The sequence below is a fragment of the Medicago sativa genome, chromosome 7 (genome assembly GCF_051527215.1).
Source record: "Medicago sativa cultivar Bolivia chromosome 7, Bolivia_mono, whole genome shotgun sequence".
Taxonomy (NCBI): Eukaryota; Viridiplantae; Streptophyta; class Magnoliopsida; order Fabales; family Fabaceae; genus Medicago; species Medicago sativa.
This window is the reverse complement of record NC_140755.1, coordinates 91,979,764-92,097,485: the sequence shown is the minus strand read 5'-3', so window position 1 is coordinate 92,097,485 and position 117,722 is coordinate 91,979,764. Positions and strand designations below refer to the sequence as shown.

The 117,722-nt window shown below is 32.3% G+C and overlaps 11 protein-coding genes, 3 long non-coding RNA genes and 1 other non-coding gene across 21 annotated transcripts; 9 read left to right on the top strand and 6 right to left on the bottom strand.

The window, feature by feature from the left end:
• Positions 1–4,982: 4,982 nt before the first annotated feature.
• LOC146910275 (pleiotropic drug resistance protein 1-like) lies at positions 4,983–13,687 on the bottom strand. The gene is made up of 24 exons (XM_085724830.1): positions 13,189–13,687; positions 12,959–13,079; positions 12,762–12,850; positions 12,588–12,672; positions 12,291–12,450; positions 11,771–11,847; positions 11,610–11,663; positions 11,423–11,513; positions 11,039–11,340; positions 10,673–10,954; positions 10,115–10,431; positions 9,656–9,816; positions 9,452–9,555; positions 9,094–9,250; positions 8,885–9,010; positions 8,086–8,255; positions 7,252–7,584; positions 6,885–7,175; positions 6,696–6,779; positions 6,445–6,578; positions 6,159–6,386; positions 5,908–6,079; positions 5,547–5,801; positions 4,983–5,359 (listed from the first exon to the last, which is right to left on the bottom strand). The coding sequence occupies exons 1-24, from the start codon at positions 13,500–13,502 to the stop codon at positions 5,093–5,095; spliced, it is 4,374 nt and encodes a 1,457-aa protein (XP_085580956.1). The 5' UTR covers positions 13,503–13,687; the 3' UTR covers positions 4,983–5,092.
• A 2,516-nt stretch (positions 13,688–16,203) lies between these two features.
• LOC146910274 (pleiotropic drug resistance protein 1-like) lies at positions 16,204–24,438 on the bottom strand. 2 transcript variants are annotated; one of them, XM_085724836.1, is made up of 24 exons: positions 23,861–24,438; positions 23,631–23,751; positions 23,453–23,541; positions 23,281–23,365; positions 22,984–23,143; positions 22,487–22,563; positions 22,326–22,379; positions 22,139–22,229; positions 21,754–22,055; positions 21,358–21,639; positions 20,796–21,112; positions 20,277–20,437; positions 20,073–20,176; positions 19,727–19,883; positions 19,517–19,642; positions 19,241–19,410; positions 18,703–19,035; positions 18,339–18,629; positions 18,158–18,241; positions 17,883–18,016; positions 17,587–17,814; positions 17,336–17,507; positions 16,882–17,136; positions 16,204–16,636 (listed from the first exon to the last, which is right to left on the bottom strand). In XM_085724836.1, the coding sequence occupies exons 1-24, from the start codon at positions 24,169–24,171 to the stop codon at positions 16,370–16,372; spliced, it is 4,371 nt and encodes a 1,456-aa protein (XP_085580962.1). In that variant the 5' UTR covers positions 24,172–24,438; the 3' UTR covers positions 16,204–16,369. The 2 variants fall into 2 exon arrangements, with proteins under 2 accessions (XP_085580962.1, XP_085580961.1); XM_085724835.1 differs by having other exon boundaries at positions 19,517–19,883.
• Positions 24,439–30,743: 6,305 nt separating this feature from the next.
• On the top strand, positions 30,744–31,969 carry LOC146910273 (large ribosomal subunit protein uL14x/uL14z/uL14y). The gene is made up of 4 exons (XM_085730967.1): positions 30,744–30,795; positions 30,892–31,176; positions 31,290–31,331; positions 31,716–31,969. The coding sequence occupies exons 1-4, from the start codon at positions 30,783–30,785 to the stop codon at positions 31,796–31,798; spliced, it is 423 nt and encodes a 140-aa protein (XP_085587093.1). The 5' UTR covers positions 30,744–30,782; the 3' UTR covers positions 31,799–31,969.
• A 2,051-nt stretch (positions 31,970–34,020) lies between these two features.
• LOC146910272 (cytochrome b561 and DOMON domain-containing protein At3g59070-like) lies at positions 34,021–36,253 on the top strand. The gene is made up of 2 exons (XM_085730968.1): positions 34,021–34,644; positions 35,672–36,253. The coding sequence occupies exons 1-2, from the start codon at positions 34,021–34,023 to the stop codon at positions 36,191–36,193; spliced, it is 1,146 nt and encodes a 381-aa protein (XP_085587094.1). The 3' UTR covers positions 36,194–36,253.
• A 6,284-nt stretch (positions 36,254–42,537) lies between these two features.
• Positions 42,538–49,598, top strand: LOC146910271 (protein PHOSPHATE STARVATION RESPONSE 1-like). The gene is made up of 9 exons (XM_085724829.1): positions 42,538–42,628; positions 43,531–43,594; positions 43,688–44,339; positions 44,437–44,650; positions 44,738–44,814; positions 44,895–44,934; positions 45,674–45,731; positions 47,103–47,172; positions 48,829–49,598. Exons 3-9 carry the CDS (start codon positions 43,695–43,697, stop codon positions 49,192–49,194), a joined length of 1,470 nt encoding a protein of 489 aa, XP_085580955.1. The 5' UTR covers positions 42,538–42,628; positions 43,531–43,594; positions 43,688–43,694; the 3' UTR covers positions 49,195–49,598.
• A 1,444-nt stretch (positions 49,599–51,042) lies between these two features.
• LOC146910270 (uncharacterized) lies at positions 51,043–52,098 on the bottom strand. The gene is made up of 3 exons (XR_015018347.1): positions 51,911–52,098; positions 51,623–51,832; positions 51,043–51,399 (listed from the first exon to the last, which is right to left on the bottom strand). It is a non-coding gene; the product is annotated as an uncharacterized LOC146910270 (long non-coding RNA).
• Positions 52,099–61,688: 9,590 nt separating this feature from the next.
• LOC146910269 (uncharacterized) lies at positions 61,689–62,183 on the top strand. Its single transcript, XM_085729418.1, has one exon. It carries the CDS (start codon positions 61,689–61,691, stop codon positions 62,181–62,183), a length of 495 nt encoding a protein of 164 aa, XP_085585544.1.
• A 9,682-nt stretch (positions 62,184–71,865) lies between these two features.
• LOC146910268 (uncharacterized) lies at positions 71,866–76,073 on the bottom strand. The gene is made up of 2 exons (XM_085726830.1): positions 72,747–76,073; positions 71,866–72,435 (listed from the first exon to the last, which is right to left on the bottom strand). Exons 1-2 carry the CDS (start codon positions 75,469–75,471, stop codon positions 72,116–72,118), a joined length of 3,045 nt encoding a protein of 1,014 aa, XP_085582956.1. The 5' UTR covers positions 75,472–76,073; the 3' UTR covers positions 71,866–72,115.
• Positions 76,074–79,371: 3,298 nt separating this feature from the next.
• On the bottom strand, positions 79,372–79,456 carry TRNAM-CAU (transfer RNA methionine (anticodon CAU)). The gene is given in 2 exon segments: positions 79,372–79,407; positions 79,419–79,456. It is a non-coding gene; the product is annotated as a tRNA-Met (tRNA).
• Positions 79,457–82,377: 2,921 nt separating this feature from the next.
• Positions 82,378–86,303, top strand: LOC146910266 (protein NRT1/ PTR FAMILY 5.2-like). The gene is made up of 4 exons (XM_085730149.1): positions 82,378–82,519; positions 83,872–84,089; positions 84,386–84,954; positions 85,352–86,303. The coding sequence occupies exons 1-4, from the start codon at positions 82,387–82,389 to the stop codon at positions 86,223–86,225; spliced, it is 1,794 nt and encodes a 597-aa protein (XP_085586275.1). The 5' UTR covers positions 82,378–82,386; the 3' UTR covers positions 86,226–86,303.
• An 832-nt stretch (positions 86,304–87,135) lies between these two features.
• LOC146910265 (protein NRT1/ PTR FAMILY 5.2-like) lies at positions 87,136–89,856 on the top strand. Its single transcript, XM_085730148.1, has 4 exons — positions 87,136–87,438; positions 87,705–87,922; positions 88,031–88,599; positions 88,689–89,856. The coding sequence occupies exons 1-4, from the start codon at positions 87,315–87,317 to the stop codon at positions 89,566–89,568; spliced, it is 1,791 nt and encodes a 596-aa protein (XP_085586274.1). The 5' UTR covers positions 87,136–87,314; the 3' UTR covers positions 89,569–89,856.
• An 8,347-nt stretch (positions 89,857–98,203) lies between these two features.
• LOC146910264 (protein NRT1/ PTR FAMILY 5.2-like) lies at positions 98,204–102,834 on the top strand. Its single transcript, XM_085730142.1, has 4 exons — positions 98,204–98,346; positions 100,607–100,824; positions 100,946–101,514; positions 101,854–102,834. Exons 1-4 carry the CDS (start codon positions 98,226–98,228, stop codon positions 102,752–102,754), a joined length of 1,809 nt encoding a protein of 602 aa, XP_085586268.1. The 5' UTR covers positions 98,204–98,225; the 3' UTR covers positions 102,755–102,834.
• Positions 102,835–105,471: 2,637 nt separating this feature from the next.
• On the bottom strand, positions 105,472–112,907 carry LOC146910262 (uncharacterized). 2 transcript variants are annotated; one of them, XR_015020474.1, is made up of 5 exons: positions 112,654–112,790; positions 112,509–112,572; positions 112,040–112,071; positions 111,742–111,942; positions 105,472–106,038 (listed from the first exon to the last, which is right to left on the bottom strand). It is a non-coding gene; the product is annotated as an uncharacterized LOC146910262 (long non-coding RNA). The 2 variants fall into 2 exon arrangements; XR_015020473.1 differs by lacking the exon at positions 105,472–106,038 and having other exon boundaries at positions 108,746–111,942; positions 112,654–112,907.
• On the top strand, positions 105,655–110,800 carry LOC146910263 (protein NRT1/ PTR FAMILY 5.2-like). 5 transcript variants are annotated; one of them, XM_085730147.1, is made up of 5 exons: positions 105,655–105,797; positions 107,525–107,623; positions 108,044–108,261; positions 108,747–109,315; positions 109,636–110,800. In XM_085730147.1, exons 4-5 carry the CDS (start codon positions 108,750–108,752, stop codon positions 110,534–110,536), a joined length of 1,467 nt encoding a protein of 488 aa, XP_085586273.1. In that variant the 5' UTR covers positions 105,655–105,797; positions 107,525–107,623; positions 108,044–108,261; positions 108,747–108,749; the 3' UTR covers positions 110,537–110,800. The 5 variants fall into 5 exon arrangements, with proteins under 5 accessions (XP_085586273.1, XP_085586270.1, XP_085586269.1 ...); XM_085730144.1 differs by lacking the exon at positions 107,525–107,623 and having other exon boundaries at positions 108,747–109,285; XM_085730143.1 differs by lacking the exon at positions 107,525–107,623.
• A 599-nt stretch (positions 112,908–113,506) lies between the features above and the next one.
• Positions 113,507–114,498, top strand: LOC146910261 (uncharacterized). The gene is made up of 2 exons (XR_015020475.1): positions 113,507–113,824; positions 114,108–114,498. It is a non-coding gene; the product is annotated as an uncharacterized LOC146910261 (long non-coding RNA).
• Positions 114,499–117,722: the final 3,224 nt, after the last annotated feature.

Here is a 117,722-nt window from a genome sequence, read left to right as displayed (position 1 = left end):
AAATTGGTATTTTTTATAATTTGTATGGGTAGAGGTATAAATGTTAGGGTGCAAGGTAAATTTTCTCAAAATAATTTATTTTAATCATTCAATCATCACTCTCTTTCCTCTAAACCCAACACAAAGTCACTGAAGCCCCCACCAATTTCTAATTGTACCTTTAGATCACATGTTAAAGATTATAAAATTAACAAGTATTTATGGAAAAAAATTAATTCTCATGAAGTATTTTACTTTTTAAGATATAAATTAACACAATTTCCAATGCAAATTTCTATGTTTAATACATTAACATATGCCCTAGCATTTCCCTAGTTTTTATATAGATTTAATTTATATGCATGTGTAAACATATTTTACATTGTCGACTAATCACAACTTTTAGATCAATTGGAGTGTGTGATTTCTATCTTAACCACCTAGAAAGTATACAAGCAAGATTAATTGTGATGGACTAATTTCAAATTACACTGTGTATAAAAATTGGGAGGTTCCCTAAAAAAACAAAATTGGGAGGTTGAATAATGTTGTGTGCAAGTGTGAGTTATATGTCCCACATCGGATAAAAGAGTAAAGGTTGAACACCTTATAAGTAAGAGGACCCATAAACCCATTGTCTTAAGGTTTTGGGTAAGAGAGTAGTGTCTCTCTTGCTTGCTTGTGCGGTTGTTCTAGCCTGTATATGTGGACGGTCCCTCGAGCTCCCCTCACTCAATGACCCAACAAATAACTCAACTCAACCGGTTTGAACTAAGGAATCACCGGTTTGATCAACTCAACCGGTTTGAAAACCGGTTTGAACTAACCCTCACTCAATGACCCAACAAATAACTCAACTCAACCGGTTTGAACTAAGGAATCACCGGTTTGATCAACTCAACCGGTTTGAAAACCGGTTTGAACTAAGGAATTGAACTACCTTGTGCGGTTGTTCTAGCCTGTATAATATGTGGACGGTCCCCCGAGCTCCCCTCACTCAATGACCCAACAAATAACTCAACTCAACCGGTTTGAAAACCGGTTTGAACTAAGGAATTGAACTATCCTACAGGTTTGAACTAAGGAATCACCGGTTTGATCAACTCAACCGGTTTGAAAACCGGTTTGAACTAACCCTCACTCAATGACCCAACAAATAACTCAACTCAACCGGTTTGAACTAAGGAATCACCGGTTTGATCAACTCAACCGGTTTGAAAACCGGTTTGAACTAAGGAATTGAACTACCTTGTGCGGTTGTTCTAGCCTGTATAATATGTGGACGGTCCCCCGAGCTCCCCTCACTCAATGACCCAACAAATAACTCAACTCAACCGGTTTGAAAACCGGTTTGAACTAAGGAATTGAACTATCCTACAAATAACTCAACTCAACCGGTTTGAAAAGGTTAGTTAAGTAAATGATCTATATAAAGATTCAAAATTTTGGTTTTAATCCCTAAAAAAATCATATTTTTTATCCTTGTACCATTTTCCTTTAACATAAGTCTATCTCTGAAACTTCCAAAAAAATTCACACAAAGATATATTATCTCTCAAATAAAAGACTTCAAAAATTAAGGGATAACTATTCTACCAACTATTAGACGTTTAAAAAAATATATCAACTTTCATAAGCCATAACACCGTTTAAATCGCAGAAGTTACGGGGTTGGCAAGGCAACAGAGGATAGGACTTTGGGTCTCTAATTTTCTTGGTAGTATTTAATCCTTGAATTGAGGGTCTCAAATAAATTTAAGTTATATATATTTGTGTATATATCTATATCTATATTATATATAAAGAAAATAACTTCTTTCAACTCTTTTAGGTTGACTTTTTTTGTTTTAAAAAATGTCCTTAGTTTTGAATACAAATAACACATGTAATAATTCCTAAAAAAAAAAACATGTAACAAATAAATAAGAATAAATTTAAATATTAAAAAAATGTAACAAACACGATATGAATATATATATATATATACACACACACACACACACTTTTTTTCTTTTAACATTTAAAAATTGTAACAAACTAGATGAATATATTTATACTTACACTTTCATTATCCCAATTATACCCTTAAACAACTTTTTCTATAATAAAGACTGTTGTTGGTGTCATTAAAAAAAGAATTTATATTATTTTTTTGGGGTAGTGTTAACTTGTGCCCTTAGGGCACATGTTAGGAAATCCAAAAAAAGAAATATTCTCTTAAACTTTGTGTATTCAATTCATTAAAACATTGAAAATTAAATTTAATGCACGCATTCCAATACATTAATTCTATATTTGGTTTCTGAACTTGTGCCTTAAGGGCACAAGTTAACATTTCCCTTTTTTTTGTTACCCTTAATATACATTATTAACTTAATATATTTTGACCATATTTTTCTACTAATTCACAAAGATAAATAATATCATGTAAGATGTTGTTGGATTCGTCTCGATGAATATTTTTAAAATATTAAATTTTCATAATTTTTTTAGTAGAGAATTGAAGATCTCAAAGATAAAACATATGCATTGGTACGTGTGTCGGAGTCAACTAGGTCATCTAATATGGGACGGAGGGAGTATTGTTGATGTCATATAATAAATAATCATGGTTAGTTTGGTTTATTATAACTTGAAAGAAACAAACATTTATATTTTTAGTTTTAATCCAAATCAAAATTTCATAAAAAAACACCATTAGTAATTTTCAAATGTTAGCGCAATTAAAAGAGCGGACGTACCCGTTTTTTTTCTAGTTTGTATTAATTTTTTAACTTTATATAAGGAAAAAACATACCCGTCTTTTCGCTAATTTATATTAATTTTTTAACTTCCTATAAGGAAAAACAACTCAAATAAATAATGGATCATCATAGTACTGTAATAATATTACTCCCTCCGGTCCTATTTAAAAGAAACAATTTACTTTTTAGATACATTAAATAATTTATGTATTTAGTTTAGGTTCTTGACTAAATACATACATTCTTCAATGTATCTAAAAAGTCAACTTTCTCTTGTAAATAGGACCGGAGAGAGATAATAGTAGTAAACAAAATACGTAATCAATTAAGTTGACTTTCTTAGATGCTGCTTATGTTAATCCAGTGTTCTTTTTTTATTTTTATTTTTTTTATTTGGTACAAAGACCAATACAATAGTTTATTTATTTTAAGGAAAATGCTAATAAGTGTCCTAGAGGCATCGGTTAAAGAATCAAATATAATAGTATTTGCATTGAAAAGTTTATAAAGTACAATTTTCAACTTAAAACTTTATTTTTTGACTTCCTTAATCAGTATACCTAAGACAAGAACACTGATTAGCTCTACCCTTATTTCAAGGAAAAAAATGGGTTCATTCAACAAGTATATCCTATTTTCAGTATGGTTCTTTCAAATCATTGTATATATCTTTTCTCTATTACTGAGATTTCAATATCTTGCCGCCGTGGGGTAAAGTATGTCGTATCTATGGAACAGGTAGCAAGATTGATGTTGATGCTAACAAGTACCTTAACAAATACAAAATTGAAATTTTGTCCTTAATTATTGTCAAATGATAATTACATTATTTTTCTAGACATAAGTTTTTTTTCCTCTTCTCTTTAAAAAAGTATTTTAGAACATTTGTTAGCATTTTTCATTACTTTCACCGTCACGTTGTTTTGCTGCCTTGCCGCTATAACGGTGTCTTAGAAAGTTTCGCTGCCTCACCATTTTAAGTGTATAACGTTCAAGTTGATGCACAAATGGAAAAATGAAATGAAATGAAATATAGGTAAGGCCCTAATCCTAATGGATTTTGGTAGATAAACTTTGGTGTTATCCTTCTTTTTTTACCGTAAAAATGTAACTAAAATAGGACTGTCACACCTCCCTGCAAGCATAAGAAGAATCAATTATTTAATATTTATAATAAAATTTACGGATTTAAAAATTCTGTTTTAAACAAAATTACCTTTTTTGAATTCTATTATCTGGCATGTTTCGGATTATAGAATCCGGACAATCCATTTGTGTGGTTTAAACCCATATCATTTAAACATGAAAAAATAACCTCAAAAACCAACCTACAGTCCTTCATTTTTCATCAAATCCACATCTAATTCATATCATTTGTCAAATTTTGAACATATAAGCAAGAAGCTAGTACACATTTACTCTATTATTTTGTTTTCAAGTTGTTTTCTTCTTTTCTTTCTTTAGCACTAGTATTGTTTAGATTTTAAAATATGAAATTTTGTTTCATATGTTCGAATTTTAGAATAAAAAAATTACACAGATTTGTAGCACTGCTGATTTCTCATGTATTTTCCTGATTTTCTCATGTTTTCTCAAAGTTTTAGAAATGGAGAGACGTGCTGACCGCATTACGGGGAACAACATCTGCTAAGTAAGAGCGCAACAGGAGACACAAAGCTGAAAGGGGTGAGACCTCTCAAGATCCGAACATGAAGGAAGCACATATTTCGGATTCCAAAATCCAAACAAGGGTTTGTATACTAACCTTTTGGTTTGTCTGTTTTCTTGCATTTGTTTTTTTGTTGGTTTGTTCTCCTGGGTGTACCTATTTCATTTCTGTAAAATTTGATCATAAGACCTACTTGATGATTTTTACCAAGGTTTAAAAGTATCAGACATTGGTTGCAAGGTCAAGTGTTAAAGCAGAGATTAGGAGTTTACAACATGCTATACTGCAGAAATTTTATGGCTTCATTCATTATTACGAGAATTAAGGGTCAAACATCAAACTCCAAGGTTTCTCTGTGATCATTTAAGTGCTCTCTCTCTCTCTCTCTCTCACACACACACACAAAATAAATTCTACACTCATGCAGTATAATTGTAAGGGAAAATGTTATTAACGAGATCAATAGGCAGACATGATAACAAAGCCCTTGTGAAAATATGCAGCATAGCATATTTTTAACAAACTAAAGATCCTAATTTCATATGTAACCGTATAAAAGCCGTATCGCATGTCACTTAGACCATCTAATCTCGAGCTATGATGCAATATTTAATTAGTAATAAAGAAAATATAATAATGGTCGTGGGATATTTTCTTCTTTAGATGGAACTCCTATACAAAAAGTAAAAATCAAATGTTCTTAACGCCTTTGGAAATTAAACATCTTGATTGATATGGCAAAGACCAAAGCAAATGCTATTGGAAATGCAACATTGACAAGAGCAACCACTCCTAGAAAATCATGCTTGAAACCAAAGTAATTTCTCAAAAAACCTTCCACTGTTTGTCTTCCATCACTGGTTTCAATGTTTTGTTTTACATCTCCATATTGTGAAGCCGCCAATCCATACAAACTCCACGCTATTGGATTTGCCCAACTGTACCACCTCCACCACACTGGAATTCTCTGTTAACCAAAGCCACCAAGAAAAAATCAGACTATTATTAATTAAAATGACACTAATTACTATTTTACAACCATCTCTGACTATCCTTTGAGGTTACAGAGTCAGACTCTTACTATTGAACTGAAACCTTAAAAACAAAAATATGAAATTAAAATGCACTAAGAATCTGAGGAAGTAAAAACTTACTGGTCGTGGGACTATGAATCCTGAGAAGAGATTCCATATTGAATAGAATGCAGAGGAAACTATAATGGAAATGTGATTGTTTGGGGTCAAGGCCACCGACATCATCCCATAGTAGGTGTAGTAGAGAAAGGTGAAAAACAAGAAGAATATGCACCACAAAACTTTAACCACAGACCACTCAAAACCAATCATAGCATACACTATAATGCCATAGACTACAGATTGTATAAAAACATATGGGAGCTCAATTACAACCTGCAAATGCAAGAGAATTAACTGTTTTGTGTTATGTTCTTAAGATATTAAAATCATCAAACATGGTACCAGAACATACATTTTATAAATTGGTTTGGATACTTGCCTGCCCAAAAGCATATGGAAAAGCTGAATACATTCCGGCTGCTCTTTCTCTATAAAAGACCGTTCTTTCAACAGCTACCACTGGCTGCACTGAATTACCATTCATGACGCCAATTAGGATAACAGCAGCATACATGGACCCCATGGCATTAAAAAGATCTTGCTCCTTTTCACTGCAATAATGAAATGAAATTTTACAAATTCAAGAGTTTGAAGCCGTAAAAAATTTCTAGTTTTCCAATTTGATCTTACATTTTGGAGCCAAGGTCCCAAAACATGCTTCCAAGCAAAACAGCCACGGCAGTTGAGTACAGAAATCTTATGGCATTATATTCAGGATTGCGCCAATAAGACCAATGTTGTTTCCATAAGCAAGCCATACATTGTGTAAAAAAGGATCTCGAATACTGCGTAGGAAAATAAAGATCTTTCGAACAAGGTGCTGGAGTACTCAATTCTTTGATAAGTGCTTTGTTTATCCTGAAACAATTATAGTAGATTATTTTCCAGAGTTATACAGGTATACCAGTGAATATACCTGTATAACTCTGAGTTTTTGTACAACTCTGCAAAATCAATCCCCAATTCCACTTCTTTAGATGAATTTGTGACTTCCATCATCCATGTTGCTGGATTATAACCGTCTTTGATCTTGCTAACACCTTGGATTCCCTTCAAGACAAGTGTGTACATTTTGAAATGTTAACAAGAAGATAATAATTTGAAGCATAAAATTGAAATCAATTCCATACTTTTCATTGTGTGTGTGCGTGTGTGTGTTCTACCAACCTCAAAGTGATTGATTAAATTGGAAGAATTATGTCCAAGTGGCCCAACATATATTTCTTGCCCTCCTTGCTTAAGTAGCAAAAGCTGCATTTCATTATAAGAAAAATATTAGAAACTTAATATATTGTAATGGAAGAGAACAAACAATTTTTTTTTAATTTCTTGAGTTTTCAACTTTTTATTTTTCACCTCATCAAAAGATTCAAATATATCAATGCTAGGCTGGTGGATCGTACAAACAACTGTTCTTCCGGTGTCTACTGTGTTTCTAACTGTTCTCATCACAACTGCTGCAGCCCTTGCATCTAGCCCAGAGGTTGGCTCATCCATGAATATTATTGAAGGATTAGCAACCAACTCAACTGCAACAGTCAGCCTTTTGCGCTGCTCCGTTGAGAGACCGCTAACACCAGGTAGTCCTACTAATGCGTTTTGCAGTGGTTTCAGTTCCACAAGTTCCATGACTTCCTCAATGAACATCTACAAGCATAAGTCATTTTCAAACTTAAACATAATAATTCCAATGAATGGTAAAATCTCAAGTTAAAATACTAACTTTTCTGGTTTCAGCATTGATGTTTGGGGACAACCGGAGCCATGCTGAATAGAGCAAAGATTCATAGACAGTAACATAAGGAGAATGGATATCAGTTTGCTCGCAGTATCCAGAAATTCTTGCAAAGGTTTCTTGCCTTTTTGGATAGCCAGAAATTGTGATGTCCCCACCAATATATCCACCAGTTTTTCTACCAGAAAGCACATCCATCAGAGTTGTTTTTCCAGCACCAGTGATACCCATCAGAGCAGTGAGAACACCTGGTCTAAAAGCTCCACTTACACCCTTCAAAAGAACTAACTTATCTTCAAGAACGCCTCGGTTTCTCATTTCCTACAAATCCAGTCCAAGTATTTGATAATATCTACTTCACAACAATGGTTTGAAAGTTCAATATGATAATTTTTGCCAATTTATTTTTGGATTTAATTAGTATACATCATTCGTTTAAAACATTTTATACTATCAATCAATTATAACTGTCAGATCATTAGAAACATTTAACTTTAATTATAACTTTTAGACAATAAAGTTCCTTAAAAAAAAAAAAATTGTTAGATAATAAAGTATTGAACTTAAGTTATTGGACCTTTATATTACTAAGTTAGCAGTCCATTAGGTTATATATTCTCTTGTAACCTTTTGTAATGTCAAGCTAATGTTATTCTATCAAACCCTCGCCTCCGTTGTTGTTCCCATTCTCTTTATTTATTTTGTAGCTGTATTGTTAACAATAACTATTCCTAAAGTCACACATGTAATTGAGTGTGATTTGCTTTTTACACTGACAGTGTATCGAAGTTTAACTTTTTATTCATTTGGTTTCTACATTACCTGTGGCATGTCTACGGAATATGTAACTTCATCAAAGGTTATAGAATGTGGTTCAAAAGGAAGAACCATTCCCTTTTTCCTACTATGATTTGTTTCTGCAGCAACTATTTCTTGTCTACTGGATAAAATACTAGCAGAGATGCTTCCACTTCTACTTTCTCCTGTTTTCACTGTGAAGTAGCTCCAATGTTATCCATAAGGTGTTATGTGAATTGAAAATAAAAAATTACTCACCTAAACTCTTAGGGTGCGTTTGATTTGATCTGCTAAAAAATGAAGGACTGGACAACAAGAAACAATATAAGACCGAAAATCATTCAATACCATAAAAAATGAAGGACTGTTCAGTACTTCATGTTTAGCAAATCAAACGCACCCTTAGATTTTATATTAAGCCTACTCATCCTTACAAAACTGGCTTGTAAGGTGCGGGACTAAATCCAATCCTTTAAACCCAATACAATGAAGATGTTGGAAACTCAAATGCCACAATTAGGCAACTAGAGACGGACCGCAATAAAGGCGGAATTTCCAACACACTCCCTCTGTCCCAATTTATAATGAAAAACACAAATTCACATTATGGAGAAAATAGAAAGCAGAACAAATTGAATGCAATTTGCATTTAATTTTAATTTGAAAAAGATGATTTTTTTTTAAACAACATAATAATAGCATAAAAGTTGGTATTTTTTGCTTATAATATTTTGGGACAAAGAAAATGAGATTTTTTTGTTTATAATTTGGGACGGAGGGAGTAGACCTTACTCCATTGTCGGTAGTTATGAGATGAAAGTACCTTTATTTGAGAGCTTTGAAAAACTACCCTTTATGAATTTCAATATATTAGTTATTTTCCGGCTACCACCAATTTGCTCATTGCTTTGAGATTCATCTGGTATAACAGTTTGATGCTTCCCAAGTGCTACATGATCAATTTTGTAGATTATCAGTGCATGAACTGTATTCTCATCTGTTTAATTATACATCTAAGTTGAAGATACTCACGATTCAAGAAAGTGAGAGCAAGGATATATCCAAAGTTGAAAAGTAATGTATAACCAATCAAAGCACCAACACATATCCAGTACCAATATGTCTCCGTAAAGAAACTACGAGATTTCAAAACTTCAACTCCTAGTGATTCGGTTGAGTTAGGAAGAACCTTTAATAAGAAAACATATCAAAATCAAAAGACTATTAATATTTTTTGATGAGTAAGAATCAAATTCGGTACTCCGGAGTTTACAACACTCACACTCACAACACACTAAACACTTGCACCAGACCTCGGTGGTACACCAGATTATTTATATGATAAGGAAGTCACAGAAATGAACATATGAAATAGTAAAAGAAAGCTTACATGTTTCCATTTATTCCCAAGGAACTCATTATTTACCATGGCATTTTGTCCATACATCATAGGTGATATCCAAAAGGCCCATATCCACCATTTTTTTATACTGTCTGTGAGCATAAAGCAAAGAAAAGAGAGGACAACTCTTAGTATAGAGCATACTGAGACAAACGATGTGATTGTTTATTTGTTTTGTATCCATAATGATACCTTTTGATAGGACAAAACCACTCATAACAAAAAGGATGGCAAGTGCAAATGATCCAAATGTTAGAGCCACTGTCATGTCCCTCCCAACTGCTGCAATGAATCTGAATAATGCAGCAGCCATCTGGTGTACTAGTACTAGAATAAGGTATTGCCTGAAAAATCTGCATGGAAGTATATAGACAAATGCATATCATTACTTGTTTAGTAGGATAAGAATAGACAGTGATAAGAGGGAAAAAAGAATATATCAAGGGCTTGATTGTATTGGCTTATTTGAGTTTATCTACTTACATAATACACACGAGATTGTTTGTCCATTATTTGACTTTTATTTAATCTTTTATTATAGAAATAGCTTATATACAAGCGCTTATGCTTTAAGTGCTTAATTAAACTGTTATCCATACTGGGCACAAATCACAAGTACACTTAGGACTTATAAACATATATCACTCTTACCTTCCAATATATGGATCAAAACCAATGACATAGTAAGTGAGAAATACCCAAACAGCCACTTCCACAAAAGTTAAGGGAATTTTTAGGATCCATGAAGGAAGAGAATATGCCCATGGAGGGAAAAAAAGGTACCCCCTTTGCTTGTAGAAAACAGGAAGCCTTGAAACTACCATGGAAAGTTCAGCCATTCCAATAAACATGATCACAGCAACGCCAAAGAACAATGCACCTACATATATACCTCCATGCGCCACTGAATCTTTGCGCATTTCAGTTCGGAGGAAGACGGACATGGCTATCATTGCCATAACAGCAAGCTAAAACGAGAGGGAAGTCATCAGTAATGGATTTGAATATTGTATTATATGCTATTTAATGTGACCCATACACCAAAAACGTCCCGCATTACTTGGGGATAGAGGGCATACATAATTCCCAAATTCGATATTCTCTTGATGAGCAAACTTGTTGTATACAGTGTAAATAAATAAAACAATACAACAGACTTGAGGTCGGAACATAATGTTAAAAATGAAAATGTCTCATTTCCAAACTTACTTGGCAAAGCTTGAAGATGTAGACAAATGAATTGCGCTTCATAAGTAAATATTCTCTTGAAGAGCAAGCTTTTAACAGTTCAAATTTCCCAACTCCATATTTCTTTGTTGTCAAGGCAGCTGGGTGGCTCTTAGACTTGTCAAATTCAGAACCAAGTTCATCACCAAGTCTTCTGCCAACATGAAATGATTGAAATGCCTCAGAAAACTCTTCAGCTGTGACAAATCTATAAGACTGATCTTTGTGTTCCCAGTATTGCTCTTGGTCTTTTACTGATGTCACCTATAAAATACAAGTTTTCATGGCACCAATAAATAAATAAAACTTTGTTTATGAAAAAATGAGAGAACACACAATCTCACTCACTTCTTGCAGAAAATCTGCCACTCCTTTCCTATTTGGACATTTAAAACCAATTGATTCGAAAAATTCAAGCACGTGTTCCCGAGGACCTTGGTATATAGTGTGACTATCAGAGAGTAGAATAATGTTGTCAAATAGATTGTAAGTTTCTGGCGGCGGCTGAAGGAGTGAGATCACCGCGGTTCCTTTGAGAATGTGGACATATTGCTTCATTGAATTCACAATTTGAAAAGTTGTCGAGCTATCCAAACCCGTAGATATTTCATCCATGAATAAAGCTTTAGTTGGTCCAACCAACATCTCCCCTACATTTATAGATTCCTAATAATCAGTTTATTGAGGTAATTAATCAAAACAGATATTAGATTTAAATCAGATTTGTTTTACCTGTTGTAAGGCGTTTCTTTTGTCCGCCAGAGATACCTCTTATCATTGCATTTCCCACAACAGTATCAGCACATATCTCTAGTCCCAAAATCTACAAATGTATAGCAAAGAAACAAGAGAGACTTCAAAACATAATATTACAATGTAGTTATGGTGACATTAGATATTAAAGTATTAATTACTTTACCCTTAGGACATAATCTGTTATCAAATTTTCCTTCTGGCCTTCATTTGCTACAGCCTGTGGTCATTATGAATAAAAAATGACAACCACTTTATTATCAGTAATGTATATCTGTATGGAAAATAAATAAATGATCCACCGAGTAGAAAAAACTTTTATATTACTTTCATGTACACATCAAGATCTGGATCAGGCTTGATATTTGCATGTTTTTCTCTTCTGGACAATTCTGCTAGCAAGTCTGCAGAATGTCAACAATATTACACGTGGTCAAAACTTTCTAATTTAGAGCTTGTTTGGATTGGCATGTTTGAACTTATCTACTGGAATAAGTACTCACGAAACTGTGTGGTACAGTTTATGGAAACAATTTATAACATGTTCATAAGTTGCATTCAGCTTATTACCATAAGCTCGACAGGATAGCTTTTGAAAACAGCATATATGAAAGCAGTTTGACCCTATCTTTTGCTACTGAAATAGCTTATACTTAAGCACTTACATAATAAGCTTAATTTTTACAATATTAAACGTTTATGTTATAAGCGATTAATTAAGCTGTTTATCGAAAGAACGCCTTAGTACTTCAGCTTGTGTATTCAATAATGAATATAAGCATAAAGAAATAGCTTGTACATAAATACTTATGTGATAAGAAAAAGGAAATCTTGTAGACAAACTAACCATAACGAGGTCCAACTCCTTGGACCCTTGCTGAGAAGGCCAAAGTTTCTCTAACAGTCAACTCTCCAATGTGAAGATCATTTTGATCCACATAAGCAGCAGTTCTTTGGGGGACAAATTCACTCATCTCATGACCATTATAAGTCACCCTACCAGAAAACTGATCATGAAGTCAAGTCACACTATATAAGCACTTTAGCTATAGATCTAATTAGATTGTAAACTATAGATAAAATAGAAATTAAAACATAGATAAGAGAGAGGTGTGTTCATCTTCGTTTTAATGTTCTAGCTAACCTTCAATTTTGGATCAAGTTTTCCGGCCAAAGCCAACAGGAGTGTGGTTTTTCCAGAACTTGGAGGACCTAAAAGCAATGTCATTCTGAAAAGAACCAACTTGAAACAACTTATATTGGTTCAAGAAGCCCTGGAAAGAGAAATCAATGAATAGAACAAAATTCGTATTGATACCTGGAAGGCTTTAATATTCCACTAACATCCTTGAGAATATTTAGATGTTGTTTTCTACTTGGAAGTAGATGAAGAGAGTTCAATAGGCCCTTTAAAATTAAAATGTAAAAGAAAGAAACCAAAATGTTTAGTTAGAATTCACTTTAATAAAAAAAATCACAGCAAGTTAGTACTATCTTTAAAAGTTAGTACTTTACCTCTACTATATTAACCATGAAATTAGTGAAGGTAGGCAAAGATCTGCTTCCTACACGAGCTTCTGCTTCGATATTCAGGTGCTCAAATCGAACTTCTATTGTAGGAAGATCAATTCCAACTCTGATATCATCCAATGAACAAAAAAAGGAGTAGAAGCAAAGAAATCAGTATATTTCAAAAGCATCTCATTTAAAATCACAAGGACAGATTTTTTTTTTTGAATTCTAACCTGTCGATTCGATCCTTGAGTTTGAGCAAAAACTTCTCATTGTCTTCTTCAGCAAGTCTAACAAGTCTTTCAAGTAAATCTTTTCTTACTTGCAACCCAAGGTTCTCTATATTGATCTCAATGGCTTCCCCTTGAAGTGAAGTGAGCAAACCTTTCCTCAAACGTTCAAAAGTAGGAAGTTTCTGAATTGAAGCCCATTTAAGAGCTTCTTCATCATCTTCTTGGTGGAAAGAATTTGAAAAAATCTCAGCTGCATCACTGTTCCTCCAAATTGATGAACTACCAATCCTGAAACTACCTCCACCCTCCATCATCACCACTAGTGAAAATCCAATCGGTCCTAGTAACTAACAATAAATTTGGAGAAAAGGGTATTCAATCAATATCATTAGCTATTTGCTAACTTTGCTTCAGTTTATTTCTGTTGGTGTTGTTTTCTGCAGTCAAAATGACCCTTTTCCTTTTTTCCATGTTGGAGTGACATAGCTAATGTTCATATGGTTTTTGTTCCGTACAATTTGTAACATTATAATTAATAGCATACTAGTAAAAACATTGGTCTAATTACCTAACTGACATCATTGATTATGTCTTGAGAAGCTTAAATACTAAGCAAAATATGCAATCAGTTAAGTTGACTTTCTTAGATGCTGCTTGTGTTAGTCCTGTAGTCATTTTTTAATTTGGTACAAAGACCAATAGACATAATCTTTTTATTTTAAGGAAAAAAAGGTCTACATGCACACGTAATAATAGTAAAAAATAAAAATTGCATTGGTTTCATTCATATGGTTTCGTTTATTCTATTTTTTAAAGGATAAAATTTAGGTGCTTTTCACATGATTCTTAACTTAATTTTTTTTTGTTGTGGTTATAACAAATTTTGAAGAAATTATAGATTCAAGAAAACCATTGAAAGTCAAATTAAGAACCATGCAAAGTTCTGTTATTTTTTAAATTTAGATCTAATGTAGAGTTTCAATATCTTTCTCTATTATTGAGATTTCAATATCTTGCCGCTGTGGCGGAAAATCATGCCGTATCTAAGGAACATGAAAAGAAAAAACAAATGTAATTCTAACAATACTTTAAGAAAACCATGATAGAAAATTCTATCTTAAAAATACAAAATCAATTATTCTCAAAGTAATAATTATATCATTTTTTAATACACAAATTACTTTTTTTTGTTTCATTAAAATATATGGCACACATTTTCCAAACAAAAAAAAATCAAGATTTTGTTTAGTCTTGCTCAGATGTACATGGTGGCAATTAAAAATTCAATTGTTGGGATTAAATATGTGAAAATCAAATTATTTTCAAATCTAGGATTTAGTATTACAGGAAGAGCATAAAATTTTGAAGGATCAGGTTGCTTCTGTTCTGTCGAATCTTCTAAGAAAGAAGCTCATTCATGCAGTAGCTATTACAAATGAAATGACTAATTATATATTGTTTTTATATATTTTATTTATTTATCTATTTATTTTTGGATCAACACTCTTGAGTTTATACATGCAGAATAAATTTTCCTAAGAAATGTTTATTTAAATTAGTAAAAAAACTTAAATTATTCAATTAAAGTTTCCTAACAAAATATATGAAAACTATGCAAAGTAACGAAAGAATAAGTTTATCATGGTCCGGCCTTAGGCAATCCCACGCGTCACCAATCAGCTGAACCGATCAAGTGGCAGATGCCCGCACCGGGCAGATTCAAATGCAACATCAACGTCTCCTTTTCTTCTTTGTGGAATCGTACTGGCATCATGATTTGTTTACGGGATGATGAGGGCACCTACGTGCTCGCCCAAACCGTGAGCCTCTCCACAAAATACCCGGTTGATGTTGGCGAAACTCTTAGGATTACTACATGCTATACAACGGTTGGAAGACATGCAGTTCGATAATGTTGATTTTGTGGTGGACTTAAAGGTAACAGGTAGCTGATGCTTTTAATTCTCCTTGTTATGATGTTACAGAGTTCGGTCACGTCATTACAACATGCCAGAATCTTTTTTCATCCTCTTTCACAAACTCTAGAATGAAGTTTAGTCGGCGACAAGCAAATGTGGCGGCTCATATTCTTGCTGGGGAAGTCACTTTATCAGCTAATACCCAATTGTATCAACTCTGTTATTATTAATGAAATGCTATAAACATTTTTCTCTAAAAAATAATAATTAAAGATATTCATTAGACAAGCACAATTTTTCAGCTAAAATCCAAAAGCCTATGTATTCAATTAGGATTCTATATGATTTTGGAAAATTCCTAAAAAAGAAAACTTTTTTATTATAAAAAGTATTGTGATATTCAATTAAGATTCTTTGTATCTTTAAAAAAATCTTGTCATATTCAATCGAGACTCGAAAAGTCTTATGATGTTCAATGAAGACTAATTATCACTGGAAAAAGAAAGTCTCGTGGTATTTAAAAACATTCTAATTTTGAAGGGTTGTTTAATAAATTAGAATATGATGGATTTTGTGGAATGATTTTTTAATGAATTTTTAGCATGAAAGATATTTCATGAAAACATAAGATTTTTTTAGATTGCTATTTCTTTTAAGATTTTACTCTCTCTCCTCTCACTTCTTCTCTCTCTCCTACCTCTCTATAGAGTCTATTTTTAGATTGCTATTTCTTTTAAGATTTTACTCTTTCTCCTCTCTCTTCTTCTTCTCTCTCTCTCTCTCTCCTACCTCTCTATAGAGTCTATACCCTCTCTCCCCCGCCGAAAAAAAAAAAAACAAAAGAGCTTGCATTGAGAATATCGTGAAAGAGAGTGTGTTGTAATAATTTCTCTTATTCCTTAAGTCTTTTGAAATCTTTTGAATCTATGAAGTGATTTCAAATCCTTCATTAATTAAAATCCTGCAAAGTCTTTTAAAACCCAAGACTTTTTTAAACACTCTTATATCAGCTCAGGAGCAATGGACAAACATGCTAACAAAGTCCTTGTTTACAAAAAATATGCTCATGATCTTTTTAACAAACTAAATATCCTAATTTCATAAGGACAAATAACAAATTTAATCGTATAACAGCCGTATCAAATGTCACTTAGACTATCCAATCTCGAGATATTAACTGGTAAATAAAGAAAATACAATAATGGTTGTGGGATATTTTCTTTATATGGAATTCCTATACAATATATAAAAAATGAATGTTCTTAACGCCTTTGGAAATTAAACATCTTGATTGCTATGGCAAACACCAAAGCAAATGCTATTGGAAATGCAACATTGACAAGTGCAACCACTCCTAGAAAATCATGCTTGAAACCAAAGTAATTTCTCAGAAAACCTTCCACTGTTTGTCTTCCATCACTTGTTTCAATGTTTTGTTTTACATCTCCATATTGTGAAGCCACCAATCCATACAAATTCCAAGCCACTGGATTGGCCCAACTGTACCACCTCCACCACACCGGAATACTCTGAAAAATTTGTACTATTAGCTATACGCTACTATCACTATGCTTAAAAAAGCATGAAATTTATAATTAAACATTGGGAAAGGAAAGCTATAATTAATTACAGTGACACTAGTTACTACTTTTACAACCATCTCCATCTGTTCCTTGAAGTTACAAGGTCATACTCTTACTACTGAACTGACACCTTAGTGACAAAAAACATGAAAAATAAAATGCCCAAAAAATTTAAGGTAGTTCAAACTTACAGGTCTTGGGACTATGAATCCTGAGAAGAGATTCCATACTGAATAGAATGCAGACGAAACTATAATGGAAATATGATTGTTTGGGGTCATGGCCACTGACATCATGCCATAGTAGGTGCAGCAGATGAAGGCGAAAAACAAGAAAAATATGCACCACAAAACTTTAACCAAAGTCCACTCAAAATCAATCATAGCATACACTATAATGCCATAGACCACAGATTGTATAAAAACATATGGGAGCTCAGTTACAACCTGCAATGCAGGATAATTTTAAAAGAACACAGATAAATTACTTACACATGATGAAGTAAATAAAAGAAAGTAGTGTTAACTCTTCCTAATAACCTTTGAAATTACTAAATGATTAAATTATTAACTATTTTTTGGTATGTTTTTTTTTTAAGATATTGCAGTTGAGTTGTTTTATAAATGGTTGGGTTGAGATACTTGCCTGAGCAAAAGCATATGGAAAAGCTGAGTACATTCCGGCTGCTCTTTCTCTATAAAAGACCGTTCTTTCGACACCAACCACCGGCTGCACTGAATTACCATTCTTGACGCCAATTAGGATAACAGCAGCATACATGGACCCCATGGCATTAAAAAGATCTTGCTCTTTTTCACTGCAATGATGAAATGAAATTTTATAAACTAAAGCTTTGAAGCCATAAAAAATTTCTAGTTTTCCAATTTGATCATTACATGTTGGAGCCAAGGTTCCAAAACATGCTTCCAAGCAAAACAGCGACGGCGGTTGAGTACAGAAATCTTATAGCATTATACTCAGGATTGCGCCAATAAGACCAATGTAGTTTCCATACACAAGCCATACATTGTGTAAAAAAGGATCTCGAGTACTGTGAAGGAAAATAGAGATCTTTTGAACAAGGTGCTGGAGCACTCAGTTCTTTGATAAGTGCTTTGTTTCTCCTGAAACAGTTATAGCAGATTATTTTCTGGTTATATAGCTTGATTTCATTTCATACAAGTAAAAATACCTGTATAACTTTGAGTTTTTGTACACCTCTGCAAAATCAATCCCCAATTCCCTTTCTTTAGATGAAGTTGTGATTTCCAACATCCACGTTGCTGGATTATAACCATCTTTAATCTTCTTAACACCTTGGATTCCCTTCAAGACAAGTGTGTATATTTTGAAATGCTAACAAGATAATAATTTAAAGCATAAAAATGAAATCAAAATTCCATACTTTATATATATATATATATATATATATATATATATATATATATATATATATATTTTACCAACCTCAAAGTAATTGATTAAATTGGAAGAATTATGTCCAAGTGGCCCACCATATATCTCCTGCCCTCCTTGCTTAAGTAGCAAAAGCTGCATTTCATTATAAGAAAAATATTAGAAACTTAGTAAATTTTAATGAAAGAGAATAAACAAAAAATTCTTGAGTTTTCAACTTTTTGTTTTTCACCTCATCAAAGGATTCAAATATATCAATGCTAGGCTGGTGGATGGTACAAACAACTGTTCTTCCGGTGTCAACTGTGTTCCTAACTGTTCTCATCACAATAGCTGCAGCTCTTGCATCTAGCCCAGAAGTTGGCTCATCCATGAATATTATAGAAGGATTAGCTACCAACTCAACTGCAATAGTCAATCTTTTGCGCTGCTCCGTTGAGAGACCGCTAACACCAGGTAGTCCTACTAATGCGTTCCACAGTGGTTTCAATTCCACAAGTTCCATGACTTCCTCAATGAACATCTACAAGCATAAGTCATTTTCAAACTTAATAATTCCAATGAATGGTACAATCTCAAGTGATTAAAATACTAACCTTTCTGGTTTCAGCATTGATGTCTGGGGACAACCGGAGCCATGCTGAATAGAGCAAAGATTCATAGACAGTAACATAAGGAGAATGGATATCAGTTTGCTCACAGTATCCTGAAATTCTTGCAAAGGTTTCTTGCTTCTTTGGATAGCCAGATATTGTGATGTTCCCACCAATATATCCACCAGTTTTTCTATCAGAAAGCACATCCATCAGAGTTGTTTTGCCTGCACCGGTGACGCCCATCAGGGCAGTGAGAACACCTGGTCTGAAAGCTCCACTTACACCCTTCAAAAGAACTAACTTATCCTCAAGAACGCCTCGGTTTCTCATTTCCTGCAAGCCCAGTCCACGTATTGGATAATATATACTTCACAATAAAGCTTTTATACTATCAATCAATTATAATGTCAGATCATTATAAACATTTGACTTTAATTATTACTAATTTTAAAGTCACACTTGTGATTGACTGTGATTTGCTTTTTACACTGACAATTTATCAAAATTTAACTCTTTATTTATTAGGTTTCTACATTACCTGTGGCATGTCTACAGAATATGTAACTTCATCAAAGGTGATTGAATGTGGTTCAAATGGAAGAACCATTCCTCTTTTCCTATTATGATTTGTCTGTGCAGCAACTTTTTCTTGTCTACTGGATGAAGTTTTAGGAGATATGCTTCCACTTCTACTTTCTCCATTTCTCACTGTGAAGCAGCTCCAATGTTATCCATAAGGTGTTATGTGAATTGAAAATCAACAATTACTGATATAGACAATACTACATTTTCAGTAGTTATGAGATGAAAGTACCTTTATTTGAGAGCTGCAAAAAACTGTCCTTTATGAATTTAAATACATTAGTTCTTTTTCGGCTACCACCAATTTGCTCATTGCTTTGAGATTTATCTGCTACAACAGTTTGATGCCTCCCAAGTGCTGCATGATCAATTTTGTAGATTATCAGTACATTGAACATTATTCTTATCTGTTTAATTATACATCTAAGTTGAAGATACTCACGATTCAAGAAAGTGAGAGCAAGGATATATCCAAAGTTGAAAAGTAATGTATATCCAATCAAAGCACCAACACATATCCAGTACCAATATGCCTCGGTAAAGAAACTGCGAGATTTCAAAACTTCAACTCCTAGTGATTCAGTTGAGTTAGGAAGAACCTTTCATAAGAAAACATATCAAAATCATCAGATTATTTTTATTTTTTGATGATTAGAATCGAATTCGGTACTTTGGAGCTTACAACACTCACGCATTAGTCCTTTCATAAGAAAACATATCAAAATCATCAGATTATTTATATGATAAGTCATAGAAAATGATCACATAAAATAGTAAAAAGAACTTACACGCTTCCATTTATTCCCAAGGAACTCATTATTTACCATGGCATTTTGTGCATACATCATAGGTGATATCCAAAATCCCCATATCCACCATTTTTTTATACCGTCTGTGACCATATAGCAAAGAAAAGAGAGTAAACCTCTAAGGATAGAACATAGTAAAACAAACACTATGCTTGTTTATTTATTTAGTATCCATAATAGTACCTTTTGATAGGACAAAACCACACATTGAAAAAAGGATGACAAGTGTAAATGATCCAAGTGTTAGAGCCACTGTCATGTCCCTCCCAACTGCTGCAATGAATCTGAATAAAGCAGTAGCCATCTGGTGTACTAGGACAAGAATGAGGTATTGTTTGAAAAATCTGCATTTGGAATTATATAGACAAATGCATATCATTATTTGTTTAGTAGGAAAAGAATAGACAATGATATAAGGGATAAAACAAATATCAAGGGTTTGTTTAAATTGGCTTATTTGAGTTTATCTATTTAAATAAACACATACAAGACTGTTTTGAAGAGTTAATAGAAACAATTTATGACATGTACATAAGCTGTTTCCAGTTTATTTTGATAAGCTCTCAAGGATAACTTATATGAAAACAATTTGACTTTTATTTTATCTTTTATTATAGAAATAGCTTATACATAAGCGCTTATGCTACCAAACTACGGACAATTCACAAGTACACTTAGGACTTGAAAATATATCACTCTCACCTTCCAATATATGGATCAAAACCAATTACATAGTAAGTGAGGAATACCCAAACAGCCACTTCCACACAAGTCAAGGGGATTTTTAGGAACCATGCAGGAAGAGCATATGCCCATGGAGGGAAAAAGAGGTATCCCCTTTGCTTGTAGAAAACAGGAAGCCTTGAAACTACCATGGAAAGTTCAGCCAATCCATTGAACATGATCACATTAACACCAAAGAACAATGCACCTACATATAAACCTCCGTGAGCGACTGATTCTCTTTGCATCTCAGTCCGAAGGAAGATGGTCATGGCTATCATTGCCATTACAGCTACCTAAAAGTAGAGGGAAGTCATCAATAATTGATTTGAATATAAAATGTGTTCCATACATAAAAAAAATGTCCCGAATTACTTGGGGATAGCGGGTCAGCATAGCGAGGCTCCTTTTATAACTAAAGGAAAAAATGTGAGAGCTTACACAATTCCCAAAGTGGATAATACCTCAAAAACAATACAACAGACTTGAGGTCGGAACATAAGTAAATATTAAAATGACAACGAAAAATTTCCAAGCTTACTTGGCCAAGCTTGAAGATGTAGACAAATGAGTTGCGCTTCATAAGTAAATATTCTCTTGATGAGCAAGCTTTATACATTTCCCACTTTCCTACTCCATATTTCTTGGTTGTCAAGGCAGCTGGGTGGCTCTTAGACTTGTCAAATTCAGTACCAAGTTCATCACCAAGTCTTCTGCCAACATGAAATGATTGAAATGCCTCAGAAAACTCTTCAGCTGTGACAAATCTATAAGGCTGATCTTTGTGTTCCCGGTACTGCTCTTGATCTTTCTTTGATGTCACCTATGATAACATAATAGTTTTCATAGCAAAAATTAAATTGCCATTGAATAGTATAAATTATAAACCTTAATTTTTTATGAAAACAATAATGAGAGATGACACAATAACACCCACTTCTTGCAAAAAATCTGCAACTCCTTTCCTGTTAGGACATTTAAAACCGATTGATTCGAAAAATTCAAGCACGTGTTCACGGGGACCTTGGTATATAATGTGACTATCAGAGAGTAGAATAATGTCGTCGAAAAGATTATAAGTCTCTGGTGGCGGCTGAAGGAGGGAGATAACGGCGGTTCCTTTGAGAATGTGTACATCTTGCTTCATTGAATTGACAATTTGAAAAGTTGTTGAGCTATCCAAGCCAGTAGATATTTCATCCATGAAGAGAGCTTTAGTCGGTCCAACCAACATCTCCCCTACATTTATAGATTTCTAATAATCAATTTATTGAGGTGATTAATCACAATGCTCGCTAAGATTGAAATCAGATTAGCTTTACCTGTTGTAAGGCGTTTCTTTTGTCCACCAGAGATACCTCTTAACATTGCATTTCCCACAACAGTATCAGCACAAATCTCTAGTCCCAAAACCTACAAATGTATAGCAAAGAAACAAGAGAGACTTCAAAACGTAATACTAAAATGTAGTTATGGTGACATTAGATGTGAAAGTATAAAGTACTTTACCCTTAGGACATAATCTGTTATCAAATTTTCCTTCTGGCCTTCATTTGCTACAGCCTGTGGTCATTATGAATAAAAAATGACAACCACTTTATTATCAGTAATGTATATCTGTATGGAAAATAAATAAATGATCCACCGAGTAGAAAAAACTTTTATATTACTTTCATGTACACATCAAGATCTGGATCAGGCTTGATATTTGCATGTTTTTCTCTTCTGGACAATTCTGCTAGCAACTCTGCACAATGTCAACAATATTATACGGGGTCAAAACTTTCTAATCTAGGGCTTGTTTGGATTGGCTTTTTTGAACTTATCTATTGGAATAAGTACTCGTGAGACTGTTTGGTACAGTTTATGGAAACAACCTATGACCTGTCCGTGAGTTGCTTTCAGCTTATTAACGTAGGCTCTTCAGGAGAGCTTATGAAAATAGCTTATATGAAAACTGTTTGATTCTTTTTTATCTTTTGTTATTGCAATAGCATATACATGAGCACTTATATGAGAATTTTTTTTAATTTTTTTTCTTTTTACAATAATAAGTTTATGTTATAAGCGATTAATTAAGCTGTTTATCCAAACAAGGCCTTAATACTTCAGCTTGTGTATTCAATAAAAAAATATAAGCAAAAAGAAATCTTGTAGACAAACTAACCATAACGAGGTCCAACTCCTTGGACTCGTGCTGAGAAGGCCAAGGTTTCTCTAACTGTCAATTCTCCAATGTGAAGATCATTTTGATCCACATAAGCAGCAGTTCTTTGGGGGACAAATTCACTCATCTCATGACCATTATAAGTCACCCTTCCAGAAAACTGATCATGAAGTCAAGTCACACTATATAAGCACTTTAGCTATAGATCTAATTAGATTGTAAACCATAGATAAAATAGAAATTAAAACATAGATAAGAGAGAGGTGTGTTCATCTTCGTTTTAATGTTCTAGCTAACCTTCAATTTTGGATCAAGTTTTCCGGCCAAAGCCAACAGGAGTGTCGTCTTTCCAGAACTTGGAGGGCCCAAAAGCAATGTCATTCTGAAGAAAATAAAAAGCAAATTCAAACAAGTTATATTGGTTCAAAAGGTCCCAAGAGAAATCAATGAATAGTATTTGTATTGATACCTGGAAGGCTTTATTATTCCACTGACCTCCCTGAGAATATTTAGATGTTGTTTTCTACTTGGAAGTACATGAAGAGAGTTCAGTAGACCCTTCAAAATTAAAATGTAAGAGAAAGAAACCAAAATGTTTAGTTAGAATCCCCTTCAATAAAAAATCACAGAGCATGTTAGTACTTTACCTCTACTATATTAACCACAAAGTTAGTGAAGGTGGGCAAAGATCTGCTTCCTACACGAGCTTCTGCTTCGATATTCAAACGCTCAAATCGAACCTCTATCGTAGGAAGATCAATTCCAACTCTGATATCATCCAATGAACAAGAAAAGAATGGTAAGCAAAGAAATCAGTGTATTTCAAAAGCATCTCTTTTAAAATCACAAGAGGAACAAAAGAAAATTGAATTTGAACCTGTCCATTCGATCCTTAAGTTTGAGCAGAAACTTCTCATTGTCCTCTTCAGGAAGTCTAACAAGTCTTTCAAGCAAATCTTTTCTTTCTTGCAACCCAAGCTTCTCAATATCGATCTCAATGGCTTCCCCTTGAAGTGAAGTGAGCAAACCTTTCCTCAAACGTTCAAAAGTAGGAAGTTTCTGAATTGCAGCCCATTTAAGAGCTTCTTCGTCATCTTCATGGTGGAAAGAATTTGAAAAGATCTCAACAGCATCACTGTTCCTCCAAATTGATGAACTACTAATCCTGAAACTACCTCCACCCTCCATCAATAACAAGAAAAAGTTTTATCCTTTACGATACCCCAGTTAAAATCTCATTAGTCCTAGTAACTAACAACAAAATTGGAGAAAAGGGTATTCAAAATCATTTGCTATTTGCTAACTACTAATCCTTAAAATACCTCCACCCTCCATCATGTTTATGCTCCATACAGTTTGAGGAAAGGTGGCTACGAACATGCCAGATCTACATTGTAGTACATATTATTATTAATTATTTTTACTTTGTATAAGGAAAAACAACCTCAAATAAACAATGAATCATCATAGTACTGCAACACTATAATAGTAAACTAGTAGTATCAGTCTTAGGATAAATAATGGCCTAATTGTCTAACTGAGATCACTGATTTTGTCTTGAGAAGTTTAAAATACTAAACAAAATACAATAGACCAATTAAGTTGGCTTTCCTAGTGCTGCTTGTGTTAGTCCAATGGTCTTTTTTTTTTTATTTGGTACAAAGACCAAGACAATAGTCTTTTTATTTTAAGAAAAAATGGTATAAATGCACGTGTAATAATAATTAAAAAAAACCTGCATACTCCAACTCATGGTTGGTTTCCTTCATTTATGATTTCATTCAACAAATCACTGTCTATGTATATTTTTTAAGCACAAAACTTAGGTGCTTTTTCTATGGTTTTTCCATTAGTGAATGATTATTGATTTTGTTTATTTGGTTTATGTAGATAATGCTGGTGTTATTGTGAATCCTAAGGGTGAAATGAAAGGTAATACATATATCTATATCTATTTTTAGATTAGATTATTTATTATTGATTTTGTATGTATGATATGAATCTATTTAGGTAATTTTTGTATTTGTGTCTTGAATGATCGGTGTTGAGTTTAATAGTTAATTTGTTTAGTTTATTTATTTTTTAATTATTCATTTATTTATTATTTACACTGTATGCATGATATGAATGATTTGAAATGGAGTTCAATAGATAATTAAAATGATTTCAATTAGTACTATGTAGCATGATACTTCTATTGGAAAACACGTCTAGTGTGTGTTCAGACGTGACACATATTGGTGTATCGGTGTAGGACACAACATTGGAACTTACTTTCAATTAGTTCATTTTTCCAATTTTTACTGGTGTCGGAGTGTCCGTTCCTATGTGGATGCTTTGTAGTTGGTAAAATGATTTACTATTTGGATGATAATGTGATTATGTTTGTATTGCTGTTTTTTATGTTTGGTATCGTGCTTTTGGTTTGTGTTTTTAATATACCGTTGTTGATTGTAATTGTAGGGTCTTCTATTACTGGTCCAATTGGGAAGGAGTGTGCTGATTTGTGGCCTAGGATTGCAAGTGCTGCTAACGCTATTGTTGACGTTCGTCTCTGGTTTTGTTTTGGGTTTGAATCTTTTTCAAAATGATTGATGATAGTTTACAAGTTAATCTCTCCGTATTGAGAAGTATTTTGAATATTAATTTTTGGTTATTGAAGTTGCTTATGTTGTGCTTGTGTTTCAATTTATTGTGCTCTATGCGTTTCTGTGTATGTGTGTGTGGAAAGGTAGATTTATCGATATTGTGAATGAATTGATACTCATCACCGAAAGATAGATTTACTATGGGTTTTGCAATAGTGAAAATCTGTAACAAACATTCTCGGAGAGTCTTATTGGTGATCAACAATGATGATACCTTTTTCTGCAGTTCCCATTTACAACCTCAAACCATGTATTTTGTATGCAACACAAGTTTTTCTAAAGCTACCTGGTAGCTCGGTTGGCCAATTTTTATTTTGTGGCTTTGAAAATCTGAAACAAACATGCGGGTAGCCTTATGATTTTGTTTTTCTTGTTGCCTTTTCAATGACAATGCTGAATTACAGACTTGAATGCGATTTTATTTCATGTAGCTGTTGAACTGCTTTTTGAATTTTTATTGTTAATTCGTTATTTTCTTAGATAGTAGAGTTTATGGAGGAGTTCATCAAATTTATTTCGGACTTATTTACAAGTGAACCCTCTTACTAGGATTATTTGATATTGTTAGGTATATATAATATATAATACGAAACAATTGAATTTCCTTTTCCTTGAATTATAAAAAAATAAATAAACAATTGAATTGCTCAAAATTTGATAGGTTACGAGGGTGAAATTCCTTCCCATTTATTCTTTATCCAGCCTTCCCATTAGCTATAGAGAGCAACTGATTGCGATTTGGTTATTCATGTTGTTCGGAACCTCTTAAATTTGACGTGCTCTAAAACCAATTGAAAAATGTATGAAAAATTAGGTAAGTTGGCCAGTATATTATTTGTCATCTCTAGTCATTACTCAACTATTTGTCATGTATATTTTTTGGGTTATGGACAAAAACAAAATATAAACTTGTCCTTAGTATGCTTTTTCTCTGTATAAATAAATGATATGGCGCAAGCTATTGTTGAAACACCCCTATTTGATTCGGTTCAGGAAGATAAGGTGTTGTGGAGTGGGATGTATTTGGTGAAATCCAGTTACCGCACTATTTTGAAGGAACCTCCTCATTCGGCTAGTTACAAGCGAGTGAAGATTGGATTAGGCTTTGGAAGGTTAATGATCCGCACAAAGGGCATAATTTATTATGGAGAATTTGTGAAGGTTGTGTACTGACTCAGTTAAGTTGCTGCAAAGACATGTCAATTGTCCGCGGTGTGAATCCGAAGAAGAGAATGATTGGCATGCTTTTTTAGGGTGTGATATGTTATGGGAGAGCTGGTACTTTGCTGGTTTATCTGCTATTTTCCTGTCTAGAACCGGAAGGGTAAACAATATAGCAGAATTCTTATTTGATTATTCATCATCTTGAGTCATTAGACGGCTGTTTGTCATTTATATTATTTGTTGGAATATGGGCAAAAACAAAATGTGAACTGGTCCTAGGTATGATGTTTTTTAATTGTTGTTGCGGATGACCGGAACTAAAGAATTATCCCGCAAGATAACATGCAACTCCCCAACATACAAGTTTTTCTCGGCCATATCAATACACGAGAAATAGATAGAGAGTAACCCGCACACTTAATAAAATTTTGAAGAAGAATACTTATGAAAGTAAGTTTACTGGTTTTATGGTTATGTTACAGAGCAAAGCTTATTTATACGCTTCAATAAGCTTGTATGTATCCTGTGACCGTTCCACAAAATTGGACACGTTAAAACAGTAAATGAGAAGTTTAAGGAAAGGTGTTGAAAGAGTGGCGCACGTTTAACTAAACAGGATAGGAGGATTCATTCAAAAATAAAACAATTAAAATGTTTTAAGTTTTTTGAGAGGAAAATGTATTTATGTTGTGTGCAACGTTCCAAAACTGAATTTGTGAATATCTCAGTAGCAAGCTGGAAAATAGGAGTTATTTAAATCATGCAACGTGATGACTTATACTGAGTTAGAATACTCAGTCAAAGCAATTCCAAATATTCAAACCAAAACAATTAAATTAAATTTTGAAATACACAACAGTTTCTTTGTCTCTAAATGGTGAAATATTTAGCTAGTGTATAAATACATATATAGATAGAGATAGGATTATAACTTCTTTTGTTTGGCGAAAATATGCATTTTATTTTTTTTACCTTTTGATATATGTAAGCTTGACATGATCTCCCTCAAATTAGAATATGAATTTCTTTGAGAATATACGTTTTGAACATATAAAGGTTGAGCGAGTGGACATCTTTTTTATATCATAATAATCTCCAATTCAATGTATTTATACTGGAACTTACCAATGATACATTCAAGAAAAATAACGAGCATGGCAAGACCTTAATTTGCTTTGAGGTAGTTCAGTTCAATCCTGCCCTCACTCGCGAATCAAAGAAAAATCATAATTATTTCTCAAGTAGGGGATGGATCGGCAACACAAACAAGTTGAGATAATTTGAGTGAATCATGATTTGATTGATATAAACTTTTATTTGGTTGGTACTTGCCTATTGAATTGTAAAATGGCATCTATACTGGTAAGTTGGCTTTTGGTTGACCAGTTACTGAACATGTTCCTAGTTTTTCTTTTTGAGTAATTCACTTTCTTTGAATTGTTTTTACTTGTGCAGGAATTGATTTTATTTTTCTATAATAGCTTAAACTTTGATGACGATGATTAGTCTGTCGAGCTTTTTCGGTGCAAATATGGAAGTAAATTCTGAAGGAATGTGAACCTTGAAAGAGCCCGCCGATACATGTCAACCAATCCAAACTGTCAAATGTGTAGTAACTGTCCAGAATCCACCTCTCATCATGTATTTAGAGAATGTCAAATTGGTAAAGAGGTGGGGAAGAATTGTAGCTGCTTGCTACTGATCCAATTTTTTTTAAATAGTAATTTCATGAAGTTAAACGACTTGAGTTCAATATAACAGGTAGAAAAGAGAAAGACATAAATTGGTCTAAAACACTTGCGGTAACTTTGGAGTGCACTTGGATTATTAGAAATAATGTTTTTTTTCTTTCAAAACTGTGTGACCAACATTTATGACACTGTTCAAAATATTCAATTTAAGAGCAAGGAATTGTCCCGTCTTGCTTGGGATGGTGTAACTATAGCCACACCAAGCCTCACACAGGTCTGCCCCTATAGGCGGAACATACATCTTACTAAGGGTGTGTTTGGTTGTGAGAATAAAGTGAGAAGAGGGAGATAGGTGAGAGAGAGTATGGGAAGAGAGAAATAGATGAGAAATAGAGTAGATTTGATGGGTTGTTTGGTGTAAGAGAATGAAAAGAGAAATAAAAGAGAAAGAGATGTTACTATTTTTTGAAAAGACAAAAATACCCTTCAATAAAATCAACATATAATTTATGATTAATTATTTTTTTTTTGTACAGATTAAATTAATTTATTAGCCAATTTAATTTAATCTATCAACTAATTATTATTTCCACTAAAAAATACTATTAATTTTATATTAGCTCAACATAGATATCTATAAAAAAAACATTTCGTTTTTCACTATCAATTAAACAATTTACTTCGTTTTTATTTTTTTAAAAACATTTTTGTTTTTAATTTGGGCACAAGCCGAGAAAAATATATCTTAACTCAAAAAACCACAATATGACAAATTTGTGCCCATGTCTCCCAAGGAACTACCTAAGGATAAGGGTATATATGGAAAGTGCAGAAAAATACTATGTTTCTCTCTTCTTTCTTCGCTCATGTGAGAAGAAAGCAAAAAGTGGTAGGGACCACATATATCCTTCCTCTCTTCAGCATCTCTCTGCACTGCCAAACACGAGAAATTGCTCATTTCTTTGCAATCTCTCTCTCTCTCTCTCTCTCTCTCTCTCTCTCTCTCTCATACTTCTCTCGTCCCTAACTCTCTCCTTCCAAACACAGTGTAAGAGAGTTCATTTTTTCATTTGAATTACGTGATTGTTTGGTAGTGCTTCACATTTGACATGAAATTGTTGGTAACAAAACTGAACCGAACATGATATAAATCAAAACTAAGAAGCACTTTGACTCTATTATAAATATTAATTTAACAAATATAAATCTGAAGATCTGATTGACAAGATTAATAAACAACTTATAACTTATATCGTTACATGAATAAAAGAACTTGTTTGATAACTATTATTTAATGAAAAATGTTAACACGTGCCCTTAGGAGGGCACAAGTTAAGGTTCCAAAGATGGAAATTATGTATCGTAAATTGTATCAATTTATTTCTCACAAGATTGAAATTTAATGTTTCTCAATAAATGTTTGCTCTTTGTAAAAACCTTAACATGTGTCCTAAGGTCACAAGTTAGCACGACCCTTGTTTAATCACACACTTATATCTTAATTTTTAGACATTATTTTTAGTGTTTGAATTTACAACTTATTGCTTTTTCTTTCATTTTCACCCTTATTTTTTTTAAACTAAAATCCATGTTTATCTTTTATAATTTATTATAAAATAGGTATATTTTAAAAGTACTACTCCATTCCTTTTGAGTGACTGAGAGACAGGTGTATTGGATGTTTGTTTGAGGGGAATGTAACATCGGAAGTTTTGGTCTGTGTATTTGTTATTTTTGACGTAAAATGTGACCTTTTACACTCAGTGTTTCATTTCCTAAACGATTTAGAGAGTAGTGGCATTACTTGGTGTGTAATTCTACTTACAATAATCAATTTTTTTTATAAATTATTAAAAATTAAATACAAAATAATATTTAAACAATTAATAATAAATAAAATATAAATTATACTTATCAACTAATTGAACTATTAATTTTAACAAATACATCAATTACTTTATTCATTATCAACCATAAATTAGTTTTTAGTAGTGAAAAAAAAGCTAAAAATTATTCACTATCAATTAAATTTAATTTTTCTATGAATGAAATTTTTTTTGGTTACAACTATGAATTAAATTTAATGAAAAAACTTGTATTAATTTTGTAAAAAAATAAAAATAAAATAAAATATAATTAAGGAGTTTGGCAAAGAAATATGGATCTAACGTGCAGTAATGGGCCGGGTATAAGAATTGAAAGCCCATAACATTCAGAGTGATGAATATATAAACGAAAGAGGATTGAGTTAGGGTTTGTTCTGTTGATTGTTTAGTGTGATCGAGCTGCAGCAGCAATGTCGAAGAGAGGTTCGTTCTCATTTTCATCTTCAGATTCTTAGGTCAATTAATCACTTTTACCTACAAAAGCGCGTTTTAATAATCGATTTTCATTTTGTTTCTCAGGTCGCGGAGGATCCGCGGGTAACAAGTTCAGGATGTCACTGGGTCTACCAGTGGCGGCGACGGTGAATTGCGCCGATAACACCGGAGCTAAGAATCTCTACATCATTTCCGTCAAAGGTATCAAAGGAAGGTTGAACCGTTTGCCTTCTGCTTGCGTTGGTGACATGGTGATGGCCACCGTGAAGAAGGGTAAGCCTGATCTCCGTAAGAAGGTGCTTCCTGCCGTCATCGTTCGCCAGCGTAAACCATGGCGCCGAAAGGACGGTGTTTTCATGTACTTCGAAGGTATATTCACATTCTTCATTTTTTTTTTGTTTCAAAATTGAGATTAATCTTAATTTGATGTATATGTTAGTGTGAATGATTCTTACTTAATATTTCTGGTTTGTATTGTGCAGACAATGCTGGTGTTATTGTTAATCCCAAAGGAGAAATGAAAGGTAAAAATTCTTTATATCTCTTATTAGTTTTGATTCTATATTATTAAATCCACGATGATAATATCGACGTAGGTGGGTAATATATGTAATGATTGGTGTTTAATAAGTGGAATTAGAGCTTAGTAGCTTAGTATATTGAAATTAGAGTTAATAGTTTAGAATTAATAACACTGCTGTGTCTTCAATAATTGGAATTAGAGTTTAGTAACTTAGTGTTAAAATTGAAATTAGAGTTTAATACTTAATAGTTTAGTATTAATAATCAGTATTAAAATTGGTTGGAGGATCGGGTGAGTGTGTGACTATGTTTTTATCGCCGTTTTTGGTTTTGATGTTGTGCTTTTAGGTTCTTCTCTTGATATTTCGTGTTGATTGTAATTGTAGGGTCTGCTATCACTGGTCCAATCGGGAAGGAGTGTGCTGATCTATGGCCTAGGATTGCAAGTGCTGCTAATGCTATCGTTTAAGTTTTATTTCTAGTATTGATAAGGATTTTGTTTTTGCTATTTGATGTTGTCCAGTTTTAGGTTGAATGTATTTTGAAATGTTTGAGGATAGCTTAAAAGTTTTGAATTTTGTTGTACTGCGAAGTCTTTGGAATATATTAATTCCTAGTTCTAAAGAGTTGTTTGTGTTTATTCTTGTGCAATCTGTGGTTATTTTCCTGTGCCATTTGCATATCAATGCACCATCAGTTATTTGATCTTGAGATCAGAAACAAATGTACTTGCAGAGTCTTAATTGTGATCAACAATGATTGGTTTTGCTAATCGATTCATCAAGGGAATTTGGGTTGCGATGTTTTAATGTTTGTGTTTTTGTCCTAATCAAGACAGGTTTTTCATAAGCTTAACTGGTTTCTCGTCTGACAATTTGATTTTGCTATTATTCTCATTGGTATTATTTCGTTGGTCTTGTTTGCTATTCAATGACAATGTTTGTTTTGCTGATTGAATGAAAATTTATTTTTGCTTGTATAGTGAATGCAGCAATTCATCCATGTATTTGGCTCGTCTTAAACAATACTTGCCTCTTCTGTGCCATTTTTTGTTCCATTTTGTCTAAACAATATTTGGTTCAACGTCAATTCATTGCATTTAGACTGGTTGATTGGGATTTGGCTAGTCACCTACATTTTTTATCACTAACTCTGCATTCGTCAATATCGTACGTTATAATCTCATTGCATTTGGAATTGTTGATTGAAAAACCAACGAGAATTGAGTTAACTAGCCGCCATATGTCTGGTTGGTTTTTCGTGTCCTAAGTAGGGGTAAACCAATGTTTATCGGCAATTTGTAAACTTTTTATGACCCATCAGATTGTTCTCCCTTCACTCTCTTTGTACAACTATGGTCCTAATTTTCCTAAGCTTTTCCTTACTATAACACAAATTCCTGTGTTGTCAATGGCCAATAATCTGCTATTTGCTGTTGCCTCCAGCCTGTAGCGTCCTTATTCTGTCTTGTGTTTCTGTAAATTGCGGTTACATGCATTGATATTATTGTATTTTGATATTTAACGCCTTGCCCTGCTGGAAGAGATACTTATTTCATCTCGATTCACTTCATCACTTGCATTACACTTGTTTGTGATTCCCATTGTACAGTAATAAATAGATATGTGGAGTGAAGTACTCGTATAAAAGACTCTTAAAAGATGTTCGAATACCCCATTGATGTTACATCACTAGAGTGCAATTTTCAATCTAAACTTCATGTTAACTTCATGTTGGGACCATTATTAATTTGTGTAAGGACACCAAACTAGAGTTTGATCACTTGATATACTATTCATGATAATGTTTAACATCTACCATAAATCAAAATTTGATTTGATGCCAGCTTTGTGTGGTTGGCACATGAAAAAACACCTATCATGCTTTCTTCCGGTCATATTTCTCATGATGCATTTCAGATAGCAATACAAGTTTTAGTTGACTTTTTTGTATGAAGAAAATACTACAAAATGAAAACATCATAGGTTTATATCTCTCAAAGAATTCAGCTCATGAGACTTAAGAGAAAAATGAGAGTTAGCCCTTTAGTGACACTTGGTAATGTCCACAGAAGAAGACAACTTGGTTGTGGCCCTGCATCAAGAGTTCTCAGGAAGATGGTTTTCAAGTTGAAGAGTAGCTGGAAGAAAGCTATGAAATGGCATAGGTACAGTCCACAGTATAGCTATGATCTTCGCAGTTATTGTCTGAACTTCAATGATACTCAATTAAACGATCATACACATTGTATCGGTTGATGATCATTTCTTTTTAACCTTCTCTTTTATGTATTAATGTAAATATGTATCATGAATAAGTTCTCTATATTGATGTTGAACCTTTTTTTTTTTTTCTTCTTTTCTTTTTCATTTTTATCATACCGCGATATTACTTTTGGAAACCGACTTATGTTAAAGTATGATAGTAAGATATGTTAAACCTTTGAGAAAAGAAATTGCAAATTAAGCATATGCGGAGTTTATTTGATTTTGTATATTTCAAGTGCCGCCTATACTATCAAAGAAGTTTGTTACATTTTTGTTTGTTTTAGTTTGTTATCTCTTTCCTATCCTAATCATAAGAAGATTAATTAGTCAAGAAACATAGAATAAAACAAACTTTTTCTAACGTATCCGCCTATAAATATAGACAATCATAGTAATAAAAACATAGTCAAATATTTTTTCAACCATGCCTTCGATTCAAGTTCTTCTCTTGATTCTCACCCTCTTCGCATCATTCATTAACCCTACAACCTCACAAACATGCAATTCATACACTTTCCCAAACAAACTTAGCTATGCAAGATGCAGTGATTTACATGTTTTAGAATCCTCTTTGTATTGGAACTACAATCCAAAAACTAGTATAATCAATGTTGCATTCAAGAAAAATAACGTAAAGGATTCTAGTTGGGTTGCTTGGGCCATAAACCCTACTTCGAAGGGCATGATAGGATCACAAGCCCTAATCGGTTATCAAAATTTTGATGGAAGTTTCAAAGCTTATACTTCATCAATATCAAGTTATCAAACTATGTTACAAGAGGGTAATCTTAGTTTTCCGGTTTACAATCTTTCAGGAATGTCCGTAGATGGGAGCATGATGATCTTCGCAAGTTTACAACTTCCTCAAAACGTCACTTTGGTTAATCATGCTTGGCAAGAAGGATTGGTTTCTAATGATGGAAGTTTGAAGTCTCATGCTTTGAGGGGACCTAATGTTCAAAGTTTTGGAACTTTGGATTTTACATCTGGTAATATAGTTTCTCAAAACGTTGGTGGAATATTGAAGTCTAAAATGATGATAAAAATCGTAAGTAACATACTCGTTTTCTTTTCATTCTTTTTTATACAAATCACTATTTTATATCTACATTTTAGTTTAGGTGATCATCATTGTTTTGTTTCTTTTTGGAATACAAAAATATGTGTAAATTTTAGTATATTTTAAAAGTTTTTATTCAGGATTTTAACATACGTATCTTTAAAATTGTAGTTCATACCTGAAAAGGTTGAATTGGCATAAGTTCTTAATATTTGTTTTTTAATTGTTTTTGGATAAGCGATATTTTTTTAGAGGTGGGTAAGCAATTTTTTTTTACCGAAGGTGGGGAAGCAATTTGGTATATCTTATATTTGTTTTTTATTGTATAATTTCATAAAAATCGTCATGATAAAATAAGAGTTATAAGATCGATTCTTGCTTTTAGGACACCATATTTGGATTTATTTTTTGTTTATATCTTATATACTATATTTTTATGAAATGTTAATTATATTTTTGTTGTCATTCAAAAAGACAAGAATTTATATCATATTTATTATGTTGTTGGTGTCATTGAAAAAAATAATAATAGTTTGTCTTTTGAATAAGATAACTATAGTTTGTTACAATATAATAAAAAAGATAAATATAGTTTGTTTGTTGAATAGGATACATATAGTTTGTTATAATATGAAATAGCAAAATATATAATCTAAATTAAAATCAAAATAATTTTAATTAAAATCAAAATAAAATCAAAATATCCTAAAAATTACTATTCATAATTCTACACATCAGCATAATAAATAAATAAAAGCGAACAGACGGGTACATAGTATCCGTCTAAGCGCTAGTAAAAAAAAATATATACTTGTTTAGTTATTTTCACTATTTATTATACTGAACTTAAAATAAAGTGAAAATAAAATGACATTTGTACTGATTATGGTTTAATTTCTCAAATATGTGATCTCCTCTAACTGTTTTATTTATTTATTTATTTGTTGTTATTATTTGTTTGAAATTTTGAACTTTAGTAGCATGTATGATGGCTAACACTTTTGTCTCTCTAAAGGTACATGCGATTGTGAACGTTATCAGTTGGGGAACACTAATGCCAATTGGAGTAATATTAGCTCGCCACTTGAAAAGATTTGAAGGACCATCAGGATCAACATGGTTTAAATTACACAGAGCTTGTCAATCCATAGCATTATTATTTGGCACTATAGGTTTTGCCACTGGTTTATATATGGGAAATCATCCGGGAATTCACAATACTCCACATAGATGCGTCGGAATCACTCTAATGACTTTGGCATTTGTTCAAGTTTGTGTTACATTTTTTCTTAGGCCAAAGAAAGACCACAAGTATAGAATATGGTGGAACATTTTTCATTTCTTAGTTGGTTACACAATTATTGTCTTAGCCATATGGAATGTCTTCAAAGGCTTTGACATATTGGAGGGTAATATCATGTGGAAAATATCATATGCTTGTGTAATTGGATGTTTGGTTATAATTGGTTTGAGTTTAGAAGTTGCTACTTGGATTAGGTGGTTATGGAACAAGAAGAGCAAAGAACTTGGAGTATAGGGAAGATAAGGTTAAAGGGTCGCATTATTGGTGATTTGAATCAAAATATGTTTGGTTGTCTTTGCTTATGTTGAACAATCTCTACTTTTATATTTTTAATACTATTTTATTTATTGGAAGAAAACACTTGCTATCATTGGCTATAAGATAATTTTATGTTATTTACTATTATAATTTCATATTAGTTTATGTAGGAATAAAATCATGTATAGAATTTAATTTGGTTTGATTGTTTTATGTTTGGTGAACTTCATTCTTGCTATCTATTTAATTGTTGGCAATTGGGGGAAAGGATCCTCTCCAGTGAGAAACTCTCCTGTTTTCTGCAGTCAATAAATCTCACCATTAATTACACTCTCTCTCCTTTTTTAATTTTAAAACATGTTATCTCACCATTAATTACACTCTCTCTCTCCTTTTTGTCATGATCACACATGACAAAAATGTCACTGGAGACAATCCCCTCCCGGCAATTGGTTTCGTTGCCTTTGTGTCATTCTGAAACTTCTCTGCTTTGTGATTAGTTTTGCATATTTGTAAACTGTTTCTCTAAAATTATTTGTTTTTTTTTGAATTGAATGGCAAAATATATTATATAAAATTATTTGTACTGACCAGTGACCACACAGTATGTGCCGCAAGCCCGCAACAATTTTTTATCAACTATTATAAAGCTCAACTATTTTAAATTTATTATACAGTTGATCAAGTAAGTCATCGTTGCCACGAACAACTAATGCTACATTCTAGAAAAATATATAGAAGGGAAAAAATACCTTTCGGAATATAATTTTGAAAGCAATTCACCAAAAAACAATTATAATATTTAAACAAATAAAACTAAAAGTGTTTCATTTTGGATTATTGTTTTTCTTCCAAAACCTAATTGCAATATGAAAACATATTAATGAAATGCAAAAATAAAAATTATTCCAAAAACCAATTCCCTTAACTATTACAGATGAAAAATTAGAAATTAATTTTCGAAAATGTGGAGAGTGTGAGAGAGGGATGTGGTAAAGATATTTTAGTCAAATTACATTGGAGTGTAGTAATGACCAAAATATGTACCAAAAAAAAAGTAATGACCAAAATTGAAGGCTCCAAGTATGTAAAAAAGCAAAAAAAATAAAAAAATATAAAAAGACGAATATTTTGGTCTGGGTGTGGTTTTTTTTTGTCCGTCGCAACAAACTATTTTTTTATGCCGAGCTTGGTAACGCAAGCATGTGACCTAAGTAGGGGCATTAAGATGTTGGAAGGTCTTTGATGTGTGAAAAAAACAAAACAAAAAAAAACTATTTTTTTATATTCCTTCAAAAAAACTATTTTTTATATATAAAACCTTGAGAAAAAAATTCCAAATTAAGCTTGCTCTGATTTTTTTTTTTACCATATCCTTGATATTTTTTTTTTCAAGTAAGAGGTTCATTGTTGTACCTGAAGAAAGTGTGGAGCACGTGGAAGAGTTTAGGCTCTATTTGAGTGGATGCTGCACTTTGAAAGGTGAAGGCAAAGATTCCTGGATTTTTGATATCGATCATGGTTTTGGTTGGGTTAGTGCCCAATGGCGTACTTTTCTGTTTTATTATACTATAATGCATATCTAACTATAATTATTATTACTCCTCTAAAAAAAAACCATAATTATCAATGTTGTTCTACATATAATTCATGATGACTATGACTAGGTGTCCGCATAATGCATTAGCTCATGATATTGAAATCATCTTTTTCATATGAAAAACCTCACATTGTTGTTTACTAGTTGGAATTGGAACAATGTTTAGACTATTTCTTCTAGGACGTGGAGTAGGTTTAATTGCTACAACAAGTGGCACAAAAATGGTCTTTTGTCCTTTATGGTTAAAAAAGATAAGAGGGGACCGGTTTAATATTGTGGTTATGTGACGGATATAATTTCCTCTTTTTTTATTTCCACTCATGAAATATTTCTTTGAAGTTGTTAATATTAGCCAAAATCTGCTCTTCATGCTTGCATTTTTGCTGAAGTTTAGGTGGGACTTTAATTTGGAAGCAATAATAAGCTAATTATTTAGGACCTACAATGTTTTTGGATGAACAAAGGCCTACAAACACAAGAAGACATTGTTAGAGATCAATATTGGAGCAGTAAGGGCTTACAATTGTAATTAGAGATCAATATTGGTGCAGTAAGGGCTTACAATTGCAAAGAGAACATTCAAACTACCCAATTCCATGTACTACGTAACATGCATTTCTCATTGTTTACCTGCATTGTATGAGCATATGCTTTTAATTTTACTAGAATAGCATGCCCACAATCATGCTGTTGTGTCCTTTTTCTAAGGGTACCACTAGCACTTCGTCAATGTCAAAGGTTATAATATATTCATTTTTTTAGGGGTGGTTATGTGCAAACAAAATTACGTTAACTCGGTTTCTAACGAAAGAGGCTCTTATAATAAGAGTTCGACAACAAAGTAAGTAAAATCTAACTAAAAATGATTTGTTATAGAAAAAATTCAGTGATCATTGAGCTCAAAGACTTAGTTTGTAATTATATGCATTTTATTACTCTATTGCCCCATATCAAAACAAATGCACTTTTAGGAGGAAGAAAAGAGTTTTACTATTTTTTAAAAGCATCACTTGGTATTGATTTCATTGATTTTATTATAGAAAAAATTTAGAGCGAAGAGCAATGTCCATTTAAAGATAGAGAAGCAATTTAAAGAACACTCAAATTTACATTTTACTACTCAAAGGCATCAAACCAAAACCTTACAACAATTTACCCTTTCCTTTTTCTTGTCTTTTTTTGGTTTGTTGTCTTTTAGTCCGATCATATGTGCATCAAAATATATATGGTCTAGTGACTTGTGTTGTGTCCTACAAAAGCATGATCGTGTATCACATGCTTGCTGACTTGTTTTTCAACAAAGTACTTTTTTTGTGACAATAATCGGGGGCTACAATTCTTGAATGTGTAAAAGTAGTCATAATAGTTTCGCATCAAAATTTTAAAATGGTCATTGATTGTGTGTTTCGTTAGTCAAAATAATCTTTGACGTTAGAGTAGTCCTTCAATGTTGATGTTAACGTTTTTCATATAAGGACTGAGATGACAGTAAATAAGTACTTATAAAGACTATTATAATAATAATTAAGAATATTGAAGACATATATGACAATATTAACGGAACATTTTAGCGTAAAAGCTATTTTGACTAAAATAATGCACAATCAGTGACTATTTTAAATTGTGACTATTTATTACACATTTAAAAACCAAAATAACTATTTATTCAAACAATATTTTCTCCTTTTTCTATGAGAGAATTATAACAAATTTCATGGCATTTCAATCGATTAACAATAGAACAAACATGTGGAAATAGGACTAAAGATCTTCTCCATTTGCTTAAAACAAATGAATAATATCATTTGGTGAGAGATAGATACAAAAAATATGTAGTGGGTCTTACCAATATTAATTATTTATGTTTTTTTTTTTCAAATATCTTTGTGTCTTTATCTCCAAAAGAAAAAAATGAAGAGAATAATAAATAGAGATGATCCTAACTTTGAAAATGGACACCGAAATCCCCCACCCAAAGAAACTTTAAGTCATTTTTTTTAAAACGTCCTGTGCAAAAAAACAATGGTTTCTGGCTTTGGGAGCATAACTAAGATGGGCAGTGGCGTATCCAGGACCCTAGGTCAGGGGGTGCAAATTTTTTAACTTCATAAATTATTATTATATATAAATAAAAATGTTAAAATATATACACCAAGTTTTTGTACATTAATTGTTTTCTTCGTATTTTACTGTAAATATATGACATTTTTAACCAAATCACATCAATTAAGAAAGTCGGTGGTAATATTAAATTTGTTTGTAATTACTATTGTTTTTATAATTTGATCTTTTAAGAGAAAGAAAGTTAGTTTATTTTTGCAACATAATATTTATTGTTGATTGAATAAAAAGATATAAAATAAATAGAGATATGTTGGCAAAAAAATAATTAATGTATGGAACTACAAAGTGAGTCTTATAAAAAGGGACAACTTTTTTTTTTGTTAAGATGGTCTTATAGTTAGGGACAATGGTAGTACTAAATTTACAATATTGTCATTGTTTACCCAATCAAATAATTTATTAACAATATTATCATCGCTATTGTCATTGCTTACCCAATCAAATAATTTATTAACAATATTATCATCACTATACTAACATATATATGATGATGAGAATATATAATATATGAGTCCATGCATATATAAATGGCGTGCAGTGGCAGATTTTTTTTTTAACAAAATAATGTTGATTTTTCCAACTTTAAATTTTTTGTCCATGATTATAGTAAAAAAAATCACATATGTTAGTCACAACTCACAACCTCTAGCAAGGGTAACATTTAAAAACAAAATGTTTTCTGGCCCAAGCCCATAAATCATAATAAGATGAAGTTATTTGGAGCTTATCTCTCTTAGAGATAAGTGTAGAAGTAGCCGCCACAGTTTCATCTTCTTCCTTGTTTCATTTCTCATCCTTTTTCCACTTTTCATCTTCTTCCTTGTTTCATTTCTCATCCTTTTTCCACTTTGCTCTATCCTGTTCTTCTATTGTGCGACACTTCTGTATCATTTTTTTTCCAGTTTTTTTTCTTGGTTTGTGAGAGCAAGAGTTGGTCAGATCAGAGGTGCAAAAGGAAATTTTCAGGGTGTGCAAAGTGCAAAAAATATAAGATTTTAGGAGCAAATTTGAAAAATCCAGGGTGTGCAGGTGCACACCCTCAACCAAGTGTAGATCCGCCCCTGAAGATGGGAACAATGTATTATAATATTATAATATGTAAGGTCGATGTTTTAACTTCGGACACCCTACTTATATACTATTAAAAGTGAATTCTAATCACTGGACAACTATTAAACTACTTCACCAAACTAAGAAGAAAAAAGCAATGGTCTCATAAAATACTTTTTACTTCTAAATTTTCCATGCGTTATTTATGATCTCTTGTCAAATGTACTCCAGTGTTTTGATCAGTAACAGGGGCCATATTTCTCCGAGGCAGAGAAAACGAAGAGAAAAAAATTGATGGGATCCTTGTTGGATTTCGTTGACCGCTGATGCTCAATGCCCCACCTTAGAAAATGACGCAGTTATAATCAATCAATAAAAAATACAAGGAGAAAACAATGTACTAATCTTACGCTCCCACCACTCACATGAATCAAAAGCAGTGCATAATTATTTATTAAAAAATAGTAAGTTGATAATTAGATAAAATGCCTGTTTAGATGTGAGAGGTAACAGTGATTTTGCAATTCCCTAAAAAAAAATTATAAAATTAATTATTTTTACCCTAAAAAAAAATTATAAAATTAATTATTTTTACACTAGAACTACTTTGTGCTCTGAAATAAATTAATATATATGTAATATTGAAACACTATTCACTCAAGAAATATATCAAACTATAACTATTTTATAGTCATATAAGTATATCGGTATGGATTTCCTGCTGTTACAGCAGGACGCTGTAACAGATCAGGGCCGTCAAATTTGATTTAATGGTCAAGATCATAAAACTGCTTTGTAATCTAAACCGTTCGATGTGATATCAATAGTTGTGATTGAGTACAGCGTAAAACTGCGTGCTTTATAACAGCACCAAATCCTGGTCCTTATACATTTGATTTGACTACATGAACAAATAATAATCATGTTTATTGTCTTTTATTTTTTTATTTAATCTTCTTTTACTAGTTGCTTTTCTAACAAATAATAAACTTAAAATTAAAGATGTAAATAAAATATATTTTTATAAAAGAAGGCTATATTTAACTCTTTGAGGGACAAGTTGTATTTTATTGTAAATTTTTTTTCACTCAAACAATATACTTTTATTGTTTTTTTTCCTTTCTTTCTATCTTTTCAAGTGATTGTTTTATCTCCTCATGAACAATGTTGACACTCAATAATATACAAACATACGATATTGAAATATAGTATGAGAATTTATTGTTACATAGACATAATGATAAACACCATATAAAATTTACATACACAAATAATACTAAGTTCTATATTTAAACTCACATAAAGTTCTACTTTTGTTTAGTTTTACCCATTGAGGTAAAGGAAAGAACATTTTTCCTAATCATGTGGTGCAAATAGAAACCTCACGTGCACACCGTTAGATATTTTGTAACGTAACGAAAACTCTCACCCGCTGGTTAGTGTTTCGTAACCGAGAGTATCTATCACGCGCTTGAATGGAGCGTAGGATATGAAGTAAGGGATTTGGTCTATAGCCAAAAGAAGGTGCAAAGCGCATCCGTTCGTCACCGTTCCACTCCCTCAAATCCAATTCACTTGCCGTTCCCGGTGACGATACTTTCAATTCTTCAATTTCCCGTGAAATTCTACTTTTTCAGGTAACTATTCGATTATTCACCTCATAATCGATTTCTTCATGCGTTTTCTCTTTTTTGTTGATGATTCTTGTCGATTTCATTCGTTATTTGTTTTTTGGTAGAGACCGACCTAATTCAGCAAATTAATTTGTTTATGTTGATTTTTTTCTTTGCTATTTGATGTTTAATTTATTTATATTTTGCATGTTGTTAGGTATATCATGTGAAGATTTGATCATGGAGTGTCAATTGCTTTTTCATGATTTTTTCAATTTTTGCGTGTTTATTTATCTTTTTGAATGAATTATTAACTAAGGAAAAGTATTTGTATTTGACCATTTTTTTTAATTTTGTTTTAATGAAAAAATGATGTTTTTTTGCTTCCTGGAGTACGAACTTGCATCTGATGCTTGTATACTAACCTTTTGAACTGTTTATTTATCATTATTATTATTATTATTAGGAATTGTACTTGGTACCTACCCTGATAATATTATGAATTATGAATAGTATATATTTAAAGTGAAGCTTGATGTTTAATGTTTTTCATATCTCTGATTGTGCTTACCATTTGATTTGAAAATAAAGGGATTGTTATGTATTTCTGGACAAAAATTGCAATAAACAACATTGTATATTTACAATAACTTAGCCTTATCCTAATAAGTTGGGTCGGCTAAGCATTGTATATTTACCTTATGTGAAATTTTGAGGTTTGTGACCAACAGCTATAATGGTGTAAAGTTTTTATGACGTTAACATTTTCATTCTATCTTTCAAGCTTGTCATTCTATTCATATAGTTTTTACTTTTGTGGCGGGATTTTTGATCTTCAGAAGCAACATTCTCACAAGTGAGCTTCTTTCTTTTGGTTAATTTTTGATACTAAACTAAATTGTCGTTTTTCTTTCACAATTTTGTAGATTGATGACAACTTGTCTGGTTTGGGCATCAAGAACAAAAAGCGACATTTGTAGTATTTTGCTGGTAAGCTTCACCATCTGAGAGATAATGTGAATCTCAGCTTTTATTAGTTGACTAGACAGCTGATACCTTTATCTTTTTCAATTAACAATTTAGGAAAGTAATGGAAGCTCGTCCTGCTTTCTCAATTGAAAGATCAAGTGCCCAGCAACTGAATAACATAGGGATGTCTGGAGCACTTCCTTCATCGTTGTCTGTCCATCCAACACCCTTAGAGGAGACATACCCCAGATTTTCTGATTCGCAGCCGACTTATGTGGAAAAAGATCTTAAGACAAAAACTTTTAATCATTCAAGTCATATAAGTTCTAGTGGAGCAGTTGGGCATATGTTTTCATCTTCCCCTGGATATTCTAACGATCTTCATCACTCATCCCTTTCACCTCATGAAAAACACTCTAGAAGTGCTCATTTTATTTCGCAGTCATTGAGTAACATGGCTTCGGTGCCATTACCGTATTCTTCAAATAATGGACCGGTACCTTCTACAACATCAACACATTATTCCAATGGAAACAGTGCTTCATGGCATGCAGATCCCCTGCCTAGTTTTCTTGATTTCTCTGCAAATGCCTCAATTGATAATAACCAAGTAGAGAGCGGTGCCTGCAATATTATGGCCACCGAGGAGTTTTCTAAGCGAAATGATTGGCAGGAGTGGGCTGACCAGCTAATCAGTGATGACGATACTTTGACTTCTAATTGGAATGATCTTCTTGCTGATAATATTCAAGATCTTGAGCCAAAGGTTAAGGTTTTCATTACTCAAATCAGTATTAGCTTGCAGAGTAAATGAATAGCAATTTATTTAAGAAACATGTTGGGAACTCATTTTGTTTCTTTAGGCGGTGGAATCCATTTCAAAGTCATCTTCACAATTTTCGGCAGGACACCAATCCCAAGGTCACCAACAACTTCCAGCTCTATCTGGAGAAAATCATGTTGGTGTTGCTCCATCTTCCTCAGCAAATTCTGCAACAGCCAAGCCACGAATGCGATGGACTCCTGAGCTTCACGAGGCATTTGTGGAGGCTGTCAATCAACTTGGTGGGAGTGAAAGTATGTCTATCTCTTTCTCACTCCAAAGTAAGATCTTAATTCTTTAAACTTCTGCCTCAATTATTTTTTATGTGCTTCTTTCTACAGGAGCTACCCCTAAGGGTGTGCTGAAGCTCATGAAAGTTGAAGGATTAACTATATATCATGTTAAAAGCCACTTACAGGTATGTACCATTTGCTTTATCTTCCAAGGATTGTTTCCTTGAATGCTTATATTCAAATATGTTGCTTCAACGAAATGCAGAAATACAGGACAGCTAGATATAGACCAGAGTCATCTGAAGGTACATAAGATATGCATTGTATTATAATGCCTTTTGCATGGACAAATTTTTGCATATTAGTTAGGACATAGGATGAGGAGACCATTGGCTATTAAATTTTTACCTGTAAAGTTTGCTGTAGAATTGCCTTTATTAAGTAGATGGCTCTTGTCAGATTTTCTGTTAATTGGAAACTTACTTTGCTCCATATCGAGAAACTTGGAATTTACGTCAAGTATGCTTTTCGAACATGAGAACATATGTAAAAAAGAATTTGAATGGCGCAAGTGTGTGAAGTCTTAAATTGTTGTCTATGGCTCTTAGCCCTTTGTATACAATATTTTGGTTATCTGTTTTCTTAAGACATTTTTTCCTTTCTTTGTCCCTTCACTGTCCTCATGTAAGGGTAAACCATTTTTGAGAAAATGATTTCCATTGAATTTTAACTACTGCGTAATTAGTTGGGAAATTGCTAAATATAAATCATCTCTTTATATGAAATCCGAAGAGAGTCAAAGAGTTTTGGATTTTCAAATAATTAGTTAAGTATTAACTATAATTTCCTTTAGTCTAATCTTTTATTAGATTTGCGTATTGGATATATTATGATACCTAACAGTGAACTTTTTTATTGACCGGGTTTTGTGCATTTGATGTTTCTAAGTAGTGTGTCTTTATTATCTTCCTTGAAATATAGAGTAATGCTCCTTATTTGTGTAATTAATTACATGATTTACAATTTGTTGAATACTGTTGGCAGGAGTTGGAGAGAAAAAACTAAGCCCCATTGAAGATATTTCGTCTCTAGATTTGAAAACGTAAGTGAACTATCGACTTTTATTTGATGCTAACCTCTATTTTGTTATGTATTGTTGTATTTCTAGGAATATTGATACATCAATTTCTTAGACAACATTTTGGTTCTCTAATATGACTTTGCTAATACAAATATTCAAATTTTAAATATCTATATTTGACTTCTTTAAAGGGGGAGATGCATTTTAGAGGGTAAAGTGAAGAGCGATAAATGTTGATTAGAAATAAGAGATTATGATAAAATATATGCATGTGCATTTAAAACGGTAAAGTTGTTAAAATCTAGACCATTTTTTTTCCAATGAACTGTTATAACTTTGCAACAGTAGGTAACATATTTGGTTTTGTTGTAGTGGGTTAGATGAGTAAATTGCACCCCTCTTTAGAGGAGTCATTTCCTAAATGTTTTATATGCTGTTCCCGAGCTTTTACCAACATCTAATCTAATCAATCAATCTAAAGGTAAAAGAGAATGTAGCTTTTGAAACTGGACATGTGGACAGACGTTTTCCATTCATCATTGATGTCGGTCATTTGTTTTGTTTGAAGGGAAAAAGTTGCATGTCCAATTATCCTAGCTAGTAATATCATTCTAGAGATTGACACCAAGTCACTAACACACACAACACTGACATGTAAACTTGCATAGAAATTAGCGCCGTAAAGTTATCTCATCTGCTGGCATTATGAAAGATACTGATTCAGGTATCAAGACTAACCGAAAGAAAATAGAAAATCTTACCCACCATCTTCCAACTCTGAATCAGTGGGTAGGTATCCATGGTCAAGAAGAAAAACGTCTTACAGTGGTATCTTTTCTAGGAATTCAAGAGCCTGAACTGTGTCAAGAACAAAAATATATCTAATAATCAACTAACTGCCTTCTCTTACATTCTATGTCTCTATTTATAAAAGGATGACTAGTAACTACTACAACGACTCTCAACTACTACAACGACTCTCTTGACAAGCCTGCTCTAATTAAAAATGTCTAACTAATTCCTAGTTGGGGCCTGTTCCTAGTAATTATGCATATATCATCTGTTAATCTGATAAGGTAACAGATAAACAAAAAATTATGGGTGTTTTCAAGATTGGATACTATGAGTAAAATGCTAGAAAAGTAGGATTTTAAGATAATCCATCAATAAAGTCTACAGCAAGGTTCTAAGTTATATGGATCAGGAAGGTACTTTTTGATAGCAATGCATCAATGCAGATTAAATATTTTTTATGTCTCTATGTAAGCTTTTGGTCCCCAAGGCTTGGTTGTTGTGGTTGTTGTGTGTAAGCTTTTTGGTCATATTTCATACACAGTAACACAGACATGAATAGTGATTGGTATACTGACTTAACCATTGCATCATTGACAGTGGTATTGAGATCACAGAAGCTCTACGACTGCAGATGGAGGTCCAGAAACGGCTGCATGAACAGCTTGAGGTTTGAATTTATTCTTTTTGTGAATTTTCTTCTGATATGCTCATTTGATTGTTAAAAGATTAGAAATGTGACTTGAAGACTTGTAAGCAAGCTCTATTTTTGTTGCAATTGCCATGACTTTTAGAAATTTATCATCTATAACTTAATGGAATTAGTGTGAATAATCGTTTTTTTTAATGGCAAATGTTAGTATGTTAATTGTTATGGTAGTTTTTTTCCTCCTTGCCAGGACTTGAACCCTGGACCTCCAACTCCTTAACCCTTAACTCAAACCGTTTGAGCTACCCAACTCCCCAACTAGTGTGAATAAAATACTTTTAGGATTTACTCGGATTATCTACTTCAACTGGTGTTTCTGAGCTTAGTGAATAAATTCAAGGAAAATGGAATGAAACTAGCCTGTAAAGGAAGTAGAATAATATTCGGTACTTCTGTTCGTTTTTTAATAAAAAAACGGGTAGTTGTCTAAACACAGTGTCTTAGTGGCAAGGTTATGCTCCCTGTCTCACATTAAGTGATGTTTAAGGTTTTTTCAGAAGAATCTATAAAAGCAATAAATAAGTGGATGGTTGTAACAATTTTACTAAATCATCGTTATTAACTATTGTCCTAAATGCATAGTCAATTTACATAATAGAACTGGCTATTTTGCTTTTGCATTTTAACAAAATAATTTTGAATAGCCTCAGCATCTCCAGCCCCAAGTCGTAGTCTCCTCACTTTATCTATATAGTTTCTACAGTCCTTTTCACCAAATATCATATTCTCATAACCATTTGCTTCAACAAGCAATGATCGAAAATTTCTGCTTACATTTATTCCAGCTTGATCATTGAGTTTTAACCTCCTTTTCAAACTAGGATCCAAAATCTTACTACTTCTAAAATAGCGTGCTTTGCTGGGGCTTATTAGATCATGATTATGCTCAAGAAATATTTTTTTAATAAGTATAATGATTTGAAAGTAATGCACATTTCGTTCATTTGGGGGAGTAACTAAAAAACTTAAAATTAAGTTTTATTGAAAAAATAAAATGTCACTTAATCTGGGAGCATCTTTACAGTTTAATACATGATAAGTTTAACATGCATTACAAAAATATGAACATCTTTGCAGTCATTAGATTAGTGTCATGTATAATTGTAGATACTTGTGGTACCTCAGAGCAAAGGTAGCTGATGTTGATTCTCTTTGTGCACTTATCAATTGAAATTCGCTCGTCTCTCTTTGCTGTGGAGTATGAATTAAAAATGAGATACTAACCATAAAGATAACATTTTGTCAAAAAAAACATCATAAAGATAACATGTTAATTTATAGTTGATGCCCATTCCTTGATTTGTAAAAGAGAATGATCTATCCTCTTCAAGACATTTTTTTTTGCAAAAAATCTAAGCCTTAAATATTTTCTTTTTTCCCCTTCTGGAATCAGGACATTTTTGGATAAACTGATTAGGATTTGTTTGTTTCTTCTTGGGTCATGGAATTAACTTCCGTAATATTGTTTGAAATGTAGCTTTATGCATATGGCATTTAGGGTTATGTTGCTTCTGTCACGTCACATGCATGAACTGTCCAAGGCATTTCACTTGTTCCTCTTATAGTTGTCATGCCTTTTCAGATGATCTGATACAGCTCCCCCCCCTTTTGTGTTAGATTCAAAGAAATCTACAGTTGCGAATAGAAGAGCAAGGCAGGTACCTCCAGATGATGTTTGAGAAGCAATGCAAATCTGGTGTTGAGCCATTTAAGGCATCATCATCAGCCATTGAAAATCCATCTGGAGTGTCTTCTGACACCATGAAAGACTCTCCTACCAAAAATGAATTGGAAGCATCCAAAATGGACCATTGCAAGTCAGGACCTGATCAAGCTAATGGTAGTACCACGGTTGAGGAAAGCTCGCTGGAAGCAGTTGAGAAGCTGGATACCTCCAAATCTCAACAAGCTTCTAAGGATCTTGAGCAAAATGAAAATGAAGATAGCCCTCAAGCCCCTAAGCGTCAAAGGACAGATGAGTAAACCTTGTGATCTTTCTGAATCAGCATTGAACCGACAACACAATACTGATTCATTTGAGTTATAATTTTAGCAAGGAAGACTTGATTGATTAATGCATAGAGCTCTATAACTTAACGGATTCCTCATGTCCTGTTGTGTTCAATGAGGGCTTGTATGTTTACCTTTCATTTAGTTTTAAGTCAGTTTTGACCATGACATTCTTCAACACCTTATCTTATTTGGTATCCTGGTTAGGATGAGATTCTAGTGTACAGTGCAGATAATGGCTTCACCTTATCTTATTAGGACAATATCTTATCAACATCCTACGACCTAAATTTCGATGTGGTATGTACTAGATTTCTAATATGAACTATGTTTTAACTGTATCAAAATAAAAAGTAAGGTACAATTCTAGTTCTTAAGTTGTTTTTTCTCACCAATTATGGCGTGGAAGACATACTTTGTGTTTTGAATTCACTGTCCGTTTGTTGGATTAGAGTCATATATTTCCATTGTAACATGTAGGCTAAGCAGTCAAGATGGCATAAAATAAAGCATTAATCATTTTATTCCTCACTAATTTTTATTTTTTGCATCTCATTTAACTATTTAAATATAAAAAGTTAATAAAGATATAGTAAATCAAACTTTATCATAAAATTTAGCACACTCAGTAATTATACCAAGACACCCTTAAATTTCAAGTTATTAAGAAAGCATTAATTATTATTTTACCCTCCGTCTCATTATAATTTATAATTGCCTTTTAAGAATTGTGTGGTTTTTAAGAAAATGATTAGATGAGTTGATTTTAATAGTAAAATTAATATCATTTACTAAAACACTCCTATTACCTAAAGTAGTTTTTTTTTTAGTAACCCTAAAGTAGTTAAATTGAGTGAAAGAGTGAAATTCAATAGATAAATATATATTAGTGGAAAAAATAATAATCACTCCATTGATATTATAAAGTGACAATTATTTTGAGACAGAAAAAATGTTAAAATTAAAATTAAAATGAAATTGAGTTTATTTATCACAATCAATCTAACCGCTTCGCCGTTTCTATGAATATAACTTAGTTGGTAGGAATAACTCATTTTGACATGTAGGGTAGTTCAAACATCATATTTTTCACTTCCTTAAAAGGTGAAACTCTAGTCACTATGTTATTTGATATAAAAAAAAAAAAAAACTAACGCCACTGGATTATTTGATATAAAAAAAAAATCTAACCATTTAGCTAACTATATAATATTACACCTGGTCCTTGTATAATATTAGGGAAATGTTAACCGATGCCCCCGGGGTACTGGTTAAGGGAGCAAATATAGTAATTTTTGCATTGAAAGCTGTGTAATCAATGCATAAAAAGTTTAAAAAGTGTATTTTTTAACTTGCAATTTCTTCTTTTGGCTTCCTTAACCAGTGCCCCCGGGGGGCACTGGTTAACATGACCCATAATATTAAGTTGTACTTAGTTGCTTAAGAGACTTCTATAACGCTTCTTTCATTGTCTTTAATAAACTGTTTTTTCAACTCTAATAAGCTATGAAGCAACCTGGTTTGCCCAAAGAGAAAGAGGCATACCTAAACGCGGTGAAGAAAAATAAGAGTTGATGAAGTCAGAAGTTGAGTTTGAGAAATTCCATTATTGCATGAAAAACTTGAAAAACCCCACCAAACTTAATAGTACACACTCAACACTAAATATTTCTTCTTCTCCCTCCCATTCACTATGGTAAAACTAACGGCTTGAGATGATTATCTGACTTGTTTTTTGGCAAGTAATCTGATAAAGAAGGATATAAACATAGATGGGGAAGAAACCATTACTAATAAGCGCAGCAAAACATAGACAACACATTTTGATAATATTGTCAAATGTCTATTTATCATATAACTCGATATGCCACATTTAAACCCCAAATGTTTCAACATTTTAACTAGATCTCAAAATTGAAAAACTTTAAAATCAGATGCAAAACAAGTAATCTGATAATTAAAGCCCTCGCAGCAGGATGTAGTTCTCAAGACACGAAAATATTTAGCTATTAAAAGGATTTTAAACTCCTAATGTTCATAATCCAATTTCTTAGAAAATTTAAAACTTCTAAAAATTAATAAATAATAAATAAACTAGGAGAAACTGCAGGCAACACTATAAGTGCATCAAACTTTATTCCACCCCGCTGGTACAATCTCCAAGATGTTCTGCGAAGACTATACAAAAAAAGGCATAACCATACAAATGAAAAATTAAGGAAAGATATAAATTAAACATATATGCATTTTTAAAACTATAAATCACCAAAAAATTTGAGATTTTTTTTCTTTCATTTAATCGAGTAAATAGTAAACATAAGTTATCATATTAAAATAAAGCGATTAAACTTTATAAAGATATTTGCAAAGACGGCCCAACATTCAAATTAGTAATACTTACATGTGACATTGATTCAGGAGAAGCAGAAGTCGACGGCATGTCTTCATCAGAAAGCGGGAAGTTGTCCCCTATATCCCCCGTATACCAGTCCCGATACGGACTTTTGTACCCGGGATGCCATTCTTTGAAATTCCCTTTTATAGCAATTTTTTTTAGAAGTTTGTTTCTCTCATTTTCTGTTGGATTCGGAAGTAACAACAACTTTATTATCTGCAATTGAAATCGTGTGAGATGTTTTATCCAAAAGAAAAAGAAAAGCATGATGAGCATAGAAAACGTTCACAAAACCTTCTTATTAACACAACAATCTAGCTTGCTCTTGGTGAGGTTGACTATATATTCTTCTCCATATTTGCTAATAAATTGTGACCGAACCTTCAATAGAGCTGGAAGTTCATTATACTTTGATCCAACAAAACATAAAGTTGCTATGGCTTCCTTCATGTCTGGGGGAACTTCTCTGAACAACATCGAGACTTTAGATACAAAACTTTAGAACAAAGTTTGCATTTTGTACTTTTGTCACAACAATATAATGGTGGAGTCTTGATCATAACATTAACAAATTATAAAAACTTTATAAGCAAAACAACGTTGACTTCTCATGTTGGCAAGTAATAAATTAAATAATGTTCCAAGTATGCCTTTAGTACAAGCATTTTAATACCGATATGCAAAGATATTTATAATTCAATATTGTAAAAGCATATGCATATTTCCTTACCATGTCTTTCATATTTTCATATTGGCAGTAGCCAGTAGGAACTAGGAAAGAAAACTAATTTACAGAAACAGGTTCATGACACCATACACCTAACAAGATTCCAAAACCATTCATAATACAAACACTGGTTCATTGACGCCTTGCTACTCCAATGCCACGACCAGACTTTAATTTCACGAGTTCATAGACTAGTTTTATCTAATACATTAGCATTTTCTTACTAGAATATTCTAGAAATATGCATCAATTTCAATAGTCTTCATCGGTCTTTAAATCTCTTAATATTTACCTCGTGCAAATTGGATCTAAGGGTGAAATTCGTAAGCCTAGAGTATAGCCCACATTACTACTACTCAGTTATTTCCTTCCTAATATCATAGCTACTCCCTCTGTTGTTGATGTTTATATTATTATTACAGGTTAAGGGTGACCGATTGAACAAGCGAATCACATGCTATCATACAAATTTAAATCTAATGCAATTTTTGAAAGGTGCAAATCCAATGAAATAGTATGCTAGTAGACATAATTACGTTTAATATCTAGAATAGTACCTTTCAGATTGATCAATTGAAGGAAGACGACGAGCAATTAATTCGCAAAAGGGTATGATAATCTCTAGGACCCGAATCAAATTTTTCTGATCAACAAAATCCACCACCTGCACAAATACGAAGAACAATGTCACAAACTAAGCCATTGACATAAAATCCTTAAATAGAAAAAGACGCAACAATAGATGGTTATACCTTCAAACGAGCACTATTTTCTCGTTCAGACCGGAGAGCAGATATAATTTCCCGTTGCACCTCACCAATCTTTCGCTCCTTTGAACGAATTAGATATTTTGCATATTCACTGGTCTCATTCAGCAAATCTACTAGAGTTGTCTCTTTCGGCAAAGTCTTGCTGAAATGAGCTGCCTCTTTCGGATAAGTCTCGCTGAAACGTATAGACAAATGAAAGAGTACACAAACATCAGAAATCTACAAGAATATCAACATTTAAATAAAAGGTCAAATATATATAAAGTCATTACCAGGTGATTGGCTTGTAGCAACATGAGATCATGTTAAATAGCACTGACATTGTGGGGGTGGTTTCAATCTACATCATAGTAAAGGAACATGTTCAAAGATAATTAAACAAGCAAAACCCCATTATGTAGAGTTATTATTCTAAGAAAACCGCGCTATGAAGCTCATAAACCCTTACGAAAACCCTTAAGACAAGAGCGCGATTACGTTGCTTAAAAGAAGAAGAAAAAAAAAAAATTACATTAAAGAGAATGACGGTCCTTACCTGTTTTTCTTCACTTGGCAAAACAAGTAGGGTATGCTCTGTTTTTTCTTTTGTGATAGCTCTTTTTGTAATTATATATAGAGTATTACAAATTGTATGTAATTTGTAAAAGTATATTTATAAATTTACAAAGAATCCTTTCACAAAAGATATAATTAATTAATTAATAATTATGATTATAATTATCCCCTTAAAAAAATTATTATTAATTCGGAATCAATCAAGAAACACACACATATTGTCACAAGGCTGAGTTACAATCAGGTCGCCCACTTTCGTGGCACTGCTAAAAAATTGTGCAAGATATACTGTTAACCACACCGTTTTCAGGATAAAACATGTTTAACTATAACTGATTAACAGTGCCACTCTTTTAAAATATATTTCAGATCAAGTATTAAAATATATTAGATTGCATATTTCAGATTGCGTTCCAAAATATTTTGGATTGAGTTCTAAAATATTAACAAAATTTGGGGACTATGAAAACACTTTCTAATAATGATTAACTTAATTACTTAATTTGACATTTCTTTCCAAATTATATATATATATATATATATATATATATATATATATTTATTTATAAATTGAGAATGAATCTTCTCATATTTTGCGACAATATTTTAGGTTAAATATATTTTTAGGGTTCTTTGAGTATTATTTTTTTTTTTTGACAAGAGGGTTCTTTGAGTATATTTTGTTTAATAGACGAAATGCCGAATAATATGCGTATATATGATATGCAAATACACATAAAGCTCACGGAAAATCTTCACAATAAACGTAAAAACTAATTGATCCTGATGAATGAATTGAATTGCCCAATATTTTGAATTTTCACCGAATCAATTCAAATGCCCAAAAAAGTTTTAAAACCATTAGTGCAAGATGTCAGGCTGTAAGGTATCTAAATAATCATGCAACTTAGAACTAGCATAGTATTGCTTTTAAAAATCTTCTAGAAGTAATGATTTATGGAAGCCTAAACATGAGAGGCGTGTTTATAGATATGGCGGACTTGCATGATTTAAAATACATCAAAACTTAGTATTTTTTTTTTTTGAATAAGCCAAAATGAAACTTATATTAAACGACAAGTCATATATTATATCCTTAAAAAAAAAAAGTGATATATTATATAATGCATGATGGGTTCATACTTCATATATCAATCAATACTTAAATTTTAGTTGATAGTTGTATTTGTTGCTATGAGTTGAACTTTGATATTTGCATTTGTTGTCTTCATCCAGACCTCTATGATTGCATTGCTTCAAGGTCATGGGAAAACTTAAATAGATCCCACCAAGTTATATAGGTCTCACATATAGTGGAAACCATTATAATTAAGTCATTCCAATCTTATCTTATATAGAAAATGATCATTAACATCTAATAAAAATCTATAACATTGTTTACATCAACAGTTTAAGGAGAAACACTTACGAAGATGAGACATATGTATTCCTTTTATAAGTTGAGAATGAATCTTCTCATATACATTTTTTTATAACGAATCTTCTCATATTTTGTGACTAAATATTAGGATAAATATGTTTTCTTTTCTACAACTAATGGTCAGATTTATTTTATATCAACCAAATGTTTATCTAACTCTTTATGTAATATTTGTCCCATGTTTATTTACGAATTTATCAATGAAAACTATTTGTCCCGTATTTTTATGTATGTGTCAACCATTTGTCTCGTGTATTTTCAGTGATAAATAATTATCTTTTCATCTTTTAATATTTATTACTAACAAATATATATCTAATATTTTTCCTTCAAAGAAAATCTAATATTCTTTAATGCATTAATGACGATTGTTTATGCCATATTTTATATTTTTCACTGACAAATACTTATATTTCTTTGAGGGGTGACTTGTATTTTTTATGTATTAGTGAAAAATATTTGTCTTGTATTTTCACATAAAAGTAAAATAAAATAGAGTAAAAGTGAGTGAAAACAAAATGAAGAAAAAGTATAAAATAAGTTAGAGAAAGAAAGAGAGAGAGGGAAAAAAAATAGAAACAACACAAAAATGGTGATGACGCTCAAAGGCTAAGGGATGGCAGCATCCACGGTGACGGTGGTGCAGCGGTTACAGGTCTGACTACAGGCAATAATGCGCAATTACTAGGCAGTAATTCAAATGATTCCAATTCAGGTGCACTTTCCAAACTGTTAAATGGCAATGATGAGCAAATCAATAAGGAAAGTCAGCCGCCAACAAGCAAGGTTGAAGCCTCTCCACGTCAACATCATCTTCAATCAAGTCATCGGCAGGACACCAGGACCTGGCTTCCAGGCCTGTTAGGAGTCATGAATGTCATATCTTGGAATTGTCGTGGTTTAGGAAGTGCCGAGGCAGTTTCGTGTATCAAAGACCTTATCCGAGTCTATAAATAGTGGTGAATGATAATAAAATCTCTGATTTATGCTACGTACTCGATTGACTTTGATAATTACTTCTCTGGGTCGAAGTGGAGGGCTTGTTGTTTTGTGGCATAACACAACAAAAAATATAAATAGTGAAAAGAGAAAAATAAAATGAAGTGTGAGAGAGATAAAAGATGAGAGACAAAGAGGTGAGGTGTGTGTGAAAGAGACTACAGAGAGAGGCAAAAAAAATAGTGCAGAGAATTCGACGGCACCACCCCTAATATCGACCCCATTTTTCCAAGTCCACCCATCCTTTTCATGTGACCGACTATAGAAGGAATAAAGATCATCCTAAATGAATCGTTTTTTTTTTAAGACATAAAAATGGAATATATTAACACTGGCGATGAGTGCTTCTCAGTACAAGGTGTACCGAAAAGACCATCCCAAAAAACAAAGAGTCAAACACAATATATACAAAAATAAGAGGTCAGTCGATACCCAAACAAGACATACGGTCCGACCACCATCTATGAAATCCATACACAAACGTGGCATTATTAGCCTTCAACCACCATAGAGAATGAAACTTGACTTTATCTAAAAGCTGAATAATAGGAGTTTCGACATTATTAAAAACTCTATTATTACGCTCACTCCATAAAAGCCAAACAGCAAGGAGCCACAGTAGTTGAAGAAAAGAACGGCGAGCTTTTGACGAACCTGTACAATGAATAAATTGAGTAAAATGATCGGAAATAGTGGCCGGGTCTACTCCCTCCACTCCAATCCAGGCCCTCAGATGATGCCACAACGAACCAAAAACACCGCAATTGAGAAACAGGTGCGCTGCTGACTCTTCATTCCCACATCCGGCAACACGCATAGTCCCTCCCGCTTGCACTATACCGCGCCTAAAAAGATTGGTTCTGGTTGGGAGCCGGTCCTTCAATAAACGCCAAGCAACAATGGAAACCTTTAGGGGAACCTGCTTATGCCAGATATGGTCGCTATATGGGTCAAAAGTTGACGACACCGGAGTTGACAGAATATGATAGGCACCTCACACTGTATATCCATCATGTATGTCAGGATCCCATTGCCACCTGTCAGTAATATTATCCTGCACAAAAACACCATCAAGTAATAAAAATTATAAAGTGAAGAGAAAAATTGAAAGAAAAATTTTTACGATTAAATTTTTCTTCCTTTTGATATAAAAATTAAAATTTAAGAAATGTCTTAGATCTATTTCAATTAGTCCTCGTGAACTTAGCTCAGCTGGTAGGGACAATGCATAAATATATGTAAGGTCCGGGGTTCAAACCCCGGCCACCACCAAAAGATCTATTTCATATTTCAATTAATTAAAATGGTTGAACTGTTATAAAAATATTCATCTTCAAGATCTTTTAAGTATTAAAATTAATAATTTGTGAAGATGATTTATTTATAATTTTCTGACACCGGGGTTCAAACCCCGGCCACCACCAAAAGATCTATTTCATATTTCAATTAATTAAAATGGTTGAACTGTTATAAAAATATTCATCTTCAAGATCTTTTAAGTATTAAAATTAATAATTTGTGAAGATGATTTATTTATAATTTTCTGACATTAATATTAGATATTAAAGTTAAAAAAGTTTGTAATGTATTAGATATAATTCAAATAATTAAGCTTATGTGAAATGGAAAGATGAAATTTGTTCCCTTATAAAAAATTAAAAAAGGGCCAAATTTTTTATCTTTCCATTACAAACTAGCATAACTATTTTTTTTTTTTTTTGAGTAATCTAGCATAACTAATTGAATAGATCATGGACTAGTCTACAGCGACATAAACAAGAGTTCGAATTGTCAAGTTCTCTAGTCTCGCACTTTTTATATATAGAGAATCTGCTTCTCAATTCTCTAGACAGTGTCGATGTGGGACTCCTTTCTATGGTTTGTTTGAAAGGATACACTATAAAGGCTATTGCCAATAATACTCAATGTGCTTCCATTTATAATGATTTCCTTCTTTATATCTTTTTTTACTCTTCTTTGCAACTACATTCTTCTATTCCATATTTGATATTTACAAATTACAACTTCTTCTCTAATCCTCCTAATCTTCCATTCTAAATTGTAGCCATTTACCTCTTGCTCCAACTAAGGATTTAAAATCACTGATTATATAAATAACACCGCAGGCTTTGTGGGTATGGAGCAGATCAACCTTTTTTCAGTTATCCTAATTGTAATATTGAAAAGAAGATTAACGGTACATGGACGGGGTGATAAGCTAAGGTGTACTCTCTAACACTTGGTACAAAAAAAAAAAAAAAAAAAAACAATTTATAGCATACAATTTGGTTTTCTCAAATATCATTTTATGCGTGTCAATGTGCTTCTAATCCTGAAGAATTATACAAACGAGAAGCTACTGAATGTGAATTGCAAGTATCTCATGGCAACCATTTTTTGTGTGTGGTCATTTTTGTAAATGACTACTTCAAATGGAACTTGTTGAAATTGAACTTATAGTTTAGTTTGAATCATTTTTTACCTTTTGGATGAACATGAGCACTCCTTGGTATGCAACTATGCATTGTTTAACCTAATGTAATGTTTATGTGTTGGCAATTGCTATGAGCTTTTAGCTTAGACATGTTCCATTTAAGAATTTATGGCAACTCATTTTCCCATTCTTAGTTTATGCTGCACAAATTGTTGAACTAGCAAAATCATTGTAAAAATATGCAATTGCTATATGGCCAATAGTTGCATGCCTTTTTGGTTTATGACGTTGTAACATAGGCTTACTGCAAATAAAAAAAACAAAAATTGACACTAATGAGACAGGCTGGACAAGGGACAGTGTACAAAATTATATTCAACTGGAATTCAATCATGAAAGTAGTGATTCAGGAGGTACTGTCTTTTCTTTACTCAAGAGTTGTGGCCAACAATTATGGGAAAGTAATTTTTCTATTTGATTAGCTACATCTTGACTCAGATTAAAAATGAACTGTAGATATCATTTGAAGACTAGCTAGTATTTTTTTAATACTCAATGATTGAAGTTGAAAGTAACACCTATATCTTACCATTTCATTGGAGTGATTTAAATTTTGAATCAACAAGAAATTAAACCATAAATAGCTAAATGGTGATTAAGTGAACATTGAATGAATATGTTTGAATTTCATTGAAATTATACGGCCATTTTGGTATATCATGTATAAAAATGAAAAACTATATACTTTACATATTTATGCTCTCAAAAATATATTAACTTAAAACGTTTTATGTAATTCATTAAATTTATACAAGTCTATCTTCATAACACCCCACCCTGTATTAGTTTAAAATAAAATATAGTTTATGGTATCTAAAAGTATTGATTTGTTATTTAAAAAAAAAAGAAAAAAGGATTTGATTTGTATCACTCGTAACTTACATCCATTAAAAAAAAAAAGTAATTTTCACCCCACCCTGTATTAGTTTAAAATAAAATATAGTTTATGGTATCTAAAAGTATTGATTTGTTATTTAAAAAAAAAAAAGAAAAAAGGATTTGATTTGTATCACTCGTAACTTACATCCATTCAAAAAAAAAAAGTAATTTTCCAATCGAACATGCTTCATAAAAACCGCCTAGACCACCAAAATGCACGAGATGGTACAAAAGTGTACCCTACGTCAATGCATATCTTCATGCATGCCACACATTTGAATACAAATGATTAGTTTTAAATTTTTTTAACTTTGACTTTCAATATTAAAATTAAAAATTTATGAAATGTATTTAGATCTATTTCAAATAGTTGAGAATCTAGAAAACCTTGAAATTGTTATGAATATTACAAGTGGATGTCCATATAGCAATTGGGTTATTGGGTCATATTATTAGTTTATTGGGCTATATTATGCTTGATCCCCAAGTTATTGGTGTTTGCTCCCCAAATCATTGTATTCCTATAAATAGAGCTCATATGTAACCTAATTGTACATAACAAGAGAATAATATAATCTTCTTTCTTCTCTCTCTATTCTCTCTTCTTCTCTTTAATCTTGTTCTTCTTATTCTTATTCTAATAGTTTTATAACACGTTATCAGCACGAGACTCTAACCAACTGAGGTATGTAATTCTTTTTAACCTATTTATATGAAAATAAGTTTTATTTCTTGTATCGATGATTATAGGCTATACTGTTACAATTCCATCAATTGGAATCAGTGCTTTACAGATACATTAATTAATTAATATGAACCCTATTATATTATTGTGTGTTTATTTATATATGCATTCCTGAAGTATTGCATAAGGATCTCTTATTATAAAATTAAAGAGATCTATTATTTAGTTCCGGAAAAACTCAATATTATTCTATATGAATTTCTGACGAATTCAAAAACGTAGTTTCTGAAGAACTCGATATTATACTCTAAGAATTCCTGAAGAATTAAAAAGAATTAATCCTTAAAGGATTACTAAGAGAATTGATTGTATTATTTACTCCCTCCATTTCAAAATGAGTGTCGCTTTAGCCAAAAACATTTGTTTCAAAATGAATGTCACTTTCAGTTTCCAATGCAATAATAACTTTTTCTTTTCAATTGTACCCTCCAATTAATACTCTACACACTACTTCCAAAGTATTACTTCTAAAACTAACCAATAGTTAATAAGGATAATTTGGTAAAATAACCATTCTCTTTCTTTTAATCATTGCATTTCTTAATATGTGTGTAAACACCTAAAACGACACTTATTTTGAAACGGAGGGAGTAAATGAGTTGTATAGTTCTTGAAGAACTTAAAAATTTAATTCCATCCTCCATGAATTCTTGAAGAATTCGATAGTGACGCAAATAATAATTATTCTATATAGTTCCTGAAGAACTCAAAATTTTATATTCCAAACATGGATTGCCCAATTTTATAAATTGTAAATTTTTATAATGTTATTATTTTGTTCTTATTTAGGTGTGTGTTGCAATATATATTTGATTGCATTCGATTATATATTATTCACGAGATTTATTATCTTTAATATAAAAGGCCAATATATTTTCTACCAAGAGATTTTATTTTCTTTAATATATTTATTTTTGAGTCATATATTGCAAAGAGGATACTTTCTTTTTGAAATCATCATATATATTAGTACTAAAACATCATATTAGTATTTTTTTTTATTTTATTTTACCGATTCACCAAATATATATACATATATTATTTTTGAGTCATATATTGCAAAGAGGATACTTTCTTTTTGAAATCATCATATATATTAGTACTAAAACATCATATTAGTATTTTTTTTTATTTTATTTTACCGATTCACCAAATATATATACATATATATATGCAATATTTTTTTGAAGAAAAATATATATCCCATATTTGTTATGAGATTTAATTTCCTATTTGTTGAAAGAATCTCGGTTAGATCTTTGTGTAAGTAATATGGAATTATTCCAATTTTTTACGGATTTATTAAATAAATAATAATAATAATAATAATAATAATAATAATAAAATACTTGATTTTTTTTGCACAACTTTATAAAATATTGTTTCACGTATGATCTTTTCCTCAAAATTTCATTACTTTATCTAACATGTTTAATTTTACAATTTGCTGATAGTAGTAAGAATGTCAAATCTTTCAAAACTACAATTTGAAGCTCTTCACACTACCGGAAATAACTATTTGACTTGGGCTATGGATGCCGAAATGTATTTAGCTGCGGAAGGAAATGAAGATGCTATCAAAGAAGGAAATAATGCATTTGAGCAACTAAAGGCAAAAGCCTTGATATTCCTTCGTCACCATATTCATGAAGATCTCAAGAGAGAATATCTCACTGTGAAAGATCCACTTGTGTTATGGAATAAATTAAAGGAAAGGTATGAGCTCCTTAAAGCCATTATTCTCCCAACAACTCGATATAATTGGATGCACCTGCGTCTACAAGATTTTAAATCTGTAGCTACTTATAATTCTGAAGTATACAAAATCACTTCTCAATTGGAGTTGTGTGGAGAGAAGGTAACAGATGCAGATCTGTTAGAAAAAACCTTCTCAACTTTTCATGCATCTAATGTGCTCCTGCAGCAGCAATATCGAGAGAAGGGGTTTAAGAAATAATCTGAATTGATTTCTTGCCTTCTAGTGGCTGAGCAAAACAATGAACTATTGATGAAAAATCATGAAGCTCGCCCCTTCTTAATTTTTTGACAACTCATCAAAATTATATCCTTTTGTGTCTTTTGTTTCAACTCCCCCCTATTTTTCTCTCTTAAAAACAAATTAATTAAATTTAAAACAAACTCACTCGATAAAACACACTAACTAAATCTTTTTTTAAAGAAAAAAACAAACTTAATCTTAATCCCAATCAAAACAAATTTTCCTATATTCAACTTTTAAATATCTAAAGAGTTAAAAAAAAAATTACAATATTTTATTCTCTATTCTCTAATCATGAAACTTAATGTCTATCAAAAATACAATCTTACCCCTTCTTAATCTTTTGACACCTCATCAAACAGTAAAGAGGATTAGGCCTTCAATACTCGTAATTGAATGTAGCATATCTCGATTTCAACCATTAAAACGACCGAAGCTTAATTTTTCAGACGACGTTTTCAATTATTCCTCTTTTTGCTGAAATATATGCTCATTTCTTTATTTCCAAATTTCAAACGCAATAGAAAGCCAAATAATATTCGTTGCCAATGGAACGTGCTTCAGAAAACCTCCTAGACCACCAAAATGCACGAGATGGTACGTAAGGTACCCTGAGTCACAACATCTCTAACCAATTTGAAACTGTTGTAAATATTATTTATATTTCAAAAGTTTTTCAATTATATTTTATATTCCTTATTTTAAGTGAAAATATTTTTAGCTGATTTATTTGACCGGTTCCATGTAACAAACCATTCCTTAAATCTCTCTTGAGTCATCAAAGCATATACATACAGGTTTTTATATAGCTGTCCTACAATAGAATATGTTGGCATAATGTTAACAGCTACTTGACCTTTTCTCAAAACGTGTTCATTAAGCTGGCTTACTGGTATCCCTATTTTTATGCCAAGAATTGGTTTTCAAAGCAGCAGTGCTGAGTATGTGTATATCCCACATGTTTGTCGTGCTCAACGGTTAGTTTTGGAAAATAGCTTATATAATAATTGTTTTGAGGAGCACATAACATAGACATAAATAACACAACTCACGTACAAAACAAAACATCTCACTTTCACACTTCCATTTTTTTTCTTTCTGGTTACACTACCTGTCACATAAAATCTCTTGTCAGTTCTGAATCCTCGACTTGCCGGGAAGGGTCTGTTAAATCTTGGAAGGGTTAACGTTTTACACGCGGAAAATCCTTGAGGATAGTGCGTTCAGCACGTCTCATATCTATCTCATTGTTTTTTGTTTTGCAGGTCTTCGTAGCATTTTCTACAACAGAAACAAATGACCAAAATTAAGTTATCCATTTCTTCATCCATGCCACACACATTTGAATACTTACAATGATCCATATCCATATCACACGCATTTGAATACTAAAGATGATTTGTTTTAAAATTTTCTACCTTTCAATATTAAAATTAAAAATTTATGTAATGTATTTAGATCTATTTCAAATACTTAGGATTTTGAGAACCTTGAGATAATTTAAAAGCATAAGCAAGTTCGGTTGTAAGGTTTCCCTGTCACACGCTTTTTATATATAGAGAATCTGCTTCTCAATTCTTTAGACAGTGTCGATGTGGGACTCCTTTCTATGGTTTGTTTGAAAGCATACACTAATAAAGGCTGTTATTGCCAATACTCAACGTGCTTCCATTAATAATGATTTCCTTCTTTATATCTTTATTTACTCTTCTTTACAACTACATTCTTCTATTCCATCTTTGATATTATTCACAACTTGTTCTCTAATCCTCGTAAACTTCCATTCTAAATTGTAGTCATTTACCTCTTGCTCCAACTAAGGATTTTAACTATTGCACTTTTCAATGGTGTTCAGCTATGTTATGTTATACTCCCTCCGTTTCAAAATGAGTGTCGTTTTAGGTGTTTACACACATATTAAGAAATGCAATGATTAAAAGAAAGAGAATGGTTATTTTACCAAATTATCCTTATTAACTATTGGTTAGTTTTAAAAGTAATACTTTTTTTGCTAAAGCGACACTCATTTTGAAACGGAGGGAGTATAATGCAATATGAAAGAGCTAAAATCACTGATTATATAAATAACACTTTAGGCTTGTAGGTATGGAGAAGATCAACCTTTTTTCAGTTATCCTAATGGTAACATTGAAAAGAAGATTAAGGGTACATGGACGGGGTGATAACTGATATTTAATATTTTCATTCCATGTACTACATACTGCTAAGGTGTACTCTCTAACACTTGGTACCAAAAAAAAAAAACAATTTATAGCATACAATTTGGTTTTCTCAAATATCATTTTATGCGTGTCAATGTGCTTCTAATCCTGAAGAATTATACAAATGAGAAGCTACTGAATGTGAATTGCAAGTATCTCATGAGACAGGCTAGACAAGGGACAATCTACAAAATTGAAATGGAATTCAATCATGAAACTTGTGATTCAGGTACTGTTTTTTCTTTACTGACTGTATGTATATCTGCTATAAACATACAAAGTCCTCCGTTTCTAATATTATTTTTTTGGTGAAACCTTTTCTCATATAAACAAATAAACCTTATTCCAATTCAAAATCAAACAATTCAGTGTTTTGGGAATATTGGAAACCTTTGGCTGTTTTCAATTCAACCCCTGGGCCTGGTGTAGTGAATGATTTGGAAATAGTCAATTATTTGCTATATGTATGCAAACACACACAAAGCTCAGTGAAAATATTCACAATAAACATTTTTTGTTTGAAAAGACCAAAATTGAATATAATAAACAAACCAAAGAAGTCTTTCAGGCACAAGATTTACTAGAATAGACTTAAAGAAAGTTACAAAGTTACATTACAAAATAAAAAAAGAATTATAAAAGACAAAGAAAGGAACAAGATATGTAACTACAAACAAACAATGAAGAGGATTAGGCCTTCAATACTGGTAATCGAAATTCAATGTAACATATCTCGATTTCAACCACCAAAGCGACACTAAAGTTTAATTTTTTTCATATAATGTTTGCAATTGTTCCTCCTCTTGATGAAATATATGCCCTTTTTTTTCTTCTCCAAATTACCAACGCAATAGAAAGCCAAATAATATTCGTTGCCGATCGAACGAGCTTCAGAAAACGGCCTAGACCACAAAAATGCATGAGATGGTATGTAAGTGTACCTTGAGTCACTACATCTCTAACCAATTTGAAACAAAGGACCAAAATTAAATGATCATATCTTCATTCATGCCACACACATTTGAATACTTAAGGTGATTTGTTTTAGAATTTTCTATTGATCCATATCTTCATCCATGCCACACGCATTTGAATACTTAAGATGATTTGTTTTAGAATTTTCTACCTTTCAATATTAAAATTAAACTTTATAAATTATATTAGACCTATTTCAAATACTTAAGATTGAAGAAAAAATGAAATAAATTTATTCCCTAAAAATAAAAAGGGAGATAAATATTATATTCACCTTTTCCTCCATACTTAAGTAATTGAAAAGATAAACAAGTTCAATGGTTTAATGTCACACACTATATTTATAGAGAATATGCCTTTCAATTGTTTAGACCGTGTCGATGTGGGACTTATTTCTATGGCGTGTTTGAAAGCTTACACTAAAGGCTATTGCCAATAATACTCGATGTGCTTCCATTAATAATGATTTCCGTGATTATTTTTAAAAAGGTTGTCAGATTGAACTCTATTGTTGTATTGGATGTTAATCCCTTTTTCTTTAGAAACTTTTGTTTTAATTATTTTAGAATCTTTTGTTATTAGATGTGAAAAAAAAATAAAAATAAAAACATGTTTTTTTTTCCTATAGTTTTCACGGGTGGGGGTTGGGCAGGGCAGCGAAACCCGACCCCGTTGGAGGCAGATTTGGGTATAAAGTTTCTATCACTGCAGGGTTTGAAGGCGGGGACGGGTTTGGGTACAGTGAAACGGGGGCGGGGGGCGGATATGTTAAAACCCGCCCCGCCCTGTTGCCATGTCTTCATGGTCATGTGGAAACTTAAATAGATTCCACCAAATTATATAAGTCTCACACATATAGTGGGAACATTTTAATTAAGTCATTCCAATCTTATCTCATATATAAAATGATCATTAACATCTAAAACAAATCTATAACATTGTTTAAGGTGAAACACTTATGAAGATGAGACATGTATTCGTTCTATAAATTGAGAATGAATCTTCTCATATACATTTTTTTATAACGAATCTTCTCTTATTTTGTGACTAAATATTAGGATAAATATGTTTTCTTTTCTACAACTATTGGTTAGATTTATTTTATATCAACCAAATATTTATCCAACTCTTATGTAATATTTGTCCTGTGTTTTTTTTTACTATTGGTTAGATTTATTTTATATCAACCAAATATTTATCCAACTCTTATGTAATATTTGTAGTTTTCCCCTATTTGCCCCGTATTCTTATGTATGTGTCAACCATTTGTCTCATGTATTTTTTTTTTTTTTTTTGTGGTGATTGAGGTTTGAATCCGGAGCTTGCATATATTATGCATTGTTTATACCAACTGGGCTAAATTCACGAAGACTTTGTCTCGTGTATTTATCAATGAAAAATAATTATCTCTTCATCTTTTAATATATATATATATATATATATATATATATATATATATCTTTTTTTTTTGAAAGAATCATCTTTTAATATTTATTATTGACAAATATATATCTAATATTTTTCCTTAAAAAAAAAAATCTTATAGAAGGAATAAAGATATAAACTGCATAAAAGGAAGAAAATAATGGAGAGGATCCGCTCACCATTTATCGACCCCATTTTTCGTAGTCCACTCATCCTCTTCATGTGACCGGCTATAGAAGGAATAAAGATCATCCTAATAGTTAAATTAAATGAAGTTAGTACCATTTATTACTCCCCTTTAAGAAAGGATGATAAAAATTATAAAGTGAAGAAAAATTGAAAGTGAGTACCATTCATGAAACTTGTGATTCAGGTATTGTCTTTTCTTTACTGACTATGTATGTATAACTGCTATAAACATACAAGTCCTCCTTTTCAAATACTATATATATATTGGTGAAACCTTTTCTATTATAAACAAAAAAAAAAACTTTTTTCCAATCAAAATTAATTCATTGTTACGGGGAACTTTGGGAACCTTTGGTTGTTTTCAATTCAACCCCTGGGGAGAAGTTTTGAATTGATTCATAAGTTTTGTAGTTTTGAATAAATGTTTGACTCATGAGTTATGGCCAAACATTGTTGGCAAGTAATTTGTCTAATTGATTAGCTATATATTGACTCATAGATGATGATCAGATTAAAAATGGTTTGTAGACAGTGTCGATGTGGGACTCATTCTAACAAGCAAGCTTGCACTAAACACCATTGCCAATACTCAAAGTGCCACTACATTTATGCGGTGACTAAAATTGATTTTGTAGAATTGATTTTAGGTAAAAGTGACTGAATTATTTTTTTGAAATGACAAATTTTATTGATAGGATCACCCATCAAAATTCAAAGGATAAAAGATTACAACTCACAATACAACAACTATTACAAATGAAACTCTAGAGTCTAACAAAAATATTTAACAAGTTAGATCAATTAGAAGGATATGGATGAAGATAAAATGTTTCTCATGGATTGCTCAAAGGATTTATGATGTAGTGAATGATTTGGAAATAGTCAATTATTTGCTTTATGATATGCAAATACACACAAAGCTCAGCAATAACCTGCACAATATTTTATTTTTTTTAAGCAAACTAAAGAAGGTCTTCCGGCATAAGGTGTATCAGAAGAGACTTAAGGAAAGTTACAAAGTTACATTACAAACTCAAAAGGACAAATAAGAAACGAAGAAAGGAACAAGCTATGTAACAACAGACAAACAATGAAGAGGATTAGGCCTTCAATACTGGCAATCAAATATAACATATGTGGATTTCAACCATTAAAATGACCGAAACATAATTTTTTCGGATGACGTTTACAATTATTTCTCTTTTTGTTGAAATATATGCCCATTTATTTCTTTCCAAATTACCAACGCAATAATAATATTCGTTGCCAATCGAACATGCTTCGCAAAAACCGTCTAGACCACCAGAATGCAAGAGATGGTACATAAGTGTACCTTGAGTACATAAGTTATAAGTGTACCCCGAGTCAATGCCATCTCTAACCAATTTGAAACAAAGGGCAAAAATTAAGTGATCATGTATTCATATTCATGCCACACGCATTTGAATACTTAGATGATTTGTTTTAGAATTTTCTACCTTTCGATATTAAAATTAAAAATTTAACATTTGTATTTAGATCTATTTCAAATACTTAAGCAGTAGAAAACTGTGAGGTCAATTTAAATTTTATCTCCAAGTTTCTACTATCTAACTATTTGAGTAGATCTTGAATTACAACTAATTTACAAGCATAACCAAGTTCGATTGTATGGTTTCGTTGTCACACTTTTTATTTATAGAGAATATGCCTCTCAACTTTTTAGACCGTGTCGATGTGGGATTCATTTCTATGACTTGTTTGAAAGCTTACACTAAAGGCTATTGCCAATAATACTCAATGTGCTTCCATTAATAATGATTTCCTTCTTTATCTCATGGATTGCTCAAAGGATTTATGGGGTAGTGAATGTTTTGGAAAGAGTCAATTATTTGCTAGATGATATGCAAATACACACAACGCTGAGTGAGAATCTCCACAATAAACATTTATTTTTTTGAAAAGTCCAAAATTGAATATATTAAGTAAACTAACAAAGTCCTTCCAGCACAAGGTGTACCAGAAGAGACTTAGACTTTGTTTAGGAGTTTGGAGGGGAGGGAAAGGGAAAGCTTTGGGAGGAGAGAAATATAGGGGAAATTTGAGAAATCTTTCACATTTTTTGAAAGAGTATTTTTTTGAGAGTGATAAATTAATGCGTATGATTAATATATCTTTAATTTTAAGAATATTATAACAACATATATTAAATTTGAAAAATTCATATAAACCCTCAAAACACACTCCAAAATCCTCATCCAATACAATGTCATATATTTCTTCCACTTACCCCTTCCTTTTTTCCAAGCCTTTCATTCTCTTCCCCTTCAAATTCGCAAACAAAGCCTTAAAGAAAGTTACAAAGTTTTTTTTTTGAAGAAGCTAAATTAGCCCATTTAAACTGACACAAGAGAGAATCGAACCTAAGACCTCAAGGAGGATCATACTCCCAGATCCCAAGCCAATACCACCAGACCAACCGAAATGGGAAGAAAGTTACTAAGTTAAATTACAAAGACAAAAAAGGACTATAAAAAACAAAGAAAGGAACAAGCTATGTAACAACGGAAAAACAATGAAGAAGATTAGGCCTTCGGCAATCGAAATCGAATCGAACGTATTTTAATTCAACCACCAAAATGACTGAAGCTTAATTTTTCACATAACGTATGTAGTTGTTCCTCTTTTTGCTGAAATATATATCCATTTCTTTCTTTTCAAATTACCTACGCAATAGAAAGCCAAATAATATTCATTGTCAATTAAGCATTGAACCTGCTTCGAAAAACCGCCTAGACTGCCAAAATGCACAAGATGGGACAAGATAACACCCTCCGTGCATTTGAATACTAAGACCATCTCCATTGGGAGGGTCTTAACTATTTAAGACCCGGTACCTATTAGGTACCCCAATAGGGAGAATTTTTTTCAGGGATATTAAGACCCCCACTTTTAAGCGGGTCCGCACTCTTTTAATATTAAAAAATTGAAATATAATGATATAAAATTATTGATAGTTGATTACTGGATCCCATTTAAGAACTTTGTGTGAGATCTGGGTTGGAGTGATTGAGTGCTTATTAGCAGGGATGGGAATAGGCCAGACCAGACTACAGGGGCCTACGGCCTAGCCTACGACAGGCCAGACTAGGCCAGACTTTTTTCTTAAATAGAGAAGGCCTAGGTCTTTTTTTTAAGCCTATTTAGCTTAAAAGTCCAGACCACAGGCCTCCTAAAAAGTCTCTTAAGCCTATTAGGCCGGCCTATTTAAGTAATATGAATAATATTATTTATTATTATATTATATTTTGTACTTTGAATTAAAATATAATTTTGTAAACTTTTTTAATAATTTAATCTTTATTAGTATACATTAGTTTTTTGCATATATAAATGTATTATTATAAACTAGAATAAAAATATGATACAATATATAGTCGAATTCCGGAAAACCTCGTGTTGATTATCAAAAGAGAGTTTAATATAATTGAACTATTAGTTCGCTAGTCCATTTAAACTTAGATCACATTGCTTAGTTTTTTGCATATATAAATGTATTATTATAAACTAGAATAAGTCCTCGTGAGCTTAGCTCAGTTAGTATGGACAATGCATAAAAAAATATGCAAGGTCCAGGGTTCGAATCCCGGCCACCACAAAAAAAAAACTAGAATAAAAATATGATACAATATATAGTCGAATATAGTCGAATTCATAGTCGAATTCCGTAAAACCTCGTGTCGATTATCAAAAGAGAGTTTAATATAATTGAACTATTAGTTCGCTAGTCCATTTAAACTTAGATCACATTGCTTATTTAAAGATCTTCATAAGATATAGGCTTTTAAACATGCTAGTAGGCCATATCAGGCTTTCAGAAGGTCAGACTTAGACTTTAAAAAAATATGGCAGACCAGGCTTAGGCTTTGCAAAGTCTAGCTCGGCCTAACCTATTCCCATCCCTACTTATTAGGTACTAATATTAAAATATTATAAATGAGTGGTGATTTGTTTTAGAATTTTCTACCTTTCAATATTAAAATTAAAAATTTATGTATTGTATTTAGATCTATCTCAAATACTTAGGATATAAAGATCCTTGGAAATAAATTTAAATTTTATCTCCAAGTTTCTATAATCCTAACTATTTGAATTGATCTTGAATTATTTTACAAAATAACCAAATTCGATTGTATGGTTCTGTTGTTACACTTTTATTTATAAAGAATCTGCCTCTCAACTTTTTAGACAATGTCGATATGGGACTCGTTTCTATGGCGGCTTGTTTGAAAGCTTACACTAAAGGCTATTGGCAATACTCAATGTGCTTCCACTAATAATGATTTCCTTCTTTTATCTCTTTATTTACTCTTCTTTACAACTACATTCTTCTATTCCATCTTTGATATTTTCAACTTCTCTAATCCTCCTAAACTTCCATTCTAAACTGTAGCCATTTACCTCTTGCTCCAACTAAGGATTTTAACTATTGCAGATTATATAAATAACACTTCAGGCTTTGTAGGTATGGAGCAGATCAACCTTTTTTCAGTTATCCAGGGTACAAGATGGGGTGATATTTAATATTTGCATTCCTTGTACTACAGATTGCTAAGGTGTTGCTACATTCATGAGTTGTGGCTAAACATTATTGTTAAGTAATTTGTCTAATTGATTAGTTATGTACTGAGTCAATGATGATGATCAGATTTTTTTGAAAAAAGACGAGGATGAACAGATTAAAAATGGATTGTAGATGTCATTTGAAAACTAGTACTAGTTTTTAATACTCAAATGATTGAAGCTGAAAGTGATCTATGTTTTGAATCAACTAGAAATTAAACCACAGATAGCTAAATGGTGATTAAGTGAGTATAGTAACATTGAAGGTACATGTTTGAATTTCATAGAGATTATACGGCCGTTTTGGAATATTATGTACAAAATTGAAAAACTATACATTTTCCCCAAATTCTGCATTACTTATCTGCCCACACAAATGTGTAAGTCAGCGTTTAGTATACAAATTTGAGTCTTTATTCTTTATATTCTCAACACAGTCCTTATTGAGATCCTCCACACAGTCATTGATGAATCTATTTATGAAAGATAAGCCTGTGGAGCAGCAGATAATTCTTGTGCAACAGAACGCATCATGGGTCGAGACTCAGGAGCAGCACGCGTGCATGCTAAAGCTACTGTCATTACGAACACTATTATTTCACATAATTTCCCTATTGGAGGTGGAAGTCGTTGATCCAGAGCATCCTTAACAAGCACTTCCATTGATGCTAAAGACTTGTTTGAATTTAGGGTGCCCAAGAATTCTCCAGGGTGTTTTCCCATCATTATCTCTAAAACCACCACTCCAAAACTATATACATCACACTTTTCAGTCACCCTCATAGTTTGTGCTAGCTCTACAAAATACAGATTTCAAATTGTTACTAAATAAATTAGCCACGTACGGATCCAGAAATTTTAAATTTTAGATTTAATAATCAAGTATATTTAATAAAATAGTCAAGTACAAATGCTGGTACAACGCAAACTATGTATTATATTGTATGAAATATGAAGTATATATATCAGAATTTGACACTTCTAAAATAAACGACAGCTAAAAATAGTTTATTATATATATATATATATATATATATATATATATATATATATATTTCTCTGGAGTATGAAATTGCTGATGATCTAAATCATTAAATGCAGTGTGTACCTGGAGCCATGTAGCCATAGGATCCAGCAACTGAGGTCCAAGTCGAATTGTTAGAGCTTAGCAGCTTTGCAGTGCCAAAATCTGCAAGATGAGGTACATAATCTGAATCAAGTAGTATGTTATTCAATGTTATATCTCTGTGCACAATTGGTGGAGAGCAATCACTATGCAGGTAAGCGATTGCATGAGCTATTCCTTGCACAATTTCCACCCTTGCACTCCAACTTAGCTCCAATTTTCCTTCTCCACCATACAAAACTTTTCCCAAGCTTCCTTTCTCTACATGTTCATAAACCAGGAACTTTTGTTTCCTACTAGAACAGTAACCATAGAGCTTTACTATATTCCGGTGCCTCACTTCTGTTAGCGTTCTTATCTCATTCACGAAGCTCATGCGGTTCACTTCTGGAATGTCATTTGAGTCTGATATATTGAGTCTTTTGACAGCAACCACCTGACCTGTAAGTAGTTCTGCTCTATAAACACTTCCAAATCCTCCTTTTCCAATGCAGTACTTTTCGTTGAAATCATTTGTTGCTTTAACAAGATCAGAAAATGTGAATTTTCCATCTCTTCCCCATACCATGCAAATAGATTGATCATTATCTTCAATGTTTTTGGATTCTTCACCGTGTTTTTTGGCTTGCCTTTGAAATATTAAGATTCCAGCACAAATCATTCCTATAAATAGTACTCCACCAACTGATATAGTAACACTAAGCAGTACCTTTTTGTTGGCTCCTCCAGAACCTTCTTGAGACGATATTGTGGCACATCTTAATCCTTTTACATCCCCACACAAATCTGGGTTTCCAACAAAAGCTTCAGCGGTTTCTGTCTGGAAAACACCACCTGTTGGTATCAAACCTGACAAGTGGTTGTAAGAAAAATCCACAGATTGAAGGCTGATCATACTTGAAAATGATTGTGGGATTGTTCCAGATAGATGGTTGTGTGAGACATTGAGAATCTCCAATGTTGCTAACTTTTGAAGGTTTTGAGGAATTTCTCCTGAAAGATTGTTGCTGCTGAGGTCTAACAAGTATTGGAGGGAGAATAGATTGCCAAGTTCATATGGTATCACACCAGATAGATTGTTATGACTTAAGTTCAGGCTTAGTAACCGATTACAATTACTGAGCTCGTTAGGAATGATTCCACTGAAGTTATTATCTGATAAATCAACAATATTAAGTTGAGCTAATCTTCCAATACTCTTTGGGATTTCTCCTGATAAATGGTTCCTGCTCAAGTTCAACATGAAGAGCAGACTGAGATTTTCAATTTCAGGTGGGATAATTCCGGAGAATTCGTTGGAGTGCAAGCTAAGAAACTGTAATTTACTCAACTTACTTAGCTCAGATGGGATTTTTCCAGAAAGTTTGTTTCCACTCATTTCCATCGCAGTTAAGCTGATACATTTACCCCACATTGGAGAGAGATGACCAACAAGATGATTTCGACTTAGTGAGATGAAAGTAAGATTTGGATGAATCCCAAATGATTCTGTGATGTTTCCACTGAACCTGTTATCATCAAGCCTAACTCTTCTTAAGGATGAACAATTTCTCAAGGAGTTTGGCAATGACCCTGAAAAGCTGTTGTTATTTACTGCCAAAACAACTAGATTGTGGCCACTGCATAATTCAGAAGGAAGTTCTCCTGAGAAACTATTGTTTGAAAAGTAGACATGAGTCAAAGAAGGACTATTCTTTCCAAAATCTCTGGAAATGCTTCCTGAGAAGTTATTGGTGAACACAGAAAAAGAAGTTAAGGCAGTTAGATGAGCAATTGTGTCTGGCAATTCTCCATCTAAGTTATTATTGTCGACATCAAAAATTTGCAGTGAAGTTAAGTTTCCAATATCCATTGGAATGTTTCCAGAGAGGTTGTTGAAGAAAAGATTTATGACTGTTATGTTTGTGAGATTCCATATGGTTGATGGAATTGGACCAGAGAAGTGGTTTCCTGCAAGGTCTAACCCTGTCATTACCTTCAAGTTTCCTATCTCATCAGGGATTGGACCAGAGAACATATTATTGTATAGAAGTAAGATTATAATATTTTTCAATAAGCCAATCTGTGGAGGTAGCTTTCCGGTTAAACTATTGTTTTGGAGTTGCAAGGAAGTTAACTCGATCCAATTAGAGACCAATGAAGATGAAATTTGACCAGAAAAAGAATTATCCGATAATCCTAGTTCTGATAGTTTAGTCAAATTTGCTAATGACAAAGGCAAAGAACCTGTCAGGTTATTTACTGCTAAGCTCAAGAAAGTTAGATTTGTGCATAGGCCAAGCTCATAAGGGACTTTAGAGTTCAAAATATTATTACTAAGATCAAGATGCACTAGCTCCCTCAGTTGACCTATGGAAGAAGGAATTTCCCCATGGGCTGAAATGTTGTTCAGTTCAAAAATTTGAAGTCTAGATATTAATCCTATCTCTGATGGAATAGGACTATTAAACATGTTATTACTGATACGAAGATCTTTGAGATTTGAGAGCATGGAAATGTTAGATGATAGTGTTCCTTCTAATCCACCGTTGGTGAGGTTGAGATATTCAAGCTTTCTCATATTACTATATATGGATTCTGGTATTGTACCATTCCAAGTGTTTTGAGAGAGGTCAAGATATGTTAAGTTCTTGCACTCAAGTATGAAACTTGGAATCTCACCGGTGAATTCATTTTCTTCCAAACCAAGGTAACTTAAGGAAGGCATGTTTGAATATTGAGACCAATCAAGGGAAGATACAAAAAAGTTTGATCCAAGTTCAAGATAACTTACCTTTGGGAGATTAGTAAGCTGATAGGGAATATAGTACCATTGAGATTATTGTTGTAAAAACTAACATATTGAAGTTCCCTTAGCTGATCTAGCTCAAATGGGAGTGTGTCTTCAAATAAGTTATTTTCCATGTCCAAGAAAGTGAGCTTGGAGAGTTTGCCAATTGTTGATGGTATTGATCCACCAAAACTGTTACCATTGAGGTTGAGAACGGTTAGGTTTGGGAGAGATGCAAAATCCAAGTCAGTGAGTGTTCCACTGAGGTTGGCACCAGATAGGTTTATTCTTGAGACAGTTGTATTGGTATTGTCACAGACAATAGCATCCCAATTGCAAAGGTTGATAAGGTTACTGAGTGACCATGAGTTGAGAGGAGAAGAAAGATGAGGGGATAAACCATTTTTCCATTTGACAAGAACTTGTGCTTCTGTTTCTAGTGATGCTGTGATTTTAAATGGAAGCAAAGATAAAAGTAGTATATAAAAGACAAGAGCAATAGCCTTTTGAAGATGTGCCATGTCCCTGAGTATATGGCCTTTATGTTAATGTTTTAATCTCTATATAAAGGAAGGGAAAAAAAACTATTCCTATTTTAAGGTTTTGGAGTTGTCAAACATATGCTGACATTAGAATCCAATTAGGAGTTAGTTAAAATAAAGCTTCTGTCATTAAGGCACAAATGTCAAAAATGAGGGAAGCAAAGTTATATGGTGTGGTCCACATATAGTTCATACGGGTGATTATGATTGCTTTTCTTACTTTGTAAAAGAAAAAAGTTGGATGCTAGTCTTACATGAAGTTCATTTGGTTGGTTGAAATTATCATTTCAGTATTATCTTCATTGGCACAATATGATTTTTGTTTTACTAGACTTATTAATTATTAGTATGTTTTAATCTACTCCTACTCCATAAACCAGACTTTACATGTTTCATTCCATTCTTTTACTATTAATTAATGATAGTTTTTGCTGCACTAACAAGGAAACTTCTGAATATTGACCGAGTGAATATCATTTCACCCATTTTCTCAAATTTTGAATAAATATTTGGTTGTGGTCCAAGTCCATGCCATGGTCACTTCATATTCATATCATCCTATGACTTTTATTGTTTCAACTTTCAAGTTCCTGTTTTCTATCTGACAATAACTAAACATATCTGGCGGGAGACATATGTATTAAGTTTAACTTAAAATATACTATGTTTGAATGCAATTTTATTCTTTATTCTTTTATTTGTAATTTACATACAATTTCCGACATTATTTTTTCATTTTTCAAAGATTACTTGTGGTAGAATCAATTTAGAGTGATGTGGTGGTGTCCCAGTTTAAGGTAGGAAAAATATTAGAAGTGAAAAGAACATTTACAAATATATTTACATTAATTACCTTTCTTCAAGGACATTAACGAGGTTTATGGTTGTCATTTCACAAATTTAGTCCCAATACATATAGAGTTTTTCTATCATGTATAAATTTGCACATGTTAATAAATTTAAAATTGTAAGTTTGTATTGGAACTTGTGCATTTTATATAAAATATATATAACTTTTTAATAAATAATTGGTGTTTTTTAATAAAAAAAGTGACTACTTTTAGTTGATTTAACATGTGCAATATTACACATGTTAGACAAATCGATACATATATTATTTTTGCATATTTGGTCTATGCACTTTTTTAATTACATTGTTGGTCTCTAAATTTTGAGGATTTTTGACACTTGACAAAAAAGTACCAAATTCTTTAACATTGAAGGATCAAAAGTGTTATACAAACAGATCAATTTTGATGATATGAACTTATAAATTTACCAAAGATAGTTTATATATTTAAGAGTATGATACACATACGGGATCCAAATCATAGTTCATGGTATATTTCATATTTGTGTAATAACATGTTAGTGCCAAAAATGATGTGGTCCTTTGTATTGTAGTGCCAAGATTTGAGTGACTTCCATTGGTTTGGTTTGGAGCTTTTCCTTATATTACATAAGTATTTACTATAGTTATTATACTTTGATTTACAGGAAAAGGGAACCTTAATAATATGGAGTTTAAACGAGAGGTAAATAAAATATGATTAAGAACTGTTTTCATTAAAAATTGAACCCAAGTTCTCCTGAATAATTTATCCTAATACGAGTTTATTAACCACTTGAGTGAATTACTTGGATAATTTACGATTTATTATATCTTAGGTCATAAAATCAGTAGTTTATATTTGGAAGTACAGTTATTTTATTATTTTGAAGTATATAGGTCCCAAAGTTAGAATAATTTTAATCTTTATAAAAGTAAAATATACAAATTAGAAACCCACTTGGGTTGGTAGCAGTGGCGGAGCCACGTATATGTCTTTGTGGGCTTGTGCCCCCACTATATTTTCCATAGCATCATATATATATATATATACACTAAATATTACATTACATATATATCTTCATGAATATTACTATTACATTCCATAGCATCATATATATACACTAAATTTTCCACGTATATGTTTTCATGCATACTACATTACATACACATGCACTAATATACACTAATAAAAAAAGTTTTATCAACATTTTCTACAGAAGTTATGGAAACAAAAACGTTTGGTTCTGCATCTCTCAACATCTTTTATGTTGGTTTTATTTTTCTTAATAATTAATATATGATAATATGTAATTATATATTATGAAAAAACTTAAGAGGTTTCGAATCAAAATAAGTTATCAATCTTTCTATTAAAATTACAAAACAAACTTTATTTTTTATTAGTCATTTTCATTTTTAAATGTGTCTTTAGTTAGTTAATTTAATTTTTAAATATATTTTTCACTAATCAATTTGGTATATACAATGAATAACAAAACAAGTTGAAGAGGTGTTCACAGTTTTGATAAATTTCAAATATTTTAGTGAAAACACATCACACATTTAGAGACTAAAATGATTACTCCAAATTGACATCGACCTATAAATTAGTGTTGTACATCAACGTCTAAACTATATAAGATGACCCTACTAAAAATTAGAATAGGGTTTCTAAATTATTTAAGGTGACTTTACTACAGATTTATATATACATTGCCCCCACAATTCAAAATTTCTGGCTCCGCCACTGGTTGGTAGTATTTGTGAAGATGCATTATGATTCTTTATTTATTGTAATTATGTTAAGAGTAATTAGTTTTTATGTGTAGTTATTTTTTGTGTTTCTTTGTCTTCAATCCTATAATACAAATAGGCACTTCCTTGTATTTGAGACACACAATGAATATACAAATATTTCTCATATCTTCCTTTCAAAAAAAAAAAAAAATTCTCATATCTGCTTGAGTTTCTACGGTATTAACTTGAGACTTTGGAGTACACTCCTTCTCAAGATCTTATGTTGGATTTCCTCCGATTAGTGAATTAGTTTAAACTTAACGAACAACAATTAACTTTTTGCAATTCATATTAAAAAAAACGAAAATAATAAAATAATACTTTGGGTGATAGAGGGCTATGGTTCATCTCTTTCAACAATCAAAATATATGGACAAACCTATCATTATTATCTCTCTAGCCGAAAATGTCATATGGAAAAACAAGCGGTTTAGGTGAGTTTCAACGACAAAACAGAGCCATCAAAATTGGGTTGTGGTAGCATTACACGAAAGAAGTTTAAAATGGTCTTCTCATTTTATTGAATAATTGAAATGGTCTTATCATATTTACATTAATAAAAAAAAAAACATAAAAAAAAAAAACGAGCTAAACTAAATTGCTGCATCTTACTATTTTTACGACTTTCAATAAATCAGGCAAAGAAAAAAAATTGTAAAATGGATGTGGGGTGAGAGAGGCTCGAACTCTCGACCTCAGGATTACTCAGAAGCTATGAGACCTACGCGCTAGCCAACTGCGCCACCACCCCGTTGATGTTAATTTTCGTTGCTACTATAACTTTATATAGATTTACTTTTGCATTGGAGCATTATATTCATTGAGTTTTAAAATTAAGGGTTAAATATGCTTTTGGTCCCTATAAAATTGGGACCTTTTAAGTTTAGTCCTTACTTAATTTTAATAGTTCTTTTAGTCCTTAATTTTTTTTCCTGCACTCAGTATTAGTCCCTCCTCAATTCAAATTTGTTTAATTTATACTTAAACTCTTGAGTTTATGAAGAATTTTTTGAAGACGTGTTAAGAACATTACTAAAAGCTCCCTTGCAAAAAATTGTCGTAAAATTTGATTTCTACGTCCAGATTTTGTTAATTTTATCTTTAACTTTTGTTGTTTTAAAAAATTCATATTTAATTCGTTTCATGTTAAAAAATTCTAAATTTTAGTAAATGAACCTTTCATAGTGTTCTAAACGTGTCTCAAAAAAATCGTTCAAAAATTTAAGAGTTTAAGGATAATTAAACAAACTTTATTGTAACAGGGACTAAAATTATAAGTAATTTTTTTTTTGTGGGGACAAAAAGAACTATTAAAATTAAGTAAGGACTAAACTTAGAAGTTCCCAATTTTATAGAGATCAAAAACATATTTAACCCTAAAATTAAACCATAATTTTTTTAAGGATAGAATCTTTTTGATGTGCTGTTTTAGATTGATTTGACAAAATCTAATATTGCATAAAATTATACAACAGTTTTCTAAAAAAATAATGAACGATTAATAGAAAATTTGACAAATTATATGTATTAAAGAAAAAGTATAAAAGAGCCGCCAAGAAGGTTGAACCAACAATGGATTGATTTAAGTGGTAAGGGATTTGAGCCCCTGAAGCATGTGGTCAAGAGTTCGATTTTTGACTCATGAGTATGAAAAAATCGATTGAAAGAGGAGAACCTACTTTGTGTGCTCCATATGTTTCTCAATGGAGATTAGTCATTGCTAAGTGGCGGTGAAAACTTCGTCCAATTATCATGGTAACACTAAAAAGGAGAGTATAAAAGAGCTAAGAAGGTTGAGTTTGAATTTAGACAAGAAAATGTACCTATATTTAATATTAAGTATGTCTCTTATAAAAGATTATTTCTGGTGGATGAAGGAGAAAAGGAAAAGTATATTTTAATGATTAAATAGTTAAATTATCAACTGGTTATATTTTAAGGTCTTATCAATGAAAGATCATGAAATAAAGTCCCTTCGAATATGCCACTGGAACTTTTATTAAAAAGAAGAGGCTAAAATTAGCAATATAAATTTAGAGGGACCAAAAGTTTGATGGAAATTACTCGACTTATTGAAAATGATGATTGATATATTTCGAGAGATCGAAAATATATTTAACCTATGATAAAATAATTTTTCATTACATGACAATTTACATCACACAATGCATACCCTTGAACCTCCACAAAGGTGGGTGCTTCATCTATTTAACACCAAGTTAAAATAGACACTCCATTGTGAAGTAGATAATTTGGGTTCTCAGAAAATTTTCTATGGAAAGATCATATTTCTCTTCACTCGTTAGTGCAGAAAACACTTCTTAATTCAGATAAAAATAGCCTTTTAAGTTGGTTTTGCACCGGACTTAATAGTATGCGTCAACGACATAACAAATTTTGATGTGTTAAGTCGAATTTTGAGTCCACTCAAGAAATCTTGTTATGTCAGGCAAATAAGAACCGATTTAAGAAGCGTTTGCCATAAGGAACTTGAATTAAATATAAACCTGACTTAAGAAAAGAGTTTCTTAAGTCAGATGATTTTTAACCGATTTAAGAATCATAAACTTGTTTCATATGTAAACCAGTATTTAAACGATATCCATGCAACAAAATTATATAGAGTAATAATCAAAACATAACCATAAAACTATATATAATACAATTTAGTTGTCTCATCCATGGTTCCTAGCTTGCAATATTATTAACTAATACTTCAAGAAAATTGAATCATTCCAAAAAAATGCAAATATCATAAATTAATCAAACATAAACCGATCAATTTACAAACAATTCCATGTTGTTGCGGCTAAGTCTTCAAATTACACTCTAACAATACACTTTGCTTTACCACCCCCAGGCCCCATGTTCCAATAGTCGTTCACAAAATTATATATCAATTATGCAGTAGTCTTTTGTGAACTATCCTTAATAAAGTAATTAAATATAGTAAATGAGTGTTGTTGAAATATAATGATATAAAGATATTGGTGAAACTCATTTAATAAGTACTCTTAAGGGGTTGGATTTTAGAAATTTGATACTTATTAGATATTGATATTAAAAAAATTACAAATTCAGTGATGTGTACATCAATGTTTTATAGGTGTGATGAGTTTTTTTTTTTTAAGAATATTTTAGACACTAGTCATTTAGTTCAATCCGATTTAGTCTAGTTACAAATTCATTCATGTGATTTCAACCAATGACAACCTGTAAATCATGACTTTGCCGGCCAATGATCAATCGAGTTTAAAGTATTGATGTATAAATGAGACTCGCTTAAACCCAAAAATAAAATGCTCTACTCTGGATGCTCTTGATCTTTAAATATATTCCGTGAAAACCAATCAGCACAAAATTTGTTTTGCTCACTAATAGCTAATTAATGACATTTTGTGACCTGTCAATCTCACACTAATATTTTAAAGGAAACATATGCTACCATAAAAGAACAGAGAGATAGGAAGGAGAGAATGAGACAAATTTTAAACAAATAACAAAAGATAAAACAAGACTTACATAACAACTAGTAGTTATTTTATGCAAGCAATTGGACAAATTAATTAATGAATAACCTTAGATAGAAGAAGCTAAAATTTTAAAATTTAATTCCCCCTCTTAACTATATAAACTAATATGTTCAACATGGAGTTAGAAACAGCACATAATTCTCCCATTATGGCAATGGTAGGAGAAAATGGCCCTGCTAGGGGAAAAGAAGATTATACTGAAGATGGCACAGTGGACCTTAAAGGTAGACCGGTTTTAAGATCAAATACAGGAAGATGGAGAGCTTGTTCCTTCATAGTAGGTATATATGCAACAAACCCCTTGTGTCCCTTATTGCCATACTGAAACTTTTTATGTATGTTTGGAATGGTGTTTGGTAAAGTTATCACTAATAAAATTGATATTCTTTTTTACAATTTACCTTCTAACTCTAAGTAAAATATGTAAAATAATTATAAGTTTATTAACCATTTGAATTCAATTGATTAATAAAATTGATTTAGTTATATTTGATTTTGGAGTGAAGTAACCCGAGGTAAAATTTTATTTTATTTAAGAAAATGTAAACGAGTATCTTTATGGCACAAATGAGGAAAACCAATATAAATATTATGTGTATTCAAGGGACAATGCATTATCCTTTAAAAAAAATGACAATGCATTATAATAACAGTGGTCGGGGTTCGAACCCCAGACCCTCATCTTATTCACCTTTTAAGAGGTGAATTTTTAGTCACTAGACTATTTGATAAAAAATAGTTTAAGAATAGTCTAGTGACTAAAAATAGACTATTTGACAAATTTTTAAACTTTTTTTTGTCAAAATTGTATTCTCAAAATTCTAAGTTATCTCCCAAATAGGGTATCTAGTTTAAAAAAAAAGTTTAAAAAAACTTGCAATTGTTTCTTAAAAATTTTCTATTTTTAGTTTACTTTTTCTATTGTATAATTTTAGTTTACATAACTATTACTATCATTGAACATGTTACCATGAATATTTTTTTATTTCTACTCAAATAAGGTAGGTAAACAGAGTTAATTTTCCTAATAAAATCAAACACTACTTTTTTTTCCTCACTATAATACGTTTGGTTGGGTAAAATCAGTTCAAGGACTTCAAATACCTGCGTTTATTTTTAATGCTTGGATTATCTTTTTCTTTTAGATTTTTACATATGTTTTTTTTTTTTTCCTTTTACTCATGTTTTATATAGATTACCAACTTGTAATAACATTGTGAGTTGACAATAATTTGGTGGTTGTAAGTTGTTCTTGTTTAAGAATACAAGTTCAGGTCACCGCTATCGTCAAGGGTAACTAGATACCCTATTTGGGAGATAACTTAGAATTTTGAGAATACAAGTCCAGCCCTCCTAAAGTCTGAATACTAGGTATCGAACACAGCTCTCAAGCGTCAAACCTAAAAGGCGAAGGCAAAATGCGCTATAGTTGACCGAGTGACTTAATACTTGATACCGAACACAAGCTATATTTAATAAAAAAATTAATATGTATAACAAAGTAAATAATGATGTATAATACATTAGTAACCTTCTTACAAAAATCTCCACAACTTCAGTTGGTTTCACAGTGTAGTTAGTACAAAGAACGATTATCATTTCTTAATATGGAAAATTCATGTGTTTATTTTAGGGTATGAAATGATTGAAAGGATGGCATACTATGGGATAGCATCAAATCTAGTGTTGTATCTAACAAAGAAGCTACATGAAGGTACTGTCAAATCTTCAAACCATGTCACCAATTGGGTCGGTACAGTTTGGATCATGCCAGCTATTGGAGCTTACATAGCTGATGCTTATCTTGGCCGATATTGGACCTTTGTTATATCATCAGGCATTTACTTTTTGGTAAGATATTCAACTCCAAGTTTTGAATTTCTGTCGTATATTGATCTTTGATATTTTAAATATCATAGTTATTATCGTTTCATTAATCTATTTTACAACTACGAATTTGAATTTTGTCCTTTGAAATTGCAAGATCAAATTCTTATTTCTGAACTGACACCTGATGTCTTACGGTCTCATTAATCGGCGTTACCTTCTCATAAAGCTTTGTTCAACTTCACTAGAATTTTTTTGTTTTAGTCTTATTTTGTATTTTAGCAAGTAAACATGACATGTCTTTGATTTTTTTTATGTAGGGAATGTGTTTATTAACTCTAACAGTGTCGCTACCAACGTTGAGACCACCACCATGTGCTCAAGGGATAGCAGACAAGGATTGCCAAAAAGCTTCATCACTACAAATTGGTATTTTCTTCTTTGCTTTGTACATCATTGCAGCCGGAACTGGGGGAACTAAGCCCAACATTTCCACCATTGGAGCAGATCAATTTGACGAGTTTGAGCCTAAAGAGAGGTCCCAAAAACTTTCCTTTTACAATTGGTGGGTGTTTTACATTTTAATTGGAACCATTTCAGCTCAAACAATATTGGTTTACATACAAGACAATGTTGGTTTTGCCCTTGGCTATGGGATTCCAACCGTATTGCTTGTTGTTTCCATATTGGTGTTTGTGTTAGGTACTCCACTTTATAGACATAGATTACCTTCTGGAAGTCCTTTGACTAGAATGGTTCAAGTCTTTGTTGCTGCTATGAGAAAGTGGAAGTTAAATGTCCCAATTGATTCAAAAGAGCTACATGAGGTGAGCATTGAAGAGTATACAGGTAAAGGAAGGTATAGAATTAATCACAGTTCTTCACTAAGGTTAGTATAATTTATAAACTTTTATTAGTTTTTACCACTTCAAACTTCATTGCATTAATTTGTTTTCTCATGTCACAAACTTATTAACTACGAAGCACTGGCACAAATATCAGACACGACCCTGACACTGACACATAGACATATGAATTATCGCACATGTAGCACCAACACCATAGATTCAAGATGGGTTGAGTGTACGACACATATCAGTGTCTAACAAGCGGTGCAGTATAGAGGTAATATTTAAAATAATACAAAGGAACCTTAACCACTCTATAGTCAGAGACGTAGTCAGAATTGACTGAACTTCGTTGTTAAATATTGAATGTTCTTTGTTTGCGTTTCTTGTATCTTTATTCTTTGAACTGGTAACAATAGCATTGACAAATTCTTGCAGATTCCTTGACAAAGCTGCAGTGAAGACTGGCCAAACTTCACCATGGATGCTTTGTACCGTGACACAAATTGAAGAAACCAAACAAATGACAAAAATGTTACCTGTATTGATTACAACATGTATTCCAAGCACCATTATATCTCAAACAACCACGCTCTTCATCAGACAAGGCACAACTCTAGACAGGGGAATGGGAGCTCATTTTAAAATACCTCCAGCATGTCTCATAGCATTTGTAAATATCTTCATGCTGATAAGTGTTGTAATCTACGATCGAATTTTTGTTCCAGTAATCAGACACTACACGAAGAATCCTAGAGGGATCACAATGCTACAGAGACTAGGAATTGGCCTTGTGATGCACGTTATTGTAATGATTGTTGCGTGCCTTATCGAGAGAAAGAGACTTAGTGTTGCAAGAGAACACAATCTTTTAGGACCGATCGATACGATCCCTCTTACTATATTCATTCTCGTCCCTCAATTCGCTTTGATGGGGATTGCTGATACGTTTGTGGATATTGCTAAGCTAGAGTTTTTTTATGATCAAGCGCCAGAATCCATGAAAAGTCTTGGAACATCATACGCCACAACAACTTTGAGCATTGGGAATTTTTTGAGTACTTTTCTTCTATCAATTGTTGCTGATCTCACAAGTAAAAATGGTCATAAGGGTTGGATTTTGAATAATCTAAATATCTCACGTATAGATTATTATTATGCATTTTTGGCCTTGTTAAGTTTTGCCAATTTCATTTGCTTTTTTGTTGTTGCCAAATTTTTTGTATATAATGATGATGTAACACAGACCAAGATGGACTTAGAGATGAACCATGCTTCATCTAAAGATAAGGCTGAAATAAGTCGCAACTAGATGCCAAATCCACACTAAAAGGTTCCTCTGTTCTTGTAACAAGCCTTTTGAAAATGCAAATAAAGGTTCAGCTCTGTATCCATATTTATGACTTGTGGGGCACTCAACATAATTAACCGCGATTTTAAATGTCATTAACCACGATTTTTAAGTATATATTTAAACACAAATTGTGGTTAATGAATATCATGTGTATTTGAAAATTATGTTTATTTTATTAAAATTTGAATGGTTAAGGAATATATTTATGTAAATTTGAACATTTTTTTAAATGACAAATGTTAATAATAAGTTGTTAGATTTATTAAAAAAAAACTAGTTATTAGATTAATATTTGTTCATTTGCCAGGTTTGAATCCAGACCTTTTTAACTCTTCCTCAAACCAATTAAGATACTCACCCACTTATTTGAAAATCTAAAAATTATACTGCTAGTATCCAAAATCGTAATTAACAATATATTTGAGTGGTTATAAACAAAGAATGAATTAATTGCTGGGCAACAGCATCTTCCTTACATTTCATGCATCTTGCAACTTGTTATTATTGCATGCAATTTTCCATTTTTCACCATATACAAATGTAACATGTCTTTGCATGCATCATGACCATTGGCAATGGCTGGACCCCACATAAATTGCATTGAGAGTATCTGAAAGGGAATATAGAAGGGTCTTGCTAACAACAATTGATAACTTTCATGTAGAAAAAATTGTTTTTTTATGTTTTAATGTGTTGAATACACAAATTTTAAGATAAAATTTCTATTTTAAATTTCTTATCAAGTGTCTAAGAACACTTGTTAGCATTTTCCAATATAGAATGGCCAAAAAGACATTGATCTCTTGCAAAAGCCAAAAAGACATTTTGATCCATAATTTAATTTCTGTTTGTAAGCTAGTGACCTTTTGGGTCCATATATCAATCTCACGTCAACTTCTAATACCACAATAGCCTGGTCGAAGAGGTAAACACCACCGAATTGCGGATTATTCTTTCTAATATGCCTTGAGATTTCTACCTTAGTTTTTTCACAAGAGTAAACTGAAATAATTGCATTAGTAAGGTTTCTACCTTAGTTAAGGAATCATGGAAGTCGTTGAAGAAAAAGGGCAAGACGATGATTACACTCAAGATGGCACAGTAAGTCTACAAGGTAAACCGGTTTTAAGATCAAAGACCGGAAGATGGAAAGCTTGCTCTTTTATAATAGGTAAAATTACTCAACCATTTTAAGGGACTTAACATAATTGTGATTTTTTTCTACCAACACATAATTGTGAATACTTAAGATATGTTTGACTGTGTTGGATTTTTCAGTTTTTTAAAATAAGTATGAACTGTTTCAAAGAGTTTCAGCTTTTTTCAGTAACATAATATTTTACCTTCTCATTTTATTTTTTTTACATATAGTATGACAAATTATTATAACACTTATGAATATGATATAATGCATTTATGTGTAATTTAAATTTATAGGGTATGAAATGTTTGAGAGGATGGCTTACTTTGGGATAGCGTCAAACTTAGTGGTGTATTTGACAGATAAGCATCATGAGGGTACTGTGGAATCTTCAAACAACGTTAGCAATTGGTCGGGTTCAGTTTGGATGATGCCACTTGTAGGAGCTTACGTAGCCGATGCATATCTTGGTCGATATTGGACCTTTGTAGTTGCATCGTGCATTTATCTCTTGGTATGAATGTGAGATAATGATTTTGAAATACATGCATCACTAACTTTATTCTATGTTATCTCGATGCATTATTTATGCTTGACATGATTTTGTTTTCTTTTCACTCAGGGGATGTGTTTGTTAACTCTAGCAGTTTCACTACCATCATTGAGCCCGCCACCATGTGCACAAGGCAACGTGGGCGAGAATTGCACTAAGGCGACACCATTGCAAAAGGGTATTTTCTTCCTTGCCTTATACACCATTTCTCTAGGCAATGGTGGAACCAAGGCCAACATTTCTACTCTGGGAGCAGACCAATTTGACGAGTTCGATACCAAAGAGAAATTCTATAAGCTCTCTTTTTTCAATTGGTGGTTTTCTAGCATTTTGATCGGCATGCTTTTTTCCAGCACTATCTTGGTTTACATACAAGACAATGTGGATTGGGGCCTCGGATACGGGCTTCCAACCATTGGCCTCGCTGTTTCAATAATAACGTTTTTTGTAGGAACACCATTTTATAGGCATAGATTTCCCTCAGGCAGCCCTATAACAAGAATGCTTCAAGTCTTTGTGGCTGCTCTGAGAAAATGGAAGGCACATGTTCCAAATGATCCAAAAGTGCTACATGAGCTAAGTATAGAAGAGTATGCATGTAACGCTAGAAACAAAATTGAACACACATCTTTCTTGAGGTTGAATCGAATTACTTTTTATCCATTCAAGTTTCAATTTCAGTAGGAGTCATTTTAATTACATATTTCTCCCATTTATGTGTTTGCAGAATCCTTGACAAAGCAGCTGTAACAACTGGGCAAACTTCATCATGGATGCTATGTACAGTGACACAAGTTGAGGAAACCAAGCAAATGATAAAACTGATACCTATTTTGATTATAACAATTATTCCAAGCACCATGGTAATGCAATCATTCACACTCTTCATTAAACAAGGTACCACACTTGATAGAAGTATGGGACCCCATTTTGCAATCCCACCGGCAAGTCTCCTAGCAGTTATAGTTATCTTCATGCTGATAAGCATTGTAGTCTATGATCGTGCTTTTGTTCCTGCGATTAGGTCCTATACAAAGAACCCTAGAGGGATCACAATCCTACAGAGACTAGGAGTTGGTCTTACATTGCACGTCATTGTGATGGTAGTTGCAAGTTTGGTCGAGAGGAAAAGACTCAATGTTGCAAGAGAAAACAACCTCTTAGGCCTGCATGATACACTCCCTCTTACTATTTTCGCTCTCTTTCCTCAGTTTGCTTTAGCAGGGGTTGCTGATAGCTTTGTTGAAATTGCAAAGATGGAGTTTTTTTATGATCAAGCACCAGAAGGTATGAAAAGTCTTGGAGCATCACTTTCCACAACAAGCCTGGGTTTGGGAGGTTTTGTTAGTGCCTTCATTCTATCAACTGTTGCTGATATCACTCAAAGACATGGTCACAAAGGTTGGATTTTGAATAATCTAAACATCTCTCGTTTAGATTATTATTATGCTTTCATGGTAGTATTAAGCTTACTCAACCTCATATGCTTCATATTCGTTGCTAAGTTCTATGTTTATAATGATGTAAGGCAAAACAATCCAAGCTTGGAGAAAAACCATGCTCCATCTCAGAACAATTCTAAAATAAGCCAAAGCACTACACAATAAATTGTCAACTCCTAGGGGAAATATGGTTAAAGAATCGAGCGAGTGTGGACAGAGAATCATGTTCACGGGTTTACGATTCTTCAAAAGTGTAATATTTACTTAAGAGCTTGGAATGTAGTCTTGCTTGTAGGTAAGTTAATAATAGACATGGATTCTGAGTTCATATTTCTACTGTTTTAAGGAAAATTCTATTGAGTCCTCTACGAGCGCAAGTCAAGAAAACCAATTATTCTTTTGGAAAGTGTGTATTCAACTTTTATAAAGTTTAAAAATTGTTATTTCCTATAATGAATTTCTACTTATAGTCTGTCTCCTTAACAAATGCCTTAATTGTTAGCATGACCCGTGTTTTAGTTATGATCAACTTACACTACGCTAAAAAAGACATTCCATGGCACTTATTTTCACCTCACTTGGAAGTGTTAGTAGGGGTTGATTTTCATACCACAATTGAGAATTGGTAGGAAAAAAAAAACAGAATTCCAATTTAAACTCATTCATAAACTTAATGGTTCGAGGCAAGGATGTTGAAAAGTGCCTTGAAATTGTGATGCAGAGAAAATCACAATCGTGACACGATTTGTGAAGTGTGTCACGATTTCGCAGTGCCGAGAGCATGTTTTGCAGGGTGTCCAATCGTGACACGATTTTGGGAAAACGTGACACGATTTTCGGCTTGCTGGGCACGTTATCAGGATAAGGTTGGTCGTATCGTGGGTCGTACGCATCAACCGTGTCACGATTTGGCAAAACGTGACACGACTTTGACAGTTGCAGAGGACTATTTAAGTGTTTCAGCTCATTTTTGAGAGAGAGATGAGAGAGAGCTTAAAGAGAGGAAAACTTGAGAAATCAAAGAAGGTAACTTTAGAATTGAGGGTCTTTGATTAGAGTTCTCTTGGGTTGGGAAACATTGTAAACACCTTGGGTGAGTGAAAATCATTGAGTGTCTTGTTCATTTGCGAGATTGGGAAAATGGGTAGAAATTAGGGTTGTTCTTTGTGAGCTTGATGAAGCTAATTTCTTGTAACTCATTTGTATCTCTTTGTAAGAACTCATTGATAGTGGATTGGAGAGATCAATCTCTCCCCCAGAGTAGGTCAAGTTGGATCGAACTGGGTCAACAATCTTTGGTGTGTTTGTTTCTCTTCTCTCTTTATCTTTTGCTTGTGGTTTTGTGCTTTTCACTTTGATTCCTAGATTAGATCTAGGGGCTGTTATTGTTGTTATCGCTTGTGTTTACTTTGAAATTGGTTACTACTTTCCTTTGCTCCACACATCATAGTTTGTATTGGTGTGATTTTGAGTCCGAATTCACAACAAAGGATATCAGCAAGAGAATCAAAGAGGAGTTTTCTCCTCTCACTTATTCTAGAGTATGTTTATCTTTTCTTTTGTTTATGTATTCAGTTACCATGAGTAACTAAACACTTTAAGATTAGAGTTTTAAATTTATCTTTTCTTTTGTTTATGTATTCAGTTACCATGAGTAACTAAACACTTTAAGATTAGAGTTTTAAAATGAACCTCTATTTATTTGTTAGGTTCAATTAATGCAAATATATTTATTGAATTATGATCTAACTCTTATTTAATTTTCATATGTTTCGATCTTTATAATGCTTTGGGACTCTAGGCCTCACAAACCTAGATATCTATATTGTCCTCTAGGTTAAGGTATAAGAATGACGACAATATTGCTCTAACCCGAAAAAGAACAATACGAAAGTTGCTTACTTATCTTTAGTTAATTAGGGATTTTAAAGTATGATAGTTAGATAATGATTTTTCTTTTGAAAATTGTTAGTATAGCACTCGTCTAGGCACAAATACTAAGAGCATTCTATAGAAAGATCACTATCTCATAACAATTAACCTTCTTTTATAAAGTTATTAGAGACATGGGATTCGAAGAATCCTAATCACCGTTAAACATCTAAATCAAAACATTTTATTTTTCTGCAATCAATTCAACTCGCTTTGCACAATCAAACAAAACTTGCAAACTCCTCATCATTCATAGTTTTTAATTATAAGTTTAGTAAATTGACGAGTAGAAAACAACAATCAAAGAGCACAGATATCACGATAGGAAATTAAAAAAGAACATAAATAGAGAAAGACAAAAAATAAAAAATAAGAGGAGGATAAACAAATAAACAGAGACAAAAAAAATAATGACGTAATTAAAAATAGAAAAATGTCATTTATTTTTATTAATCATCCGGTTTTCAAGACAAAGGGGCTCGCAGAGTTCAACATGAGGTAAGTAAGACCTATTTTGTTATCAAACTCAAGTTCACCTGAACAACTTATCTTAGCGAAACTTATTGACTTAGAACGGAAGCAAGGGTTGCAAATGACAAACTTGTGAAAATAGGGTTGCACGCCAGAAATTGAGAAAATCTCTTTAAAATATTATTGAATGAATAAAAGTTGCCTCTTAGGCTACAACTGTTAAGCCTAAATAGGGAAATAACAAAACCCTAATGGCCGAAAATAACAAACTAAAAACAAAACAAACAAATAATAAAATTAATCTAAAATAACAAAATACTAATGAAATACTACATAAACCCTCCTACATCACTTATTAACAACTTGAATTCGATGACTCTTAAAAATGTCATGCTTTGACAAATTCAATATCGTAAAAGATTTATTTAAAAAATGTTCATGAAACATGGTGTGGACTAATTAATTACAAATATATGACTCATCAATAATTTCCATAGACTCCCTCAAAAAAAAAATTCCGTAGAAAAGGACTTAATATTATAATTGAGGAGAGACCATTGACTCCAAGAGTAAGTAGAAAGAATTACTCCCAATCAGGACCCTTGAATCTAATATTAATTAATGGTTGTGATTAATTACTAGTAATCTGTAACACCCATACTAAACGTATCTAGAAAGTTTAGCATGAACGTTATTCTTGGTACTGGATACATTAAAATATACAACATAAAATTTTTCGAATGAATAACATTTACATTAAGTCACGTTCGTATAAATAATAATACAATACATCTCATCCATACATAAAAATACATCCTTGATGTCCATGACGTCCTGCAGCGGTACGAACGAACCGTTGAAGTAATATCCATCCGACTACGAACATGCATAATCATCCTGCTTATCTAAAACAAATAAGGATTGGGATGAGACGTAATGTCTCAGTGAGTTCCCCTAAATCCTAAGCTATAGGTAACCTCAGAGGAAACCTACGGTCACCAAGTGTCTACATTACAACCTGACGGTTGATTATACGTGTGTGGGGACTTGCATACTTAGACGGTAGTGCATACTAGAGCCGTCATAATCTTATCTTAACTTGTTATAGGCTTCACTTCCTATACGTGTAATGGCGATCGAGGGGAACCTAAGACCGCATTGCCAAAGATACGCTCTACGTATCGAGGCCTAAACATAACATAATCATGGCACGTTTCTAAACCGGACGATTAGGGGAAACCTAAGATCGTCATCGGTATCATAATCTTTACTTGCTCTATACATAACTTGTACTTGCTTGCAGCATCTAATGCTCTTGTTCTTAAACATGATCTTGCATGGAATCATTCTACATGCCATAACATAATCATATCCATATCATGCATAAACGTATCTAAGTTCATTCATTAGGTTAGCGTTGAACAAACAGTCATTATCTTGATTCATTTTACGGAGAGTCGCGGGTGGAGTAACCCCGGGAACACTCCCATACATGACCGATGTACGTACATCGGACTCCCTCGGTGTCGTGCGGGTCCCTTGCGGCTTGAACCGTTCCCCTTAGGTCGAGAACCTCCCGTATCCCCCTGGCGTGGATAACAAGAGACACGAGCACCTACGTCTTGTTACTCAGTGACATGTGGGTCCCTTACGGCTTGAACCATTCCCATCATGAGAACCCCTTGTATCCCCTTGATGTGGATAACAAGAGACGTGCCACCTACACTTATTAGTCATGGTCTTGTCGTACACATAAGCTAAACATATACATACTTGATCTTAAGCGAAGAGAATACACTTCGCGTCTTATCATTATAGGGATTCATATCCTATACTTGCCATACTTATCATTCATGCTATTTTTCTAGTTCTCAACACTATGTCGAGGCTCTACATTCATGCCCTTTTCTTAATTCATCACTACCCGGACATATTGCATAACATATCACTCTTGCGTATCATTTATCAACAAGTATTGTTAACAATTTGCCATGTCTTTCCCTTGATTAAAACCTTGTTTGGAATTGTACTTTAGGCACTTAGAATTGAGGGGTTCATAGTTTAAAAAGATACTGCAAGATCGAGCCTCGGATAGCCCTTGTTGGCCACAAAACGAATTGACAACACATATTGTGCAGTCAATTTCGCCTGGCCAAATTCTCTCCGCCATGGCGAAATTTTTCGCCGTGGCGAGCTACTCCAGAGAGCCCTGATCCCCAGCTTGCCATGGCGAGCTAAATTCCGCCTGGCGAACTGTAGCAGTCCAAAATTCTGCAGAAAACGTGATTTTGCATAAAAACCTCAATTCAAGTGTTCTAATTCATTCTAATCATCCAAAACATCATAAAAACAGCTTATATCATGTGCATGACATCAATTAACAATATTTGATCATAAATGGTACAAAAGGGGTACTAAACATAATTGGAACCTAGAATTTTCATGTTAATCTTACATGACATAAACATAATCCCAAGGGTAGGATATCTATCTATGGAACTCACCTTAACATAATCTTGCCAACTCTTCAAGCTCTAAGCTCAACAAGCCAAACCCTAGCTTTGGTCAACTTGTTTCCTTTGAACACACCATCTCATTCTTGTTGTTTTCTTGCAATTTAAGACATCATGATCCTTGCTTGATCATCTTTACTCCAACCCAAAGCTTCTTCATCAAAACCCTAACCTTGAATCTCTTATAAAGAGGAGGAAGAATTGGAAATAAGTTCAACCCATGTTACCAATCTCTTGTGGGAAGATAGAGACACTAAAACTTGTTCTTGAATCTATGAAGAAGAAGATTTGATGCATGATGTGGTGTGAAGAGGAGGGAGATTGATGGAAGGAGAGAGGAGAAGAAGAAAGCTCTTGCCAACCTTAAGAGAGAGAAAGGAGAAGAGGAAATGAGATATTTTCCCTCAATAACATATAAATATCCTTTATCCATGGAATTACCAAACTGCCCTTGGTCTTAAGCGTGTTTAATACGGCTATGCTACTTTACCCGTATTAAGCTGACATCTCATAATAAATATTATCCATGAACTTACTTTCCATGAATTTAATTCCTCTGACACGATCAACGAGTAATATACCGATACTGACAGGCGGGATATTACATTAATCCCTACTGTAAGGTTATTTTATTCCTTCTTCTTAAAGAACCCAAAAAACTACATCGGTAAAACACAATCAAAATAAAACTTCTATGCCCGCCACACTCTGTAAGAAGGATATAATTATTTGCTGAATCCAATATAATTTGTTTTTATTCGATAGAAGATCAAACTGAATCATGTGTATTACATATTCATGGAGATTATCTAGAATTTTAATATCCAATTAAGTTATTGACTAAATCATAATGGTATAACCTAATTACGTATGTGTGGATTGGTTATTCTTTGAAATTCAGAGATACTCCTATAACCTAATCAGATGGATCACCGAATGTCATTATTCATGTTTTCTAAGCCAATTGTAGGAATTGAAAGCATATACAGATTCGTAGGAGATAGAGGCTTACGACATATTTTCAACAGATTATTTGAGAATTGAAATTTTTGTGTTGGTGTCGGGTTATTTAGGAAGAATGTGCTGGGTTGGTTATGAATAAAATAACCTTATGGTAGGGATTTCTAGTAATTAATTACAGTCATTAATTAATATTAGATCAAAGGTCATGATTTGGAGTAACTCTTTCTACTTACTGTTGGAGGTGATGCTAGAAGATTATCTTTTTGGGATTCTGTTGTTGCCCGTATTGCGAACCGGTTGTCGATGTGGAAGAGTCGGTTTCTATCGTTTGGTGGCCGTCTGATTCTCATAAAGTATGTCTTGTCTTCTCTACCTGTTTATGCCCTTTCCTTCTTCAAAGCTCCGTCAAGTATAATCTCTTCCTTTGAATCTATGTTTAATAATTTTTTTTGGGGGGGATGTGAGGATCATAGGAAAATCTCCTGGGTTAGCTGGAATTCTATTTGTGTTAGAAAGGAGGAGGGAGGTTTAGGGGTGAGAAGAATGAGAGAATTTAATATGGCTCTCTTAGGGCAGTGGTGTTGGAGGACGTTGGTTGATAGGGAGGGGTTATGGTATAGAGTTTTGGTGGCCTGTTATGGCGAGGAGGATGGCGTGTTGAAGGATGGTGGGCGTCGGGCGTCGGGTTGGTGGAGGGACATCGTGCGCCTCCGGGATGGTGGGGGCGGTGTGGGAGGAGAGTGGTTTAGGGATTGTGTCGCTAAAGTTGTGGGGAATGGGAGAAATACTTATTTTTGGACTGATCCGTGGTTAGGTGGTATTCCTTTCTCGGTGCGTTTTAGACGGTTATTTGATTTAAGTGTCAATAAACATAGCACGGTGGAGGATATGTTTGTGTTGGGGTGGGAGGAGGGAGGTGCGTCTTGGAGGTGGAGAAGGAGATTGTGGGATTGGGAGGAGGAATTAGTGGGGGAGTGTCGAGAGTTGCTTGCTAATGTGACTTTGCAGGTTTCAGTGACAGATGAATGGAGGTGGCGACTTGACAATTCAAGAAATTATTCTGTTCGTTCTGTTTATGATTTGTTGACAACAGGTGGTAATATTATTGTTGATGAGGCTCAAAATTTGGTATGGCACAGACATGTCCCGTTAAAAGTATCTATTCTTGCTTGGAGGCTTCTTAGAAATAGGTTGCCAACAAAAAATAACTTGGCAACCCGTGGTATTATGGTTCAAGATGCGCATCTTTGTGTTTCTGGCTGTGGGGAAGTGGAGACAGTTCAACATTTATTTGTCTCCTGCCCTATATTCAGAGACTTATGGCAGCATGTTCGTGCTTGGATTGGAGTTAGTGGTGTCGATCCCTTTGACACTGCTGATCACTTTGTTCAGTTTTCTCATTTGTTAGGTTATGCAGCTAAAAACCGCTCTTTTATGCAACTATTATGGTTGGTTTGTGTGTGGGTGTTGTGGACTGAACGTAATAATAGGCAGTTTAACAATACAGAGAATACTATTCACCAGTTGTTCGAAAAGGTTCAGATTCACTCATTCTGGTGGTTGAAGGCAGCCAATGTTGTGCATGAGTTTGGGATTCATAATTGGTTTGTTTCCCCTTTACCTTGTTTGGGTATTGGTTAGCTGTGTCTTGTGTTTTTGGTGTCGGTGTCTTCGGACAAAACTCATTGTAATTATGCTTGTTTCTTTTAGCACACCTTGTGCGAAAGGAACAATGCTTTTGTTGTTAATATAAGTTTCATTTTTGCCTCTTCAAAAAAAAAAAATTCACTTTAAAAAAATTGTAATGTCTATTTCTCAACAACAAAAAAATTAATGTCAGTTAACCGACTTTAAATTGTTTATTTTTTTTTAAGGAGACTTTAGATTGTTTATTGTTTTGTTCAAATTGTTTAATTTTTTTTAAGGAGACTTTAGATTGTTTATTGTTTTGTTCAAATAGCCGCCAACCGGATCATATAGATTTTTAAAAGACGAAACGTGGATTTTTTATTTTTGCTAATAAGAAATGTGGATTATTGTTCTGACTTTTTTTAAAAATGAACATTTAGAACGTATACTTTTCAAATTAAAATAACATGTATAATTTTTAAATAAGTTTTGGAGGATACCAAACTTACTAGTTTAAGAATTTATTATTTTAGTACTCTACCCAGACTCTATCTGTCGTCATCCATATACACAATGCATGTTACTCTCTTGTTTTATATGGAAGTCGTGCATATCCTTAATCTCAAAATATATTAGGTGAAATCCAATTTAATCGGCATATATTTGTTTTTGTTCACTTATAACTTATGACAGATCTCAAGGATTGTTACATGTGGTAAGAAATTTGAACCCCTAAAACAAGTGGTTAGGGGTTTGATATCTAAGGCTTGTGCACCAACAAAAATATGATTGAGAAAGAAGAACTCAACTTGTGTTTTGCGTAGTTTCCTCGACGAAGATGTGGTAAATTTTGTACCAATAATACAGTAAAAAAAAACTTATGGCACATTTTGTGACCTGACAATCTCACACTAAGAATTTAAAGGAAATGTTACCAATAAAGAATAGAGAAACGACGTACATTGCAACTGGTATTATTTTTATTTTTTGCAAGCAATTGGACAATTAGTTAATGTATAACCTTAATTGTGATCTGACAATCTCACATTAATAATTTAAAGGAAATAACGGACAAATTTTGAATAAATGACAAAGGTATAAAACAAGACGTACATTGCAACTAGTATTATTTTTATTTTTTTCTTCAAAAAAAAAAGTATTATTTTTGTTTTTATTTGCAAACAATTGGACAATTAGTTAATGTATAACCTTAGTTTGAAGAAACTAATAACCTTCTAAAATATAATTCCCTATCTAAACTATATAAATTAACGTTCAACAGAGTTAGAAACAACACAATTATTTTCAAACATCATGACAATGGTAGGAGAAAATGGAAAAGAAGATTACACTGAAGATGGCACAGTGGACCTTAAAGGTAGACCAATTTTAAGATCAAACACAGGAAGATGGAGAGCTTGTTCCTTCATAGTAGGTATATGAATCAACCTCTTGTATCCCTTATTGCCATACTGAAACTTATTATGTACGTCAAATAGTGTTTGTTGAAGTTACCCCTCGATTTCTTTTCTTCTTAATCCTCTGTTTCTAAGTAGAAAAATGTTGAATGATCGATCCGTAAAGTCTAGCTAAACTATCAATACTGAAATTGTTAGGTTCGAACTTGAGACTTCGTAGTTGAATATTATAAGCTTCATTAGTGTTTACTACAACATCTACAAACCAAAAAAAAAAGTTAATAATTTAGAACTCATTAACCATTTGAATTCAATCAAATAATTAATAAATTGACTTAATTATTTTGTCAAAAAAAAAATATTTGACTTGAGTATTTGATTTGGAATTTTTCTAATTACACCCCAAGTATTCCTTGTTACACCCTAAAATGACAAAATTACCCTTAAATAAAATTTAATGTAATCTTAAACTCAGTTTAAGTAGGCCATATAAACTTAGTTTAAGTAGGTAATGTAAACTGAGTTTAAATGTACATACTTAAACTCAGTTTAAGTAAGTCATGCAAACTTAGTTTAAGTTGGTCATGTAAACTGAGTTTAAGTGTACATACTAAAAGTTAATTTTTGCTTTAACCTCTTCAACCTTGTTTAATGATTCTACGTAATCTTATTTTAAGTATGTACATGTAAACTCAGTTTAAGTAGGTTATGTAAATTGAGTTTACATGTACCTACTTAAACGGAATTTAAGTTAACCTCAACAATGTTAATTAACGTTGTTTATGTTGCATCATTAAATAACTGTGTTGTAAAGTGTATGACATATCAACGTTGAACAACAAGGAAAAAAAATAAAAACTCTAGCATCATTGAGAAAGAAGAAGAAAATTCAATTACTTATATGCAATAGAGTATGGATGAAAGATGTTTTGATTCACTCTTTAATCTTCTATAGAGATTGAATGAACATCCATGATTGTTTGTGGGTGAAAGATGGTGAAATTTTAGAGTGACAATGAATATCAAGGTTTTAAGAAAATTTATAAAAAAAAGGACAATTTTGGTATTATTTTAAAATTTTAAGTAAATTTAAGTGTAACCAGAAATATATGGGGTGTGAATAGAAAAACTCTTTGATTTGGAGTGAAGCAATTTATGTTTTTTTTGGTTACAAAGCAATTTATGTTATACATTTTTAACTCGACGCAAAAGTTTGTTTTATTTTTATTTCTTTTTTTTTGTTGGAAATTTTATTTTTATTTCTAATCAAATAGTAAGGTAGGTAAGCAAAATTGTTTTTCCTAATAGAAATCTGACGTTATTTTATAGGTAGAAATCAACACCTTTTTCCCATAAAATAACGTTTGATTTGGGTAAAATCAATTCCAAAACCTCATATACTTGCATTTCTTATAAATATTTATTTGGATTATGATTATGTCCGTTCAAAAACAATAGCATATTTTATTTCTTTTTTGACAATAATTGTTGCTTGTAAGTTGTTACTATTGTCTAATAGCACAAGTCAATGTCACGGCCGTCGCCAAAAGTCAGTGGTTACCCCTACTTGGGGGAGATAAACCTAGTATTTTGAAAATTTTGTGAAATACTATGTCTCTTCTCTCTCTCTCTATGCTTTATTTTTTATAAGCAATTCATTTCAAAGGTTTGGGTCCACCCCTTTTTGTCATGCCCAACCCTAAGTAGGGTGAATGGTCCCTTCACATATTCTCTCATGATTGCCAATGATTAGTTAAGTACAAAAAGTACAAATGTGTGGGCTCATTGGTATGAAGATGGTCTTTTACCATTGGTGCTTTATCCAACCGACCGAGTATGATAGCCATGGCTAGGTATGAACTTGCATACGGTCTTACTCACTTAACTCGTCTCCAGTCCATGTCTCACTCAGAAAACATATAACATGGTCAATCCTTGGTCTAGGATCCCTAGTCGGCTTCTAGAGTTGTTGTATTAGGACGAGTAGCCCTCAACCTTGCTCCACAGTTGGCCCTCCTTAAATCTGAATACCTAGTACCGAACACAGCCCTTGAGTGTCAAGCCTAAAAGGCAAAGGCATAAAGCAATCTAACGGGCTGAATGATAATTTTTTTTAATATTTACAGTTGGGCGAATTTTAATATCTACAACAAATGTAGTATATACATTAGTAAATTTTTTTTTTTACAATACGCTTGACAACTTCATTTGTTTTCACATGTAGCACAAAGAACAATTGTCACTTCTAAATACGAAAAATCCATGTGTTTATTATAGGCTGCGAATTGATTGAAAGGATGTCATACTTCGGGATATCATCAAATCTAGTGTTGTATCTAACAAGGAAGCTCCATGAGGGTACTGTCAAATCTTCAAACAATGTCACTAACTGGGCAGGTACAGTTAAGATCCTGCCAGTTATTGGGGCTTACATAGCCGACGCCTATCTTGGCCGATATTGGACCTTTGTCGTATCAACTGGCATTTACTTTTTGGTAAGATATTCATTTCAAAGGTTTTAAATTTTCGCCATATATACAATATTTGATATTGTAGAAAATCTTAATTAAATACGGTTAATATAGTCTCATTAATATTATTATTTTTTTCCTGCAGGGAATGTGTTTATTAACTCTAACAGTATCACTACCAATGTTGAGACCACCACCATGTGCTCAAGGGATAGCAGACAAGGATTGCCAAAAAGCTTCATCACTACAAATTGGTATTTTCTTCTTTGCTTTGTACACAATTGCAGCAGGCACTGGGGGGATTAAGCCCAACATCTCCACACTTGGAGCCGACCAATTTGACGAGTTTGAGCCCAAAGAGAGGTCTCAAAAACTTTCCTTTTTCAATTGGTGGGTGTTCTGCATTCTAACAGGAGGCATTTTAGCCGAAACAGGATTAGTCTACATACAAGACAATGTTGGTTTTGCCCTTGGTTATGGGATTCCAACCATATTGCTTGTTTTTTCAACATTGGTGTTTTTGTTTGGAACACCACTTTATAGACATAGATTACCTTCTGGAAGTCCTTTGACTAGAATGGTTCAAGTCTTTGTTGCTGCTATGAGAAAGTGGAAGTTAAATGTCCCAATTGATTCAAAAGAGCTACATGAGGTGAGCATTGAAGAGTATACAGGTAAAGGAAGGTATAGAATTAATCACAGCTCTTCATTGAGGTTAGTTTTTAGTAGTATTTCTTACCACTTAAAGTTTCACTGCATGAATTAGTTTGTTTTTTCATGTCATATAAATTTATTATCTATCAAGCACCGAAAGTCTTACACACATTTATCTATCAAGCACCAAAAGTCTGACACACATACACAAATATCAAACACGACTCTCACACGAAAACACTAGTAATGTTTTTTTGAAAAATTGAAGTGATTGAATGTAATAATGTAATGTGAATGTCGTGTAAGTGTTGGATACTAACATGTGTTGGACACCAGACTTGAGTTCAATCAAAGGTAAAATCATAAGTATATAATTATAACACGTACAAATGTTTGTAGATTCCTTGACAAAGCTGCAGTGAAGACCGGCCAAACTTCACCATGGATGCTTTGCACTGTGACACAAATTGAGGAAACAAAACAAATGACAAAAATGATCCCTATATTGATTGCAACATGCATTCCAAGCACAATTTTTGCTCAAACACACACACTCTTCGTCAAACAAGGCACTACTCTAGACCGGAGAATGGGAGCTCATTTTAAAGTCCCTCCAGCAAGTCTCATAGCATTTGTACATATCTTCACGGTTATAAGCATTGTAATCTATGATCGTATTTTTGTTCCTATTATCCGACGCTACACAAAGAATCCAAGAGGAATTACAATGTTACAAAGACTAGGAATTGGCCTTGTGTTTCACGTCATCGTAATGGTTGTTTCGTGTCTTATTGAGAGAAAGAGACTCAGTGTTGCAAGAGAACGTAATCTTTTAGGCGCGCATGATACAACCCCTCTTTCTATTTTCATTCTTGTCCCTCAATTCGCTTTGACGGGGATTGCTGATACGTTTGTGGAAATTGCTAAGACAGAGTTCTTCTATGATCAAGCACCTGAATCAATGAAAAGCCTTGGAACATCATATTCTTCAACAACCATTAGCATGGGAAATTATTTGAGTACTTTTCTTCTATCAAATGTTGCTCGTCTCACAAGTAAACATGGTCATAAAGGTTGGATTTTGGATAATCTAAATATCTCACATTTAGATTATTATTATGCTTTTTTGGCCTTGTTAAGTGTTGTCAACTTCTTTTTCTTTCTTGTTATTGCCAAATTCTTTGTATATAATGATGATGTAACTCAAACCAAAATAGACTTAGAGATGAACCCTGCTTCATCTAAGGTCTATAAGACTGAAATAAGTCAAAGCATCTCACAACTGGATGTCAAATCCTAGAGAAAACACAAAATAATGTTTCTATGTTCTTTAATTGAGAAAGATTCAATTAAGTCCATAGTTGTGACTACTTTTCAAAATCTTATGTTATATTTTGTTGAGTATATGGTCTATAGTTGCTGATAAGTGGGCAATCAGCCTCAAACGTTTGTTGAGGTTACAGTTCAAGGTAACATTGTAAACTAGACCTTAAATGTTTAAATGTAAGTTTGTACTCTGGATCTTAAACAATTTTTTGCCAATTTTTCAAGTTGAGTTAGGAGAAAGAAAAAAAAAACCAGAATTCCAATTTAAACTCATTCATAAACCTAATGGTTCAAGGCAAGGATAGCATCAGGGGCGGATCCACTGTGAAACATGGTGTGGCAGTTGCCACACCAGATTATTTCCCTTTTTTATTTTTAATATACTTGACTTAATAACTATATATATAATATAAGTCGCTCAAATATCATAGGTTTCTCTCTTGGCCTAGCGTTTTATGCTTGATGGATGATTCGTATGACCTGTGTTCAAATATCATAGGTTTTTTTTATTAAATTATTATTAATAAAAAGGGTGTTGCAGGGATTCGAACCTGTAACACAACCTGGATTCGTTTCTCTCTTGGCCTAGCGTTTTATGCTTGATGGATGATTCGTATGACCTGTGTTCAAATATCATAGGTTTTTTATTAAATTATTAAATTATTAATATTAATAAAAAGGGTGTTGCAGGGATTCGAACCTGTAACACAACCTGGATTCGAACTTGTAACACCATGTTAATGCTCTCACCCAAACCATTTTGCTATACTGTTTAAAGTGTCAATGGTCTACTTTGTTAATATATATAGTTGTTTTGAAAGTTTTGTCACACCAATATCAAATGTCTAGATCCGTCCCTGGATAGCATCAAGAGAATCAAACAGGAATTTTCTCCTCTCACTTATTCTAGAGTATGTTTATCTTTTCTTTGTTTATTCAGTTACCATGAGTAACTAAACACTCTAAGATTAGGGTTCAAAAATGAACCTCTATTTATTTGTTGGATTCAATTAATGCAAACGTATTTATTGAGTTATGATCTAAGTCTTATTTAATTTTCATATGTTTCGATCTTTATAATGCTTTGCGACTCTAGGCCTCACAAACCTAGGTATCTATATTGTTCTCTAGGTTAAGGTTAAGAATGACGACCTTGCTCTACCCGAACAAGAACAATTCGAAAGTTGCTTACTCATCTTTAGTTAATTAGGGATTTTAAAGTATGGTAGTTAGATTATGATTTATCTTTTGAAAATTGTTAGTATAGCCCTCGTCTAGGCACAAATACTAAGAGCATTCTATAGAAACATCACTGTCTCATAACAATTAACCTTCTTTTATAAAGTTATTAGAGTCATGGGATTCGAAGAAAACATTTTATTTTCCTGCAATCAATTCAACTCGCTTTGCACAGTCGAACAAAACTTGCCAACATCTCTTCATTCATAGATTTTAACTATAAGTTTAGTAAATTGACGAGTAGAAAACAACAATCAAAGAGTAGGGCTATCACAATAGCAAATTTAAAAAAAACATAAATAGAGAATGACAAAAAAGAGAGGAGGAGAAACAAATAAACAGAGACAAAAAAAAATAAATAAAGACGTGATTAAAAATAAAAAATGTCATTTATTTTTATTAATCATCCGATTTTCAAGATAAAAGGGTTCTAATAACGGACATGAGGTAAGTAAAACCTATTTTGTTATCAAACTCATGTTCTCATGTACAAATTTATCTTAGCGAAACTTATTAACAACTTGAGTTATATAACTCCAAAACAATGTCATGCTTTGACAAATTCAAGGTCGTGAAAGTTATTAAAAAAAATGTTCATGAAACATGGTGAGGACTTATGACTCATCAATAATTTCCTTACAAAAAATAATCCGTACAAAAAATAATAATTTCCGTACAAAAAGACTTAATATCAAATAATTTCATCCGTTCAATTTTCACTTTTAAAAATTTTGTGTAATATCAGTTAACCGACTTTAAATTTATTCATTGTAAGTTACAATACAAGTTACAACCAGCAATATATTTTTTTCCATAAAAACAAAAAAAAAAACAGCTATAGATTTTTAAAAGTAGAAATGTGGATTTTTTATTTTTGCTAATAAGAAACGTGGATTTTTTTTCCTTAAAAAAAAACTTAAAATAAGCAGCAAAAAAAAATGACATGTATAATTTTTAAATAAGTTTTGGAGGATACCAAACTTACATGAATTTATAATTTATTATTTCAGTACTCTATCGTCATCCCTACATGCTCTTACTCTCTTGTTTTATACGGAAGTCGTGCATATCCTTAATCTCTAAATATATTAGGCGAAATCCAATTTAATCGGCACATTTTTTTTTTTGAAGGAGGCACGTATTTGTTTTTGTTCACTTATAACTTATGACAGATTTTATGGATCAATACATGTGGTAAGAAATTTGAACCTCTAAAACAAGTGATTAAGGGTTTGATATCTAACTCTTGCGTAGCAAAAAAAATTCAATTGAGAAGGAGAACTCAACTTGTGCTCTCCGTAGGTTCCTCGACGAAGATGTGGTAAATTCCGTACCAATAATACAGTTAAAAAAATCTTATGACACATTTTGTGATCTGACAATCTCACATTAATAATTTAAAGGAAATAACGGACAAATTTTGAATAAATGACAAAGGTATAAAACAAGACGTACATTGCAACTAGTATTATTTTTATTTTTTTCTTCAAAAAAAAAAAGTATTATTTTTGTTTTTATTTGCAAACAATTGGACAATTAGTTAATGTATAACCTTAGTTTGAAGAAACTAATAACCTTCTAAAATATAATTCCCTGTCTAAACTATATAAATTAACGTTCAACAGAGTTAGAAACAGCACAATTATTTTCAAACATCATGACAATGGTAGGAGAAAATGGAAAAGAAGATTACACTGAAGATGGCACAGTGGACCTTAAAGGTAGACCAATTTTAAGATCAAACACAGGAAGATGGAGAGCTTGTTCCTTCATAGTAGGTATATGAATCAACCTCTTGTATCCCTTATTGCCATACTGAAACTTATTATGTACGTCAAATAGTGTTTGTTGAAGTTACCCCTCGATTTCTTTTCTTCTTAATCCTCTGTTTCTAAGTAGAAAAATGTTGAATGATCGATCCGTAAAGTCTAGCTAAATTATCAATACTGAAATTGTTAGGTTCGAACTTGAGACTTCGTAGTTGAATATTATAAGCTTCATTAGTGTTTACTACAACATCTACAAACCAAAAAAAAAAGTTAATAATTTAGAACTCATTAACCATTTGAATTCAATCAAATAATTAATAGATTGACTTAATTATTTTGTCAAAAAAAAATATTTGACTTGAGTATTTGATTTGGAATTTTTCTAATTACACCCCAAGTATTCCTTGTTACACCCTAAAATGACAAAATTACCCTTAAATAAAATTTAATGTAATCTTAAACTCAGTTTAAGTAGGCCATATAAACTTAGTTTAAGTAGGTAATGTAAACTGAGTTTAAATGTACGTTTAAGTAAGTCATGCAAACTTAGTTTAAGTTGGTCATGTAAACTGAGTTTAAGTGTACATACTAAAAGTTAATTTTTGCTTTAACCTCTTCAACCTTGTTTAATGATTCTACGTAATCTTATTTTAAGTATGTACATGTAAACTCAGTTTAAGTAGGTTATGTAAATTGAGTTTACATGTACCTACTTAAACGGAATTTAAGTTAACCTCAACAATGTTAATTAACGTTGTTTATGTTGCATCATTAAATAACTGTGTTGTAAAGTGTATGACATATCAACGTTGAACAACAAGGAAAAAAAATAAAAACTCTAGCATCATTGAGAAAGAAAAAGAAAATTCAATTACTTATATGCAATAGAGTATGGATGAAAGATGTTTTGATTCACTCTTTAATCTTCTATAGAGATTGAATGAACATCCATGATTGTTTGTGGGTGAAAGATGGTGAAATTTTAGAGTGACAATGAATATCAAGGTTTTAAGAAAATTTATAAAAAAGGACAATTTTGGTATTATTTTAAAATTTTAAGTAAATTTAAGTGTAACCAGAAATATATGGGGTGTGAATAGAAAAACTCTTTGATTTGGAGTGAAGCAATTTATGTTTTTTTTTTGGTTACAAAGCAATTTATGTTATACATTTTTAACTCGACGCAAAAGTTTGTTTTATTTTTATTTCTTTTTTTTGTTGGAAATTTTATTTTTATTTCTAATCAAATAGTAAGGTAGGTAAGCAAAATTGTTTTTCCTAATAGAAATCTGACGTTATTTTATAGGTAGAAATCAACACCTTTTCCCATAAAATAACGTTTGATTTGGGTAAAATCAATTCCAAAACCTCATATACTTGCATTTCTTATAAATATTTATTTGGATTATGATTATGTCCGTTCAAAAACAATAGCATATTTTATTTCTTTTTTGACAATAATTGTTGCTTGTAAGTTGTTACTATTGTCTAATAGCACAAGTCAATGTCACGGCCGTCGCCAAAAGTCAGTGGTTACCCCTACTTGGGGGAGATAAACCTAGTATTTTGAAAATTTTGTGAAATACTATGTCTCTTCTCTCTCTCTCTCTCTCTCTATGCTTTATTTTTTATAAGCAATTCATTTCAAAGGTTTGGGTCCACCCCTTTTGTCATGCCCAACCCTAAGCAGGGTGAATGGTCCTTTCACATATTCTCTCATGATTGCCAATGATTAGTTAAGTACAAAAATTGCAAATGTGCGGCTCATTGGAATGAAGAGGGTCTTTTACCGTTGGTGCTTTATCCAACCGGCAGAGTATGATAGCCATGGCCAGGTATGAACTTGCATACGGTCTTACTCACTTAACTCGTCCCCAGTCCATGTCTCACTCAGAAAACATATGACATGGTCAATCCTTGGTCTAGGATCCCTAGTCGGCTTCTAGAGTTGGGTGTATTTGGACGAGTAGCCCTCAACCTTGCTCCACAGTCGGTCCTCCTTAAATCTGAATACCTAGTACCGAACACAATCCTTGAGTGTCAAGCCTAAAAGGCGAAGGCATAAAGCAATCAAACGGGGTGAATGATAAATTTTTAATATTTACAGTTGTGCATTTTAATATCTACAACAAATGCAGTATAGTACATTAGTAACTTATTTTTTACAATACACTCAACAACTTCATTTGTTTTCACATGTAGCACAAAGAACAATTGTCACTTCTAAATATGAAAAGTCCATGTGTTTATTATAGGCTCTGAAGTGATTGAAAGGTTGACATACTTCGGGATAGCATCAAATCTAGTGTTGTATCTAACAAAGAAGCTCCATCAGGGTACTGTTAAATCTGCAAACAATGTCACTAACTGGGCAGGTACAGTTAAGATCCTGCCAGTTATTGGGGCTTACATAGCCGACGCCTATCTTGGCCGATATTGGACCTTTGTGATATCATCTGGCATTTACTTTTTGGTAAGATATTCAATATTCAATTCTAAGGTTTTGAATTTTCGCTGTATATACAATAGAGCCTTGCTATATCAGGCGAACGTTTATTCACGAATATCATGTGAATGCTTACATGTTGCTTTAATAAAAGAAGAGTCAAACATTCAACTCTAACTTAACGGAAAACAGGGAGGATAATGGTGCAGTTTGAGTAAATAATACACGGTAGTGAAAATTCAAGAAGCTGCAACTAGCGAATCTTAATTAAATACTGCTAATATAGTCTAATTAATCCATTTTAAAACCATCTTCGATGGAATTTAAATTATGTCATTGAAAGTGACAAGAATAAATTCTTACTACTTGACATCTCACGGACATGATATCTCATTTATTGGAGTCAATGTGACATAAAAAATTTCAATGCATCATTCAAATTGCAGTTGCAAATCTTTTTAGTCATATCTCTACTTTAGCAAGTATAAACGTGATAAGTCTTTTTTCTGCAGGGAATGTGTTTATTGACTCTTGCAGTGTCCCTACCAATGCTGAGACCACCAGCATGTGCTGTAGGGATAGAAAAACAGGATTGCCAAAAAGCTTCATCACTGCAAATTGGTATTTTCTTCTTTGCTTTGTACATAATTGCAGCAGGCACAGGAGGAATTAAGCCCAGCATCACCACACTTGGAGCAGACCAATTTGATGAGTTTGAGCCGAAAGAGAGGTCTCAAAAACTTTCCTTTTATAATTGGTGGGTGTTCTACATTGTAATTGGAGCCATTTTAGCCGAAACAGTATTAGTCTACATACAAGACAATGTTGGTTTTGCCCTTGGTTATGGGATTCCAACCATATTGCTTCTTTTTTCAACATTGGTGTTTTTGTTAGGAACACCACTTTATAGACATAAATTACCATCTGGAAGTCCTTTAACTAGAATGGTTCAAGTCTTTGTTGCTGCTATGAGAAAGTGGAAGTTAAATGTCCCAAATGATTCAAAAGAGCTACATGATTTGAGCATTGAAGAGTATACAAGTAAAGGAAGGTATAGAATTAATCACAGTTCTTCATTGAGGTTAGTTTTTGGTAGTCTTTATTAGTTTTTACCACTTAAAGTGCCATTGCATCAATTAGTTTGTTTTGTCATGTCACATAAATTTATTATCTATCAAACATAGAGTCTGACGCACGTATACACAAATATCAAACATGACCCTGATACGTAGACACTAGTAATAATTTTTTGAAAAATTAAAGCATGACAAATGTAATCATGTAATGTGAATGTCATGTTAGTGTTAGTGTTGGATACTAACATGTGTGGGACACCATACTTGAGTTCAATCTAAGGTGAAATCATAAGTATATAATTATAACATGTACAAATGTTTGTAGTTTCCTTGACAAAGCTGCAGTGAAGACCGACCAAACTTCACCATGGATGCTTTGCACTGTGACACAAATTGAGGAAACTAAACAAATGACCAAAATGATCCCTATATTGGTTGCAACATGTATTCCAAGCATAATATTCGCTCAAACAAACACACTCTTCGTCAAACAAGGCACTACTCTAGACCGGAGACTGGGAGCTCATTTTAAAGTCCCTCCAGCAAGTCTCATAGCATTTGTACATATCTTCATGGTTATAAGCATTTTAATCTATGATCGTGTTTTTGTTCCTATTATCCGACGCTACACAAAGAATCCAAGAGGAATTACAATGCTACAAAGAATAGGAATTGGCCTTGTGTTTCACGTCATCGTAATGGTTGTTTCGTGTCTTATAGAGAGGAAGAGACTCAATGTTGCAAGAGAACACAATCTTTTAGGCAAACTTGATACAACCCCTCTTTCAATTTTCATTCTCGTCCCTCAATTCGCTTTGATGGGGATTGCTGATACGTTTGTGGAAATTGCTAAGATAGAGTTCTTCTATGATCAAGCACCTGAATCTATGAAAAGCCTTGGATCATCATATGCTACAACAACCTTGAGCATGGGAAATTTTTTGAGTACTTTTCTTCTATCAAATGTTGCTCATCTCACAAGTAAACATGGTCATAAAGGTTGGATTTTGGATAATCTAAATATCTCACATTTAGATTATTATTATGCTTTTTTGGCCTTGTTAAGTGTTGTCAACTTCTTTTTCTTTCTTGTTATTGCCAAATTCTTTGTATATAATGATGATGTAACTCAAACCAAAATAGACTTAGAGATGAACCCTGCTTCATCTAAAGTCTATAAGACTGAAATAAGTCAAAGCATCTCACAACTGGATGTCAAATCCTAGAGAAAACACAAAAAATGTTTCTCTGTTCTTTAATTGAGAAAGATTCAATTAAGTCCATAGTTGTGACTACTTTTCAATATCTTATGTTATATTTTGTTGAGTGTATGGTCTATAGTTACTGATAAGTGTGCAATCAGACTCAAACGTTTGCTGAGGTTACGTACGGTTCAAGGTAACATTGTAAACCGGATCTTAAATGTTTAAATGTAAATTTGTACTCTGTGTAATGCAAAGAACATGTATTGGTCAAATTTTGTTACTAAAGATCGTGTGTTATTTGTTTGTTTTTCTTATCTATATTATTTTGAACCGGCTCGATGTTCTAACACATAAAATATACAAATATATGAAGATAAATAATGTAGCCTTTTCTCAGTTTCTTCTAAGTACAACTGAAAACACTTCAACCAGTAGTTATATTCTTTATTAGTTTTTTGCAAGAAACATTAGTTATATTCAAAACCCAATATTTTGACCTCAAATATTTTTACCATAATAATACCTAAATTTTCAATATTAGATGATATTGATGTCATAAGTGAAAAAAAGAAATTCTATATGTATATAACTTACAATCATGTTCATTTTTCGTCGAATAAAATTTAACGGTTTTCTTGAAGAAAAAAAATGGTTTTCAAAGGCTAATATGGTATGGTAGCTGAAGTTGGATATGTCATTATATCTTATATAAACTAGATTGAGACCATACGCACACTACAACATATATGAGATTTAGTAACACTTCAAAATTGTAACTAAATCAAAAACAAATGTTACTATTTAGATCTTGTAACATTTGACAAATGTTAGGTAAAGCCCGTGTTACTAAATGATTTCAGTAACACTTGAGAGTATTACTTGTAACACTTAAAAACTGTTACTCATTAAGTAGCTAATTTCTAGCTAACAGTTTTAGGTGCAATTGCAGCAAATTCTGTTGCATAAATGTTACTGAATAGTGAAACTAGGTATTTCAATCAGTAAAACATCTAGATATTTGATTTCTAAGATTTCAACAAGCTAAAATTGATTGGCAATGAAAGATATAACATTAATTCTTTGTTGTCAATCACGGATTAGGAAAAAATTGGTTTGTTCAAACTTTCTACGCAACACTAGAGCGCTATGAAAAGTAGCCGCTATTTGACAACACATTGTATTAAATAGTGTATTGCAGAACAAAAGTGATTTGTTCAAACACTAACCTGTTTCTTTATTCGGATAATGGAAGCTAACAGAACAGAAGCTAACTAGTGTTCGAAAGTACCAGGACGGCAGAGGAAGGCTACTTTGCATGCCCATGTATTTGAAATCACCACTTGTCATTGAGCCACTGTCTGAAGTCTCAGGATCCATGTAGAACCTTGCCCTGAATGCAGCCAAATGTGCATAATAGGCTGGGGGCACTGCAATTATAACACAACACAAATAGTTAACAGAACGCAACATAAATAACTATGAATCTAATTAGTTTCTTATATATAAAGAAAATGGAAAACTTACCAATAGAAACAGAACGGGTGCATCTGGCATGTCTGCAGTAAATAATTAAAGATGACACCACATTAAAATGATTTCAGAATGAAAATTTGTGAAGTTAGAAGGCATGATATACAGACGAAACAGTATACAACTGTTGATGTTTTAAAAATTTAGAAATGTAAAGTTTAAATCACAATCATTTTACAGTATTCAATACAAAGTCTACTTCAATCCTTTGTGCCTCTACGAAGGGTATAGTAACCAGGTTAGACAGAACTTTTTATAGTCCTACACTATAGTTAAAAGTACACGATTTTGCTGTAGTTTATTGTAACATACGCAAGCAATGCTTTAGGCTGTAATTACTACTTAAGTTTAGCATAATGTCTCTTATCTGTTATGATAGTTTGTCTCTGCTAATAATACAGCAAGCACAATAAGAACAATTTATTAATTTGAAACTGTGGAAACAACCACACAAAACAGTTACCTTCCGGATCACATCAAGCTCAAACAACAACACCAGGTAAAATTGTCCCTCGCTCACTCCATCTCTGCAGCGAGTAATATTAGAGTTTAAGAATCATCTTAATAACAAATACTAATGACCATGAACAAACAACAAAAATAACTACCTGTAAAAGATGATGCGCAGGTGTAGCAAATTTATTTATTTATGCATGGTTAGGTTTGATAGATTTGTTTTTAATAATTAATTTTGATAGATTTTGGTATTGTTGATTATAAAGTTCTATAATTGAGTATATAATATGAGGTGAAGTACATATAAGTAGTAAAACTTATGTGAAAAGAAATACACATTTTCACACTATTTAATATATTATTGAGATGTATTAAGATTAATATCATATAAACTTTTAAAACATACATATAAAATAAGAAATATTTGAGTATATACTTGTTCTTTTTCAAATCTTACGAAATTCGAATCAAATGATTAATATAATAAAATAATTTTTTTAAAGGAAAATAAATATGTATTATATAGCAGTTCGATTGACAAAAAAATATATAATATTTTTCTTTTTGAAGGAAAAAAAATTATATGCAAAGTTAGTTTTTAGTTAAAAAAATGTAAAAGTTAGTTTAACGGTCACCAAATAGTACACACATACAATATAGATAAGAAAAATATTTTACACATGCATTCAATTAAATTACATTACGATACACTTTATTTTGTTAGTTCTTAAAATAGTTTCATAAATATCTATAATGTCATATATAATTGAATTTATGTGAAAAAAATTACATACAAATTAAACACATTGTGTAAAGGCTGAAAAGCCATTTTGATGTATTCATATTTGTAATCTCATGACTTTTGTGCCATGTCAATTTCAAAGATCTACTAGCTTGGTCGAGAAGGTAAACACCAGCTAATATGCTAATAAAAAATTGATGAAAATTGAAAGAAAAAAATGACATGAAGAAGTATAAAACAAAAACGGGGCACATTGTTTTCCTAGTTTTATTCTTATTATGTTAATTAGCTCATGAAAAAAACATGATGTATAACTACTTTAGTTTGGGAAAGCTAAATATTTAAAATCAAGTTTCCTTAGATATATCAAAAGCTCATTGGAAAAACAACCTTGTATTGTTCTGCTTAATGCCTGCGCGGAGTTAATGCAGGCGCAACCTGCACGATGTATGGGAAGGATTAGATGGTGTGTTTGACAAAAAGTGTTAATTATGTGGTTCATATGAAAACAATGTTGAGTATTATACATTACAACTTATGATTTACATTGTGGATTGTAGAAAGTGTAAACTTCGTCAGAGGTTTGTAGAATAGTAAACCCTGATTTGATTTCTATGCTGGTTTTTTTAGGGATGAACTGTGATGTTGTTTTTAATTAACGTAAAAAAACACATAATGTTCAGTCCTTTTCTAAATCACCTATGGGTATAATAAAAACTAAATTTTTTTGGGTAATAAAAAATCAGAGAAATCGGTATACAATGTTGATTGTACGAAGCAAAGAGGGCTAAATTTTTGTGTAGTCTATTTTAGGGTTTTCCATGGATTTAATTAATTTTTACTGTTCTTGGGTTAAAATTCCAGCTTTCAAAGGTAGAGTTTTAAGATTGAGACTTACAATGGTTCGATGATGTGGAGGACTGGTGAAGACGACGACAAATCTTTGTTTTGCAGTGTGTGATGCTCTTGCTGCCTGCGACATTCTTGCTGGAGAGTTGATGAGAAGTTGTTTTGATCTTGAGGTTGCCATGTTTTATGTTAAGTGATGGAGTGCAGCGTTTGTTTGGGTAGCAGGATGGTTGGGGATTAAACGTGAGTCATAAGGTAATTAGATGGGTATTGAACCGTTCTTTACTTTTTGAGTTATTAGCATCGGTTTTGAAAAAAGTTACCTTACCTATGATTTGATGTAGAGTAATAATCATCATTGTGTTCAGTTCAGACCATGTGATAGTTTGAGTTGAGATTTACTCCATTGTATTCTAAATTTATTTTATCTTATCATTTTTTAGATTAAACGAGAGAAATGATATTTTGACAACCACTTTTTGATAACTTTTGAACAACTTTCTCTCTCATACTTACATGATGTTGTTATCCTCTCTCTTCCTTTTTCTCTCTCCATTGTTTTTGACCAATAAAAAGTGAGAAAAACAAGGTTGTCAAGAAAGTTGTCATCAAATGGATGTCAAAATATCATTACTCAATTTCTTATGTTGTTTTTCTCTCAGTTGTTTTTTGATGCATATATTATACTTCTTCCGTCCCTATATCTAACCACTCATTTGATTTTATTTTTGTCTCTAAATCTAAACCCCTTTTCAAATTATTAAATGCATTTAATTTTTTCCTAAACATGTCCCTAATTAATACTACTAACTTGTTTTGAAATCTAAAAAGTCAAATTTATTATTTTTTTCCCAAACATGCTCATGATTTTGATTAAAGGCTCGCCGTCAATTTTAACCGATCAACTTTTTGCTGCCTTTTTTGTTTAATTTTAAATTGTTGTTAATTTAACTTCCTTTTCCTCCGAGGCTTTCTCAATACTGCCTATATGAATCGACCATTCGGTTTCTACTAGGTGGTGTTCACAGTTGGTGGTGGAGTATGACGAACAGTGCTTATGTGTGGCTGTGAGCTACATATATTTTCCCTGAATTTTCCAGCCAAAACAAATAAAATGTAATATTTAAAGTCATGTGTTTTTTTTTATCTTCCATATGCTCTCAAGAATTTTTATTTTTACCTCTATTCAATGTTGACAAACTTTAACGTTGGAATCGGTTTTTTGAATATACATTTGATTTAACGATCGTGTTATTTGAAAGTTGTTATGTGGTGGCAGTATACAAAGGTTGATTATCCATACATATTGACAACACGTGTGGTGCTATCGATGCGAGTGCACCTGCACCCGCGGATTGACCTGTTTTGTGCTGCCTGACGTGCGTGCGTCCGCAGGTGCGGGGAGACCCGTATTGTGCTGTCTGACGCACGTGGGTTTGTATGCGCGAGTTGATGCGAGTCATGTTGTCCGACGTTCATGCGATACTGTCGTAGATCAAAATTAAATCAACCCGCGCGTCCGCATGCGGGTCGCACACTAGTTATCCAACTATCTATAATCTATATATAATAATAGTGACCGGAGCCATTGCCGCCATTGCCTTCCTCTCCTAAACACCACTCATCTCCGTGGCAGGAGCCACCTTGGCGGATTTACTACGAGCACACCATTTGTTCCTGCAATGAGTTAGCATGACGTAGAAAAGTGGAAGACTTAATATACCCAACACAACAAAAAACCATTCATAGTTGGACTTGGATTTTTTGTTATAGTTCGGATTTTCATACTTATGGCCATGGTATTCTGGGTTCGTAGTCGTAGTAGGTGGTGCGGCGGGATTGGGTGTAAGTGTAGGCAGATCGGCAGATGATGAAGCTAGGGTTTGTGTTTTAAGCATGAAAAAAAACCAAAAGAAAAAGAGAAGGACTAGCGTGTTGTGTATTGGCCCATTTTGTTTTGGGTTAATAGTGTTTTTCACCCCTGTAATATAGGTCATTTCCGGTTTTCGCCCTTGTAAAATTTTCGGTTTGATTTGCATCCTAGTAAAACTATTTTTTTTCCGGAAAGCACCCCTCCTCCATCCAACTCAGCAAATTTGCTTACGTGGCGCTGATTTGGCAATTTTTTTCATTTTTTATTTTTTTTAAATGGCTAGGTGTAAAAAAAAAATCCACATCAGATTTTTATTTAAAAATAAATTTTTAAAAATAAAAAAATCCAAAAAATAATAAAAATATTCAGTTTTTTCCAAAAAATTAAAAAATCAAAAAATAGTTTTAAAAAAATAAAAAAATCCAAAAAATCATAAAAATATTCAGTTTTTTTTCCAAAAAATTTAAAAAATCGAAAAATAGTTTTTAAAAAATTCAGAAAAAATATTAAGATTTTTTACGAAATATAAAAAAACAGAAAAATAGTCATATTTTTTGAAAAAAAAAATTAGATTTTTTTCAAAAATTTTAAAATTATAAAAAAAAAACTATTAAGATTTTTTTTGGAAATTTAAAAAATTAGAAAAAAATCAGAAAATATAATCAGATTTTTTTTTAAAATTAAATTTTTTTAAAAAAAATCTGGAATTTAATTTTCAAAATACAAAAGAAGTAAATTTTCAAAATAAAAAAAAGGTCAGATTTTTTAAAAAACATTCTGGAAAAAAATTAATTTTTAAAAATCTGAATAAAATATTAGAGGTTTTTATAAAAGTCGTGGAAATTCCATTTTTCCTATAATTAAGCTCTTCCTTAGAGGAGGTAGAATTCATAAATCATAAATCTTATAAAATCTTTCCACGACGATGGCAAAACCCTCTGATATTATTTGAGAATAAAAATTCTTATTATAGCCCCAAAACGGATTTTTGTTAGAATCATTAGGCAAAACAAAATTTGTGGAATGAAATGATTTTTTTCCCAATATTTTATTAAAATTGTGGTATAAAATTTTCGAATAAAAAATCTGAATTTTTTCTATATTTGTATACAGATTTTTAAACAAATGCAGATTTTTTTTTCAAAAAATCTAACCTCTTTTGTAATTTTGAAAATTAAATTCCAGAATTTTTTAAAAGCTTTTTAATTTTAAAAAAATCTGATTATATTTTCTGATTTTTTCTAATTTTTAAATTTTTTGACAAAAAATCTAATTTTTTTTTTCCATTTTAAAATTTTTTGGAAAAAAAATATGACTATTTTTCTGAAAAAAATCTTAATATTTATTCTGAATTTTTTGGAAAAAAACTGAATATTTTTATGATTTTTTGGATTTTTTTTATTTTTTAAAAATTATTTTTCGATTTTTTAAATTTTTGGAAAAAAACTGAATATTTTTATTATTTTTTGGATTTTGTAAAAATTATTTTTCGATTTTTTAAATTTTTGAAAAAAAAACTGAATATTTTTATTATTTTTTGGATTTTTTTAATTTTTTAAAGTTTATTTTTATATATTTTTAAAATAAAAATCTGATGTGGATTTTTTTTTTACACCTGGCCATTTAAAAAAAATAAAAAATGAAAAAAAATTGCCAAATCAGCGCCACGTAAGCAAATTTGCTGAGTTGGATGGAGGAGGGGTGTTTTCCGGAAGAAAAAAAAAAGTTTTACAAGGGTGCAAATCAAACCGAAAATT

What these genes read in the sequence shown, in the direction of transcription:
- LOC146910271 (XM_085724829.1), top strand. Translation starts at nt 43,695, where the DNA reads ATGGAAGCTCGTCCTGCTTTCTCAATTGAAAGATCAAGTGCCCAGCAA. An exon ending in TAGACCAGAGTCATCTGAAG is followed by an intron (nt 44,935 to 45,673) that starts GTACATAAGATA and finishes TACTGTTGGCAG; the next exon opens with GAGTTGGAGAGAAAAAACTA. An exon ending in GGCTGCATGAACAGCTTGAG is followed by an intron (nt 47,173 to 48,828) that starts GTTTGAATTTAT and finishes CTTTTGTGTTAG; the next exon opens with ATTCAAAGAAATCTACAGTT.
- LOC146910269 (XM_085729418.1), top strand. Translation starts at nt 61,689, where the DNA reads ATGTCAAATCTTTCAAAACTACAATTTGAAGCTCTTCACACTACCGGA.
- LOC146910266 (XM_085730149.1), top strand. Translation starts at nt 82,387, where the DNA reads ATGGCAATGGTAGGAGAAAATGGCCCTGCTAGGGGAAAAGAAGATTAT. An exon ending in CATCAGGCATTTACTTTTTG is followed by an intron (nt 84,090 to 84,385) that starts GTAAGATATTCA and finishes TTTTTTATGTAG; the next exon opens with GGAATGTGTTTATTAACTCT. An exon ending in AATCACAGTTCTTCACTAAG is followed by an intron (nt 84,955 to 85,351) that starts GTTAGTATAATT and finishes AAATTCTTGCAG; the next exon opens with ATTCCTTGACAAAGCTGCAG.
- LOC146910265 (XM_085730148.1), top strand. Translation starts at nt 87,315, where the DNA reads ATGGAAGTCGTTGAAGAAAAAGGGCAAGACGATGATTACACTCAAGAT. An exon ending in CATCGTGCATTTATCTCTTG is followed by an intron (nt 87,923 to 88,030) that starts GTATGAATGTGA and finishes CTTTTCACTCAG; the next exon opens with GGGATGTGTTTGTTAACTCT. An exon ending in GAACACACATCTTTCTTGAG is followed by an intron (nt 88,600 to 88,688) that starts GTTGAATCGAAT and finishes ATGTGTTTGCAG; the next exon opens with AATCCTTGACAAAGCAGCTG.
- LOC146910275 (XM_085724830.1), bottom strand. Translation starts at nt 13,502, where the DNA reads ATGATGGAGGGTGGAGGTAGTTTCAGGATTGGTAGTTCATCAATTTGG. An exon ending in TTTGATCCATATATTGGAAG is followed by an intron (nt 9,817 to 10,114) that starts GTAAGAGTGATA and finishes ACTTCCATGCAG; the next exon opens with ATTTTTCAGGCAATACCTTA. An exon ending in GATTCATAGTCCCACGACCA is followed by an intron (nt 5,360 to 5,546) that starts GTAAGTTTTTAC and finishes TTTGGTTAACAG; the next exon opens with AGAATTCCAGTGTGGTGGAG.
- LOC146910268 (XM_085726830.1), bottom strand. Translation starts at nt 75,471, where the DNA reads ATGCCTTCCTTAAGTTACCTTGGTTTGGAAGAAAATGAATTCACCGGT. An exon ending in CTATGGCTACATGGCTCCAG is followed by an intron (nt 72,436 to 72,746) that starts GTACACACTGCA and finishes TGTATTTTGTAG; the next exon opens with AGCTAGCACAAACTATGAGG.
- LOC146910263 (XM_085730143.1), top strand. Translation starts at nt 105,677, where the DNA reads ATGACAATGGTAGGAGAAAATGGAAAAGAAGATTACACTGAAGATGGC. An exon ending in AGCTTGTTCCTTCATAGTAG is followed by an intron (nt 105,798 to 108,043) that starts GTATATGAATCA and finishes TGTTTATTATAG; the next exon opens with GCTCTGAAGTGATTGAAAGG. An exon ending in AATCACAGTTCTTCATTGAG is followed by an intron (nt 109,316 to 109,635) that starts GTTAGTTTTTGG and finishes AAATGTTTGTAG; the next exon opens with TTTCCTTGACAAAGCTGCAG.
- LOC146910273 (XM_085730967.1), top strand. An exon ending in TGTTTTCATGTACTTCGAAG is followed by an intron (nt 31,177 to 31,289) that starts GTATATTCACAT and finishes TGTATTGTGCAG; the next exon opens with ACAATGCTGGTGTTATTGTT. An exon ending in TCCCAAAGGAGAAATGAAAG is followed by an intron (nt 31,332 to 31,715) that starts GTAAAAATTCTT and finishes TTGTAATTGTAG; the next exon opens with GGTCTGCTATCACTGGTCCA.
- LOC146910272 (XM_085730968.1), top strand. Translation starts at nt 34,021, where the DNA reads ATGCCTTCGATTCAAGTTCTTCTCTTGATTCTCACCCTCTTCGCATCA. An exon ending in CTAAAATGATGATAAAAATC is followed by an intron (nt 34,645 to 35,671) that starts GTAAGTAACATA and finishes GTCTCTCTAAAG; the next exon opens with GTACATGCGATTGTGAACGT.
- LOC146910274 (XM_085724835.1), bottom strand. Translation starts at nt 24,171, where the DNA reads ATGGAGGGTGGAGGTAGTTTCAGGATTAGTAGTTCATCAATTTGGAGG. An exon ending in TAACAGATTATGTCCTAAGG is followed by an intron (nt 22,230 to 22,325) that starts GTAAAGTACTTT and finishes ATACATTTGTAG; the next exon opens with GTTTTGGGACTAGAGATTTG. An exon ending in TTGGGAATAAATGGAAGCGT is followed by an intron (nt 19,884 to 20,072) that starts GTAAGTTCTTTT and finishes TTCTTATGAAAG; the next exon opens with GTTCTTCCTAACTCAACTGA.
- LOC146910264 (XM_085730142.1), top strand. Translation starts at nt 98,226, where the DNA reads ATGACAATGGTAGGAGAAAATGGAAAAGAAGATTACACTGAAGATGGC. An exon ending in AGCTTGTTCCTTCATAGTAG is followed by an intron (nt 98,347 to 100,606) that starts GTATATGAATCA and finishes TGTTTATTATAG; the next exon opens with GCTGCGAATTGATTGAAAGG. An exon ending in CAACTGGCATTTACTTTTTG is followed by an intron (nt 100,825 to 100,945) that starts GTAAGATATTCA and finishes TTTTTCCTGCAG; the next exon opens with GGAATGTGTTTATTAACTCT.